This window comes from Notechis scutatus, chromosome 3 (assembly GCF_049901735.1).
Source record: "Notechis scutatus isolate UNSWTSFEM ecotype Mainland chromosome 3, rNotScu1.2, whole genome shotgun sequence".
NCBI lineage: Eukaryota > Metazoa > Chordata > Lepidosauria > Squamata > Elapidae > Notechis > Notechis scutatus.
The window spans coordinates 169,673,023-169,817,201 of NC_142011.1; the positions used below are offsets into that span (position 1 = coordinate 169,673,023).

Below are 144,179 nucleotides of genomic sequence, written 5' to 3' on the forward strand. Positions count from 1 at the left end.
TTTTCTTTTGATTTCAGTACTTTCTATTCAAGTAACAGGCAGCATTTAGTCAATACTACTTAGGCTAGGCAGAAATTAAATTCATGTGACATTTCCTTCTACGATCTGATTTATATTTAATGTGAGGTAAGGATAAAATGTTTACTAATCTAAATATTTCTTAAACTATCATGTTTTAAAGCTGTTGTCATATCTACCAACATTTTTGGATAAACAATTCATCTGCCACTGATCAGCAAATAAGGATTGATAACAAACCTAGACAAAACATTAAAATGTAAACTAATTAGATTTAAACATATAGGATATATTTAAATGCTTTCCCTGTGATTACATAATGTATATATGATATGAATAATAGGGTGTGCAATATTATACTTTTCATGCCAAAATGGTGTTACGGAGCACATAGCATTAGGAATACACATTCTCTTATCTGCTACTCAAGACCAACAACTGATTGTACAGAATGCTTGAATGCATAGTTATGGACTGCTGGCCTAATTTCCAGTCCTAGATTACAATACTGTAGCATAAAGTGTCATTGAAACTCTACCCCAATTTATTCCTAGGCTCTGACCTTTCAAAGGCTTTAGGCTGATTTCCTTTTAATAACAGCAAATATGTGTTCAATGCCCATAAGATTTCTCTCAAAGTTCATTCTACTGTGTGAGTACTGGGGAAAGGGCAGAATAACATCACTACCAATGTTTCCTTCATCCTTTCTTCATTTGGAGTCTTGTTGTTTCTAAGAATTTGCTTTGCCTCCCTTTTAATGTCGAAACCTGAGCATCAGTTAGCAACCTCCTGAATTCTACCTGACAAAAGTCACTGAAAATCTAAGGCCGTGTTTCCCATATGATCAATTCTGGAAGTGAAAACTGTGGACTTTTATGTTCTGTTCTTTAACAACGAAGCTCTCTCCATCACGATGACCACCACCACTATTTACCTCAAATTATAGGAAGGAAGACAAAGTAGAAAAAATTATACTTATATTTCAGAATACATGCCAGATTATGAAAGAGTTAAGATTTGTTTTTAAATAAACTGGATATTTAAATATGAAATATATTAATGCAATTAGTGCATTCTATAACTGGATAGCAAAGACTGACTTTTTTTTCCAAAGAGAACTCTAATGTTTGCCTTGCAGTATTTTTGGGTCTAGAAAACTATTCATGGATCTACTATGGAATGCATAGGCTGATAGCATCAGAAAGAACACGATGTCAATTTATATATGTTTTCCCCAGAGCTATATGGCAAACCCTTCTGTGTTCTCAGTTTTTTCTCTCCTTTGTTCCTTTTTTTCAGCCTGATACTAGGGGTGTTCAAGAAAGCACTTAGCTATTCCATTCATTTTTTAAAATTATGCTTTCGCTCTAATTCTAAGAATGAATGATTAATTGTTTTATATCTATTAACAATCAATTACTTCATCTTTCTAAATCCTTTTGTGGGAAAACAATATATTTCCCAGAAACTTCTTATTGTTCCCAGTAGAAATAGAAATAGCATTTAGATTTAGATATACTGTCCCATACTGCTTTATAGCACTCTCTGGGTGGTTTACAAGTCCTCAGATTGCCCCCAACAATCTGGGTCCTCATTTTGTTTTGTTTTAATCAACCACACATACGTGATTTTATCTCCAGGAGGCTGAAGTAGAATTAGGCTGGTTTGTATTTGAACACCATGGCTTTTGAAACTTCAATGCACCTAATGTCAGGGTACAGAATAAACTGTGAAAACTAGATTAATTGAAAAGAAGAGTAGATCTGCATTTTACTTCACTATTGGCAATAGAATTAATAGCAGTAATCTTCTAATCAAATCTTCCATCCAGAAAATACACAAAACATACAGAACACAAATTGACCTGCAGACTATTGTATAATGATCAATAAGAATAATGCCATTAGCACAGCAGTAGCATCTAACAACTTTTTGTTTACAAAAATAGGGGAACAACCAGCAGTGTGTACAGATTTTTAAAAAGACTTTAGTACTGAAGACTGACAAAGGAAAATGGTTTACAATAATAGCCTCCCACCCCAAAGGAAGCAACTGAATGCTATACTTATTTTTGCACTACTGTGTCATGGCCCAGAGAAACAATGCGGTAGACAAAGCTTTTCTATTTTTGAAAAAAAAAACTGTATTTACGTGGAAACAATAGATTTTTTTAAAAACAACAAAATAATGTGAAACTGTATCTGCCTATATTACTGCTGATTTAATCAGATTTAATTATTGATTTCAGTCATGTTTTAACAATGTACATCTTGCATAGTAATGTGTAATTTAAGTGCAATTTATCCTGATGAAAAATATATTGATCAATCTTTGAAATAACATGAAATTTTCTTTGCACATCTGTCCCCATTTCTGGCCTTCAAACTTAGCTTACTCTGCATAAAAATAAATGAGATTTAATGCCCAACTCTATGATCACTTACTTGGGTTTCTATGTAGTTTATATCCCCAAGAGTTAAATATCCAGATTGCTTACTTGAAGATATGAAAGTCCATCAGATGTAATCCTACTCCTCTGTTTTAGGAAGCAAATGGCACTAAAATTGGGAAGGTTAATTTCAAGTAAGTGTTCCTTAAGCGACTCAGAGCCAGCTTGGACCTTGTTTCAATAATGAAAAGGGTGAAAACATGTGAAGTATGAATTAAGCTCTCACCTTATTTAAGGTCTCACCTTATTTGCATTTAGGATAGGTGCAAAAGAGAAAAGAAACCCTTGCTTGTTGTAGTTGTATAGAAAAGTCATAGCTAGCATTACTATAATAGTAATCTGCCAACTAGTGACATAGAGTACAGAGCACCAGATGATATGGCCTCATGGCAACAATGAACCTTTCCTGAGTATCAGTGGCCTAACATATCAAGAATCGCATTAGATCACTCTATGATTGTCTTCTCACTCATTGGTGCCACTCTTACCTGCGGCAAAATCCCAGTCAAATGATAGAATCTATGGGGTTCCAGAGGGAGTTTGGGTTCTGGTGGGAGATTTGGCTGAGGCTTTGATCACCATGGGCTGGTGGGTAAAGCTTTGGGCTGCATTGTTCCTACGTGGCCTCTCTTCATATGCCAATCCTGGACTTAGTTGGTTTACTGAGGGACTTTGGGACATTTAAGTACCGGAAGAGATGCTTGGAAGATTTGCTTAATGTTTCATTTAATAATTGTGGCAAGAAAGGTTGCAAAACGAGGCAACATTTATTTACCTGTCTCACATAAATTTTGGGCTCAATTGTGGTCATAAGTCAAGGACTACCTGTATAAGATTTTCAAATTCAAATAGTATCCTGAGTATTTCCCATATGTTACTTATCTGAACATACTGAAACCAGTCAGGTAGACTGCATCATTGTAAACGAATTTTACTTTATTCTATTATTAATTTTTTAAACCTAAATGAATGGTTATTTCTGCATTTAGAAAAAAAAATAGTGCTTTTTTCTTCATAAAAATAAAATTCAAAAGTCAAATGAGAGGGGGGGAAAGGTGGGTTTACTATCTTGCTTACCTCAGTATGGTGTACTGTTGTGATAAAGACCCATTCCCCATTATCTTTGTTTTTGTTCTTTATAAATATTCTGCATTCATATGAGAAAAATAAGGCTACAATTCATGTTTTTCAGAGATGGTACATTCCAAAGCCATTCCAAGTATGCTGAAGGCTTTTCCTGCAATTTATAGTTCCTGAATGGTGTTGATTGCCCACTGTATTTAACTGGAACATTGTTCTTGCTGACCTAGTTAAAGCAATTACAGGGCATAAAGGGAAATTAGTCATCCAGACACCTATATAAGCAAGGGTGGGAAAGAGCAAAGAAAAGTTTCAGCAGGTGTCAGCCCTTCAGGGTAGACCAGATCATTGGAAGACAAAAATTATATTGATGTAGACTGCAATAACAGAATCTTGTAAGTCTGGGCGTGCTGTCTCTCTTGTAACATAATGAATTAGAGAGGTATCTGCTTCCAAGTAGCAACTTCTTTTGTAGAACTTATTTTTCTAGAACTTATGAGCCGTGATGGTGCAGTGGTTAGAATTCAATACTGCAGGCTAATTCTGCTGACTGTCGGCTGCCAGCAGTTCGATTCTCACCAGCTCAAGCTTGACTCAGCTTTCCATCCTTCTGATGTCAGTAAAATGAGGACCCAGATTGTTGGGGGCAATATGTTGACTCTGTAAACCATGTAGAGAGGGCTGTAAAGCACTGTGAAGCGGTATATAAGTCTTAAGTGCTAAGTGCTATTGCTAGTACTTAAGGAATAACTCAGCTCTCTGCAGCAAAGGAGGACCTCTTCCTCCTCCGATTGTCCCAAAGGTGCTTTTTCAGAAGAAATTGGACTTTCTTGTTTTTTTCTTTTGAAGACATTTCACTTCTCATCTAAGAAGCTTCTTCAGCTCTGAGAGGACAGTGGGGAATGAAAGGATTTAATTCCTTGCAGACAGCTGGTAATCTACATCCATTTTAAAGTCCAGTTCACTGGTGAGATTCAATTTTTTTTACTACCAGTTCTGTAGGCATGGCTTGGTGAGTGTGGCAGGGGAAGGATACTGTAAAATCTCCAGTCAGAGGTGGTATTTGCTGGTTCTCCAAAATAATTCTCTGAAATAATTCCCTCGACACTGTTCAACTATTTACAAAGTCTGCACTACTATTCCTGTTAATCTTCTCATCACTCCTTATCATCCATCCCCTCCCACTTGTGACTGTATGACTGTAACTTTGTTGGTTGTATCCTTACGATTTATATTGACTGTTTCCTAGTATGATTGATTGCTTATTGTACCCCATGACTATCATTAAGTGTTGTACCTTATGAATTCTTGATTCTTGACAAATGTATCTTTTCTTTTATGTATACTGAAAGCATTTGCACCAAGACAAATTCCTTGTGTGTCCAATCACACTTGGCCAATAAAAAATTCTAATCTAATCTAATTCTAATCTAATCTACTCAAAATTTCCACTACCTGGTCAGAACCTGCTAAATACCACCTCTGGTCCAGTTGCCTCCTGAAAAAGCACCTTTGGAACAACCATGATCTGGATAACTGAGAATCTCTTCCTTCTCATAGTTGAAATTCATGGAAATGGAGCTGCTCTTGTCATGTGCAATAACAGGGTAGGATTGCAGTTTCTTCCTTTAAATTTGCAAGAACACCTATACTGACAGTGCAGGATAAATGCCCTCCTGAAAGAAGAAACAAATATGCATGACACATAATCCAAGACCAAACAGATATTTACACTAGGACAATGAGACTATAATAATCAAAGATAAGTATTGTCATGGGATGATATTCAACTGAGGAAATATGAATCACACAGATGCTTATGATATGGCAGGACTAAAGTCAATCAAGTTAGATCAGTTGCTCAGATGATTAAAGATAAAAGGAAAGTTTAGGCTGCAAATAATGTATAAACCATTATTAAATGGAATGTCAGAATCATGAAACAATGCAATAATATCATTAGAGCAATAATGTCAACATTAAAATTGATGTTCTGGGAATCAGTGAGCAGAAAACTTTTATTGGTTACTTTACATTGCACAAGTTTTGTATCTTTTATTTCCAAGAACTTAGAACGAAGCAAATAAAATAACTCAAAACACACACACACAGAGAGAGAGAGAGAAATACTGGACTTCACATGATTAAGATTTTGAGGAAAATGGAGAAAAAAGACTTTTTGCTTTTTTGAATATGTAAAAGGCATACTTATATAGGCTACTACAAAATATGAATAATTCTTAAAAATATGTGTGTTCCTGATATCTTTCCTAGCAATAAAGGCTTCCCAGGAGAGCTGGGTCCAAAGTAAGATAATTTAAGCCTGGTCATTTGTGCCTTTGCATTTTGTTGGTTGGTTGGTTGAATGATCCATCAGTTTGTATTTTTCACTGTATGTGGTATTCTAAAGTCTTCTCCAACAACAAAATTCAAAAGCTTCAATACTCTTCCATACTATCTTCTTCAAAGTCCAATTTTTGTTTCCAAAGAGTGTCATGAAGAATAACATTGCTTCCACAGTTCTGATCTTTTTAGTCCTAAGCATGTTGTGACATTTAAATATCTTTTCCAGGGCCTTCATGAATGCTCTTATCAAGTGCTAATCTGAGGCATATTTCTTGACTGCTTGTTCCTTTACTGTTGATGATTGATCCTAAAAGCCAGAAGCTATCTACCACTTTGATATCTTCATTGTCATGTTTAATGCTCATTGTTCTACCTGTGGTCATTAGTCTTCTTTTTATTTTAGTCCATACTGCACTTTTATTTTTAAAGGGTACAGAACATTTGCATTCTACCAGAATACTGTCCTCAACATAGTAAAGGTTAATGATGTTTCTACCACCCATTTTAAAACCATGCTCATCCAATCCACATTCTCAAAGGGGAGAATGTATACCTTCGTTGCCCGCATTTGCCAACTTAGACACCATATTCTGTCCACACTGACGTGTGTGTGTGTGTGTGTATTTCTCACAAGGAAAATGAAATATTCTGAATTTGCCATTTTTCTGAGCACTTTTCACAGCTTGACTTCACTGAAGCACTTTCTGAGCATTTTCCACAATTTAACCTATCAAAGGCCTTGCTTTAATCAGTTAAGCACATCCTGACTTGTTTGCTATTCTTTAGTTTGCTCAATTATCCAGCATTCATCATCAATAAGTAGTTACTTGACAATCAGTGAAATGATGCCCAGTCAAGTGACAAAAAGTCAGAAGCAACTAGATGACTGAACAATAACAATAGTATTAAGTGCCACCAAGTTTTAAGAACAACATAGACGTGCCTATCTGTCCCTAATCTAGCCCTTCAAGTCTGCCCACAGGGTACCTTTTGCCACTATAATCAAGTTCACCTACCTTGCTGGTGGCCTTCAGATTACCTTGGAAATGTCTATCTACCCAGTATACATACACTTGTGTTGAAATTCTTCTTATACAGATAAACTAACAGAATATCTAATAACCACCCCAAAATGGTATGCCTCATTTTTATAACATTTTACTGTGGTTGAAAGACTCAATTAGAGGATATTTTTCCAATTTTCTGATACACTCCTGACATTAACATTTTATCTTGTAACAATTTTATGTTCTACATTATAGAAATGTCTTCGACACTTTAAATTTTTTACTTCAACTTCACTTTTTAAAATTACTTATCAATGTTTAATGTCAATTTTTAAAGGGTAGATACAGATACTATCCTGGTGTGTACCATCATCTGCAAAGAAATGCCATTTAATCTCTTCTAAGATTTGTCCATCACTGTTGAAAGTATATTATAATATATTATGAGTGTTGAAAGTATATTACAAGCTGAAAGTATATTATGAGAATCACATGAATCACTGAGTCATTGGAAAAATAAGCTGAATAGTGGTAATTGCAGAAAATTTAAACATTTTTGTTTACTATTACTTATTTTCTAACATATCACATGCCAGAGATATCACCCTAATGTACTTTTATCACCTACATGCCCTTTTCTTTATATTCTCTCCAGTTCCAAAGTGTCAAAACTGTGGCTATCTATGCTGATTTTTCTAGTCTAATATATGCTACCAAAAATAAATATTTAGATTAATTTACTTTGTTTCTCCAATTGAAGTGAGTTGATAGGCCATTATGCAGGAAACTATGAATATAGCTAATGTAAAAGAGACTCATTCTTTTAATCTGGATCAATTATATATTTATATTACAACTAAATAACATCCAGTAACAATATGATCGAAGCAGGTCACAACAGGTAAGTTATTCCTAAAATGCTAGTTAAAATTGGAGCTGATTAATACTTTGATGGTTTCCTCAGCAAATGCTAGACTAGATTGCAACTAGACTAGGAAGTTAAAAAAATAGGCAGTAACAGTAAACTCGTAGTTTTTTATATAGGTGTTACACATCTATAAATGTCTTGACAGAGGTTGCTTTTAAAAACTATGTGGAGAGATTTTGACTCCTTCTGATTCAGTGGATAGGCCCATGTAGTTTTCATGGCAGCAGTAGAATATCTGCCATGCTGTCATGAAAACTACATAGGCCTATCCACTGAACCACAAGGAGTCAAGTCTCTTCACGTATTTTTTTAAAAGCAATCTCTGTCTAGACATTTGTAAGATATGTAACACCTATATAAAAAAACTATAAACATACAAGTCTCATTAGTGAGTTATTTTTATTTTGTCCATTATCATGACCACTGCTACTCAATAGTAAACATGAAAAGAACTTTCCCTGTAGGCATGGAAGGAAGTTGGCAGCAGGGCCTTCTGCATATAACATTATCTCCTAACCAATCATCAACTTATTCATGAAAAGGAGCCAGCCAGAAAGGATGTGGGAATGGTAATTCCATTCATTGTGCTAAACAACAATTCTGCCAGGTTTTTCATCTCCTCTCCCTAAAATTGTATCTAAATCCATAATTTAAAAAATTGGTGCCAAAGATTTTTAAAATTCTTCTTTCTTCTATTTGTTTTTACATATTTTAAATTGTAAAATAAAAAGGAAATGTAGTGTTAAATGTTGCCTGAAGAACCAGATAAAAATACTTTCAATAAATAAATCAATAAGAAAAAACCCCAATCACTTTACAAAGTGAATGTGATTTGCAGCCAATAATGAACAATGAAAAGACAATTAAACAATATGGAATAATTATTCTTTATTTTTAAAGACAATAAATACATAAAATAAAGACATTACACATTAGCTATCTTGGATATTCTGTTGTATTCCTGCCAGCAAATGAAATGATTTACAACACAAGGCCCTTCAGGCAACAAGATTGGAAGATTTATTGGAAGGAAAGCTCACAGTAGCAGGCAGCTAAAGGGACTTCAACTACATTATTTTCTTCTGTGTACTTGAAGGTACTTGTAGCAATTATGGTTATCTCATCAAAGAAAGTTGAGGCTCAGCTTCGTGCTGCAGCTGTTTGAGGCTGTTCTGACTGTAGCTGTTTTCCAAGATATTCCCTACAAAAAAGCAATATGGAAAAGGGAAGAGAAAAAATTATGAAAAGACAATACCTAAATGGAGTTTCAGAAAGGAATAAAAAACAAGAGGTAATGAAAAACAAGCATGCAATTTACTGTCTGAAGACCAGTCAATCCTTTGGCAATTCAGAGATTCTACTTTTGAGAAGTTATTCAAATTTGAATTTTAAATCAGGAAGCCAAGTATCAAACAGAATTCATGCTAGTTTATATTAGAAGAGCATTGACCGTATGATAGCTTTAAATTTTATTTTACATCTTACAATAATTGTTGGAAAAGGTGGTAAAAATAAGGCCTTGTGTGGTCTTTCTTCAGAGATTACAACACATTCAGCTTTGCTAGGAAAACTGGCAATTTCTCTAGAATAAAACTAAGGCAATCTGATCTCCTCCTCATCTCTGCTATACTATTCCATGACATCTGTGTACCTAAAAATTTCTATGCAGACAGGGATATATACATGGGGATCTCACTTCATTCAATCCCCACAATTCCTTAATATAGGGATTGAATTGGATTGAAAAAGAGACACTGGATTAAAGTTATCCAGTGAGTTGCCATGCCTAAAGGTGGACTTCAGACTAGGTTTCACCAGTTCTTCTTCGATATTTTAACTGTTGCACCACATTGATTTTTATTAATCTCTTCAAATCTAGTAATCCCTATAGACTGGGTACTTAATGTTTCACAGTTTAAAATAAGTAGAATATTAACAAGTTGTAGAAGCTTAAGAGTCAGAATTTTATGAAATTGTGCTAACTTTCAAAAATCAATCAAACCAAACCCAGCATTGCTTTGTGCTGTCTTTGTGCTTCTGAATTTAAAAGGGGAGTCTGGAATGTGCCGTCCAGTTAAAGAGCTTGAATAAAGTCATTTGCAGCAAGACAGGCAGGGAAAGAATTGAATTTTTACTTAAAGCAACTTAATTGTGACTGACTCTTATTTAGATTCTGGAAGAAAATATTTTTTTCATCTGCACACATATGCCAGCTCATTTATATTGTATGATGCACAGAAAGGTTAAACAAAAAATAACAAGGACATTGAACATAATCTCTGTAGCAAAAGACCAGAGGACAACATTTATTACTGGAAAGGAAAAAACAACAACAGCTAAGCATTGTTAAATTAACTTGGAGAGCAAGTTAAAAGAACATTTTAGGTCTAATATTTTATGCAGCTTCACATTATTATAAAATGAATTTCAAACAACAAAACAAAAATTAGCTTTCAAATTAATAAAATATATAGTTCATAAACACTATACATTTAATTACATCAGTTTTATTTTACTTTTAAATAAAGGAATTTTATATATATATAAACCTTCTCATACGCCGGCAAATCTGATGAAGTTGTAACACTTGGGGTATTCTGGATATAATTCTTGATTGACACCCCCAACCCCTTTCCCCAAACTTACAAAGCCACCAAAATGCTTTAGAGAGGCAGCTTCGCCTTTCTCAGGCTGGCACTCAATTCCTCTCCCTTTCTTTGTGACAGCCCCGCGTGCGTGCCATCGGGACTCCAAGGGTGGGGGATGGACAGCTGCCAACTCACTCACTCTCTCTCTCTCTCTCTCTGTGTGTGTGTGTGTGTGTGGTGTGGAGGGTAATTCCGGCTATCTCTGGCCTCCGCTCGGTTTAAAGTCGCTTGGCCGGTTCCCAAGTCGCAGCGCGCGCTGGCCGGGAGACGCGGCGCCGGGTGGAAGCTCGGTGCAGGGGAGGCAGATCTTTCTCTCTTAAGCGAGGAGGGGAGGAGGGGACAAGAGGAGGGACGGGACAGGACAGGGGCGGGAGGAGGCGCTCGCCTTCTTCCACCGCCCACCGGACCCTTTTCTTCCCAAGGGGACCCTGGAAAGCAGCTCGGGAGCTGGGTGGCCCTGCCCAGCGGGGTCCCATCAGGAACTTCCTGAGGACATCCCCCCCGCCCCAAGCACAGCCCTCCCGGTCTTTCAAAGAGGGAGGGAGAAGCGGGAGGAGCAAATTGCCGCCCCCGCCCCGCTGCCCAGAAGGAGGGGCGCCACAGTCCACCCCACCACCTTCTCCCCCCACTCCCTGGGCCATTACGCGGCTCGGGGCTGGCTGGGCGAAGCGGCCCGCCAGAGACCCTCCGCTCCACCCCCACCCCACCTCCAGATTGGCCTCCGCAAGCGCCCGAGCCAGGCGGAGGGTGGGTGGGTGGGTGGGTGGGAGGAGGAAGAGACTCCGGCTGGGCTTGAAGAGGCTTCGCAAGTTGCGGAGCTCCGCCCCGTCGCTCTTGCACCGAGTGACAATGTATTTACCGGCGTATAAGACGACCCCCCACTTGGAGGCATGTTTTTAGGGCAAAAGTCATCTTATACGCCGGCAAATACGGTATATATATATAATGCTGCCACTTCTGCCCTTTAAGATCACCCAAGAATGTCAACTAATCCAGAATGCAACAGAACGTACAGTAATGGAGACCCCTAAGTATGCCCATGTAATATCTTTGCTGTGTGAGCTACACTGGCTTCCAGTTTCTTTCTTGGTGTATTCAACATGCTGGTCAAAGCCACGAATATGGCCAGGTTGTCTGCAGGACTGTCTTTTCTAAGAACATCTACCTGCCCTACCAGGTCACATAGAGTAGGCACATGGGAGCTAGGAAGCATGCCCTGCCCTATAGAACACTCTGCACACTGAAATTTGGCTTTGAAGACTTGGCTTTTCTCCCAAGTGTTGGTATCAGATTGGATAACTGCACACTAAGTGTTTGATTTAGCACCAGGTTTGTTTTTAATATTTTAATATGTTTAGTTGTATAGTTTTAATATGGTTTATATGTTCTCTTAACTTTTGATTGAGAGCCCCCCAGAGTTGGTTAGAAGATGAGTGGCTAGATAAATGTTTTAAATAAATAAATAACCAATCTATATGATGCTATAAGAACAATTATGAGAAAAGTCTCATAATCGAAGTTTCACAGAGGAAGAACTATTATTTGTAATAGTTAGAGATGGTAAAATTAATCTTAACTTATAAAGAACCTTGCCTCAGTAATGAGATTCAGCTAATAATGCCTCAATCTCAATTCCATTGTATTCCTAACTTTATGAACTTTTAAATTAATGCTTTAATATTTTTTCCTGACGTTGAGCTAAACGTTCTATCACCGACAGTGCTGCATGCATTCTAAGTAGTCACTGAAAAATTGCATAAAAAATAGAGCCCAAGTAAAATAGTATTGATTATGTTATGTCTGCTGCATAAGCAATAATGCTATTAAATTCTAGGAGCTGCCTGGCAGGGTGTAGATTTTTTTGTAATACAAATCCTTTAAAAAAATCCACTTAATATGAATAAAATATACATATAGACTCATATGAAAAACAAGTGGGCAAGTGAGTTATTTGTAATTTCTGTAATTAATACATTTTACTACTGGTAGAGGTATAAAGAGAATGTGCATTATATTCTATTTATATTTTATCAATCACATACAGATAGATTTCAGGGACAACATATTATGGAAGAATAAAATCTTGCAAGAAATTTCAATAAAATCTATGTAAAAAAAGTAAGCAAAAGCACAAATTATCAACAACAGATCGAGTTTTATGTCATTAAACATTCATTGATAACTCACAAATACTGAGGTGTACAAATAAGCCTTTATCAAGTACTGAAATATCATAAAAATATAGAAAAAAAGAAACAATAAAAAGTCATACCAATCCATTTCAGCAATATTACTTTTAATTATTGGTGTGAATAACAAAAATAATCAGAATATTATAATTAATCTGATACTTCATAATTAAGATTTAAGGAATGAGAAAATAAATTCTTTTTGTCAATACAAAAATAAAACTTAGCCATCACATACCAATTATGAACCATCAACTTTTGCACAGCAAGTAAGGCATTGTAGCGAACCTGCTGATCTTCATGATGCATATGATTCATCACAAGCTGTTTTCCACCAAGCTGTTCAATCACACTAAAGAAAAGAAAAGAAAAGAAAAGAAAAGAAAAGAAAAGAAAAGAAAAGAAAAGAAAAGAAAGGAAGGAAGGAAGGAAGGAAGGAAGGAAGGAAGGAAGGAAGGAAGGAAGGAAGGAAGGAAAGAAAGAAAGAAAGAAAGAAAGAAAGAAAGAAAGAAAGAAAGAAAGAAAGAAAGAAAGAAAGAAAGAAAGAAAGAAAGAAAGAAAAAGAAAGAAAGTAAGTAAGTGGTGGGGTGTGTAAAATAACACAGGCAAATGTATTATTGATACTACTTCCTCTTCTGATTTCTCACAATTAGAAATTTCAAATTATGAACTTGTACAGGAGTCACCTTGTTCAAGATTCTAAATAGAAGGTAAAATAGTTCACCTCTAAATAATCAAAATACACATCACTTTAGCATAAAAAATATAATTAGTTTTCCTTACATAAAAATATAAATGTAATAACAAGCATGAAATCATCCTAATTCAGAGACAATAGAAATGTATGTTCTTCAGATTGTTTATTGTCAAAATGGCATTTTCACTCTTCACCTTTCTGGCATTTATTAAATGCAACATGGAAACTAGGCATGCATTTTCTCTTGGAATGGCTGCTTGAGAGGACTGAATGCCAGCTAACTGCAACACTAAAGTCTATTTTGAATTCACTGTCAATACTTCCAGTGCAAGCAGAAGCCAGACAGGAAATATGAACAGAATAACTGTAGCAGCACTGGAGATTCGTCGGAAACACATGTCTAATCCACCACAGCTATTTTATATAACAAATATGGCAAACCATTTGCACTGCTTATTTGTTTGCATTTTAGTTATTAAATTGACTATAGGCCTCACAGTTTATGGATTGTTATTTTAGTATAGTGTAATTGAAAGACTGGATTTTGACATAGATTTTATCTGTTATTTATTATTTTATTCTGGAATTTTTAATTGGATATTCACCTAGTATTTTTATTTGTTCTGGTTTCTGGTCTGTGACTCTAATAAACTGAAACTGAACTGAACAGAATAACAAGAATTTTTAAAGATTAAAAAAAAGAAATTAGTTGCCTATTTTAATGGATTCTGATTTCCTTTGATGTTTTAAAAAACAGCATTAAGTTCATTTTCCAATGGGACATTTAGATTATTTTCTACATCCTCAAATAAGCCAAATAAATGCATCTATTTAAAAGCTGTTGCAGGCATTTTATAGTTGCATACAACCAAATAAAAACTTCTATGCAATATTGAAATAACTACTACAATAACTTAAAAGCAGATGTAAGACATAAATTTTGCCTACCGTTTTCCTCGAGGATAGTGTCGTACGTATTCTCCCACATCATGAGCAGCTACAGCCAAAACCTGAGGATCATCTGATACTTCCAAAAGTTTTGTCAAAATTCTACAATACAATTTTATGTATATAGTAAAATTTAAATTACAAAATATTAGAATGTTTAAAACGTTAGAATATGCATCCAAATATTTAGAAATGTGTATTTCTAAAAATCCATATCAACTTACAAGTTTACATATGAAAAGAATAAATTCTTATTAAAATATACCATGTTTTAATTATTTTATTCCTTTGATTACAAATAATGAAGCATACTCTTCAGAATTTCTGAACAAAGGCATATCAGTATTCTTGAAAGTTGTCAACTTGATGCATGTACAACTAAACCTATTGATTCGATATGCATCCAAATTAAGTTTCAAAGCCAGACATCCAAAATATAAATAAATAAATCACCAACAGCTATAGGAACATATCAGTTTGAATGGATAATATAAATATCTAAAACATTTTAGCTTCACTGTAGAAATGTGCTATATTTAGATGAAACATATATATACTTGATGCTGATTTTTAATTTAATGTTATTTATTTGCATAGAGACTCCATGAACCTTACACTAGCTCATTCCACAATCTTCAATAGTCTCCATATGTTTCCAGGAAATAAGAGTTGAATATGTTTACATTTATATATGTTTGCTTCTCTGGAGTTCAAAGTGGTGGTTCCACTTAGTAGAAATGAAGTACATTTGTTCCATCTCATAACACAGAATTTATAAGCTAACAACCTTGTTGCAGCCTGCATTTTAAAACAATAAAAATGTAATTTGCTCTTTCACAATCACAAATACATGGTTTTGAAACAGAAGGGTTCCAGTAGGAATGCCAAAAACACTTCTCAAAACAACAGGGAGAAGGGCTGCAATCTAAAGAATCACCCTCTATATTTTGTTTAAAGAGGAAGTGTTTCTCTGAAGTGAAATTTAAATTTTATCTTGCCTAGAGGTTTTAAATGCAATTTTCATTATTCTGAGCAACACATACATTACAATTGTTAAAGAAAAAATGGGAGAAAAGGAGAGAATATGGGAACGTACTTCAACAGTTCGTAATTCTTTTCATTTAATCTTACAGCATTCTCCCTCCAGAATTTCTCAGATTTGTGAACAGGACTCCATTCCAGTCTTCCCGACTTAAGCTCTGAGCTATATTCATCAAAAGAACTGTGGAAAAATTGAAGATGAATTTAGGAACAAAAGATCTTTGACAATATAAGATGCCCTCTTGCTTTTCCACTGGCTTTGAATAGCTGCATATTCCTAATCTTAACTACCAGACTAATTCAACAAAACATTTTGTTATGTTTACTGAGCACTCTAGAGAATGTTTTAAAGGTATTGACTGTCAACTCCATTAAGTGTAAAATGGACATAGGAATACTTACTCAAATGACTTGTCACTCACTATTGCCTAATTATGGAATCACCAAAAATGGGGGCTAGCAAAAACAAATAACTCTTCAATATTGTAAAGACAGCATGATCCCAGAGTTACAATCTTGGATCAGTGATATGTATTCCCTTTTGTTTATGAAGTGGTTTGAGATCAGTATCTCAAATCAGGAAGACTGCCAATGTTATTCCATGTGATTAAAATGTAATTGTGTATTCCAAAATGCTTTCCTTTTTATGTTTTTCCTCTGTTTTTCAGCTAACCTTTTTAATTGTTTTAAACCTCTATTTTATAGTGATAAAAATTATATTTTGCTGTTCCTAATACCAATTCCAAATAGGCCATGGCTTGGTAGTGGGCTGCAGCTCGGAGATTGGGGCCCCCTGTTCTAAGAGAGTGGTCTCTCTTGGAACATTTGCCTTATCCTTCAAAATATGGATTTATAAGCTCCATGAAATTTATTCATTATGCAGGTATTTTGAACCATAAAATCGTCATTTAAATTTAACAAGAGTTAACTATGTTAATGATGTTTATAGTCTTTATTAATTCTACATTATTTGGAGTTTTTGTTATAAGGAGGGATGTATTTGAAAGACTAATTGTGGTAGTTGTGACAAATGATAACCACCAGATAGTTTTTATAACTTTTTGAATTTTAAGTACAAACCATCTAAGGACACAATTTATTAGAAGAGGTTTTTTTAAGAGCTCTCAAAATGATTCCTGCAAAGTTTTTAGAAACAGCACTTTGAGATTAACTATTTACTTTATGTGTCAACTTTTATTTGATCACCAATGATTTTGTGAAGAAAAAAAGTTTTAACTGAAGTCTGGCCAACATTCTTATTATGCCATTTTTAAGATTCTAAATGCAAAATTTACCTGAGATCCTGGACACTCTCTCCAAGTTTATCTAACAGAAATTTAATATCCTCACTTATATCTTCATCGTCATATTTCTGTTGCTCCAAATTTTCTAATTGCTTCAGTACTTTGCACTGGATCATGGCAAGAGCATATTCTTGGCGGGTTTCTCTCTCAGTGGACTTTTCTAGAAAATTCTAGGGAAAATATATAAGGATTTTTTTAAAAATGTCATCATAAATGAAAAATATATTGCTTTGTGATTTGTGCTCATATATTTTAATATGTATAATACCACTAAGCTGTTTCCTCCAGTAAGCTTACAAGGAAAATTTTATACGTTTTTACTTAAAATGATACCATAACAGCCAAGGAAACAAATAAAAGGATAGAAATCAACACACTGGAGACACAAATGACCAAGCTCAAATTATCCTACTTCAGATACATTATATGAAGTATAATGTATACTCTTCTCTGAAAGACTCTAATGATGGGAAAGATGAAAAGAAAGAGAAGAGAATGATCAGTAGCAAAGTGGGTGGATTCAGTTACAATGGCAATGAGTGCATCATTAGAAAATTTGAAGGACCAAATTAGGAATAGATCATCATGGAGAAAATGTTTTTAAGGGGTTGCCATTAACATTTGCTCAGACCCCCCCGTTTCTCCAAAACAATTTAGAGAAAATGGTGTCCAATAGCGTTTCTCTATAAAACTCTATCAGAAGAATTGGAAAAAAGAGATTCCTTTTCCTTCTACAGCTACTGGAAAGCCCCCATTTCTACTCTGGAGTAATAAGCTTCCTTGCCTGTGAAAGTTGCATGAAGGGAAGGAGATTCTGAGTGTGGGAGTATTGTGGATTGCACTTAAGCACCAAATGATAGGTGCACAAGTCTTCCAGATAAAGGCATACTTGGCTTCACAGCTTTAAAATCTGAAAATATTAAGGCAGAATGGTTTGGAGGACATGACATTTACCATGCAGTTTAATGCTGCATTTCTCTTTTTTTCATAGCTAATGTAAGTCCAATTCAAGACTGTAGCACAGATAAACCCCCTCCGATAGTCCACCTAGTCAAAATTGGACACTCTGTCCCAAAATAAATATTGCCAACAAACAGACCCTTCTCGGCATACAGGGCCTTGATATGAATTGGAACTATAGTAAAGGACAAACAACTGAGGCCCTTCCAGTTCCAAAGCCAACTCTTGCTTGGAAAAAAAAACAGTCAAACAACACCAAGTTATTACACACACACACACACACACACACACACACACACACACACAACACAACACAGTCGGTTTCATCTAGTCAATGTGTTTCATCCACTCACCCGAAATGCTGCCAAAATGATCCTGGTTACTTTCTCTTTTACAGACTCTTGAAGGATGTCAGATAAAACAGGAACAATATTGTAACGCCGCAAGTGTTCACACATTTGAGGACTGAAGGCCAAAAGCCAGACAGAGAAAATCATCTGATACTGAAGCTGGAAACCACACTTGTTACTCAATACTCCCATTATACTGGAGGGGGAAAAAGACATATAGAACATACAGTTTCTATCTGTTCAGTCTCTATTTTGCCCTTATTCCCAAGATCTTGAAAAGCTGGTCTCTCTTTTTAAAAAAAGGGTAGGGGAAAATCATGTACAGGCTGATTTTTAGAATTCTTGTAAACCTCTTAAACCAGCAATGGCCATGGGAGGTATCTGTATTTTTTCTGGATAATGAAATTACATGTTCTCCTGAAAGCCACAACTATTATTAGTTTCATTGCTGAATTGCACTTATGGAGTGCCTTGATTGAACATGTTTTCGTCTAACTTAAATGTCCTGGAGCAACTCCTCAGCATTCAATGCAATTTAATCCAAATTTACTGTGAACAGAATAGCAATTTTAAATGAATTCAGATTTATGTTTATAATCCATCATGCCAGTGTTCCTGTCCATAATATAAGTAGTCCCCATTATTCTTTTAAGTACAATCTGCTGCTTACCCGCAGAGAATGTCTCTTTTAAAAGGCATTACAATGATATTCTTCTAAATTAGACATCTTAAATATGCCCCAAGAAGATAGTCCACTAAAACAACAGACACTGATTTTTTTTTCTTACAAATACTCACCAGTTTACTCCATCTGATTCTACCCATGCAAAACGGTATTCATTAACTCTGAGCATCAACTGCAAGCACCCAGCAACACATTGGACATATTGTGAACTCTACATGAAAGAAGGATACATTTCCCTAAAGATATGTACATAAAATGATTTCTTAAGTAGGAAGTCTCCAATTATTAATCGATCCTGAAAGCAGAAGCTGGCCCAACACTAGAAATGCCTGTTGCTATTTTCAGGCTGAAGAAAGTTTGATTTAAAAAACAAAACAAAATGTTCTAATTCACCAAATATATTAAGCTTTTTATTGGTTTATTCAGACTTAAAGGTTAAATGCACAGTTAATTCTGTGCTGATTAAAATATTCACGTTTGAAAGTAAGAAGTACCACAAGCCAGTAATTAATGTGGACTATTTCAATTTTTCATACATTTATATAAAGAGAATAATAAACAAAAATCTGGTGCCACAAAGCACTTAAACAAAAATAGATTATGATTTCAGAAGAACCTCATCAGAATTAAGTGCATTAGGTCCTTTCCAAGATTGAATCCAGTCAAATAAAAAAGTCCCAGCTCTGACTTTTGAACTTGCATGTTCTTGCATGCCTACTTCACAGAGGTGACTAGTTTACAAATGTTCAGTATGCAACAAAGCGATCTTATTACACTGTTTCCAAAGAATGTCTAATAAGCAGTCATATAGTATCTTTCATGTAGAACTAACCCACACAGTTGATGAATGTATCTTACTTTGCAACAGGAAACTAAACAAAAGTATTTCAACCTATATCCATAAAACACATTTTTTCTTAATTATGATTAATTATTTTCCTACAGTTAAGATTCCAAAATAGGAAAAGGAATTTATGTAGTCGTCAACATATTTTTTTTTCTGAATGGACACTTAAGTTAAACTATAGTGTCTAAAAACAGCCAATCAGGCTTACAGTATTACACCAACAAAAACTGTATTAAAAAATCTGGTAAGTTGATAAACTCTTATGCTTCTTCATCTATGCACACACAAAAACTACTCAGCAAGTCATTGAAGAATCCATCAAAATTCCAGCTTCTATTCCTTTTAACTATTTAGGGTCAAAAATCTCCACAAGGTAGCTAATTGTGTCAATCCCTTTATGGGGACTAACAAAAAGAACATGTGTATCCAATCTGTTGAATTTCCCCAGGTTGAGTGCTACAGTCTGTCTTCTAGACTGAGTATTTCAACTGAGTCCCAGTTCTCATTACAACATACCATCCTTCAATCATCCACACATCCTCCTCTTCAACAAAACTGACTCAGGAGCTAGGAATAATTTAGACACGATTTCTGAAATACCTCAGTGCTGCATGCAGTGCTGCTACATTGGATCTTAGATTCTCTAGGTCTTCAAACTTGGCAAATTTAAGACTTGTGGACTTCAACTCCCAGAATTCTTCCTCCAGTCATGTTAGCTCAGGAATTCTGGGAGTTGAAGTCCACAAGTCTTAAACTTTCCAAGTTTGAAGACCCTTGCTCTAGGCTAACAGCCTTGTTTTGCAAATTCTGACTGATAGGTTTCCATCAGGCACATTTTAATAAATACTTCACTGAGAAGAAGTCTCAGATTCTTGAATGAGTAAGATTTTAGAATAAAAAGAGAATTGAAAGAGAATTCAACTAAATATTACTTCAAGAGCTGCCTACTAAGAAATATTTTAGTATATATACAACTGAAACCAAACTAGCTTCTATTGCTACCAAAAAGAACAAAGGTTAGTCCAGATCCAGCCTATATTCTTGAAGAAATATATACTTACATCAGTTCCATGTTCATTAGCACTTCCAGTACCACGTAGTTTCTGGTATAAAATATATATACTATCAGAATTATTTTTATTTAAAGGAAATTTACATAGATTTTAAAAACTACAGAATCATAAAAGAAAAAGTAGGAAAAGGAAAAAAGGAAAAGGAAAAAAATAGAAAGGAAAGAAAAAGGAAAAGTATCTAAACAAGCAACTCCAATGTTTGCATCAATTACAAACACAATTCATGTTCTGAAGACTCATAAAGAATGATTGGGTACGACGTCCTTTTTATTTCATTCTCATTTATGGACTTTTTAACCTGAAAATATCCACAAAAATACCTATTCAGTCAAGTTCATGACATTTACATGCAAGAATATATTTAGATATTTCATACTGGAATCTTCTGCTTTGTTTCATTAATCAATAGAACAGAAGTCTGCAGGTGTCTATAGAATTTGTTGTCATAGTAAAATATAATCATGAGTTCTGTGCTGTAAAACACCCAGTAACTTTTCTTGGCATAAAAGCTGATGGGAAATTTCCTAATTGTATGATGCTACCTGGTGATACTCAAATACTGATTAGTTTCATGCACTTTTCAGGAAAAGACCAGCAACAAGGATATGTCCATGTCTTTCATGTTGACCAATTTTATTGAAGCCCAGTGAATGTTTGTATTCTCATCACTTTAAAAAGATGTTAGGTCACTGAAAGCAACACAATTCCACCTATATACTAGATGCAGCCCAGAAGAGTAATTTCTCTTAAGACTCTTTTAATTGAAGTAATTTAATTTACAGATATTTTAAGCATGACTACATATACCTGTGAACTAAGCTGAGTTTTAATCCAGTTGAAGTAATAATTTAGGTCACTGCCTTCCATCAGCTCCCGTCCCCAAGCTGCTAGTTTAGCAATGATTCTGGCAGCCTGAAAAACAATACAGAAAATAGAATTTCAGTTCTTTCTAGAAGAATATGCTACTTTGCAAATTTGGGGTTTTTGTTGATAGAACGTTTACCATATGCACAGTGAAAAGATCCTGACGATTCAACATTGGCAGGAAATAAGACCATGCAGTGTTCTTGTCCCTCTTTGCATAGTCAAAGAAAATGCTAACCCGCTGGTGATTCTCCTATTGAAAGGAAAGGAATAAATACAGTATTGATACCAGAGTGGAAGGATCATGACTGATACTTATATAAGATTTATTTCAAAATGGTTCCAGCAAAATAAGAAATGCATATAACACATACATAGAATTACATTTTGATGTTCATCCTGCATTAGTGCTATGATTAGGTGATAAGAGTAAATTAGATCAAAGCCGATGATAATGCACCATTATCAACATTTCTTGCAGTCCATTTGCCATTTGATTCCCTTGCTGTTGCAATGTATCCATTATCATAGCACTTAAAATGGTCTACATTGAGGCATACAAAAGTGCTAGAATGAAAAACAGCCCCTCCCTCCAAACAATTTAATGTTTTAATAAAATTGCACTCCATTAAAAATGCAAATGACTACAATATTTAGCAAAGTCAAACTACAAAAACCTTCTAAGTTAAACTGCAAGACCCAAACTTCATTGGAATAATGCCTAAGAATAAAAGGATCATTTATTAATTCAGATACTATAAAGACATTAAGTAAACATTATTTGTTTTGTAGGATTCAAGCATAGAGAAGTAACTGATAAAGAATTTAGTGTCTCTGAACACATGTATCAGAAATAAAGGTGCTTACGAGAGTAGATAATATTCCAAGATTACCATGACCTTATATTATGTCTAGAGAGCAGCTGGCAATAATTTATTTTAACATAAGTTTGGCACACCAGCTAGCAGTCTAGTTCTGCATTTTTCACTAATCAAAGCTTCCAGACCCAAATAATTCTGAAGCAGCTTTCACAGATACTAACTAAAACTGTCACCTGGATGGGATAGCAGACCACAGTCCATAATATCTGGAGGCTACTAGGTTGACTACCCTTTATTGTATAGGATGGTGAAAGTCCTGCTTATTGAGAAGCAGCTTAACCATTAGATTCAACTTTCTTTGGTACATTTGGCAAGTAGATCAATTGTTGCATTATTTGCTTTCAGGAATTTCAAGATATAAATGTAATCATGCCACACTAAAAAAAATTGGCTGAAGTATTTTCTAAGAGATCCTACTCACAGGAAGTGTAATCTGTCCAGCATTACTGGAAAAGTGGATATCAAGTAAAAAGCCAGCTATACTGCAAAAAGAAACCTGCATATCAATGAGTTAATCATGAAAATAGTTAATGAACGTACCTGCAGCATATCATCAACCATAGTTAAAATATACTGAACTGTCTGTTCCTTGGAGATATGAGTCATCAGACTTATGAATGTTTTAGCACACTAGGAAAAAAATAAATTTTTAGACATTGTTTTCATTCTCATTTTGCTCTGCATTTCTGCAAGCATAGGCTGAACAGTGAACATAAAAACAATCTTAAATTGATGGATCAGAATATTCTCATGTATTGATTTGCTAGAATGCTTTCATTAAGTATATTATTATTATTGAAAAATTCCATTAATTCAGTTATCACTAAGACAATTGGAGCAGCAATATTTCATTCTTCTCTTCTATTTAGAAAAATAAACGCTGCGTATATTTTGCTACTTCTAATTCAGATTCATAGAGACAAATATTTGCTGTAATTTATATGAGGAAAATAAACAAAACTATTTGTAACCAAATGGTATGGAAGCTCGCCTCTTTCTCCTTCGCTGTTCCAAAAGATCAGAACTATAACAGCTGAACATTAAGAGAAACAAGATTTCATATACACACACAATTATATTAACATGGGCATTTCTTCAAACAGTATCTTTAATAGATTTTACAGGCTGGTGGAGAATATAATACATTAACTTAAATAAATAGGACTATAAATATATAGACACCCATGCACAGAAATCTTTCTGACACTCTCTCAGCTATGCTGCCCTCCACAAGCTTTCTTAGAATATTCATAAATGTTTCACTAAAATGAGGGAGAAGGGAAAAGAAAATATCCCTCTAGATTCCTTTGCAAGAAATAAATGTTATAGCAAAAAAAAATGTGTACATAAGGGATGCACAAAATGTTACATTTCAGATTCTAAAAAGTTATTGTGATCTTATAAAAAAAGTATAGCCATAGTGAAAAGTTTCAAACTCAAATAGTGCTGCCCTGAGTTGGGGACATTTTGAGTTTTTAGTATTTTCTATAAGGTTAGAACAGCTGTTTATAACCTATAATATTTAATAAAATTATTTAATTAAGAGCCACAGTGGCACAGTGGTTAGAATGTATCAAACTGTGCCAGAAATTTCGCAGTTCAATTATCACCGGCTCAAGTTTGACTCAGCCTTCAATACTTCCGAGGTCGGTAAAATGAGGACCCAGATTTTGGGGGCAACATGCTGACACTGTAACCCACTAAGAGGGTTTTAAAAGCACTGTGAACTATATAAGTCTAAGTGCTATTGCTAAAATATTTCAAACTGAAGTATTCTGCACACAGCAATGGCATAGTTTTGCTGTTAATAACACAATATTGTTATAACCAATATCATACATATTGGACTATGGTGTTGTTGAACTAGGGGTTGGACTAAAAGACCTTTGATGATTCAGTGAAATAACAAATAAAGTAAGCATCTATTTATACTAGCATGGCTATTAAAGAGTACAAAAGCAGCATATAGCTCAGATTTACTATGCAGTCTATAATAGTGTGGCACAACTATCAGACTTTTGTTAACTGTCTTATTATGGAGCTTGCTGGCATAATTGTAGTGGAAAGTACTAAAAGGATACATTCATATATGCATGATTGCATGTCACAAATTAAGCATCGCCCACCCTAGGTGCAGGCTTCTATACAATTTTATTTTTAATGACCAATGTCATTAGCATGACCAATGTTATTGGACTGTAAAATATACTATTGTCTGAACAACAGAGAACAGCAGATTGTAAGAGAACAACAGATTGTTTTTCCATGATAATCAAATTCTCCATGAAAATTCAGTAATTCTAATGTAAATAGTTTGTTCATTGGCTATCGATTACTGAGTGTCAAAATATGAATCAGTGACATATACAGATATGTAATTTATCTTCTAGAAAGCCATATCAAATAACAAAATGTGAATACTGTTTCAGGATTGACTATTAATAATGGCAAATAATTTGTAAAAGAGTACTCATATTGTAATCATATTGTACCGCTGAATAACTTTATTGTGGTGAAACACAACAAAAGTCAATAGTATTTATTCCTAATTTGAGAAGTTGTAATATAATACAATGTAATATAATTGGGATTAGCTGCTATTCCCTGGAGAATATTTGTCAGGGGCACACACTATTTTTAAATTGTCAAAATAACTTTGCTTTGTCACTATTAATAATGTAAGTAGTTTGGAAAAACTGTGATTACAGCATACAAGAATCGATCACAAACCTTTCCAAACCAAAAAAAATCACAATAACAAAAAAACAAAAAATAAATAAAACCGAAACAATTCAGAACACTGAATAATTATTTGCCCCCCAGAAACTATATTACTTGATTGCCTTCTGTTTGTATTAATTCTTGCTTTTCTTCTGGAGTCCGTTTTTGTTCAAATCTTTGAATGAATTCACAGTCTTCTCCTGAAATCATTAGCCCTCTGTAAAAGAGAAAAAATAATCTTTTTTAGCATTTCTGATTTGTAGCCTTCATTTATTTCTACCCTAGAATTCCCACAATTGCTTCTAAAATCACTTATATTCCCAAACATAAATATCAAATGATGAATTGGATGGGCAATCTTTGCGACAAAACATCACCTCATAAAGGAAAGCTTTATATCTCATATTAAAAAGTACTTACCACTCATCTTAGAGACTTAGTTTCAAGAATTGTTTAAAAGCTCCTTGGACAAGTGTGAGTGCTTTTTTCCCTGTTTAAAAATATACATGCGTCCTTTATGAAAGCCATTTTCTGGCTGTCTTGTGAAGATACATTATGCCCCAGCTTCCCCAAATTTGTTACAATATGTATGTTTTAAGTCAAAGTTAAGTTAATGTTTCAGGTCAAATTGGCTTCTCTGTATTACTTGAAGATTTAAGTTTTATATTTCACATCTATTTTCCATAGCACAGTTTATCCCACCGTACAACCACAACGAACAGTTCCAAGTACTTGTTCTACATTTCCATTAACTTTTTATAACATTTTTCTTATGACATTTTCCATCAACAAACATATTGGCCAAAAAAATAATAGATTTATTATTTCTAACACATTTGGAAAATCCAGTTTAAGAAGAATGGAACTTATATTGTTAATAAAGATCAAGCTAGGGGCAGATTATCATGGAGAAAATCTATGTGATTGCTAAGCATCAACATCAACTTTGTGATACATAAACAATCAATTATTAAGGGCCAAATGCTGTATATTAAAAGACAAAATGAACTGATTAGACATTGATAACTAGGCTAAACCAATTGAAATGATTTGGGTTGACACTTTTATCAAAAAATTATATAACTACTTATTTAGGACTCACAAAAAAACCCAAGAAGGAATAGTATTAGTCATAGGCAGGAAGGATATAGTCAGGCCAATATTTTGGCACAATGAAATAAACAGATTAACACAATCAATGTCTTGGGCATGGGGGCAGGGGGCAAAATATGGAAGACTATGAAAAACCTTGTCCATCTATTTACCCCAATTAGCATTTCTTTAACTTTCAAATATCTTCAAGAAGAAAAATGAAGGGAACACCAGAACCTTGTTTTGCTACGAAGCAATAATCTATTAACATAAGAAAAGTAGTGAGATGAGAAGCTTTGAAAAAGGATATAGCTAGCTGTCGAAAAAATATTTGTGCCTAGACTATATGTCTTTCTCAATATATAATTGGTTAAAATAAAGTAGATGAAGAATCTGCTATTCTGAAAACCTGGTTTTAGCTACAACTGCCAATTTACTTAATATGTTACCAGAAGTGTGGTTCACAATAATATGTACACATTGAAATATCTTATTACTAATAACTGACAAATCATTTTTTCCAATTTCCACTGACTCAAGATTTTTCCAGATCTTAAACAGTGCTCTAGTTTGCAATATATCTACATATATTCTATGTAACTATTTTAGAAAAAGAATGCCACTTATAACCATTTATACCCAGTTCAAAACTTACTGTAGGTACAACTGCCAATTTACTTTATTAGCCCGAACTTCAGCTGCTTTAGCAGCAATGATATTGGTGGGGACAGCAGCATCAACAGCACCCCGAATATCCATAATTACTGTAATTTAAAACCTATTAAGGAAACAAAGATAAATATGAGTTTGCAATAAACTTAAACACTGCTTCAGTCAATACATGAACACTGAAATCAGTTTACTTTCACTGATCTGAAAAGCTAAACTTCAATACCTTTGTGGAGCTTCCAGTGTAAATGTCATCTCAGTTATCTATAGCTGGACTCAATTCATGTGGTTAAGAAAGAAACAAGTCTTGTGTGGAATACTCAGAATTTGGACAAGCATAGTTACTTTAAAATGTCTAAACTAGCTCCAATACTGTTTTTATTTTATTTTTAAATTATGTATATACATTTATACTATTTGTTATGTTCTATCTCTGTATTTTCTTTTTCTGCACTTTCTTCTGAAATATGTCTGGCATACTTCAAGTTGTTTTTATAAAAAAAAAACTGGCCAGATATATTTTGTCATATGCTTTTCTTTGTGGAATACCATTCCTCCCAAGCTTCAGAGGGCCCCTACCCCACTGGCCTTCCAGAAGGCCCTGAAAACCTTTTCATCAGGGATTGGGACAGAGAATGGGATGGTTCCATCCAGAATGGAAGTCTTTGAAAGGACTATGGAATCAGTCTCATATTAATTGTATATAATCTTTAGTTTCTTGTTTCAAGTTGATTTGTGAATTGGGCAGTACATAAAATATTATATAAATATTTTAAGTTACTTTTATAATGTTTAACTGATGTAAAACAATATGGGATATGTACTACAATTTGTATCACAAAGTTAACTGCCCATAATGTTACTGCAATTCAATTTGTAATTGTTAATGCATTATCAAATAATTTTTAAAAATCTGATGTCTCAATAAAGCAGAATATTTGTGGCTCAGGGTTAAAATGAGGGGTCCTTGGTGCTGTCTAAGCTTGCTTGTTTTCTTGCAGACGATTCATTACCCAAGCTAGGTAACATCATCACTGCTAGTAAGAAGTGCTGCTTGCTGTCAGTTTATATTATATTATGGGGCTGTTTACTGTTGTCTCTTTGGCAGTTTCTTGATTGGGGTATTGTTTAGTTGATTGTTGGTCTGAAGTTTATTAACTTCAAATCAACATTCAAAAAACAATTAAACAATATCCCAATCAAGAAACTGACAAAGAGACAATAGTAAACAGCCCCAATCAAGGAATCTCTAAATCCTCCCCCACAACACTGGCAGGCAAGCAGCACTCCTTAACAAGCACTGATGATGTTACCTAGCTTGGGGAATGAAATGTCTGTCAGAATTCCAATTGGAGTTAAACTATTTGTACAAAAATGCACTCCCTCTGAAATAATTTGATACATAATTAGTATGGCTTGTTTAAATTTTGTTTTAATAGCTGTAAATTGGGGTAGTATTGTTTCTATTATTTACAATGTACTTCGTGGTTACTTTTTCTTGGTTAGATTTCTGTAAATTGCATGTAACAATTTACTTCAGGAGACAGAATAATGTGCAGAATATCATCCCTTTATTTCAGATCATTACACATCTGTTACCAAAATAAAATTCCTGTTATTTATTAAACAGAGATGAAAGAAAAAAATCCCAACTCAAGTTTTCATATCCAATTCCATCTGGAAATCAGCTATTGGCTTTGATTCTTCCTATTGTTTCATATTTTAAAATTTGCATTTTAAACTAAAGCTTTCTACATATGCTTTTCCGAAATTAAGTGCAACTGATCACAGAACACAGCTATTTTTTGAAAAAACACAGACAAATTATATTTAATGTCCCAATGTAGTATCAACTGTTTATGCTAACATAGAAAAGCAGAAGCACAGCTAAATATCATCGCACCAATGACCTTCACCATTTCATTTTCTCCTCGAAGAGCTTCTGGCCTACTCTGAATTTCTGATGCCAAAACAACTATTCAGTTTTTATTGCATCAAGTCATGACTGGGGCATGGTGTTGATCAGTACTAGCCAACTCTACCTGACCAAACCAGCTGAAACTGTATTACTGTCATTTAACCATATGCAAAAACCAGATTAATCCTTCCTTCCCTTCCCCTGCAAATACGCATCTATTATTGGATGAAACAGCTATTACTGCCTTTTTTTTTTGGTTAAAGCAATGCTAGCAAAAGCAAGGTTTAATTCAGAGAAAGGCATCTGCATGAATGTTCTGGCCTTAAGATTTGTTCAAAAGAACCTAGCCAAGTTCAGCTATATCACCTTGCAAATAATCTGTGACTCTCTACAAACAGTATGGTAAGAAATACAAGAAATGCACATATATATATATAAAACGAACTGATGGAATGAGCAAATAGCAATTCAGCAAACTCAGGGACACAAAGGTTCAGAAAACTAAAGTCTTTGGAACAAGCAGTTTCCGACTCACAATCAGTAATATGCAAAGTTTGTTTTATTACATCTACCCAGTTTAATTGCTTAAAGCATCTGACCTATCTAACTGATTCTTTCTATAGGGAAGCCACTGTCTGAATATTAAGAGAGCCGAGAAATCACGAACATCATATTAATCAGAGTTATTGCTCCTAAAAACAGGGCAAGGAAAAAACACATCTGAGAGCAAAAAGATAGCAAAGAACCGCCGCCTTGTGTGACCTTCCCCTCCCTGGGAAGCCTAAAGGGTCGGCGCTGGAGGAAAGACACTGAATTGGGGAGTCTCTGCAGGGCCGTTCTTCCGACGGCTACAAAATGCTGCTGGCAACGGGAGCGGGGAGAAAGGCCGTTTAACCTCTCCTTCCTCTACCGCGTTTCACAGCGACAGCCAATGTCTTATGCGAGCGAGGTTGGGCAGAAGGACAGCAGAGGCGCCTTCTCACCTCGCCGCTGCCCGCTAACCTTCCCTCTTCATGCGCGAGGAAAGCAGCCCGCGACCTGCTCAGCCACGCTGGGCTGTCCCTTGAGGTAGGACGCCTCACCTCTCTTTGCAAGGCGGCAGCGAAAGCCCCGGGATCTGCAGACGCGACGACGGTCGGTTCGCAGTCAGCCACCGAGCGCAGAAAGGAGAACCGACACTCCCGGTCATATGACAAGAGTTCAGCTGACAGCCCCACTCAACGAGCTACGGATGCCGACAAGGTCCACAACAGCGGGCCGAGCTCCGCGAAAACACAACTCCCAGCGTCCATAATAAACGTGGTGTTTTCTCTCTCCCTCCCTCCCTTGCCTATTATTTCTCATCTACAAAATGCTTCTTGTGCTGAGATCCATGTTTAGGAGCAAAACCTGGATTTGTATCTATTCCATATTTTATGTTACCAAAACCCAGATGACTTTTAGATTGAAGCAAAACAATACAGAAATTTCTTTGATGCTATTTAGAGATTGTCCATATTTTTTTTTTTTTTTTTTTTTTTTTTTTTTTTTTTTTTTTTTTTTTTTTTTTTGGGGGGGGGGGGGGGGGGGGTTGTGGTGGGGGGGGTGGGGGGGGGGGAGAGAAAAAAAAAAAAGGGTGGGGGGGGGGGGGGGTTTTGTGTGCCCCAATTTTTTGAGGGGGGGGGGGATATAGACAGTCTAAGTAATTTTTTTTGGGGGACTCGGTTCAGTTACCACCTATGTGTGGTTGTTTTTTTTTTTTTTTTTTGGGGGGTTTGTTTTTAGTTTTTTTTTTGTTTTGTGTTTTTTTTTTTTTTTTTTTGTTTTTTTTTTTTTTTTTTTTTTTTTTTTTCTCTGATACACCTAGCAAGGAACACAACTACTGCATGGATGAACTGGGTCAATGTATGTTGACTTCTGTACACTGATTCCTGCTGGCAATATGTTTGGAGAATGATCCTCAGGTTCTTTCAGGTCACTGGAAGAAACAGAAAGTAAAAGCTTTCCTTGGGGTGTTATAAATGCAATTTAGGATCCAGATAGGAAAAGCTCTGCTATAAACTAGAAAATAACTTAGAACTTCTGACTCCTGAGAATTCAGTTTCCAGGAGAGGTTTCCCCTACCACACGTACACACACTCACATATATTTCAATATCTGTTATTTGAACTGAAATGAATACTTTCATCTGTTTAAAAGAGATCTATCTTTTCAGTACAAATGGCAGCAGCAAAGGTGAGCTTTCTTTATTTTATTTATTTATTCACTTACTTATTGAATGTGTACATCACCCATCTTATCTAAATAAGTCTGTATGATTTACAGCAACATAAATTATACAATGCTTACATATTGGCAAAAAAAATCAGAAAATAAAATACAAGCTGAATAGTCAAGACCTTGTTGATGATCCAAGCTCTGTAAAGGACCTTGGAATATTCATCTCTAATGATCTAAGTACTAAAGCCCACTGTAACTACATAGCCAAAAAGACTTTAAGAGTTGTTAACCTAATCCTACGTAGCCTTTTCTCTGGTAATATCACACTACTAACTAGAGCATACAAAGCATTTGCTAGACCAATACTCGAATACATCTCATCAGTCTGGAACCCACATTACGTATCTGATATTAGCACAGTTGAGAAAGTCCAGAAATATTTCACGAGAAGAGTTCTCCACTCCTCTACTCATTGTAGAATACCTTATGCCACCAGACTTGAAATTCTAGACCTAGAAAACCTTGAATTACGCCGTCTTCAGTCTGATCTAAGTATGGTATATAAAATCATACATTGCAATGACTTACCTGTCAATGAATACTTCAGCTTCAACCATAACAACACAAGAGCACACAATAGATACAAACTCAAGGTTAACCGCACCAAACTTGATTGCAGGAAATACGACTTCAGCAACAGAGTGGTCAATGTCTGGAATACTCTACCTGACTCTGTGGTTTCTACCCCAAACCCCAAAAACTTTAACCTTAGACTGTCTACTATTGACCTCACCCCTTTCCTAAGAGGTCTGTAGGGCACATGCATAAGCGCACCAACATACCTACCGTCCCTGTCCTATTGTTTCTTTTATTTTTCTTATATGTACCCATTTCATGTGTTCATAACTATGTATATACTTATACCTATTATCTTGTAAGCAATTGACAAATCAAATAAATAAAAAATAAAATAAAAAACTTACAAATACATGAATAAAAGCACAGCTTTAAAAACAGTTTAAAACTCGTGAAAACTTAAAGTAAAAAAAATCTGATTAAATTTCAAAGGCTAGGAAGTTAACAAAACAGCAAGAGTGCCCTCAGGCCACCAGACACTCCCAGGCCTTTATATACTTTATATACTTTTAAACCCCCATGCTAATTAAAGCCAGGCTTTAATGCTTTTCTAGGAACCAGAAGAATGGAGAGTCACCTCATCTCTGCAAGTGAGATGTCCCATAACGTGAGGGCAGCAGCTGAGAAGGCCTTCTTCCTAGATCCTGCCAATTGAAACTCCCTGGTGGATATGCAGCATGATTGCCCTACTTGGCTAGGTGTGATGGTTGATATAATTTGGATAAGATGGTTCCTCAGATATCCTGGTCCTATGCTGTGTGGATTATAAAGGTGATAACCAAAATCCTGAACTGGACCTGGAAGCAAACTGCACCCAGTACAACTTGGGAAGCTGCATTATAAGGGAGCAAAGGATTGAAACCCCCACACTATTTGCCCATTACCTGTCAATTAAGTTTGTGAATAGTGTTATCATTAATTTAAATCAATGAAGAGGTTCAGTTTTCTCATTCAAACATGTCCAGCTTTGTCTTTTTCAGAAGTGTTGGAACAAGAAGTCCCATCATGGTTGACTGGCATCGTTGGCAATTCTGGAAATTAATGTTCCAATCCATCTGTAGAAGGAAAGTTGGGGAAAACTATCCAAATAAGCTCTCTTACAATATGCTTAAATGCATTCATTCAGTTTCAAAAGCTGAGCTAACAAGGATTATACATGTGCAACATCAAATCTGAAAGTCTCTCAGCAATAATTGGATTATGCTGCTGAATGAAACTAAAGGTCATTAATTTGTCATAAACACTATTATGAAAGAATTGCCAATAGATTGAAATGCCCATATCATAAGCAAAATGCAATTAACTACCATTTAAGGTCATATTTACCCTATTTCTGTTTTCATCTTTATGCTGGAAAAATTATGTATCCCTATAGTCTAAATAGGATGGTTGTATTTTTTTTTTGTAAAAAGTTTTTAATTTTTTTAATTTTTACACATCTCTTCACGTGAGCGACATGTTTCCAGATTATAACACTTGTACATAATCATACTTTCATTTCCATTAATCTTATATAATATCATCTCATAATATTATCCATTTCACTCATCTTTAAATAAATTTGCATTTCATATTTCAATTCATTAATTCAATATCAATATCATTTCATCCACATATAGGTTTTCAGTTCTTTATCCTCTATTATTTCCATTTTCAGCTTACCACCTATTTTATTTTACATTACACATCATTATTATCCTTAATTTTCTCTAAGCCGATATATAATAAACAACCTAAAAAGAGTAAAAATAGAATAAAGCCAATATATTTAGGATCCACATGGTATTTTCCATTCCCTTATTTTAATCCTAATAAAATATTCTCATTATTCTACACTTCTAATATCCATTAAATAATCAATTGTATATTTTAAAATGTATATATTTTAAAGTACCCCTCCAATCAATCGCTAAAATAACTTCTTAATATGTCTCATTTTATCTTCACTTTACTTTTAATCATTAATAATCATATATTTTTAATTTATTTCCATTCCCCTGTTTCAGTCCTCCAAAAAAGTTCATAACAGCATAATTCAGATACAGTTTATATGTGTGTGTGTGTGTGTGTGTGTGTGTGTGTGTGTGTGTGTTTTCTTAAGTTTTCGCGGGTACTTACATGTATGGTATTCAGCTTTGTTCGGGTATTTTCCCAAGTCATTGTAGTTGTGCTTTTAAAGTTGTAGCAACGTTTCGGCAGAATCTCATCTGCCATCATCAGGCTTCTGTATAGTGTTCATCTGTGAGTCAGACTTTTATAGTGGTTTCAGATTTAAATTTGGGGCAGCCCAGAATGGCACAGCAATAGGAAAAGAAAACCTAAACAATTTCCTAACACACCTAAACAGCACACACCCCAAAATCAAGTTCACCATGGAAACGAAAACAAACAAACAACTACCATTCCTAGATGTACTAATCTACAAAAAAAACAGATGGCACACTAGGACACACCATATACCAGAAGAAAACACACACCAACCGCTACCTCAACGCCCAATCCCACCACCACCCAGCACAGATAAACTCCGTGGCCAAAACACTAATCGCCAGAACCAAACGCCTGGCAGACAAGACACACATTAAGACTGAACTATGCACCCTGACTAAAGTACTGACAGCCAACGGCTTCCACAAAAGCAAAATCACCAGCTTGATCCACAAAAACACACTGAAACATAATAGAGACCCAGAAGATGAACAGACCTATGGAACAGCTGTCCTGCCCTATATAAGAGGTACTACAGACAAAATTAGTAAGGTACTACACAGACATCACATCAAGACTGCCTTCAAAACAGACAGAAAAATAGCAGCCATCCTTAGCAACCCCAAAGATAAAATTGACCTGGAAAACCAAGGCATATACGAAGTCCCCTGTGCATCATGCCCAGCCACATACATTGGACAGACCAATAGAAGAATAAGTACCCGCCTGGATGAACACAAAAATGCAGTCAAAAAGCTGGAACACACTTCCTCACTAGTCCAACACATGGAAGCCACAGGTCATAGCATCAACTTCAATGGCACCAAAACCCTAGCCACTATAGAAAACCTTAGCCACAGAATCATCAGAGAAGCCATAGAGATTGAGAAAAGACCAGAAAGCATGAATAGAAGAGATGATTCCACCAGGCTGTCAATCATTTGGAAGCCTGCACTCACAAACAAAAAAATCTCCACACCACAAGCCAGGCAAACACCTGGGCACAAACAGATCCCCCCTGATACCTCCAGCTCAAACACACCCCAACCAGGCACCCAGATGAAACCCAGCTTCCTAACTAATGATAGCCGTCCATTTACCCGAAGCCAAGCTGCACTAAAGGCCTCCAATAAAGTAACACAATGCTGCCAGCCAACCAAGATACAAAAAGAGCCAAAAAACAGACAGAAGATATTAGAGACACCAATCAAGCAGAACACAGCAAACTCCGAGACCAATAAACACAGACCAAGATTCCCAACCAATCAGGATGAAGAAAAAACCATTCTGGCACAGCAATAGGCTGCCCCAAATTTAAATCTGAAACCACTGTAAAAGTCTGACTCACAGACGGACACAATACAGAAGCCTGATGATGGCAGATGAGATTCTGCTGAAACGTTGCTACAACTTTAAAAGAACAACTACAATGACGTGGGAAAATACCCAACAAAGCCGAGGCCACACACACACACACACACACACACACACACACACACACACATATATATATATATATATATATATATATATATATATATATATATATATACACACACACACACACATACACACACACACCGTGTTTCTCACATAATAAGGCCGGGCCTTTTTTTTTTTGAGCCCAAAAAACGGCTAGGCCGTCTTTTCGGGAAGGTAACTTAATTTCCCCCTTTCATCCTCATCTAGGCGCCCCTGGTCAGCCTCGCCACCAGCCGCTCCTAACGGGCGATCATGGCGAAGCGCAGAGCTCCCTACTCCCACCAAACACCTTTGCTGCAGACCCAAGACCTTTGGCACCTGCCTCTGTTGCTTTCCCTTCTGCCCATTCCGCTGCCGTTTGGAGTGCCGTTGGAGCTGCTGCCGCCGCTTGGAGCTGCCTCTGCCGTTTGGAGCTGCCTCTGCCGTTTGGAGCTGCCGCCGCCGTTTGAAGCTGCCGCTTCGCGTTTGAGCACTACCGCTGTTTGAAGCACCACCGCCACTCCAAACACGGCGGCAGCTCCAAGCGCGAAGCGGCAGCTCAAACGTGGACGGCGCACTCCAAACGCACGGCGGCGGCTCCAAACGGCAGAAGCAGCTCCAAACACGGAGCGGAGCCACCGCCGCCGTTTGGAGCTGCCGCCGCTGTTTGGAGTGCCGTTGGAGCTGCCTCTGCCGTTGGAGCCGCCGCCGCCGTTTGAAGCTGCCGCTTCAGCGTTTGAGCACTACCGCTGTTTGAAGCACCACCGCCACTCCAAACACGGGCGGCACTCCAAACGACGGCGGCAGCTCCAACGGCGGCGGTGGCTCCGCTTCCGTGTTTGGAGCTGCCTCTGCCGTTTGGAGCCGCTGCCGCCGTTTGGAGTGCCGCCATCACGTTTGGACCTGCCGCTTCCGTGTTTGGAGCTGCCGCCGTGTTTGGAGTGGTGGTGGTGCTCCAAACAGCGGTAGTGCTCCAAACGCGAAGCGGCAGCTTCAAACGGCAGCGGCGGCTCCAAACGGCGGCAGCAGCTCCAAACGGCAGAGGCAGCTCCAAACAGCGGCGGCGGCTCCAAACGGCAGAGGCAGCTCCAAACAGCGGCGGCGGCTCCAAGCGGCAGAGGCAGCTCCAAACGGCAGCAGCAGCTCCAACGGCACTCCAAGCGGCGGTGGTAGCTCCAACGGCACTCCAAATGGCAAGTCCCCCCACCCTTCCCCTATTTTGCATGTTTTAAACTAGGCCTAAATTTGGGGGATGGGCTTAATTTGATTTTATGCCTAGAAAACATGCTGGGTCTTCCTATTGGTGGAGGCCGTATTGTTGGAGAAACACGGTGTATATATATATATATATATATATATATATATATATATATATATATATATATATATATATATATATACACACACACACACACACACACACATTCCTAAAATATTTCCCAGCAAGTTTTAAACTAAATACCAATATACTTTCCATGTGGTATTCCCATTGTAGAATCCCTAACCCTTATCTCTAAATTTTTCGGCTTCATTATTTCTTTTAATTTTAGCCAGCTTTCCCTTTTCTGAATTCCCCCGGTCTTTCTTCTTTTTTCCTTCTAGTATTTTATCCATCTTCTCCCCCAACCTTTCCTGATCTCTTTTTTGAAGTTTCTTCTTGTAGAATTTCTTCTTCTTTTGTTTAATCCTGGGAACGTTTTCTCTTTTATTTATTAACTCTGTCATCAATGTCATAATTTTAGTTTCTTTAATGTCTTTTGGCGTTATATCTTGTTCTCCATATTCATCTGAATCACTTTTCTCTTCCTTTAACTCCACTTCTTCTTCTACAAACTGCATCACCATTATTTTCTTTGCCAGTGTGTCTAATAATTCCTTTCTTTCTTTCAGCATTCCTCTTACAATTTACAATTCCAACTTAAAGTCTTTACTTATTTCTTCCATTTTTTAAAATTTGTTATTAAAATTCAAAATCTTTTGTTGTAATCCTTGCCAAAAGTCTCCTTTTATCTTTGTTTCCCTTATTAATCCTTCTGTCTCTTTGTCACAATCAACACCCAACAGTCCCAGAAAATTGCATTCGTATATCCTTTTAATACAATTTCTCCCCTCTTTTTTTAAGTTTCCAAGGGTTCTTGTTATTTTATTAGTCTTTTATCTCATAACAATTATAAGACCAGTAATTTTCCATGAAATTCTGTAGGAAAAATTCTTTAACCATTAGATAGCGCTCTGTATCACTTTCCACTTTTCAAAGTTCTTTTCTTTTCTCTCTTCAATTATAATAATGTTATTTTCCAACCATTTCCACTATTAGCTTTCTTAAAAATAATCAATTCCAGGCAAGTCCAGCATTTTATCCAATGCCTAATTAATGCCAGATTATATATATTATTCCAGATTTAGTCTCTAATCCACTGTAGCTTTTTATACTCCAATTTTGTTTACCTTATTTTTTCCTCTCATTTTCTGTTCACCGCTGTGATACTCTTAAGCGAGAGCTCTTTCTTTCTGCTTCTCGGGGTTGTTAAGAAGGAATCAAGTTCTTTTATCTGGTTAATCTGGTGATTCGATCCAAATGAAGTTCTCATTATATGAGATCACTTTCCCATTAACATAAGGCCATCTGCTTAGTTGATAAGCTATCTATAATTAATAAATATTATTAATCTTAGCAGGACTATGGGCTTTTCTGCCTGCAGCCTTAAACTACTTGAATGCTATGCATAAACTGGTTGGAAATTAAGTTGGCTTTTTAAAAAAATCATCTTCATAATTTCAATTATTTCCACCACTTTGCTACCAGTGATAAGGAATGGTGTTTTATTCAGACCACACTTACCACAGCCCCTGATTTATACATTTTCCTGGTTCACCATTCCTCTCATCTTGCTGGGAAAGCTTTCCTTTCTATGGCCAGGTCTATGAGAACAACGTGGTTTTCTTTTTTTTAAAAAAAAAAGTTTTATTTAAGTTTTCACAAAACATATAAATACAAATAAAATATCTTTTTTTGAGAACAGCGTGACCCCGAGTTATCACTTCTCCATACAGACATAAACTCAATACGTATTTATCTCATACATTCTAGTCCATATCTTTTAACTATTTTCGCATTTTTTTCAATAGCTTTTCCCTTTCTTTACTTCCTATAGCCTTATTTTAAATTATCTCATTCCTTTCTTAATTCAATTACATATCTTTTTCTCATTTTTAAAATCTTTCTAATCAATGCTTTTATACTTTCGTCTGTCCTGTTTACAATTTCATATTATCTTTTCGTATAAAACAAATTTTCCCCTGTAATTACTAGGCTGGAGTGTAACACCTTTGTATCTTTTTTCAAATCTTGTTTAAAAATTTAAGTTACACTTTACAGTTATAACATTCATTTTTAACCTCTATTTTATAACACATACCTATTTTCAATTGAATTCTGCTTAGTACATTCCCTCAAAATACACACTAAATTCTTAAAAGAAAAAAATTATATATGTATATATATATATCTGTGTATATATGTATAACAATAGTAAATGGAATAATTATTCTATTCAAGTACAGCTTTGCCATTAATATTAATAACAATTTTTTACATTTCTATTTCTTTTAACAAACATTACCTAGTAATATCAGTTGTCTTTCACTTTAATCATCTATATTTCATATTTTACTTATTACTGCCTTTAAATAAAAAAACAAAACAATAGTTATTAACAGTAGTCAATAAAATTATTATTATTATTCAACTTCATCTTGTCAACTGATAAAAAAATCTTCCATGTTTCTTTTCAGTTTTTTTAACTTTCTTTTTAAATCATTGAGAGCCTTATTCTCTTTACAAACAAATATTCCAATACACATCAATACAAATTTTTTCTATCACTTTAATCATCTATTTTCTAACCCTTTTCTATTTCTAATATAACAATGCTATCCCATGCACCCCTGCAGAATCCTCTCAAGTTAAATTTTAACCATTGTCTCTGTGTCTTTTAAATAGGTTTATACCTTTAATTCTTGTATGCTTTTTCTGTACCTTTATATCTTGTTTCTGTCCTTTGTAGCCTCTTTTCCTTTCCCTCTTCCCTCTCTTCTTCTCCCTCCCCTTTTTATTCCCTTTTCTATCTAATTGTCCCTTCTGTGATCCTCCCTTCTGCTTCTTCCTGATATTATGATTGCTTTTCAAATTACTCTTTTTTTTTTGGTTGTTGCTTCAATGCTTAAGTTTTTAACTCCCTTTCCCCTCCTTTCCCTTTTTTATCCCACTTAAAGTTGCTTGGTCATTAAAGATGGCTTCTTCTTTATCCCGCCCTTCTTGCTCTGCCAGCGTTTCTTGTTGTTTTTCATAGTTCAAAATCTCCATTTCTAAAAATTGAAATATGAAGCCAAAAGATCCTCTTCCCTCTTGTGTTTCTTCTTTTTGTTCTTTAAATCTCATTTTTAACTCTTCAAGGAGTGATGCCATTTTAAAAAAATTTAAACAACCCCCAAATTATTTTATTTTGTTTCATTAGGATCCACCATCCAAAATTCCAGGAATCATCCAATAATCCAAAACTGTTTCTTGCTTCTTTTCTCACTTTCTCTTTCCAGGGGCTTTGTTATCTTGTAACAAAGTTTCAGCTACAATGTATCTTTTGCAAGCCTTGTTAAAATTCCACTATTGATTTTTTTAAGTTCCAGGTGGTCTCCTCCATTTTCCAGATTCCACTCTCTTGTTTACTTTTTCCCTCCTCTGCTTTCTTTCTTTTTTTTTTAAGAAAATGTTTAAATTATCCAAGAATCTTTATCTCTTTGACACTTTATTTTTAGCTAGAAATAGCCTATTAATGTCAAAGTGGGTTAGTATCAATTTCTTATTCGAATCTCTTCTTCTTAACGTTCCAAGTCAATTAAAACTGTCAATATGAGAGGGAAAAAAGCCAATTCCGTTTCCTTTCCCTTTCTCTTTCACCACTTAAGATCTTTTTTAGGAATAGTATTAGTCTTTAAAATTCAGGTTCCAGGTACCTTAAATAAATGTTCTCCATTCAACCTGGTCAGTCAAACTTTCTCCTTTAAACTTCCTCCTGCACAATCTTGTCCGGTTCTTTGAGGTGGCCATTTCTGACCACTGCTGCAACCACCGTTGGGAAAGGGAGTAATGGCCAGCCGAAGAGGAGAGATGCGGCTCTCCTCAACCCCTCTGATGGCTCCCCCTTCTTCACCACCTCTCCAGGGTGGCTTCAGCCCTGAATCTGGGTGGCTCGGGGCACTCCGGCAGTGAGCACGGATCAAAACCGTGCATGATCGTGGATTTCGGTCCATTGCCGAAGAAGCAAGGGAGGGAGGGAGGGAGGGAGGGAGGGAGGGAGGGAGGGAGGGAGGAAGGAAGGAAGGAAGGAAGGAAGGAAGGAAGGAAGGAAGGAAGGAAGGAAGGAGTCACTGTTGCCTTCTTGTTGGACTGTGCAGCAGATCGAAAGCAATGTTGTGTATTTCTGCACTCAGGAAACAGTAGCCCACACTGATATTTACTACAACATGATCAATGCTGTATTATCTTATATTTAATTTTCTTAAGTGAACAACATTTAAATTTCATTACAACCACAATTAGGACAGAATTTCCATTACTAAACAAGGCAGTTTTTAAGTGAATCATGCCTGATTTACAATTTTTTTGCCATAGTTTTTAAGTGAATCATGTAGTCATTAAGTAAATCTAGCTTCTCCCATTGACTTTGCTTGTCAGAAGCCAGCTGGGATGGTCACACATGGCAAATTCATAGATATGCCTTTCTATGACTTATCAACATGGATGAGTCATAGAACACAGAACATATTTCCTTTAGAACACACCACAAAACTACAGAAGATAACCATGGTGAGAATACTAAAGCTTGGCTATTTCTCAAGGAAAGAAAAAATGAAAGAAACAGAATTAATTAAAATAATGCTATTGTGACCCTATAAAATTTCTAATAGTTTACTCATAAAATGGAGGTAATGGGGATAATCAATTCATGTAATAAAACAAAAGATAACTGCAAAACTGTATTATAAATTATGCAATCAGTTGAACAGAAAGATTCTCAAAATCATAATTGCTTGATGCAGAGGCAAGTAAAATGTTCTATTGTAACTCTAGTCCATTATAGCAGTGCATCTTTTTAGGATTTCAATTAGCTAGGAAACCGATTTTATTGGATTTTGTGGTCCTGCTTTAGATCACCTTTTTACCAATATAAATGAACTGGGTTTATTGTTAGAAGTAGTAACCTGAATGTATGAAAGATAGATGCCTACATGTGTATTCCATTTTCCAACTTTTCTCCAGAGCATTCATTCTTCAGTTTCTTTCCCATAACAGCTACTCTGTGAAATGGATTGAATTTTTAAAATGTTTTCTAGAGAAAAATGTAAATAATTTTCAATGAGTTGGGAGTCTAAGTATAAGGCCGTTTGTTAGCTCAAATGTTCAAATGCTCATATGTAATGTATTACATATCAATTGTTTTTAGGATTTCATTCTAGGTTATAATTATTTGATAATAATAATATATAAATGATAAGAAAGTTGAAGTGTCTTGTGCAAAAAAACAGAGTTGGACAGCACTTCCTTTTAAAACAAATGTAGCTTTTAGCAACAGTAAGAATCTTTTTTAACATTGAGCTTATAGTGACATCTGCTGGAAGATTTTAATTTAGTAATAAAATGACAAAATTGCTGTACATGATGAATCATTGCATTTAGACAACCAATATTTATTAATATAATTATATTTTATTTCATAATATATCTGAATTCATATACCATACTAAAGCTAAAGAAGACAATCCAGATTACAGCTCAATAGCTCACTTTCCTATTCACACTGAATCACAAGCCAGCCAAACACATTTCACTACAGCATATTGTGTGAACTCAAGCTAACTGTGTGCTAGTATGTTGTTCAGTGTGTCATACCAGCTCAGAAAATTCATTGAATTAGGAAAACCATGGGTAAATATGTCTGGAAAATCAGGAACTATATTTTTAGGATGCTAAGATGTGATTGGCAAACTTTAACAGCTTTTCAGTACTTACTGCTGATGTTCTATGGCAATATTTTTCCCAATTTCATCCCGTGATTTGACCCTACAATGTAATGCTATTTTGAAAAAGCCCTGATTGAACTGTTTAAATCAATATGGTATTTCTCCTCTTACATTAAAATTTCCAGGCTGGTCCTTCCAAATTATAATAAATTATGCTTATTAGCTCTCTAGTCTTTAGCATATTACTTGTTGTTTGGTGTAAGTTTGTAAGCTATTGTTATAAGGGAACAGCATTTGAAAAATAGTCCTGCTTGAACTAGAAAACTCTATTTCTGAACTTAGGAACCTCCAACTTTCAGCAATTTAGCAGAATTTGTGGTAGGGGAGAGAACTGGGAATGGCTGGTGGCTCTTTCCAAATTCTGTAATTAAGACAGCAGTCTGACTCACATCTGCTGAATGTGAAGGCTCTCTGTTTTCCAGTTAAGGGCATCCTGGATTGAGCTCCTGAGAAGCAGAAGGAAGTGAGGCCAAGGTTATTTCTGTATCTGATCAATTTCAGTGTCTGGGAGAGGAAATTGCTCCACTGCCTTCTCCAGAAGGGGCATAGAGTGGCGGTGTGAAACAGAAAAGAAGGGGGCAGAAGTCACCAAGAAGCTTCCCCGCTGGTTAATCTAAGGAAAGAATTTCTTTTAGGCACTTCTGCCCTCGATTGATCCCTCTTGATGGATCCGGTGGAAAAGCCAATTTTCTCTTTCTAACAAACCCTTTAAAGTCTGAGGCGCTGCCATTCTTTCTTTCAGCGCTGAGGTTCAAGAAGGAAAGACGTTCTCGGAATGACACAAATCGCTTCTTTAACCAGCTTCCCCGATGCAACCGAAATTGTTAGAGGACAGCGGACCTCTGTCAGACTTATCCAGCGCTGCCCGGAAGTTTTGGACTACCGATACCATTGGCCAGGCCTTGTCTGAAAGCAAAGGGGTGGTAGCTCAGCACACTGGGAGGGCATCGGGTTAGTGAAGGCCGCTTTGTCGTTTTCTTTTTTTCTTCCGACAAACACTCTTGTTTATTCCTCTATTAATTTTCCCAGAGGGAGACTTAAGCAGGAAACTGCGTCGTTCCCTCTCCCGCCCATCTTCAGGATTGTTTTCCTCCTCTGTGTTGTAGCAGATGTTTATTGCTTCACATGTCAACTAACCCAGCTGGCATTTATACACTTACATGCCTGCGGGGTGTTTCCACCAGCCGAAGTGATTCACGGGACCAGGGATGGAGGGTGGAGGGGGGGGGGGGAAGAGAGCAAGCCAACCGCCGGTTCAATTGAGTGACTTTTCGGGAACTGTCCGAGGTTCTGAACCTCGGAAAGGCAGCAAGTGACGATTCCTCCGTAAAGGGCGATCTATCAAAGCCTTCAGTTCGCCACGTTTTTAGCCAGCCTTTTAGCTTTCGGGCAGCAAAAATACGGAATACAGGAAAGGACTCGAGAAGTTTGGTAATTGGAAAAAAACGGGGGAGGGGTTTTGAGCGGGAAGAACTGGGGGAATAAATCAATCGTGAGTGTGCAAGTGATAGTGCCAACCGAGGTGAGCAAGGCAAAGATTTCCACGTGGCTCCGGAGATCGAAGGGATAGCTGTAAGTACTTCAAGCAGCATCATAGAACGGGTTGCTGAAACCTGTCGGAATGGCATTCACCCCTCTGCTCTTGACGTGCCCTTGTACGCTGGGGCAACACGCTTAAGGATGAATCTGAATTTTCCAGTTAGGAATGCAAAGGCTGGTCAGTCCTAGGTTCAGATGTCACAGGTCTTGGTGAGACTCAGAAAGAGACCCATTGGACGCGAGGAGCCACGCGGGAAGAAAGAACAGCATGTTCAGTCAGAAGGTCTCTCTTCTTTAGAGAGCTGAGGAAAGTAGGGACGGTAGTTTTGTCATGTTGACGTTTGCGATTGCTCTGGTTTTCTTAGCAAACTTGAAGGGGATAAGGTGGGAGAGGGGAGTTTAGTAGGCGGCATTGCCAACTTCAAGAGGACGTTAATCTGGGGAGGGGGGAAATGCCAGACAAGGTCCGCATCAAAAAGTTTCAAGTGATTCAGTCGGAACGGAGAAGAAGCGAACATTAGGGGTGGGGAGTGGGGGTGACACCTGTATTTGCACGTAAGAAATATCCGAAGAAGGTTGCTGGGTGGATGAGAACGTGTTGCGCTTGTTCTTGTCTTCCAAACAAAACAAAACAAAACCCTGCTGCAATAGATTCGGTCTAGCCAACATCCAATCAGGGAAGAGTCCGCGTGCTTTAGCCCTGTAAGAAATCTTGCTTTCAAAACTAAGAGCAGTCTTGATGTCTGCTCGTCTGTGAGCTCTGTTTCCGATGAATCTCAATATCATTCATTTTCCATTGATGGAAATTACAGCAATCTTTTTTTTTAAATAGGGAACATATCCTATTTTTAAAGAGGCAAAAAAAAAGTAAACGACACGCCTTCAGTCAGTCGAATCTTTCACAGCGTAACGCCAGAGGGCGCAATTGCGAACTAGCAAGAAGAGCAGGAAGGACGCTACAAGTACCAGTAATTCAGTGTTTTTCTATTGCCGACCAAAAAGCCTAAAATAATTTTTAAACTAACTTCAACGAAGTATAATAAAATAGAACAATAAATTATTTTTTTCATGTAGATAGGATGAGCCCATCAACATATGTATAACTTCGTCAAAATGAAAAGAAGTATAAATGAACATGACAACTAGAGGGACCCTCATAAAAATAATAAATCCCCAAATTTAGGACCTACCCTCCACTTGAAGAGATGGAGCCTTTCTTTAACAAAATCACCAGACTTCCTCTCCATTTCTCAGTTTTGCAAACATTATGGCTGTTGTGGGCAAAGACATTAGGAAAGAGAGGTTCTGTGTTATGGATAAGTGATAGTAATGTCTGGATGAAATTACAGTTCAGAAAGATTCTTTTTAAATATCTCATAAAGACTTAGAAGGTTTTAGACTGTTTATAGTAACTGAATTGTGCTGTTGCTATTTTAATGTTCTACATAGCTATCTAGGGGAGAAGGATTATTTGGGTTTGGGAAAATTAGTGTTTGGGGGAAATTATTTTCTAAGCTCCTTTGAAGATGATCCTTTAGATCTCAACAGGCAGAAAAAAAGTGATTTTTTTAAAATAAAAACTCTCAGAAATACTTAAACTTAGACCAGTGTGTACTTTAAAAAGTCAACATATAGTTGCATATAATACATAAACACATTTGTGGCTAGATTAGCTATTGTTTTTTATCTCATGTTTTTTTATTGTTCTATCCATGTATTAAATACAAAGAAAAATAAAAATAAGAATTGTGTACATAATAATGTGAAATTACAGCTTCCAATTCTTTACCAGGTGTTGGCCTTTGTACATAACAAGTTCTTCCTGAGAACCTACAGTGTTATAACACATCAGTCTAATATGTGCAGATCCAAGCAGGATGGCATTTTGTAACTGACAGATGGAAATTTTGTTAATGCTCAGATTTCTAAGGAAGGGCTGTCCATTGGGATCATAATGGCCAGTTTGTGACATTGTTTTATTATTATTGTAGTTGGTTGTCCAGTCAGCTACATTTTAGACTGATGGTGTTTAAGTGGCTCAGATTTTGCCCAACCTATTGGAGTCCTAATTGTACAAAGGAATCTCCTGGGATAACCAGACTATTGTTTTTATTAGATAATCTTAAAGGGGAGCTGTTGCAAGAATGTAAACTGTTCCAAGTAACATGATTTTGTCAATGCTGATGGTGTTTAAGTTGTGTCTCAGAGATTTTGGAATTGTGCCCAAGGAGTCTATTACTATTGGCATTGTCTTTGCTTACTTTGCAACAGTTGTTCTACTTCTTTTTGCAAGTCTTTATATATATAAAGACTTTTCTCCAGTTCTTTCTGTTCTCTTCTGCTGTCTCCAGGTATTGTAAAGTTTACTATTCAGACTTTCTTTGTCTTTCTTACCAATAGCACACAAGGCACAATGAAATAAAAATACTTCCCATTCTCTACTCACATCATCTGTCACATAATTGAGTTAGGCTATATTGACAAAAAGTCATGAATCTGAAAATACCTTTTCTGACTAACAAATTTTATTAAAAGGCATAAACTATGCTTTTAAATAAAATGTGTTAGTTGGAAAAACTGCCACCGGACTCCTCCTGATACCCTGTCACCAGAAACTTGAAAAAAGGTTAAAGCTGCATATTGATTTCCTCCTGCCTTTTAATATCAAGATCTCCTTCTTTGTTATATATTAAATTCAAAGCAAAGAATCTTGAGACTCAATCATTTGATCAGTCAATATTGGGGAACCTAAGCAACAAAAAAGATAAAAATAAAACATGGTATGTTGATTTTGTTTTGGACATTATCTTGTAATTTATTATGCACATCATAAATTGTCAAATGGACATTGCAGACAGCTATATTTTGTTCCACAGTGAAAATATTGCAACTTACTAGGAATGAATGTATAAATGAACATGACAATTAGATGGTAAGAATTCTAAAGTTAATATACATTATTTCAGCCAAAGTGGATATCCCATTTTTGAGTTTCTGATGCATGTTATTATATTTCTTATTGCTGTTTGGCCAAGTAAAAGACATCGCCTTTGCTGTTAGGTGCTACCAGATATATATGGCTCCTGGTGCTGTAGAATAGAAGGATGCTGTGTAGCTATTTCTGTTTTCCTCTCCTTAATGTTTTTCTCTTAGTCAGAAAACACAAAGTTACAAGTGACAGAAATTGTTATCTGTTTACTTCTACAAAAAAGCCAGGGCATTAACATGATACCTCCTTTTTCAATACATTTCAAGGATGTGAAAAGACATGGCAGGAGGAAGGAAGCATTCTAAAACAGAAAAACCAGTAACGTGGATCCTTAAAGCATTCAATAGGTTTTGTATTTCTGGAATGAAGTATAGTATTTTGAACCTGTCTTTCCTAAATAGGAATGCAAGATCAGTTTTGGTATAATTTAGGAACAAAAGTAAGCTGGAATAAAGCAGTATGTAACAATATACCATCTGCTTTATTATAGCTTTCATTAGTTATGCCATCCAAAGAACTTTTGAAAATAATGACTAGGTTAATCTTCTTGTCAATCCTGAAAATATGCTTTTCAGATTCAACAAGGCCTGTTTCTGCCTCATTCACAGGATTTTTTTTTTTGCTGAACAACAAAGCAGCTGTCAGGGACACGAGGAAGCCTATAGTGTTCCATTTGTTAAGACATAGATCTGTTTGCATTTCAAACAGCAATTAGAAAAACCATTGGTTGCCATTGCTGCATGGCAGCTATCAGCAACCCAGCATATAGCTTTTTCTTGCATGTTTAATCTATTTCCTAATATTCTATTCTGCAGCTCATGGGATCAGAGCAGGTGGAAATGCGCAAAAGGCAGACCTCTGCATCTCAGGACATACCAAGCTCTCTACTTGCCCAGTCTGGGGTAGAGACTCAAGGCTCCAATCCCTGCTGCTTTTGCTGGTGCTGCTGGTGCAGTTGCTCCTGGTATGTCTTTAAAATATATTCAATCCAGCCAGAGGAAAGATGACAGCTAGTTTCCATAGGAACATAGACCTATGTCCCTTGGGTAATCAGATAAGCAGGAAAGGAAGATACCTAGAGTAAGCTAGGCAACAGCTGTGTGGCGATGAAAACAAAATCATGCTGTTTGCGGAGTTGCACAAAAATGCAAGATTGATGCTATTCATACATTATATGTTTCCTATTTAATTTCCCAAACAGGATAATTTCATTGACAAATACATTCTAATTCTATAAAGTTGGAAGTGGTTTAAATGGCCAAATGGACCAATAATCTGATGCAGGGTTAAATCAGATTATTCATAAAATGTGGATTGCACTGCTTAGTCTATGCTATTTTGAGTTCTTGAATGGAAAGAGGAATATAAATCTGGCAAATAATAGTATTTCAAAAACCCAATACAAATAATTGCACTCAAAACAAAAGCGAATAAGGAAGAGCAGAGGTGATATTCAGCAGGTTCTGGCCAGTTCTAGAGAACCGGTAGTGGAAATTTTGAGTAGTTTGGAGAACCAGCAAATACCACTTCTGACTGGAGATTTTACAGTATCCTTCCCATGCCATGCTCACCAAGCCATGCCCATAGAACCGGTAGTAAAAAAAAATTAATCCCACCCACTGAGGAAGAGGTAATATCTAATGATGTTTATGTTAACAGATAACAGATAATCAGAGTTGGAAGGGACCTTATAGGTCATCTAGTCCAACCCCCCCACCCAAGCAGGAGACCCTACACCATTTCTGACAAACAGCAGTCCAATCTATGTTGTCATTTACCATTCCAAAATGCATTCACTGGTTAGTTAGAGAACATATGTCGATCCCCACAAAAGAGGTTAACTCCCACCTCAAATCTTGGGGGAAGTCTTCCATTAAATTGTTTACTATTTATTAAATTTATATGAGCCCATCTCACAGTTGAAGTGACCCAAAATATATATTCTACAATTAATCTAGCCTGCTTTCTAGACATACCTATTGAGACAACCTGTCTCATTACTGCCTCTCCAGATCCATCTCTTAAGACTGTCTTGGTTTTTTTAAAACTTGGCCAACCACTCCAATAATTGCTCCCAAGCCTATTATCTGCCCTGCTCTTGGTGCTTTCTTATTTTCTCTTTTTTTCTCCATAACAGTCCCTCCTTGACTGGTGGAATAGCTTTTCAATTTAGGTATTTATTGATTTATTGATTTTTGTGGCGCTTTAAATTCTTGAGGAAATGTTTCTACATTTTTTTAAATTCCATTAGCCTGTATTTGTGGATGGAATCCAGATATCTCAGAATGATATATCCACCAGGTTACAACATTTGAAGTAAGCTTCATAATAAGTAAGGTTATATTATAGGAAAACAACCTTTATCCAACCATTAAGTGTATAAATACCATTAGATTGTCAGTTGCAACAGGACTGAATTTCCTAATTAAATTATATTTTTAAAGAAAAAAAGAGAAAGTAATCTCTGAATGGATTGATAGTGAAAGTCATGTCCAGCATCATATGCTGTTTTCTTGACTTAAATGACATTACAACTTTGAAAAACTAAAACATATTAAAGGTAAAGGTTTCCCTTTCCAGTCATGTCCGGCTCTGGAACATGGTGCTCATCTCTGAGCCAGCGTTCTCTAAAGATTTTCCATGGCCATGTGGCCAGCATGGCTATGTACCATAGATGCATGGAATACCTTCCCACTGAAGTGGTACCTATTAATCTACTCACATTTGCATGCTTTTGAACTGCTGGATGGGCAGGAGCTGAGACAGGAACAGCAGCTCACCATGTTGTGCGGTACTCAGATCTTGAACCCAAGCTGTTGTTGTGGCCCATCAGCTACCAGCAGAGCTAGCTGCAGAGTCAGACAAGGAGGAGGTTGAGGGAGAGCCTGGACCAGCTTTGGAGCCTTTGAAAGGTTCTGATAAGGAAACAGCATCAGAGACAGAGGCAGAGGTCAGGGCCTTCCATCCTTCTCCAGGTGGAGAGGTAGCTGTCTTTGGGGGCAAGGAACAGGTGGGGAACAGGTGGGCCCCATCCCAGATGTGCGTATGCACAGAGAAGAAAGGAGAGCAAAGGAAAACAATAAGCCGGCTCTCAAGGAAAAGCAAACGGGGACACTAGCCAGCCCCTCCTATCTAGGAAATAAACAGTAGGGGTTTGGGAGTGGCTGGTTGTCACCGACAACTGTTCACTTTTAAGATACAGCAAGCAATTTGGATTTCTTGGCTTTCTTCTTTCTCTGTTGGGACTAATTAGGCTTGGTTTTTGTTTATCCATGTGAATAAAAGATTGTTCCTACCCTGTTTGAAAAGGTTTGTTCTTACTCATCAATAAGCAGCTCATCATTACTTGCTAAGGCTGGGTCAGCTTTCCAGCTGACAGCTGTCAGTTTTCCAGACGACAAGCTCAGCATCTTTAACTGCTGAGCCATCACACCCCTAAAGATTATTACCCCCATCAAAATCAGATTTCCGCCCATTTTTAAAAAGTAAAATAGTCCAATGGGAGATTTTTGACATTACAACTCCTTTTATCCTAAACCTAGAGAATAAGGAGTCAGAGACTGCAAAACAAAAAAAAATATTGTAGAGAAAAGGAAATTAAGGCTATAAAGATACTGTGTATTTACATGACCTGGTATTGCAAAATAGACAGCCAAGACTGTAATTGGGTAACACCACAGAGTATATCCCACTGAAAATTTATCCAATTCTAAATCAAATTTCTTTCAATGCAAGGTAGAGCAAAAGCTTTTCTGTAGATTTACATGAGTTCAAACTAGGAAGCATATGAAGCAGTCTGATAGAATTATAAAAAGGGACCTTCTTGACATAAGAACAAATAAAATAAGGGAATGCATATAAATGACATTGAGTGGTTGGACATCTGAACCTTAATGTGCTAATTTGTTTTCAGATAAATCTCTCAGTGTAATATGTTGCCATTCTTGCCCTCTTTCATACTGCAGATTTTCTAGAAGAAATCACATTTGCTAAAAATATTATTTTCTCTCCTGTCCCATATTTTTCAACTAAAGCACAGATAGCCAATATATTATATGAACCAATATTTTTCTAAGAGATTACAAATTATCATTTGTAATGCCTTATCATTCAACACATGAAGTTTAGAAGGAATTGCACAGTATCTTAGTGGAATTCTTATAGTGGGAGAATTAGATTGCAACCTGCATTTACTGATAAATTTAGAATCTCAACAAATTGTTTATTTCAGTTTCACCAACCTCTTGTTTTATTACAGTGTTACTGTTAGGAATCAAGATGAAAGTTCAACGGCAGCAGCACATGAAATTGGATCAGAAATGATTCCATACTGTCAACAAGGGTAAGGATTAATTGGTAAAGTCATTTTATTGCCTTTAAAGCACTGGTATTTCTTAGATAGCATGATCATATATACTGGGAGTGATGGAAGCTGTAGTTCTATGTATTTAGACGATATCACACTGGATAAAGTTATTACCATTCTCATACCAGTTTAGTATATCTTGGTTACCATGAGATCACTGTCATGTAATACATTGACCTACAAACAATCTAGTTAAAATGTGCTATGAAAATATATGAAAAATTAATGCAATAATTTGTTTTTCCATTTTAACACTTTACTTTATGAAAACATGAAAAAACACCAGACTCTGTAGCTTTTGTTCCTTAATACTGCAGCTACGGGATAACATATAAGAAAGAACATGAAAGTACTGGTTATACTGAGTAAATATATTGTACATAATTGTCCTGGTCAATTCAGTAATATATTACAATAAGATAACAGATAGAAAAAATACTGTCAGAGTATTTTATTGACAGAGTATTAATAACATAATAAGGTACCATTCACCATCTTTGTGCATTTTTTAACTAAATTGCTTCAAATTTCAGATCTATCAGTGCATTAAAACCTCCTAATTTCTGCATTTTCCTCCCACACCGTGGTAACAGTATTTATTATTTTTCATTCATTTATTTCATTTATAGCTCAACACCTTCTTTGGACGAAGCAAGTGCTTGGAGGCATTCCTTTGACAAACTGATGGCAACACCTTCAGGTCGAAATGCTTTCAGAGACTTCCTTCGGTCAGAATACAGTGAAGAAAACATGCTTTTCTGGCTGGCCTGTGAGGACTTAAAACAGGAATCCAACAAGAATGTAATTGAAGAAAAAGTCAGACGAATATATGAAGATTATGTTTCTATTCTTTCTCCAAGAGAGGTTTGTTAGATTTTGTAATACCCTTGATTTTACATTAGTCAACCAAAGATATACAATGAACCGTTCCAAGCTGTTCTTATTCAAATGGTGTATTTTAAAACTTAAGACTGTTACAAGATTAAGATTTTTAAAGGTTGATCATTTTAAAGTGATTTATTTTATAACATTTAAACATTTATTTTCGTGAGGTGTTTTGAAGGAGTGATCTATTTGGGCTAAAAACTGCAATACTAAAATGTTAAAAAACGTAGAATATATTTGTTCTAATAATCTAATTGAAAAGATTAGTTATCTTTAAGCATACCACTGAGGATGATAGGGATAAGTACATAAGTAGGGGGACAGTTATAAAATTTAGGGAAGTTATAAAACATAAACTTATCTTTCTAGAAGACTGACATGGCTCAATCTCATAGGATAAGGTTTCAAAAGATTTAATTTTGCATTCTTTCCCCATTGTTAATGAAGTCCAGCTATATAGCAAACTGATATATACATAGATATATTAAATATTTGTTGTGTAATATTTCATTAATCAATTACTTTTTAAATTCATACAATAGATTTTTAACATACAATTCTTTTCCTTCATTTTTAAAAAGTTTTTAAAAACAAGTGAAAGCTCTTTGAGTGTAATATTTGATTTGTGATGGAAAATTGTTTTAATTCCTGATGGAGTTCCACACTGAGTGCTGAAACAGGAGCAAGAAACATGCGCCCCTGTCACCTGGTCTTCCGGCTTCTAACGTGCATGTGCTTGCAAAGACCAGCTGGCCAGCGGGTTTCTAACACTCATGCATGTGCCGGTCAGCTGTCTTTGCATGTGCATGGCGCTGACCAGCTGGTCTGCACATGCACATGCTTGTTAAGAAACCAGAAGAACAGGTGGCCAATCCGTTTCTAACATGCGTGTGCATGCCGGCCAGCTGGTCTTCGCATGCGCACACATTAAGAAACCAGAAGATCAGGTGGCTGGCACATAGGCGCGTGCCAGGAGCTGCTCTTTCAGTTTCCAGCACTCTAGCATGCGCAAAGATCAGCTGGCTGGCATGCATGTGCGCCAGAACCCAGAAGAGCAACGGGTGATGGCTGGCGTGCCTGGAGAAATGGCTCTGCGTGCCACTTCTGGCATGCGTGCCATAGGTTCGCCATCATGGCCTTAGTAGAATGGATTCCAAAACATCCAGATCTGTTTTAAATTCATACTGGATATCTTTCAAATGCTAAGCATTTGAAGAAAACCTTTTGTTTGTCTTTCTTCAAGGAAAAACAAAAGCTGTGGATTTTAAATTAAAGACTGAAAAGAAAGTAGAGCATTGTCAAATGTTTTAGTGGTATTAGAATGTCCTCCAGTTATTAAAAATTGTTCAGACCCATTGTGAAACTATCAATTTGTTCCCATTGTTAGCAACAGAATTGAGGAAGGATATTACTGAACTTTTTAATAAATTCATTTATTAACAGGTCAGTCTGGACTCCAGAGCAAGAGGAATTATTAACCGGAACATAATGGAACCATCGATACATACTTTTGATGAAGCACAATTCCAAGTTTATATGTTGATGCTCAGAGATTCCTACCCTCGGTTTGTGAACTCTGCTATTTACAAAGACTTAGTTATATCACATTTTCAAAAATCTGCTGAATCGTAGAATTTAAACAAATTTATTTTGTATCTAACTACCTACCTACACAAATAAAACGTTGGCCTACAATCCATTAATATGGAATTTAGAATCAACAAGCTGATTGCATAACAGTAATTCAGTAAGAAATGTATCTTAATACAATGTTCCAAAGTTTACAAATTCTAAAATTTCACATTATTTCCTGAATTTTAAGTAGATCTACCTAAATTATATGTTCTGATGGAAGATATATAGAAAAAAATGTTAATAGCAGGAACATGCACTGTAGTAAAATTCTGAAATGCATACACAGCTTTAATAACAGTTCTACGATCTATCTGGAGTGCTTCACTATCCAGGCATCCTATCAGTGAGAGACTAGAAACGTGGGGTCAGCACTCTTTCCAGTATTTTTCTTATTTTAAAAATGAATTATTATATTTTTTCCCCTGCATCAGGGATATGGCAAAGGATAAGGGAACTACTTGATCAAATAGATGTCAGTTCTTTCCATTCTTCTCATTGTATAACCCATACTATGCCACTGATATTTTGAATATTAAAACAATTCATATCAGAGCTGTTGCAAAGTTGTAACGAAAAATCTCATACTGAACTTTATCCTCCAGAGCCTTAGAAATGAAAGAAAGTGGAGTTAAATTCTGTGGCAACAAAAGGATTATGTAAATTTCACTGAGTAAAGCAATATTCACTATATTTTGATTAAATCTACAAAAGAAATTTTTTAAAATGTTTAAAAAACAATCACCTGTAAAGCAAAATATATGTTATGATAGAAAAATATGTGCAGGTTCCCGGAATCGCCCCCATTCCATTTATATTAATATAAAAATATATGCAAAACTTCCTCAATAACTGTTGCTTATTGGGTATGGAATATCCTCTAGCACGGGGGACCGGCCTGGGGTTGGAAACGCCTGGTCGTCCAACGCTGAAAAAAGCTGGGGTGGGGCCCGGGTGGCCCCAAAGAAAGTGGAGCTCTAGCAAATAGCAATAAATAAAAGATTAATGCCTTCTCTTTTCAGAAATAGATTTAATTATGGATTCTCTGTGGATGTTTTTTATGGCCACAAGAAGCAAAAAAACCTCCTGAATTGGGAGCTTTATCATAAGGCAGCAGGTTTGACTTGGATTAAAGAATGGGTTAACTTAAACAATAAAAGGATATTAGGCCTGGAGGGCCATGACTTACAAAGAGGATGGCATGCCTTCTTATGGGAAAAGGAAATTAAGAAACAAACCTATTTCCATAGACACTTCATAGGAGATTCCCTGATACAAATCTGGAATAAAATTAGGAAGAGACATTACATGAAAATTCCGATATGGTTATCTACAATGGAAGCCATGATACATCCCAATAATTTGGATATAGGTAAAATGGCAAAATATAAAGAAGTTTTAGACAATCAGGGGAAGTTAAAATCAAATCAGGAATTCAAAGAACAAGGAATATTCATAGACTGGTGGCCGTACCTCCAACTGCAAAATAGATATAAAAAAGATGTAGAAGACTATGGAATTTATACAGAATTGCAACAATTAGACAAAATTCTAACAGGCCCTGAGGAGAAATGTATAACCAAACTGTATAAATACTTATCAGAAGTTGATTTGGAAGGAAAAATAGTGAAAGGTTGTATGATAGCATGGGCCAAAAATATAGGACATAATATAGATCTAGCAGATTGGGAAAAAATTTGGAACTGGAATTATAAATTAACAAGATCATAGGCCTATAAAGAAAATATCTATAAGATATTCTACCGATGGCACATACTCCCAATGAGATTAGGAAAAATGTATCCCAACATGAACCTGGCATGCTGAAAGTGTAAAAAAGCACAAGGCACTTTCTACCACATGTGGTGGTCCTGCCCCAAAGCTCAAAGATTAGGCACTGGTTACAAGAAATAGTAAAAGAACAAATAGAATTTGAACCTGAGCTATTCATGTTAGGAATATTTAAAAAGAAACACAAGAAAAAGATTAAATATATTTTAATCTGTGGCAAGAATAACATATGTACAATGTTGGAAACACAACAACATCCCTTCTGAGGAATTGGTAATTCAAAAAAATCTTGGACTGTGCCGAAATGGATAGACTCACTCTAAAATTAAAAGATAAAGAAGAGTCGGAATATCATGAAATTTGGGGTATGTGGTATAATTGGCTGGAAAATAGGAAACAAAGTTAAGATAAGAAAACTATAGATAAATGTATATAATCGTATAATATCGTATATTAATGTAAATATCTACAAAAGATGGATATGTATAATAATGCTACAGTGCTGTAATGTCATGATCAATTTTGTTTTTTAAAATGTAAAAGAACAATAAAATTTAATAAAAGCAAAAAAAACCTGATTGTATTAAATAAACAAATCCATTAAGATAAAATAGAGTAGATTGACATGTTACTTTTCTTCTTTTCCAGCCTATAATCAGTATTCCCATTTGGGGACTGCAAAACAAAAACACTGTTAGGCTTCTCTCCATTGGGACAAAATATCTCATATATATACTAATTTACTTTTCTGTTCAATGCACCAAGCTGAAGATGTGTTTTATTTTTCCATGTTAACCCCCCCTTTTTTTTAAAAAAAAAGAAAATTTATTAAAAGAAAACCACAAAGTGCCAAGGGAGAAGATACAGAACAAAGCTGATATTTCAACTGTGATCATAAGTTCCATTACCTTAGTATGTAAATAAAACCAACTGTAACTGTATGACTCAAGAAAACATGTTCCATAGTATTGCTGAGTTGCATAGAAGAAAGTATCTCTGTATATAATTTTAGCTGTCATTCTCCCTCCCTATTACCATTTGGATGACTGACAAAATGCTATCAAATCCATATTAATTTCTAGTGACATGAATAGATTATTTCCAGGCACTATTACATACGCATCACAGGAGATAAAAATAAGTGTATAGTTTTCTTCAAAATATATTGCAATTGAGAAAGATAATATTTCATAAATATTAAAGGCATAAGAGAGGAAATTGATTTAAAAGCTCAGAAAAAGGTGTAATTTTTAATATATAAAATTATAATATTGTGTTATGATATATACTCAGAGGTATGACTCAGTATAGTGGATCTTGTTCACAGATAATCACACAGAAAACTGCAATTAATTGAAAGAATATATTGCCTGTACAACATTTGTTTGTAACTAAATAAAACATATAAAGACAGTACTCTATGCTGTCATTGCACAATCTTTTTTCCCTAGGGAAGATTAAAATAGAGTCAGTGTCACAGTTTTAGTGAGAATATTATTATTTCATCAGAAATCATCACAATATGGACTAGCAACACACATGGATATGGAATTAAAGTTATATTACTGAACTGTTGAATGTAAAAGATAACTGCAGCAGTTACCTTAAAGGGCGAAAAAAGTAAATGAAATGGAAGGGCTAGGTCAGAAGGACCTTATAATCAAATAAGTTTGAAACTCTTCTAACTAAATTAAAAGTATAACAAAAAGAAAAATCTCTAATTTACATATCGCAAAGATAATAGTTCCAGAATTAAATACAGGATCTGAAACTGTACTCACTATTTGGCAGCTTTACCCATTTTGTTCAAAAAGTGAATGTTGTAATGAAAAGCAGAACAATTGTAATGCTGAGCATTTAAGCATATTCCTATCATTTCCACTCAATATTGTTTCAAAATAAAAATGAACCTCTAACGAACATTAACCAGATTTCAACCACCAATATGATCCAGTGTTAGAGAAGCATTTTCAACATCAAGTTCCTAGTTGTAAGGAATAACATCTCTAACTGCTGTTGTGAACTTAATATATATGGAATAATTATGTAAAAGTAAATTCATTCATTTAGCGTTAAAGTATTGACACATAGGCCAAATCCCTGTATAGGGATTTTCAGTTTGTCCTGAAATGAACTCAGGCTAAGTGTGTCATTTCTGAGCATGTCAACAAATTTAAGTGTCCTTGACACATAGCATTTGTAAGATCCAGATTTACCATCACAAAAAATAAAATTTATTGTCACCAAATGAATATACCACAGGGCTTGAGAGGTGAAAACTATCATTATTTCAAGTTGGTTTTTTTAAAGTGATCCTTACTTTGCAAAAAAACATACTACTTGGAACTGCCTATATATTCAGATGGTACCTTAACAGTCCTTGGTTAGGACTTGAACTGTTACAAGTTTTTACCAATCCCAGACTGTGAATCGAATTGAAGATTGACAACAATAATAATAATCGAAAATAAGATGAAGATCTTATGGGACTTTCAAATATAGACGGATCTTCATTTGGAACACAACACATCAGATATCAGAGTTGTCGAAAATCACAAAATACAATTTATTGATATCACTGTACCAGGAGATGCTGGAGTCGAACAAAAAGTACTGGGAAAAATCAAGAAATATCGTGACCTGGCCATTGAAACTACACAATTATGGATGAAACATGTAACAGTGATACCCATCATCGGGGCACTTGGTACCATGTCCAAGAATTTTGCAAAATATACTGCTCAAAAAAATAAAGGGAACACTTAAACAATACAATGTAACTCCAAGTCAATCACACTTCTGTGAAATCAAACTGTCCACTTTGGTAACAACACTGATTGAAAATCAATTTCACATGCTGTTGTGCAAATGGAATAGACAACAGGTGGAAAGCATAGGCAGTTAGCAAGACATCCCCAATAAAGGAGTGGTTCTGCAGGTGGTGACCACAGACCACTTCTCAGTTCCTATGCTTTCTGGCTGATGGTTTGGTCACCTAATGCAAGACAATGCTAGATCTCATGTGGCTGGAGTGTATCAGCAGTTCTTGCAAGACGAAGGCATTGATGCTATGGACTGGCCTGCCTGTTCCCCAGACCTGAATTCAATTGAGCACATCTGGGACATCATGTCTCACTCCATCCACCAATGCCACGTTGCACCAGATGTCCAGGAGTTGGGGGATGCTTTAGTCCAGGTGTGGGAGGAGATCCCTCAGGAGACCATCCGCCACCTCATCCAGGAGCATGCCCAGGCGTTGGAGGGAGGTCATACAGGCATATGAAGGCCACACATACTACTGAGCCTCATTTTGACTTGTTTTAAGGACATTACATCAAAGTTGGATCAGCCTATAGTGTTTTTCTCCACTTTAATTTTGAGTGTAATTCCAAATCCAGACCTCCATGGGTTGCTACATTTGATTTCCATTGATAATTTTTGTATGATTTTGTTGTCAGCACATTCAACTATGTAATGAACAAAGTATTTAATAAGAATATTTCATTCATTCAGATCTGGGATGTCTTATTTTTGTGTTCCCTTTATTTTTTTGAGCAGTGTACATTAAGAAGTTGCAACTTCCTGCTTTAGCACCAGTGGAGCTGCAAAAGACTGCGCTACTCAGAATAATATACATTTTAAGATACTTGGTTGATATCTAGGATGCTGGCAGCATCCCATATCCAGTCAATATTTGTGATACATTTTTAAATTCAGTTGATTTGAGTTTTATGTTTAATGAATATAATTTTATAATAATAATAGAAAAAAGAAAGACAAGATATTACAATTACTGGTGAATTGTCAGTAGGCAGTCAAAGTCTGGCTAATTTTGCAGACAGTATAACAAAATTTAGCTACAAAGAAACTATATTGTACTGATCTGATAACAATTGTATGTAAAAAAAGGGAGGGGGTGTTTCCTGGGTATTTTATCATCAGGGGCACAGTCTGAGCTTATACTGAATTATTTTGTTAGGTCTCCAAAACTGCTATGGCAGGAGTCTGCAACCTGTGGCTCTGGAGCCACCTGTGGCTCTTTCGGCCCTCTGCTGCGGCACCCTGTCAGCTGATCCCACCACTGGCTGGCCCTTCCCTGCTTGGCCTGAGAAGTAAGGGGGCTGGCGGGGGACAGAGACTCGCTCCGTATTCCAGAGCAGGAGGTGACTGGGTGGGACCAAGTGACATTGAGTTGGCTATACCCACCCAGTCACACTGGTTGTTAAATTATTGGCTCCTGGTGTTTTCTTTTCTGTGGGAAATGGGTCCAAATGGCTCTTTGAGTGTTTAAGGTTGCACACTCCTGAGCTATGGGAAGTGCATTGCAGCATGCTAAAATTAGTGCCCTTCAGAATCTGGAGACAATTATATGATGTAAGTATCTTGCTGGTTTAAAAAGAGAAGTTTGATTGCTCAAAAAATACATTATTAGGAAAAGCAGTCTGATTTTGTTGGGCTTCCAAGTCTTTGATATGTTGTTTAAATCAGCTATCCCCAACCTTTTGAGCACCAGGAACCAGTTTCATGCAAACAGGTTTTCCATAGACTGGAGGGGGTGTGGTTTCGCGTGCTGCCTGCATCCTGCAGATGGAGTTTTGCTTGTTTGTGCAGTCCAGTTTCTGAAATGCTGCGGATAAGCTTGGTCCATGGACCAAGGGTTGGGGATCCCTGGGTTAAATGCAGTAAGTGCACACTTGCACCCATTAAGAGCACTTCCATCTTAATTCAGATTATATTGTGTAATTTTTTCAACAATATTTTTATTTTTCAAAATCACTTTTATCAAATATTTTAAAGACAAAGTTTGAAAAACAACACACAACCAAAACTTGTAGAGAAAATTTACAGTTTTATTTCTGACCTCTGAGATCTAGAATTCATTCAAGACTATTTTTCAGTAAAATGTATTTGTTGCCAAATGTCTGTGTGATTGGCAAATTACATAATGTTTTTGGTCATGTTTGGAAAACAAGAGACCAAACAAAACAGATCAAATCAATACATTAAAAGGCAGACTAGAATTCATTAATATAAAAATACTGCACATATTTTATGCTGTATAATAGTAGGGGTATATCAGTACAAATTTCAAAACTATTTGAAGTTTGACAATACAAAAAAGCTTTTTGTATGTTATGGAACAGGAAATACCATGATGAATTGCAAAAATGATTTATAGAGCGCACCTATCCACACTAGATATGGATTATTTTGTTAGTATTATGAAAAACTTTAATGCTTTAACACATTGAAGTGATTCAAATGGAGTATGACATTGTGAATTTTACAAAAAAAAATTCAACCATGTATGTCAAAAGCAAATAAGTACAATAAATTGTTTATAAAATTAAGAAAAAAACAGTTACCCAAATTTCATTGATAAAAGTTTAATATAGAGTTGCTTATAAAAATGGAAAAAATATTACACCATACAACTAAGCATCCTGGCTCTGACTATTAACTACAGGGATGGTCATGTCAAAAACAAAATCTAATTTCAGAGTTATTTGCTTAAAAGGAAGCAAACAAACAAAAACATCTCTGCAAGTAATCGGATGCTTTACCTAGTTCTTAAAGCTAATTATAATATTATTTTTAACTGGTCCAACAATTTCTTCTTCTAGCAGAACTGTAAAAAGAAAATAAATATTTATGAGATAGGCACATATACGGAGGTTCACTTCATTTATTTTCTATGACTGCAAATGTGTATATTTTACTTTTGGACACATCCAGAGTATTCTGATTTAACATCAGGATTTATATCAATATTCACTTCAATTTTGAGCACTTAATTCAAAAACATAGAGGATCCGTTAAATCTGCTTTTCTTGGATTACATATATCAGTTTTACATTCAATTTCATATGCAGAATCCTCTTTAAAAAACAGATATATCCCAGAATGGTAACTATGAAAAAAAATCAACTTTGTGTATTTACTATAGTTTATTTTATTGCTGTTATATATTTATTAAAATAAATATTATATTACTGTCTAAATTCTGATTTATTTATTTTTAAAAAAGGGTTCCTCGTAGAGCAAATGTAAACCAGTAATCAAGTTGTTTATTTTTTCCAATAGAAAAAGTTAAAATCTTCTGACAATACAATCTGTATATAATAAGTTTTAGAAATCTTGCTACTTTAGTTTTCCTCTATTATTATTTATGCAATATTTGGCAAAATTTGACCACAAAATTATGATATTTGATTCCCATCTTTTTCTCTTTTAATTTTAGGGTGCTTTGTTTTCATTATTCTGGTTAAATATATATAGAACAATGAAACAAATGCTTAATAAAACAAAAACTTTAGCATTAAAAAAGAAACAATGCTGCACAAAATAAACAAAGCAAGTTATTTTTACCTTCCATCTGTTTCCACATTCATTGCATACAACAAATGTTGTCATAGGTTCATCGGCACTTCTGGTCTGAACCTACCAAAAAAAAACAACCCCCGAAACAAACAGAAAATAGCAATGTGACTTGGCTATAGTTATATAATTTTCTTATTTTGTGGTACTACAACAGTACAATCTGATCTACTGATTAAAGTAATTAACCCATCCAAAAGCCAAAACTCTCTAGTCACAATATAACACATTAGTTTGAATAAAAACATGTATGATAAAATTGAGTTAAACGCAAAATGAAAACACCATAGAAACCAGTCAGCTGCAAGGTGAACATTGAAAATGTAAAACAATATGAATTAAAATACAATTAAAAGTCATTTTTAAAGCCTAGGAAAATGCAAAGCTCTTCACCTGGTGCCAAAATGATACCAATGTGGATATCAGGCAAACCTCACTGGGAGGGAATTCCATAACTGGATGCCATATCAGAAAAAAAAACCTCTATAACTTGTAGAAACCCACCTTGCCTTCTTTGGTGGGGCAACTGGAGAAGGGTCTTACTGGAAAATTTTAAGGTTTGAGTAGGTACATAGAGGAGGTGCTGCTTCAGGTAACCTAATCCTAAATACGTTAAGGATTGTTATGATCAAAACCAGCATTGTGAATTATTTATTCAGATATAAAAGCCCAGTTCGTTTAATCATAGTTAATCTTTTGGTTGCTTAGTAATGTATGCTAAAACTAACTTTTAATTCAATATTACAACTTTAGTCCAAATTATTAATTTATAATTTTCATATGAAATATTAAGTGAACCCACAATCCTTCTCTTTAACAGCTAAGATTCTCTCTAGTATGCCTCTGTGACAGATGAATTTTTAACTTCTCTAGTCAGGATAGCCAGTGATAAGAGAACTTAAAATCTAAGAAGACTATATTTTGCCAGTTATTACTCTCAAAAACAGTTTTCCGTATCTTATTTGGTTATGAGTGTCTGGCAAAAACATTCAATTGGGCCTTTGCCTTCTGATACTGGAAATACAGGTTAAATAGGGAGTTAAGATTTAATGTTAAATTTGATGTGAAGAGAGAAAACTAAACATCAAAGAACACGCACCATTTTGAGCAGAGATCAATTATAGATTATTGTAATGCTTTAACTACTTGAAAAATATACTGTATCCCAAGACAGCCAAAAAAATTGTCAAAATTATATTTAAAAAAAAGATAGGTGGGTGAATGGAGATAGATAGATGGATAGATAGATCGATAGATAAAAATTACTAACTCCAAAAGCTAATACTGTAGCGGGCATATAGAAATGTCTAAATCACAAACCAGAGTATGTATAAAACAAGGTATTTTTGAACTGTTAAGGGAATTGGATCTTTTTCCTGCCTTGTTGGTTCCTTATAATATGCTGTGAGCATATTATTTAATGTATTTCACACAATCACAAATGTTGAATGCAGCTTAGATACAAGTGATATACCTGGGTATAAGTACAGTTCTTCTTTTTACATTTACCACAGGTAAATAAATCAGTCTGTGTTCCTCCTGTTTTAGCCATCTGGTGCTCTCTTATAGCTTCTTTGGTAAGGTTCTTCCTCATTTCTTTCAACTCATCACTTGCCATCTCCTACAGTGAGCACACACAAAAAATCATGTTAATTTTACACTTTTTGAATACACACACACATACACTTTATTTACTAGGCATAATAGGTTTACCCTTTAATTTGTGAAAGCAAAAGTATTACTAATATTTATTATATATGCATTAACCTTATTAGATAATATTAGATTATTCTCTGTATTGGATTATCAGGTTCCTTTTGGAGGCTTACAAAATGACAACTTATTTTACTGAAAATCCAGTTTAAGGTATAGAAATCATTATTGTACCTCATCCTCTAAGTGCTATCAAAAGATACTGATTGGCTGCTGTCTTAAAATATAACAGAGGCCATGTATCTTAAGTATTGTACAATAGTTTTGTTATTATATAGAACTTTTAATGATTTATTCTCCATAGCGGCCTTCAGGAAAAAGTATATTCTTCAAATAGTTGAAGTGAACAGCTTCAACATAATCTAATTATATATACAGGTAGTATTACAATGGCAATTGGGACAGGAATTTCCATTACTAAGCAATGAAGTCATAAAATCCTATTTTAATATACAATATAGGCAACCAAGTTAGGAAGCATCATAGATTTAAGATTTCTGATCCCTCTGCTGCCATCTTCTGACTGTTTTTTACCATAGATATGGTAGCCTAACTTGGGCTCTTAAGGACCAGCTGGGTTTTAAGCTATTCCGAAAAGTCAAAAAAATGGAAGAAAAGGCAATGGCAAAGGGCTCTGTATTATTGCCAAGAAAAATTGTACTATCACTTCCAGGAAGTTGAGCTCAAACTTAACTATTAACTTGACACTATACCCAGTTAGAGGAGTGATCTTTCCAGCATAATAATATCTACATCAACTGAAAGTAGGTCTTCAAGATTTCAAGTAGAAGCTTCTCCAAGCCATATTAGGAGATGCCAGGAACTGAACCAATGACTGCATGCAAAACATATGTTGTTTCATCCATTTGTGCTATTCTATGGAGATTTGACAGCAGTAAATTATAGCCTTCTATGTTGCTAAAACATGCAACAGATAAATTTAAATACTTTTAAATTATATAGTATAATTTAACAATACATTCTGAATTTTTTTCTAAAGTACAAATAATACTGTATTTTTATTTTGAAACACAAAAAGTCATAGATTTTTGCTTAAACAAATCAAGTAGGCAGGAAGACTCTGACACTATTTTCAACTGAGATATGTAAATGTTTTATAGTGTGTCAACTAAATATGGATTCATACTTGTATCTTAGATTAAAAAAATAAAAATTGTAATATGCTGAATTTTTATTACCTCTGCTGACATTTTAGCAAATCTATCAGGAGATATATTTCCACATAAAACATTTTTTCTTAAATTAGGATTTTTTGTATCTTTAAGATTTGCTATCCTGCTGCGCACTCTATTTTTATATTTCATGTCAGTATTTTTTAGCTCCTGAAATATAGGTATTCATGAATTAAGGAAATAATGTGTAAAACACAGAATTCATTTATTTTACATATATTTGACCACATTTTATAATTGGCTGTTTTTAATTAATAAGAGCAATACATATCTAGAAACTTAACTAAATTTATATTAGCCACAAACTATCAAGTTTGTCTTGCTTACGTGAATTAAATATATACAAAAGCAATGTTTATTTAATGGCATATTTCAATATTAAAATATTTTAATAATCTCAGCTATCTCCAAGGTATTGTCCTGTTATTAACAAAATCTATACAAAATTCTAAACATATTTTTAAATATATCCTCTTTCTACCATACAATTTGTTTAAAAATTATCTGTTCTAATTTACTTTATTAAAGTTTATACAAATGTAAATATATTAGAACACAATACAGACTGATGTAAACAACCATAGGAGCCCACAAAAAATTAAAGAACAAAATATTTTAAAAGAGGTTAAGAATTAAACTACAGAATAAGGTAGAACTTTCATTATATTAGAAAGGATATCTTCTTCAATCTGAGAACCTAGTTCTTCCTCATCAGCACCAATAGCAATATAATCATCTGAAAAATAAATTAATTGGGAATCAGTTTTTTGTAACCTGATTATATACATATATTTAGATGCAAATAAAATTGCACTTAGTAAAATGTGCTCCAAATTATACAGCACTATAACTGCAGTAGATTCTATCCACAACTAGAGAGTATCATAAAAACAAGATAGAAAAAAAAATACAAAAATAACTGTAAAACAATCACAAGCTGGCAATCCAAACAACAATCCAAACATAAAACATCACAAATTCCATCCACCCTACTCCAAGGCTTGGGTAAATAGATTTTCAAAGCCTTCTGGAACATTAGGGTGGGAAGCATATGGATCCCACTTCATTCCAGAAGGCAGGTGAATTTCTTAGGTATTAAAAAAGAGAATATCATTTAATTGGGATGACCCAAAGCATACCACTCTGCAACATTGTATCAGATGAGCAGAAAGTGAAGAAGATAGGTAGCATAGGCCCTATACCCGTGATGGTGAACCTATGGCACGCATGCCACAGGTGGCACACAGAGCCATTTGTGCGGGAAAGCGAGCCCCAGCCAAACTTACCTCACTGGGTATGCGTGCGCCTCCCAGCTGGTTTTCAGCCCGTTTGAGGCCTTTTTCGGCCTCCCAGAGGCTCGAGGGAAGCCCCTGCAGCCTTTGGAGCTCAAGAAACAGGCCTGTTTTGTCACTTCCTGTATTTCCAAGCCTCTGGGAGGCCAAAAAAGGCCTCAAGCGGGCCAAAAATCAGCTGGGAGGTGCACACATGCCCAGTGCAGGTAAGGGGGTGGCGGGGTAGATCGCGTGTGCATGCGCAGGGGGCATTGGGGGGCCACGCGTATTGCCTTCTGGGTGCTGGCATGCGAACGCGCATGTGCAAGCACGCATGCAATTTTAGGCACAAGAACCCAAAATGGTTAGCCACCACTGCCCTATACCATACATAAGGTTTTAAAGATAATAACCATCATCTTGAATATTTCATTTGGACCCTTAATTTGTTAAACTGTAAGCTATTTATTTCTAGAATTGAAAGAAAGTCAGTTCTTTTGGTTCTCTTTTACACTTCCCTCTTTGAATTTGAAATTAACTTTCTAAGACTTCCATTAACTGGTCGAAGACACTTCACTAGGTTATTTTTCCACTAGGTCATTTTTCACTTCACTTCTCCACTATTTTTTTTGGTGTAACTTTTAACTTTAGATCAGCAAAAGACTTTCTACAGTACTGACACAAGACATCTCTTTATGTAATATCAGATGTGTACCCAATCCACTTAACTGTAAATTCAAATTGCAACAATTATCAGTTCAGGGCTAAGAATAATAACTTAAGGCCATTCTCAAAAAGAAATATGACAAATTCACAGTGACTAAAAAATAATAAGCACACATACTGCAACATATAGAGGATCCTCTAAAAATGTTTTTCATCATGCACTTAATATAATCTCACAGCCGGTTTCTTAATAGCCTTGCATTTTGTATTGAATAAAACCAGAAAGAAAATATGGAGTCAAATGAAAAGTAAGTATAGCACAATAATATAATTCTTACCCCCCGTTTTAAGAGCTGCTGCCAACATTTCTCTGCATTTCATCCGTACAGAATCAGATGTACTTGGAGCCCGGGGAAAAGAAGAGATATATGTGTCTGTTGAAATGTTAGAATCCTCTTTCCTGTTGTTTGAATTGCTACTGGAACTGCTAAATAGACAACAGATGAACACTTTTTTTTGTTCTGTTTCACTATGAATCAGCAGGACCCACATGGTATGATTTGGACCCTCTTTATCATCCACCCAGACACTAATTTTACTGACCAAATGACCCTTTTAAATATGTAAATCAATGAACAAAAAACTCCAGTATTATATTTTCCTTTGTATAATGAAATTCATAAATGCAGTAATAAATATTTCATCAATCCCAAGTATTAAAAGTAATGCAAGAATGAAGTCTCATCTCTGTACATAATGATTATTTCTGACTTAAATATTCCAATCTAAACTGACAGGATTTCACCTAACCAAGTGTTAAATGTACTGTACATGGTATAAGACTATTCTGTAATCTTTTTTCCATACATTCTTTCATCATATCCTTTAATATTACCTTTGAGTTTGTACTCTTTTAAGTTTGTAAACATTAGGATGAGTTAATGTTAGTTGTCTTCTACCATTTAAGCAAAAAGGTTATAAGATATACCTTTCTTCCCTTGCTTCAGGACTGTTTTGTGAAGATGATGCTGATTCTTTTTTCTTGTCTTCAGATTCTTTGTCATTTGATGGTCCATCTAAAATGCATATATAATACATAAAAGCAATAATAATTCAGTTGATGAAATAAGGGGATGTCAATCCAAGATAAATAAAAGATTAGGGAATGCCTGTGCAGCAATGAATGAATGAATTTAAGTAATTAATTATATCTGATTAATTAACCAATTAGCTTTATAAGAACAGGTCAGATAAACCTTTGCTTCCTGTTCTTCTTTCTCTTTTGCCCTTTATGTAGCCATTTCATTCTACTTAACTACTGTTTAGCTTTGTCTAATCTCAAGATGACACATAACACTATGCATAACTGAGACCTGCCAACAAGCATCAGAGAGGCACAATCAGCTTTTCTAATTCTTAATTTTAAAAAAATGAAAATAATTTTATCATCTAAAGAACATTTAAAGGCAAGGAGAGCTCCTGCTGCTATTTTTTGAATCTACATCTATTCTAAACTGCTCTTTTCCACAGGTAGAAAATTAGTATTTTTTCTCACAAATTGTAGCTAAAGGGGGATATGTAAGAAATAAATCTGTGGGTAAAAGTGTTACATTTCTCTCTTCCAGTGTAGCAACTCTGAAACAGCTTACTGAACCCCTCTCTCCATGGTAGATGGATGAAATTTTGTATGTCATAGTAGCTTAAAGTATAGGGCAAATACAGGGAATAAAACTAAGAAAAGACTAATCACAGGAAAACTCTTGAAGACAGAAAAATGTATTATCATTATTAAGGAATCAAGAATCCAAGTAAAAAGGAAAAGTTGGATTACAAAGGAAATAATTATCTCATGAACATTATCCTAATCTCCATGTTACAGAATACAATTTATATCATTCTGGTTATAGGCTAGCTAAGATCCTTGTCATTCACATCAACCTTGACAAACTCTAGATTTTTCAGATAATTTTGCAAGATAGATTCATCAGTACTGTTAATCCAAGGGTCTTTTTAAAGTTTAGTGAAATGTTACTGTAATAAGAATAGTTTAAAATAGGTTTCTATAACTTACTGATCCATCTTCAAAATGCTAGATTATTAATAACTATTAGATTGTTATCTTTCTTATGCAGTTTCCTAAATATATTATATTTTAGTACTTTGTTGTAAAAAATCTTTGTTTATATTTTAAGTTTTCACTATAGCCTCACTGCATTATGTTTGAAGGTAATTTTTTAAAAGAATGTACATTTCAAATGCTCTTTTCCCCATGCTTCAACCATTCTAAATTGTCTAATGCACATAATAAATACTTGAGAATTTTCCAGGATATCCATCCTCCCCCAACTGCAAACATATTCCACAGATCAACTAAGTACAGTAGCATATAGAATGATCAAGAAGGAATATCTCTTAAGGTATGCTATAGTTTCATTCACCACAGCCAAAAATCATAAGAAAAAAATGGATATACAAGATCCAGAAAAGGAGCTAATGTTTAGATTAATTTAAAAATCATCTAACAATGAGAAAATGCAAAAGCTTAGTGCATCTGTACCTAACAATTTCTTCCATGATTTAATGAGCGATTTTGCTAGAGATGTAACTTCTTCGTCTGTACTTTGTTTCCGAATTGCATTCACAGACATGCCAATTCTTGTGGACTGAAAATTAAAATAGTTAAGATCAATGACAGGTATTTGCAAAATGAAGTACTGCATATATGCCATTAAATCCCCCCACTCCCAAAAATATGTTGGAGAAAAGAGATGTCTTAAGTGAATTCTATACTTTCACTCCCTTTGAAAAATTCTCTAATCACCTCATCTGCAATTTCAGTCACCAAAGTGACAGATCTCTTCATAGTGATCTGTTGAGGCAACTACTGTAGCTTTCCTTTAAATGTTTTATGAGATAAACTCATATTCTGATTTTATGAAAAAATTTATATGCATATTTTATCAGCTTTCTACATTTTGTGGAATATTTTTTATATACACACACACATATATGTATATACATACTTTACATAATACACACACACACACTATTTTAACTGCCCAGTCACTGAAAGTTAAGTGGCATATAAATGTATAAATAAATAAATAAATACACAACTCCAAGATATGAGACAATCACTGAAGTTCAACCATCATAGGATACAGGATATACAGGTAGTACTCAACTTACAATTCATTTAGCGACTGTTTGAAATTATGTCACTGGAAAAAAATGACTTGTGATTTTTCACACTTACAACCATTGCAGCATGCTCATGCTCATGTTATCAAAATTCAGACAGGAAACCATCTTTAATAAATCTCAGAACTCGACCAAGAGGGAAGGAAGAGGGAAGAGAAGAGAAATAAAGGACTTAAGATTTAAAAAAACATTTAAGAAAGGGAAAACAAGGTGCAAAATCAATATAAGGATGGTAAACAAAAGGGAAGAGGAATACGACAGAGAAGGGAAGCCAGTAAGGCAGAGGCTAGAAGAAGGGGGTAGAAAGGTTTGTTGGGAGAAGAAAGAAAGGGAAAAGGTGGAGAAAAGCTACAAAGTTTTGAAATTAAATGGGAAAAAAGGAATTTTTTTTAGGGATAAAGGATAAGTATAATTTCTTCAAAGAGATTTTGCAAGATACATAAGAAGATATGGTAGTATTGTATTAGAAATAGAAAACTTAAATGGCTTAAGAGTTGATAAGAGATTAAAATGTTGAAATGTTAATAATGATTGGTTTTAAAATATAATATGAGGGAGATTTAGAATATTGAGCTTTAATTAAAGAGTTTAATAAGATTATGGGATTGATGTTATTATAAAATTTTCATTATAGTATTTGTTTTTAATATTTAGATCTATTGTTTAACTATGTATTTAATTATTTTGGATGTATTATTCAGTTAGAATGTACCAAGCAAAATCGGATTGGGTATTCTAAAGATTAATTTGATTAATTTAGTCGGGAGATAGAAAGGCATCATACTCTGATTAGTGATTTCAGGAGAAATTTCTTTTTTTTTATAAGGAATGAGACAAAGGTACAATAAAGAATGGACAAAAGATACAAATATAATGACTCAAATTAAGATGATTAATTAAGATAGAATTAAAAAGAGTGAAATATGGGGAGAAGTTAATATAGAAGATTTAGAATGGTAAATAAAATAAGTAATGATATGTAAGATGAGTATGAATACAGTTGAAGTCCATGAAGAAAGAAATACCTGGGTCCAAGTTACTTTCCAAAAAGATCTTTTTTATGTTTTGTGTGTTGTGTATATAAGTTTTTTTGGGGAGGAGAATTAATGAAACCTTGCAGAAATATAGAATGAGAATAATGGTAACTAAGTCAGAAAGAAATAGATGAAATAATAATAATAAAATGGAATAAGAGTAAAGAGAAAGAAAGAGAAAATGGATAAGAGGTTTTTGTATGTTTATATGGAAATGGTTTAAAACAGAATTATAGTTTATCTGACTTGTTAAATTTATAATGGAAAAAGGTTTAAATATGTAATGGATAATGACGACTTGTGTGTTTTGAAAAAAATTAATAAAACTTGTTTAAAAAAAAAAAATTCAGACACTTGACAACTGACTCATATTTATGACAGTTGCTGTGTTCCCGAGTTATGTGATCACCTTGTGCGACCTTCTAACAAGCAAATGGGGAAGCAGATTCACTTAACAATTGTATTACTAAATTACTATCTGCAGTGTATTCACTTAACAACTGCAGTGATTCACTTAACAACCTTTGCAAGAAATGTCATAAAATGAGGCAAAACTCACTTAACATGTATCATTGCAACACAAATTCCGGCCTTAATTGTGGTCGTAAGTCGAGGACTACTTGTATAAGCATCATAAATCTACTAGCAAGATTCAATAATCATAACTAAATATATTTTTCCTTATCAATACATTTATAGCATTTATGTTTGAAATTAACATCTGACAAATCATTTTCTCTTTGTAAGGAATCCGAAATATCATACTAATGAAGTTAGTTTCTGCATCTCTGTGTTTATAGCATTATCAATTTCAGTATTTTTGCAGGGAAAAAAGCGCATACCTGTAACAGTTCCAGCGTCATGGGCATATTCTTAAGTTCCTTGAGTAAATCAAGAGCCCCGCCCTGTAAAACACATTGAAAATTAAATATACCGATTGCCATAAAGACACCTATTATTTTATCATCTTCAAATCTATGATATAAATGCTAGTAAAAATGATATTGATAAACATTTGAAAAATATTTTTTCATGCTTGTTCCAAGAACAACTGACTACATTTCTCGTCCTTAAAAGTGAATTAGGTCTATCCTAAAGTAAAGCTATCTATGTGAAGCTAGTGACATTTAATTAACATTTTCTAAAGACTGCTAATTTTTCCAATATCTTGCACAATATTGAAATCCAGCCTAATTTTTTTTATAGAATTAGCACAAAACCAAATATTATTCAAGATGTTCCATTCAAGATGCTACATTGTCGATAATTTTACACAGTCTGATTTCTATTTAATCCTGAGCTCCTAATGTATTTTTAAACATAGTAAAAAAGGGGAAAGGGGGAAAATATACTTTACCACAATATTCAACTTCTATAGGTACAATCTATCAGTTTTAGGTTATACTCTTATATTGATCTGATTGAAAGGTTTGATTTGTAAGAATCATAAAAAATTACTTCTCTGGCAACATGTAAGTCATGAGTATCAAAAGAAATATTCTGGTAGATATTATGAAATAGAATTGAATTCTAAGAGTAATTTAATGGAATATAACCACAATATATTAAAGGGACATATTTGTATTAACTTTATTCTTACTACACAGAATTTTCCTTCTGTTGAAATAATAAATTTCTTTTTGTTGAAAGAATTTTAAACATTTATCAGTTAATGTCAACTTTATACTCTTATCACAACTACTGAGCACTGAATCACAAGACCCCACAACTATAACGAATTCCATCCAAGAAAGGGAGACAATTCAAATTAGACAGTTCCCCTCAGACTTTGGCTCCATGTCACATACATTTTATTGCTGAAAATAAGGAATTCTACTGTAGTAATAGGAAACTATGAATAAAATGTCCTTTTCATAAAGCAAGCACTCCTCGGGTTTAACAAGATAGTAAGATTTTAACAAGATAGTAAGAATTTAACAAGATAGTAAGATTTGTCTACTTGAGACCCTAACAGATACATACATACAAGCCTAGAAAAACATGTAATGAAATTATTCAGGAGGTAAAGAAGTTGCCTTTCCAAAGACAAGATCAAAAGAAATACTTATAGTCCATTAAAAATTACTAAAATTTTCACAAAGATCACTAAGACACTATATAAATATATACCAGTTACCAAGCGTTCAAATTTTAATCATATGACCACAAGGATGCTACAACAATTGTAAAGGGGGAAAAAGTTTGTTACCTTTTTCAGTGCTGTTGTAACTTTGAATGGTCACTACATAAATAGCTGTAAGTCAAAGACTATCTGTATATTACTAAATTGATTTTTTAGAAATACTGCATAGTATTTCTGACAGCAAATCTCTATTAATTTCAAGTTAAAATTTCTAAGAAACTGAAGCCATCTACATGAAATATGACTGTAAAATGGGCATTTCAACACCATTTAAATACTTTCTAAACACTTTCTGAACAAAAATACTTTTTGCACAATACAAATACACATACAGTGATTGCTTTTTGTGACACAAAATATGTCTAAAAGGACAAAAATATTAATTTCAATTATTACTGCAGTCTTCTTCCCTTATTAAATAATACAAAAGCTGCCCAAGAGGCTTTGGATAGTGAGATGGGCAGATAGATAGATGGATGGATGGATGGATGGATGGATGGATAGATGGATAGATAGATAGATTCAGTATTGCACTTGAAAGTATTTTTTAGTGGCTTCCACCAGACATATTCAATCATACCTTATTCATCTAATATCTAAAGATATCCTTATTTACGTATGTTATAGTACTGTTTAGTTACTTTAGTTACTACAATATTTACAAAACAGATGTCACTACTGATATTATGGCTTTTGCTAAGACATTCTTCTTTATCCTGGTGCTCTCATATGTGTTGGGACTACCAGAATTCCCAGCCTGTGGCAACTCTCTACAGGTGCATATAATAAAAAATAGAACAGTTCTAAAACTGCAGTAGTGATGCATGATCTGTAGATTATTAAATTCATGGGGCCTGCAAATCATTTTTATGAAAGTGGAGTCCCTAAAATATTACAATCCCCCACGAAACCTAACCAGGCATTTATATGACGTTATTGTTTTTGAGTCTTCAAATTTTGATCCTTGTAAGTTTTTAAAAAAAGATGATAAAGTAGTCCTCAACTTACAACTACAATTGGGTGCAAATTTCCATTGCTAAGCAAGATAATTGTTAAGTTTTGCTCCATTTTTCAGTTTTAAGTACATACCAGTTGCCAAGCGCCCAAATTTCATGCAACCATGGTGATGATACAATGGTCCTAAATGTGAAAACCTGCCATAAATCCATTTTTCAGTGCCATTATAACTTTGAATGATTACTAAATGAATGGTTGTAAACTGAAGACTATCTGTACTAGAGGATTTCCAATCTCAGCAACTGTCACACAAGCATTAACAACACAAATTCATTATATGGTCTAGCATAGGAGTGTCAAACTGGATTTCTTTGAGGGCTGAATCAGCATTGTAGTTCTCCTCCGCAGGCTGATGCCTCTTGCAGCACCCTGCCAGCCAAAATGGGGCACGAGAGGCCACGTGTGGTCCCCATATGGCCCATTTTTTGTCTGGATGGCCTCCTGAAGCATTTTTCCAGCCCAAATAGGGTGGGTGGGGCCATGGACCAGTCTTTTGCTACTTCCAAGCGGGCCAGATTTAAGCACCCTTAAATCTGGCCCACAGGGCCTGCTTGGAATTGGCCCACAGGCCTCGAGTTTGATACCCCGATCTAGCAGCTCAAATGCTTTATTTATACTGAGAATTTAAAATAAAGTGTATTCCTAAATGCCAGTACAGAACTTGGTAATCTTTTATGGAAAAATTCTAACAGCTCTGCTCAGAATGAACATATAAAATGACCTAAGTATACATGGGATTGTAGTTTACATTGTTAACTCTTCCCAGATAGACAGATCACTTGTCCTATTTTTAAAATTTCTACTACACATATGAAGCACAGTAAATTTATCAACATTGAAAGCTACCTTACATGAATCAGTCCTTTAGGTCATATCCATTCTTCTACAGATAACACAATATAATCTATACTGGCAAGCAGTGGTCTCCAGGATCATATGGAATTTTTTTCCAGTTACATAAAGAGCTGCCACAGATCAAACCAGGATTAATATATCAGGAATTTAGAACTGAAACTGTAAGCGTTCATTGTCTGAGGAAAGGAAGATTCTACTGAAAAATTTCTAAAAGCTGTGCCTGAATCCAATAGGAATTCTCTCTCCTCCTCTTTCTCTCATATTGTACTTTATGCTATCATCATAAAGTATGCTATTTGGTGGATCTTATCTTTCTTTACAACTCACATGATTAAAACTCAGCTTAATATTAAAATATTTTAAAAGTATAAATACCACTAAAATAGGATTCTATATTCCAAGTCTTAAGTGTCTATACACAGTGGTGCTGCTGTCTATAAGAGAAAATACTTTTGTGCCTACTCAAAAGTAACTTCTACTAAATTAAATAGTTTATCTCAGGTATGTGATTATAGAATGGTAGCATGAGATGCACATGGAAAAATATTTAGTACACTCTGATTCTATATCTAATAATAGGAAAAGCTACTGCTTATCTTTTCTTGTCTAATCTTACTCAACTGCTCTTGATTTTTGAATATCTATATGTGTAACTTTACCTCTGTCAACTTGAACCTATTCATTACACAATAAGGTAATTCATTATACTAAATATACTATAAAAAGCATTAATAGTTACTAATATCACTATAATAAAAGCAATTATAATCCTTAACAATGCCACCATATCATGGTTCAAGGGGCCTAAGAGAACCAAATGTAAATGGAAAAATGTCTGTGCACAAGTCTGCATATTAAATCCATACTAAAGTAAGAATATGGGATAACTTCAGTCATAAGTTCATTTAATTAATAACAAAAACTTATTACCCTTAGTGGCAAGCCTGGCTTTACTCTAAAATTCATTGTATGTGTGTATGTATTAATTAAAACATTTTAGCAGACAGTACTACTTTGTGCAATATCTCTGAGTTTGTCTTTTCTGCAAGTAATTATATTGAAAATAAACTGCAACATATATAAGCTAGAATTGCAATTATCCCAAGCTATTGTTTTTACACAAAGTTTTGATTTTCCTGCAGCTTTGCATCCGAGTATTTTTATGGTTGCTTGGTAATGGTACCAAGAAGTTCTTTCTTGGTAGTCACAGAACCCTTTTGCTATACAATGCAAATCACATATTTCTTAACACCAAAAACTGAATTCTTCCAATATACTTCATTTCACAGTTGGCACTTGAAATTGCTCAGAGATGCAGGGAGTTGTAGTTTAGCAACATCTAAAATCCAGAGACTCCCTCTCTCTGGAACAGGTGATGCAGTTTTAGATCAGTGTTTTAAACTTACAATTATTTAAGCTTATATCTTATAATAATACATTGAGAGGACAGCATTTTGAATCAAACCTTTTGTTTGTTGATTGTAAATAAACATTACAATAAAAACACTTTGGGATTTCAATATCCATACACAGTTGCAATGCAGTGCATCATTTAAATTTTGATAAGAGGTTTGGAAACAATCTCAATGGAAGCTAAAATTTACAAGGGCCAAAACGCAATGTAGTGAATTATAACAGCAAAATGGAAGTTTGACATATACCTATAGGGTAAGCATCTTTAAGACATTTTATAGATTCTATAACTCCATATAACCAGAAAAGCCACAAAGTCTTGGGGGGGGGGGGGGAGGAGAAAAAGGACTGGCATCGCATTATAAAGAAGAAGAGAAAGGTATCATAGATCTTAAGGATAGAACAGCTTTTTAACAAAAAGAAACCCCCGCAACATTAATCTGATTTTAAAAGTCGGCGAGGCTCCAGCGGGCTCAAATTTTCGATTTTCCGAAAGTGAAGAATTGGGCCTTTCTACAGAGCAATAAATGCCGCCACAGGACGCTTTCTCTGGATTTGAACGCGACGTACGACTACGGCTCTTTACAAACCAGGAGAGCTACCATAACTGGCCCAGACACTGAGGTCAGGGTCCCGTCACGGATGACAGTTGGAACATCACAAAAGAGGAACTGGGGGCGAACGAAGCTTGCCCTCCATTAGCCTCTCATTTATCAGCCTCCCCTCCCCCGGGAAAAGGCGGGCCCCCCGTTGAGGTACAGCGCCGCTGATTGGTCAGACAGAAGTTGAAGTCGGGCGCGCGAGGGGGCTAACGGACATTTCGCCCTCCCTCCCGGTGGACCTCACCGCGTTCTTCTTCTGCACCATCTTGTCCATCTTTTTAGCGATGCGGATGATTTCATCTTCGGTGCTCATGGCGGCTGCCGGGTCCACGGCGGCGCCTCTTTCTCTCTCTCTGTCTCTCTCTAATGGGCGACTGAGGAGCAGTGAGCTTCAACCTTCGATGCTGCTTCTACGCCACGAACGCCGACGCTTTCAGGGCAAAAGCAAAGATGGAGCCGCCAAATCACTGTCGGGGTCGCTGTGAACATCAACCGGCCAGCAACGACAGCTCGACAGCCGTGGCGCCAGGCCTTGCTGATCAAACATCGGTAGAGAGAGCCAGGCAATGCTCCGGAAAACCGAAAACATCGATTAAGGGTTAAAAAAAGGGGGGGGGTGGAGCTTCGTCTCCCTTCAGAGTTCCGACCGCTTAGCGGAAGTTATCGAGCTCTCTGCGGAGAGAAGGAAGGAAGAAGAGGTTGTCGGCGACCGAAATGACACAAAGGTGTAGAATCTTTGTAACTTTGTAACCTCAGGACTTTTGGCTGTGAGTTGTTCTGTCTTGACAAATGGGGAAAAAAAGCAGCAGTGGTTTGCGATCTCGAGAGATAACATAACTCTATTTAGGCGTGATCCGGGTGTGTTATACTACAAAAGTCACGTCCAAATCAGTGGTGGGATTCAATTTTTTACTACCTGGTGGGCGTGGCAGGGGAAGGATACTGTAAAATCTCCAGTCAGAAGTGGTATTTGCTGTTTCTCCGAACTACTCAAAATTTCGGTTCTCCAGAACTGGTCAGCACCTGCTGAATACCAGCTCTGGCCCATATTATGGCTACAGTTCAATTTATTTGGAAGGCTATGGCTTCAAGGATCCAGTTTCCTGAAATTAACTCTATTGTAGTTTGCAAATTTGCTCATCTGTATACTGCCTTTTTGTCCTTTTTATTGAATATATAAAAATTAATAGAACGATTCTAAAACAATTTTAGAACAGCCATGGGTGCAATATTCTCTGTAGGATTTAAACCTGTGATAAAGTATTTGAATAAATGTATATTTGATCTAGAACACAAGAGAAAATATAAAGTTCAGCAAGAGTCCTTGGCAGGTGTATTTAGTACTGATTTACTAATTTAGTCAATAGTTTTGCAATTATATGTGCATTGGGATTTGATGAAGAGATGGATTTATATGATGCAGTAATTCTACTTTCCATTGTAAACTGTAATAAAGTACATTTATGGCATAGCTTCTGCCTGAGCTCATTTTATTATTCTTGTGAACCATGTAAGATACCAAAAAAGCTATTATAGAACGTTAAGGTTCACAAAGCATCTAGTTTTATTCTTGGAATAATGTGACAATATATATATATTACTTACCATGGAAATAACTGGGTTTTTTTTGTATCTATATCAGCTTGTGCATGCTTATAACTGCAGTTTGGATTACATGTTCAAATTTAAACATGATCATTAACAATGGTTGCTTTGTTGATACACTGTCATACAAAGTTTGTAACCAAATTTTATAGCTCATCTTTTATTTATTTATGGATTGGTGAGTTACATAATATGCAAATGTGCTGACCAAGTAATAATTTACCTGACCATGGATAAATGTATAGTGCAAATGTGGCTAATTTTAATATAATGGTCTCCTCAAGCCTTGACATTCTGCACCAGCTGTATGGAATACTGATTTAATATTTATTAACCTGTTTAAAAAGTGATCCACAGCTGTGAACAAATCTTTATTTTCCCTGCAACAATCCTATGAGGTAGACTGGGATAAGAAATAGAATGACTGGTCCAAAGTCACCAGCTGGCTTTCAAGTTAAGGTGAGACTTGAACTCATGGTCTCCTGCTTTCTAGTGCCTTAACCAGTAGATTACACTGGCTCTCTTTGGTTTATGATATCTAATAATATGCTACATATTTTGCTTAATATCTTCTAGGTATGTGAAGACATGCCTGTTATATATGAAACTCAAAAAACAATTGGATAAATTTTATTGTGGTGAGCCTGATCATTAAAGTATCTTAATGAAAATTATGAATCCAAATATTGTTTCTCACATGCTGCACTTAGTTTTTTAAAAATTTATATATAACTCACTATATCTCTTCAATGAACAATTTATAATTTTTCTTGTTTAATAATTGTAGAGATGCATATAAGGGATACAGCATTTGTCATACAACAAGAATTGTTTCATTCATTGATTGTTCAGAATTTATTCACAGTAACAGATTACAATTTCCATCTAAGATGTTTCAGTAGATTTCTTGCCATAAACATAGTATAAAATCAAAGTGTTATCTTAGCTACGAATCTCCTAAAATATAAGAAAAGCCAAATTGTTTATAAAATACTCCAGCCTGAACATATGGCTTCATTTACATCCTATACATTCTCTTCTGGAAACAATATCTGACAGTCAATAGCACCTATTTATTAAAAAAAAAGCATTTAGAATTTACTGAAGTGCAATACACTTCCTAAGGCAAACATTCAATTAACAGACCAGAAATTCATGTGAGTATGCCTTCAGCAATTCATTCATTCTATATTTCAAAATAAACTAAAACTAACCCATCAGGATAAAAATTGTGATGAATTTATTTGCCTCAATTGTGACAGCATTTAAGGTCTGATATAATACAATACAGACTGGCCATTTTATTTAACCATTCCAATTAAGAACAATTTAATACTCAATATTCTACAGTTTGATTGTTTAGCAAAGTATTGTATGTCAGATTCCAAATTAAACTGAACATTATTTGGGTGCTACTATATGTTGATTCAGTAGCTCCGCATAAAAGTTTTTTAAGTTTATAAATGAGATTAATCAAAGTTTTGGTTTGATTTGCATTTCTGATGTTTAAGAGAAGAAAGCAGTTACCATTACATAATATTTTAACAGACTACTTTCTGTTAAGCCAATGTTTGAAAATCTTGCATGTTTATCGCTTATAAAAAAATCTCTGAATACTGTCAAAATGCTTTCTTCTTGGAGCATGTAAGCAACTAGTCTCTAATAAAAACAAAATAAACTGATAAAATCACCGTTCCCATATTAAAGTCTGATGTACACAAACTCTCGCAGAGATTCCTATAATTAAAATAGTTCAGAGATGCTTTCAGTATAGAAACATTTACTTCTTTCAAGAGCCAAATTCAGTTTATTAGAATCCAGAATCTGCATTTTAAAATATTGTTTCAGGCTGCAATAAGGAACAAACTTAGGTTTCCTTGCTTTCCAAGTTCCATTATATAACTAAAGAGTAAGTCCAATTAAACCTCCATGATAGTAATACACATCAGGAAAAAAAAATTACAATTTGAAGTTATGTATTCCAATCACAGCTTTCTTGCCCAGTTATTTCTGCTGGTATATAGATTGCTCTCCGTTTAATTATCTAAAGGCCCAGCTAGTATCAAGAAACATGATGCCAGAACATAGACAAAAGTGTCAAAGGGCATGATTATCTGCTCCACCAACAAGTAACTGCAATTACTTTTTAATTCTGTATTTAAGTGCTTACAAGCTGCAGATGTAATGAGTGATTCCATTATGTTCCACGTTTCCTTAAATAAAATCACATTAATGTATAGAAGAAATTTCAGAAGGTGCCATTTCACCATCAATAGATACACAGCAGCAATGTGATGCTAAAAAAAATCAGCAAAATATTGGGATATGGTGAATGGCCTGAAGACAAAGAATATATCCAGTTTTTTTCCCACACATACAACACTGAGCACAAAACTTGTACACTATTTCTTAAAGGATTCTTACAATTACGCTATAGAATTAAGGATTTTTAAATTTCTATAGCTACATAAAGTACATATAGAAGTAATATGTATAGATTTAGCGGTGTGTATGTACAAAACTTGGAACTTTTGCAGGAAGGTGTATTTATTGGAAATAAAATTTCAAGTCTTATTAAGAACTTAGATGGAAAATTTGTCATGACAAGGGTGAAGTAGTACCTTATTTCTGAATGACCTGGTCCAGGGACATTGAAAATGTTGCTTGCACAAACTGTGAACAGAACAGCTAGTTTGTGGTGCTCTGCACCAAACTGAACCATGCTTTGTTATTCAGTGGTGGAGGAAACAACAGAAAAAATCCAAGGCTGAAGGGTTGCCTTGGTGATGGCATATTGGATATCAGTCGCAACTGGGGAAGAGAAAGCAAATGCTGGAAAAATCATCTGTAAGGTGGGTGGAACAGGCAGGCAGTATGATATGCCATGCTGAATATCAGCAGTAATTGTTAAAGGCAAGCCATGGGAAGAGCAAGGAGATGGCAGCAATGCATAGGCCTCGGTGAGGAGGAAATACTGTGCATCAGTCTTATCCTAACTTTCTCCAAAAAACATTGGTATCCCTCCAGATTTTGTTTTGAACAACCCAACGTTACATTTCTGATGAGCTGTGTTTGATTTAGAACAGTTCAACCAAATTTTCACACAATTATCTTTTTCAAGTTTAAAATAAAATATACTTTGTATACACCCCTTCTCTCATCTCTTATGTCAGTTGATTGTGCAATGCTTTAAACAACAACCTTGATTTTTTTGAAGCAGAAAAAGTTAAGACTAATACATACATTTTCTGACTTTGATTTTTAAGAACTACTTAAAAAATTTAAAGCTCAAATTTTGCAATATATTAAACTTTCTAATAATTTTTGTTATATTCTATATATAATTGAGTGACCTCTATGTCTACATTTATCTCAGTAAGGACAGCTGAACGAGAAACATTTGTTATAGAGATAAATACTTTTTCAAAGATTCTAAGTAGCAGGGCACACATTTAATATAAATACTGTATTCCTCCAAGGTATAGGGATAATTTAAAGACTTGAGTCTTACCTTGAACATGCAATAATATTGGTTAAATGTTAAGAATACTCGTTCTACCGCTGCATGCTTAGTTTTTATATACTGCATATACAAATGTCAATTTAGCAAGTAGTCATATAACAGGATTTGGAAAAAAAATCTTGCTCTGAATTATAAAAGGGCTCCATAACTTTAAATCTGGAATGATCTAGCAAGGAAAAGAATACCTAATTATATTCCAACATGCCTTTCCATTGCCATATATCTATGCTATGGCCAATTGGATTTAAAAGGAGTATTGTTTCTCATGAAGTTATAGTTTCTAAACTTGGCAATACAGTTAATACTGTAGGCACAGAGATGCTTTAGAAATAGCTACATGAAAAAACAATCTAGTACAGATGATGCTGGTGCATTTAACCAAAGGCTTCTCACATATTTCAGTCAATTGGAGGTAGGTGCTCGTCAATAAATTTCTTCACATCCATCATTTCCTATTTAGGAATGAAAAACATTTAGTTTAGATGGTTTGATACAAATATTCTCTTTACTATAGAAAGAACTGGGATCCTCACCATGCAAGGAACTTTTCATTCTAGTCTTCAATCAATACTACTACTTCGCTAAAATCAAGTTTTTTTATTCAGTGTCCTGATTTACATCTTCAACTTGTCTGGATTAAAGTATAATAACCAATTATATTGAAGCAAGTGCCACTGAACTAATTGCTACTGAACTAATATGATCACAATGGCCAATGTCACCTTCCCACAAGCAAAGTCAACAAGGAAGCCGGCAGGAAGTCAAAAGTTGCCCTGGTGATAGTCTCACTTAATGACCCACAATTATAATAAGTAGGACTGTTGGAATTGTCACCACTCAGCTCCATAGTTACATGATGTCATAAAAGAGTTCCTGCTCCCAACTGCTGTTGTAATGCAAGGACTACCTGTACCACTTAAATTATTTTTATTTTTTCCTGATTAAAATAACTCATTCTTAAAACAATCATTACCTCAATACACGAGCTATGCATCATGCCTGAGTAAATTTTGAAAGATATGTTGCCAGGGTTTAACATTTTCTTTAGTGTTTCAGAAGTCACACTTCCAAACATTAAAGGAACCAAAGGATCACTGTCACCATGGCACTGGAGAACAGAAATGTCTTTATTGATGCAATTGATGGAACTCTAGAAAAAAATGTTACAAGAAATCACATTATTATGAGAGTAAAGCATATTACACAGGCTGTTTATTTGTTATATGTTCATGTTTTTATTTCAGCCTACCTCTAAGCAGCTATAGCTACCATCCTTTTTATCCACATAATCATATACTATGGAATGCTACACAGAGAGTATGTGGTTGGTATGATTTGCTAACTTTTGTGACCAAAAAATAAATAAAAAAAATTCAAATTTCAGGCTCTTTAACCCAGGACTCTACATTGCTGTTTTTGAAATTTATTGGAATACAGGATTGGAATCTACATATCTTTGGTTTTCTGACACATAGTGGAATTTGTCAATCCCTTTAAAATTACTGCAGCATTATTTGTAAAACAAAATAAACAATAAGAATTTGTAAACTCTCCAAAATTACATTTGTAAACTGTCCAAAATTGCTGGCAGTCAGAGAGCATATAGATTTAGTAAATTATGGTTCATCGCAGTTAGCCAGATGTTTAGGCTGGGTTTGGCATTTTTATCAGCCTACCAAGTTCTCCGGAGATAGGCAGATGTTGATATTTGTTGCAGGATGTAATCTATTCCAAATAAAGCTACCTTTTACAACTAATCAATGGTGATTTTGTTAATGCCAAGGGTATTCAAGTGGTGCTCTAGTTGTTTTTGTACCCAAGGTGCCTATTACTATTGGTACTACCTTTGCTTTCTTTTTCTACAGTCATTCTATTTCTATTTTCAGGTCTTTCTATTTTATTTTTGTCCGGTTCTTTCTAATCTGCTGCCTTCGGGTCATCTTCCTATCCAGACTTCCTATATGAATACTCAGAATTCTAACATTTCATTTACAGTCATTCAATACATTGTATTAATGAAATGTTGGTTGTATTTTTTCCATATTTAGCCAACAAAGAAGAGGATCTTTAAAATGCTGTAAAATGCTATTAGGATCTTATATTTGACAATATAAATAAAAATTAACTCTCATTTTTATGAAATCAATGACTACCTGAGGAAATGAAGTCCGTAGTGGAAGCCAACAGCTGAGTGCTATAACACCCCCTAACTTCTGTTGCGTTGTGAGGGCAGTGTATAAAGATAAAGCTCCTCCCTAATAAAAATCAAGGTAAAGTCCATTAATAAAGACTTAATCAAATATTGAACAACAAACACAGTTTACTTTTAAAAACTGGAATTTCAATTATATTTATTTTATAATATTCAAGAAACTAGTCTAAACATGTAGAAACATTTGCAGAAGTACATTTCTGTCTCTCATAATACTTTTGTCAGTGTATCACTTCCAAATTTATTTTGTTAACTATGAAGCATTTGTTACGCTACCAATATATTTTATAAGAATTTTAAAATACATTAAGAATCCATGGCTGTAATCAAGTCAATATTTGTCTAACTTCTGAGTACAGACTGTAAAACTGAGCCTTTGTATAAAGGAGAACTGTCTTTGTTTAATCCAATTCATAAGGTATTTTAATGTAAATCATTTTATATACCCTATATATGTATTATATTATCCCATGTACATTTTCATGTTCATTTATTTAAGAAGCTAGCGCTTGATGTGAACATGGGATTAAGTTATCAACCGAAAATCTAACAACACTATTTGTGTGCCAAAAATGTCACAGACACATAGAATTATTTTAATTCTGCTATACAAGAAAAGCTTATCAAGTCAAAAGTATTTGCTATAAACTATGCAAAATATATTTTGGATAATACAAAATTACCAGTATGATGAAAACAATAATAATTTTATGTCACCTCTCTCCTGGTGACTCTACATATATGTGGAAACTTCAGTTTTAGTATTTGTATTGGTCTGAACATCATTATTCATTCTGTACTCTGAAGGGAAAAAGAAATTTAAACAAGCACATCAAATCTACCAGTAAAACTGGATTGTCTTCGTGCTGCTCCAAGCTAAATACCTACAATAGGCATGGACCTAAATAACGGTATTTAGAAATGTGTAGGAAAAGGTATTTGGGAACTTTTTGTAGAATCAATATTTTGATTAATAAGCCAAAATGTTTAAAAGATCGACTTGAAATCCAAGTAATCAGTTAGTTCCAACAGATCTGCCATACTGTTAGGGTTTCCATAGAATCAGAATTGTTATATCAGTATTACCTGAGAAAATCCTCCCAACATTATTCTGTTTGAGGGTATTCCATTCCTTACTTCTTGTTCTATAAGTGTGTTCACTGAAAGAAATAACTGAATGTTACTTATGTTTATAAAAGAAATATCAGACCACAACAGAAAGATACTATGGATACAATACTTATTTAATGGTTATATGATTCCCCTCACTTTGGAGTTTTCACTTTAGGATGGGTAGGGATTGACATATTGTTATTTTTTTACTATTCTAAAATACTATTACTATTCACACCAGGAGTCTCTCCCTATATCCACACTCGTAAAGGAAGTCCTGGAAGGTGCGCTCACTCTTAGCCAGCAGCAGAAACACACACATACACACACACGCTCAGAAGGTGTGCCCGACTCTCAGCACCACAGATTCCAAGAAAGAATTCAGCTAATGTTCCTGACAGGATTCAGAAGTTCAGAATATCAATGGCTGACCAACAGGAGACAAATAGTTATCTGCCATACCTATTCGTCTCCATGCCCTGCCTTTTATCCCCAGAGCTAGAGTAGGGCTTAGCTAGTAGCAATGGCCCTTCCATCCCTAGGACTGGCCTATAGCATCCTGCTGTTCTCCTCTCCTCTGCCTTCTGCGCATCTGTGCATCAGACATTGGACTGATCTGTTCTTCCTCTTCCTCATCAGTCACCTCCAGACCTGGGGGCTGTTGCCTCTCCATCTGGAAATGATGGACGGCGTAGGCTCCGCCTCTATATCTCTGACAGCTCCATTCCCTCTTCCCCCTCAGATTGTGTTGATGCTGCCCCGACTCCCACTTTACCTCAACTTTTTTGGCACCTGGAGAGGCTGGCGGCTGATAGGCCACAACAAATATAATCTTCCTGATACAGGGAGCATTTGGCTAGATCAAAGCAGTCAAACTCACGTCCCGCGGGCCGGATAAGTCACGCGCTGGCCATGCCCACTCCCAGTTTAGCAAAGGGGGGAAAAGTCACAGTACATCACGTAATACCGCAAGTTTGACACCTCTGGACTAGATGATTGTGTTTCCTCCCAACTGCACAATTCTATGCGTCTGTATCATTTTGCTGCATTCTACTATTCATCTGGATTTCTTCAAGATAGATGTGGTATTCTCAGAAACTATTCTTGCTATTCAATGCTATTTTTTAAAAATCATAAAATATCAGACATTATTTTCATATGTAGTTTGTTGGCTGAAGTACTTATTTGTTTATTCATTTACATGGCTGCTCACTCAACATACAAATTCCACAGTACTATTTAGATATGAAGATTACTTGCACTTTTCTGTAATATCAATGGAACATAGCTTACATTACAAAATATAGGTTTATAAGTAGGATGGAAATTGGTAAATTCCTAAGCAATTATAATTATGTACTTCATTAAATACAGCATGAACATACCATTCTCTGATGCTTGTTTAATCCCAGCTTCATCTTCCTGTGAATCTGGAGCGAGTCCAAAAATATCGAACCTTTAATCAAACAATTACATTGTATTATATTATGCAAGAAACTTCACAATGATTAGAATAAGCATAAAGTTATACAAGTTCAATCTTGTATCTAGCAGGCTTAATGAAGCTCAGTCTTCCATTAAAATATATACTGTAACAGAAAACCAAGCCTTGAAAAATGAATTCTCAGGATTTCTGATGATACTTTTCATAGAATAAGGAACTCCTTTTTCTTCCAAACATCCCTATCAGCTAAAGCTGTTCTGGTGAAACATACCAAAACACATTTGCTCAAGTTCATATAAAAACATTTAGTTGAAGAGTCTGTAGGACTCATGAGAATTGACAAGATAAAAATTAGTCAACCGCAGGATAAAGTTTTTCAGCTTTATATCAATCTCTAAGACTGTGAAATTGGAAAAGGTATTCAGTCAGGCACTACACAAAGAGGTTGTGCTAAATTCTTGGCTTCAAATTTGAGAGCAGTGAATGAGAATACAGTATAGTGGAAACATCTTGTCAAGATATATAAGGATGTCAGATGACCTGTGCATTTTCAGCAGTACAGTCACCATGGATTATTCTTACTACTAGTAGAATTAAGCCATACTTGCTCAAGCTTGCAGCCATCTATGCTGCAGGATAGTTCATGGACCTTTGGGCAAGTGCTATATCAATATTTGAGTTCTAATCAGTCTTCCTTGAAACACCAGTCTTCAATACTATTTTAAGACCAATAATATTCTTAAAAGTATTGCCTACATATAGAATAAAAAAGTGTCTTCAAACAAATTTTGGGGAAGGAAAATGTATGTTATGGAGATGGCCCAACAAAGAATTAATACAGCAGTTGTACAGGTGTTGGGTCAACATGCAGTCTTGCTTAATGCCTTTCTCAGTTTTAATAGCACTGGTGAGGTCATGGGGTTAAATCTTAGTCTGAATGAAATGTCTTCGTGTACCATACATATGAAATGAAATAAATGCTGGTCAATTAAGAAAGCCTCCAACTTCTTCCACAATTTAGTTCAGTATTTGGAATAAAACATTGCTTAAAATCAACAAAAGCAATATAGAGGAAGATGCAAGAAATATTTTTAAATGAAGTGCTGGAGTACAAGGTACTGATTAATGTCAGTTGACTTCTTTCAAAATCTATTTCAAAGCAAACTTTCTTGTTTCAACCAATTCCAGATTTTCCACTATAGATATCTTGCATAAAACTTGCAAGTGGTTTTGAGGAGGTCAATAGCTCTATAATTAGAAAGATATCTCTCTTTTTTATACTTAGGAACAAATACCCATGCAGACTCAGCCAAGAGATCAATACAGGTAGAGTGAAGCCAGATTAGAGGCCCAGAAAACCAGATTGCTTTTAATGGCCTGTATAGGGATTTGGTCATGAGTGTCCATGTTGGCAACAGTTTTATAGCTTGCATAGGATTCCTAATTTTACAGAAATGCCCTCATAGATTTATCATAGATAAAATATGTTTCCCAACTCCTGAGGGAGTGGTACATAATGATGCACTGTTATGAGAGCTTGATGTGATATACCCAAATGAAGCTGAGCCATTAAATGTTTCTGCCTGAATGAGTTGCATCTAATTTTTTTTCAGGATTTCCCTTTTCTTGCACACCAACTGTTGTTTATTGTATCCCTTCTGCTGGAATAAATCCAATGCAGCTGGACAATAGTAGGTACATAAGCCTGGGAAGTGGCAACAAGAGCTATAATTAACAGAGTCCTTTAAGTAGTAATGGTGTTGCTAATGATTGCGGGTTAGGCAGTATTGGTTCTCCTTGGAAAAAGTCTTGTTGTTCTTCATGAGTGCATTAGGGGACATCTAGCTGATGGACAAGGCAAATTGAAGGCTTTGAAGGAGATCTGACTCCAAAAAATTATTTATCATTTGATTTATTTGATGAAGGGTCCATTTGGCTCAACAAGAACTTTTAAGATTCTTAATTACATGGCCATTTATCATTCTAATAAGGAAATACTCATAAAGATTCATTGAATGTGATGAATCCATAATCTACTGATTTGTTTGCATGTAAGGGAGAGTTGGCTGATTGAAAGTTAGAAGTATGTGCTGGATAAGTAGTGAAAAAAAGTCAAATCTGGAGGTTAAGAATTGAAGCAAGAAGGTCATTATTGTCTTGCAGATACACATCTATGGGCATTGGCATGGATTTCTAGAAAGAGCTGCTTTTTCTGTAGGGCACATTACTAGTAGAACTGCATTTTAAAAAAAAAATTTAAATATGGCTTTACATTCTGTAAGCCGCCTTGAGTCGCCATGGGCGAATAGGCAGCAATATACATTCAATAAATAAATAAATAAACAAAATACTTCAAGTTGACTGATGGAACAGACTGCTAGTGTTAATATGGCCAGGTTCTGTTAAAGTTTTAATCCTCTAAGTGCCTTGACACTGTGTAGATCAAAGGCTTATTGGGAGCATGACTGCAATGTTATTTAGTCATTGTAATATAAGGATCTTTCTGCTCATACTAGGTAAACATCAAGGAAAGCCTGATGATGTAGATAGATGGGGAAAAAAGTTGGTACTTGTTTCAGAGGTTACCTCCATTATCACTCTGCTCCAGAGAGTGGCTTGGATTGAATCTTTTGAGGGTCAGGAAGGCAGCCTGGCTTCTCTGTTATGATTTCCAGAGGGGGAGAGAAGAGGGGATCCTAAAGCTATAAATTCATGCTGATTCTGTAGTAGGGATATAGGAGTTGATCTCTGTCTGTTGGGTTATGAAACCCGGCACCATTACTGGAACTGGTCTGAATGCTTTTCTTTCCTCTATATGACATTTAAGCTATAGGGATTGAACCAGACGACAAGGCCAGTTACAAGCTGAGTGCTTGTTTGAAAAGCTGTTATTAGTAACCATCTTGGCTCCTTGCCCTTTATAAACTACACTCTATAGACAGGACGTACTTGTGGCCCAATCCAATATATCTTATCAAATGTGCCATATGAAATTAGAATCAGTGGCTAATTAAGTCCCTTTCCATTTATTCTTCATTATTATTTTTTAGCATAAACAGTATAAATCACAGGAATAAATAAATTCCTGTTCCAAAATTAAATGTTTCAAAATTAAAAACAAAGAATGGTGAAAAAAATTAATCCCTCACTTACCAAGAAGGCATGGCCATATTCATGTTGAGAGAAACTGGCATGACGGGCCTTGAAATTGTGTAAAGAAAGGTTCAAGTTAAAAATCAGAAAGAATGTTTTAAATATTCCCTTCTGCATTTTAACAAATGTTAGACTGTTTGTTTTTACTTTTTGTAAATCATAGAATTGCATTATGCTGTTCCCTAATACATCTCTTTTCCTCATTTCTTATCACATTGTGATAATCTATATTAATACCGTATCTATTCAAAATTTAAAGTAGTTGGTTATTCAATAGAATTAGATAAAGGGCAGAATTGTGGGATAAAAATTGTAAACTAACAATGTCAATGGCCTATAAGGAAAATTAATACAAAATGTTTTATAGGTGGCATTTACCACCAGAGAGGGTTACAAAGATATTTGAAAATCTATCAGCTAAATGTTGGAAGTGTAATCAGATACCAGGTTCATATTATCATAGGTCTAAATCTATCAGAAGTCCAATTGTTTTTCCTTTCTTTCCTTTTAATTTCAAGACCTGGTACTCTACTCAATTTTCTGTTTAAAAAGAAACCAATACAAACACTAAAAGGATGGGACGATAAAACTTCCATGAATATACAATCAATCCAAAATAAAGGGAAGTTGAATTTATGGCAAAATAAAATCTGCATTCCTGCATTGCTTTTACTTTCTTGTAAACTTTTATGTTTGTCTGTGATACCGTTATATTTTTTATAATCCAGTCAATAATTCTTGATGTTACTCAGCCATACATGCATTGCTAATTGTGTGACATATTCCTTAGATGTACACTGTCCAGGCCAAACAGGTTTTTGTAATAATTTGTTTTGTTGAAAAATTAAGCATTTTAGATGGTGGTTCTAGGAATTTGCTTTTCTGCCCTATCTCAGCTCATGGTAAAATTAAGGAATAGTTCATAATAACTCATAAGTTAAAACAACTTATGGGTACCTGCTGCCTGACGTGCTCTCATATTATTTCCATTAAATTGCTCCTCACCATCATCAAGCAAATGGTCAGCTCTGAAGAAACTGCTGGTCATAATTCTCATGTCTCTCATTAAGTTTAAAGCCCTATAGAAGAAATTAATTTAGGCTTTGAATCAGAGAGTAATGTGCCTCCCTGGCAGCCCAGGGGAGGGGGGTCGCTTGAGGAAGGAAGGAAGGAAAGGGAGGGAGGGAGAGAGGGAGGGAGGGAGGAAGGAAAAGGTCAGAAAGTGAATGGATGGGAGGGAAGAAAGAAAGAAAAGAAGGAAGGAAGGAAGGAAGGAAGGAAGGAAGGAGGGAGGGAGGGAGGGAGAGAGAGAGGAGAGAAAGAAAGAAAGAAAGAAAGAAAGAAAGAAAGAAAGAAAGAAAGAAAGAAAGAAAGAAAGAAAGAAAGAAAGAAAGAAAGAAAGAAAGAAAGAAAGAAAGAAAGAAAGAAAGGCTTTGTGCTTCATATAATGTGGAATGGAACTCACTGCGGGGCAACTTATCACAGGACAGCTAAACGTGAGATAACTATAATGTTAAGACAGGAACAAGTCTAGAGTAATTATCTCACATTAAGTGGCCCTGCGGCGAGTTGTCCCACAGCAAGTTGGTCATGGCGAGCTGTCCTGCAATGAGCTGGCAGTGGCAAGATGGCTGCAGAGAGTTGGCCACAGTGAGTTGTCCTAGACCTCACATAATGTGTGATTACCTGGTACACAGGAATTTACAGGAAATACCTATCTATCTCTCTATTCTCGTCAGTGTAAACAGGATTAGTTTTTTTGTTTGTCCCAACTCATTGGCTAAGAATTAGCAATAGTACTTAGACTTATATACAGATAGTTCTTGACTTACAATTGTTTATTTAGTGACTGTTCAAAGTTACAATGACACAGAAAAATGATTTATGACTATTTTTCACTTATGACCGTTGCAACATCCCCATGGTGATGAGATAAAAATTCAGACATTTGGCAACTGGCTCATATTTATGACAGCTGCAGTGTCTCAGGGTCATGTGATAACCTTTTGCAACCTTCTTACAAGCAAAGTCACTGGGGAAGCCAGATTTACTTAACAACCACATTGCTAACTTAACAACTGCAGTGATTCACTTAACAACTGTGGCAAGATAGGTCATAAAATGGGGCAAAATTCACTTAATAAATGTTTCATTTAGCAATAGAAATTTTGGGCTCAATTGTGGTCATAACTCGAGGACTACTTGTACTCCTCAATAGTGCTTTACAGCACTCTCTGAGTGGTCTACAATGTCACCATATTGCCTTCAACAATCTGGGTCTTCATTTTACCGACCTCGGAAAGATGAAAGGGTAAGTCAACCTTGGGCCAATCAGGATCAAATTCCTGGTGTGGGGGCAGAGTTAGCTGCAATGCTGATTCTAACCACTGTGCCACCCACAGCTCTTAATTAGGTAGGCTGGAGCTTCTTCAAAATTAAACATAAGGAATAAGGAAGCAGATCCAGGGAAAAAGAAATGGGTATCACCATGGACTTTTGAAGCCAGTGTTTTAAGAGTGGAAGGGCTGCTTTTGGAAGGGACTCGTTCTGAAAGAGATGGGGAACATTTCTTCCATCTTTAAAGACACAAAAAAGTTAGCACTCAGATGGGACCAAAATGGCAAGCTGGACTGATGAAAGAAATTTTGGGGTCCAAACTTAGTTTTTCTAGCCCAGGCAGGAATTTCCTTCTGTACACAGAGGGGAGCTGCCTGCCCTCTTTTGGCAGGGAACTCTTTCCCTCTGTCCTTTCAATGATTTGCACAGTTGCTCAGTGACTGCACCTGGAAGAATTAGGGTAGCAGTCGTTGACAGAGGCAATCACATGGGTGCCTCACTTAACAGCTGTCCTGACTTGCAACCATAATGGGCAAACTCCATTATGATAAATCAAGGAGTAGCTGTAATTTCTTTCTCATAAATGGGTCACATAATTCTATCAGATTTATTATTGAGAACTGTAAGGAAACAGTAACCAGAAAATTAGGAAACAGTAACCAACTAATATACTTACGCATGCGGACAAATATACTTTACGTGTGGACTCTTAATACCAGCAAATGATTCTGCCCAGCCATGTCTATAAGAATATGGATAACAAATTCAAAATCTTCTCAGCTACTGGTACTTAACATATTTCTAATTTCCATTACTCTCTTCTCAAATATGGAAATAAGAACTATTAATAATCTTAACATTCACAATTGTAAAGTAGCCTGTCTTGAATGGAGTCTGACTCTTGCTCATTGTATCATCATGAACCCTTCATAGCAACAGAAATTCCATGGTATCTGGGTGCTACCAATTTTTAAAAATATTTTTCTTTTTCAAACTGTAAGCTGCCCAGAATCATTCTGGATCTGCCTAGCTCCTAAATTTAAGAAATAAAAATTTCAAGATGTAAGATGAAGTATTATATTAGGTACATGAATGGAGGTATGAGATATTAAACATACTAAAATTATCCAGGTGTTCTTTTCTACCAAGAGAAGAGGAAATCTCAGAATACTGGGATTTTATCTGCAATACTCAATTTGTAATATTAAAAAAATCTAGAAATAAATTCATAGATTATAAATAAATAATTCCATGGATGACACTCTGCATTCAAAATGACTATTTCAGAAGTTATGAAATTATAACAAGACATTTAATCTTTCATAATTTCTAACTTTGGGACTATTTTTTTATTCAGTATTGTTTGGTATAGTCTGATATCTTGCATCTGGGTTGGCCTTTTTCCCAGGCATCAAGAGCTCAGGTAACAAAACTGATGATGCAGATTTTATCCCTGCTATTACTGGAACTAACTGATAATAAAAACAGGATGGAGAGTTGAGCACACATTTAATAAGTGAACCTTACTGACATGCAAAAAACATTACTTTCTACATCATAGAGAAGCTTAATCCATATACATACATACCTATATTCATATTTTTCAGTATTACATACGTAAGATTTTACAGTGTATATTTCCCCAGTTTATGCTGTACTTTTTTAGACATATATAATATGCAGTATGTATACACATATATATTCCAGAGTGTACTGGTGTAATATCAAGCAAATTATTAAATTCGAACACTATCTTATGCTATTTAAATACGATGTGTAAGCATTTGATGATTGGGCCCACAACATATGTCTCACAGCAAAGCAAAAAGGGTAAGCCACGTTAACTACTGGCAAACAGTATTTAATCATATAAATATCTATCTCTGGAGGCTGTCTGTAATCAGTTTCCCATATCATTATAAACTAGATAGTATCACACATATACTTTACATTGCAGAATCATATTTCAACAATAAACATCCTTAAAATTCTAAAAAGTACTGTTGAGTAAATTTTATATACATTTATCATTACTTTAAAATTTGTTTTTAATCCATAAAATGATAACATTTAATAGTATAGCATTCCCTAAGTTCCCTTCAAATGATAGTATTCCTTTAATAAAATGGAAACAATTTTATTTCCAATGAAAAAGGCATTAAAATTGAGGTACTTTTCCTTTCAGCATTTACATCTCAGACTCCCAGGAACTTTTCACTTAATTAAGAGTACAATACATTACATCTGCACCTCATATAAAAAAAAATATGTCTAAAGAAGATTCTACAAGGAAGTTTTGTATGAAAAATCCTATTCTTGTTTTGACTTAATCGTGGCAATTTTCAGTCAAATAATAATCTGCACATACTGAATTTTATCAAAATAACTAAAAAGGACTATTCATATAATTCAAGTTCTTTCATTAACTGAATCTTTAAGAATTAAATCCAGAAGCGACTTCCGGTTTGAAGGGCTTCAGCGAAAGACAGAAATCCACGATCATGCGCGGTTTCTGTCTGGGCTCGCCGCTGAAGCGCCCCGAGCCGGCTGGTTTCGGGGCTAAGCCACCCCGTAGAGGTGGTGAAGAAAGGGGAGACCGCCAGCAGGGTTGAGGAGCGCCACATCTCTCCTCCTCAGCTGGCCATTACTCCCTTTCCCGAAGGCGGTTGCAGCGGTGGTCAGAAATGGCCACCACAAAGGAGAACTTGACCGGAAAAGAATGTGCAGGAGGAAGATAAGAAGTGAAAGTTTTGGCTGACTGGGTTAAATTGTAAAAGCAACAACTAAGGTACCCTGGAATTTAAACTTACAAAAAATAACATCGCTCCCAAAGAAGAGTCAGAAGCAGCGAAGGAAAGTGAAAAGGGAAAGGTTTGGCTTTTTTTTCTTCTCTCTCCTTCCCTATACTGACAACTAAGAGACTTAAATAAGAAATCGGAAAAATCCGCTTTGACATCAATAGGCAATTAAGCTGAAAATAAAACAAAATGCCAAAGGGATAATAAAAATTTCTGGACATTAAAAATTTTCTTTTTCATAAGCAGGAAGGGAGAGAAAAAGAATAAGGGCAGGATCTGGAAGAGGGAGGAGACTGCCAGGAATTAAAAAGAATCTACAGTAAAACTTCAACAAGACTTCTAAAAGATACATTTTAACTGAAACTTTGCAACTAAATAGTAACCCCAGGAAGAGAAAGTGGAAAAAAAAGAGCAAAAAGAAACAGCTTGCGTGTATTTGGATTATTTGGTGATCTTTCGATTCTTGGTTATTATATTTGAATGACTAAAATCAATCAGGTGGTTGTTTAAAAATTTATACAATGGCACCACTTCTGGATGAATTAAAAATGGAACTTAAAAAGTACAAAGAAGATGCACAAGAAGGGAAGGATTCTTTTGGCTTTGTTTTTCAATTCTTAGAAATGGAGATTTGGAACTATGAGAAACAACAAGAAACAACTGCAAAACAAGAAGACTGGGACAAAGAAGAAGCCATCTTTAATGAACAAGCAATTTTATGTGGGGAAGAAAAAGGAAAGGGGGGGGGGAAAGAGAATGGAGAATTTAAGACTTAAAAAAACAACCAAAGAAAAGAAAAATAATTCGAAAAATAAGTATAATACTGGAAAGCAACAGAAAAGGGAGAGACAAATAGAGGTAGAGAGACAAGGGGGTAAAAAGGGGAGAGAGAAGAAGAGAGGGAAGAAGGAAAGTAAAAGAAGTTACAAAGGACCAGAGCAAGATATAGAGAAACAGGACCTATTTAGAGATAATAGGTGAAAATCTAACTGAAAAAGGGATTCTGTAAAGGTACATTAGTAATAGAAATAACTTTAGAAAATTTGAAACAGCGTATGATTAAAATGAGGGATAAAACAGTTAGTGTAATTTAGTGAAATGTTTGTGAATAAAATAAGTGAAATAAAATAAATGAGAAAATTGAATTAGGAAGGAACGGGAACATTTTAATTAGTTAATGTTTTATAAAATATAAGTGAAGAGGGGGGGGAGGGAATTAACTATGGAAAGCTTATAATTGTTCCCATAGAAGTATGATATTTAATTGAAAAGTAATGTTAAAGATGTTAAGACTTTAATGAATATTAATATTAATGATAGAATTGAATTGGAATGGAATGTTATTTTAATTATATGCATTTATAATTTTTTCTTTAAGAATACAGTGTGTATTTGAAGAATGTACCAAGCAGAATCCGAATGGAAGTTATATATTATATTGAATGTTACAACTTTAGGGAAAAGATATAAAGGCGTCATACTCCAATCAGTAACTACAGGAGAAATTTTGTTTAATGAGAAAAGATAATAGATAATTGAAACAGGACAGACAAAAATATAAATACAATGATTTGAATTGAGATGAGATAATTAAAATAAAATTGAGAAAATTAAAAGAGGGGAGAAGCTATGCAGAAAATGTAAAATAATAATAAGATATGGAATAGAATATAAAAATGAGCATGAACCTGAATTTGTGTCTGTACGAAGAAAAGTAACCCGGGATTACGCTACTTTCAAAAAAGATGTTTTATTTGTATTTTTTTTTTCTCTTTGTGAAAACTCAAATAAAATTTACAAAAAAAAAAAAAAATTAAATCCAGAAGCATGCATTAATATCTTCCAATATCCAGTTCTCCAATTAATACTGGTAGCATTAAGTCAGTTTCAACTCTTACGGACCACATAGATATCTATCAAATAAAATGTAAACACTAACTTCAGCATAACGTAACAATTAATAAACACTACATTTTTCTTTGCAAGTTGCAAGTAATAAAAGGTGTTTCAAAGGTACAGATTGTTTATTTAAAAAACCATTTTACTTACCCAGTATCTCCTAATCCATGGAGAAATATGACCTAGAATTGAATAGTATATGAATAGTGTTACTACATGCTGGAAAGATAGCTCTTCAACTTTGTTCTGTTCTTATTTCCCATAAATCTAACTGCAATAGACACTGCTAAAGACAAAGTGTGCCAGTTTAAATATGACAAATCTATTAAAAGGGCATAATGTTGGTAGTATCACCAAGCGCACTCTTTTGACATACTATTTACAGCTGCTACATGGTCTGTGTGGTCAGAAAAAAAGAGTGAATGTATAAGATTTTCAGTGATTGAAAATTTGAATAATTTGTATTAGCATATCTTTGGCATTTAATTAACAGCAATTTAATCCATTCTTTACTGACAAATGTGCTTAGCATGATTAATCTATTAATATTCTTAATCTAGGTTTTGAACTTTTTTCTTTTTAATCCACTATAATCTATAATGATAGATCTTGTTCTGTCTTAAGTAGAAAATAAGTTATTATTTATTTTTTCTTATATGGATGAATATAAAATCTTCAAGGGTTGCTGGCAAGATTAAACTATCTTTTTTGGACTGAGCAAGTCTGAAGTTACAGCAATGCTGAATGAAGGGAATTACAATTGGTTATGTTATAGACTGTTACAGTGTCCCCATGGCCACATCATCAAAATTTGAACCTTGGCAGCCAGTATTTACTTACAACTGCAGATGGACTTCAACTGCCCCCCAACTTATCTCCCCCACCATGCTCTTCTGGCCCCTACACTCTGCAGCCCATCATTCTAATTGACTTTCATTATCTTGTTTTTATTGATGACTAAAGCATGTCCCGTATGGTCTTTCAAAAGTCAGTTCCTGGATATGCAAAGCTTTATTCCCTAAGTTGTCCATGGCTGTTTACTCACAAGACCTGGGGAAGATGGCCTAGCGTGGCCAGCAGCTGCTTCATGAAGGACCAGACCAGGCACACCTCATTAGCAGGAACAAAAGGATCAGCTGGGACAGTGGAGTACAGGGTGGTGATGGTGACAATGGCTGGGCTAGGGTGGCTTTGGGTCACACCGCTCAGCTGGGCTCAGCTTTATGTTGCAAAGGGTTTCACACTGCAAAGGATTTCATGCTGTGCTGCAGCTTAGGGGCTACTTGCTCTGCATCAAGAAGGCAGCCTGGAAAGCAGCACCAGAGCTATGTGCTTCTACAGCTGCTTGCTATCTTGCAAGGCAGGGCAATAAATAGATAGGGGAATTGAAAAGGAGTGTCCCCTTAATTACTAAGGTTTAGGATTGGGAGGGACCAAGCCTGAAACAACTTGACTTGGATGGGTACTTGCTTAACAACCTGCAATTCTCAGTTAACAATGGCAACAGGGAGATGGAATTGCTGTTGTTCCATGTGACATGCTTTACATCACTTAGCAATGGAAATTCTGAGTTCTGAATAGAGATGTGCAGAAAATATATTTTTATGATATAGTAATATAACATTTTATAATATAAATATAAGCAAGTTTCAGAAGTTTCTGTAGAACCTTTCTAAATCAGTTAGAACTCAAAGAAATAATTCATCCTGATTCCCACCTTCACCTCTGTCACCAATATCTCAACAGATCATATTTCATCAACCTGTCCACCCACAATATTTCAAACATTTTCTCTTCTTTCTTTTAGCTGACATCCTTTGGCTACCAATGCTTAATTCCCACTGCCTAGCATACGAGCGTACTTACCCCATAATCTTCCCAGAACCTTCTCTTCTCTCTCCTGCCTCTCTCAGCTGCTACCAATATCCTTGACTTTTCCCACTCTTCCATAAAACACCTACTCAGAACACCTACATTTCAGTCCACCTGGACAAGAAAACCCCAGTTTGTTCCATACTAGAACCAAATATATTTTGATTTAACCCAGTGGTTGCTAACCAGTGGGCCAGGGACCACTGGTGGTCTGCAAGAAAATTTTGGTGGTCCACAGAGAAATGTCAACCCCAAAGCAATTAAACCAGGTTGTATGGAAACACAAGGCTGTGCCATCCACATTGCCCACAGGAACACAAGGCTTGCCTCACTTGCATTGCGAACAACACGAAGTAGTGAGGGGAAGGGGGAAAGGGCAGAGGGAAAGAACTTGCCTCACTCGCCCCATACGCCTGACCACCGGGCTGCTTCTTTCCACTTCTGCTTTTGGCTGCATGCAAGGAAAGCAGCAAAAGTCTTTTTCTCTCCCCCAAACTCTGCCAGAAATGAGTCTTTGGGATCCTGCAAGGCATCCTGCTCCAAGAGCAGGATGCTGGTGTGACAAATCTCACAAAGACTCATTTCCAGTGGAGTTTGGGGGAGAGAAAAAAAAAGACTTCTGCTGCTTATGTTGCTTTCCTTGCATGAAGCGAAAAGTCTCTCTCCCCCCACCCCCTTGGAACGGAGCTGGAGACGGTATCCTGCAATCCCAAATAAAGAATGATCGATCAGTAGGAAAACAGGGTGGGGAATTTTCCTGCAGACTTTTTTGAGGATTTTCCCAAGGTCACTGCTGCTTTCTGCAGAGACCCTGGGAAAACGTCAGCAAGCCACCGTCAGTCAAATTCATATTTGCGGTCTGTGGGATTTAAAGCTATGAGTTTGGTGGTCCATGAGGTCCAAAAGGTTGGCAACACCTGATTTAACCACAGATTGCAATGAGTAATCTGAATCATATAACTGTTCAGGGTGTTTTGCTTATTATTAGTCATGAAAGAAGGTAGACTGAATATAAAATAGTGATCAGTTCAAGAGAAATTAACTGGGGTGACTTAGTCACATAGAAAGATTTAGAACTGAATTACAAAAAAATTATATGAAAAGTGATAGGGTTGAAAGGAACTGGAAGACTAAGAAAACTGCAGTTATATGGAATTGATGAAGTCTTCAAAACACAGAATCGATCCATAGTTGTGATATCAAAGATAAGTATGAAAAAGTTACAGTGAATATTACCGATGTACACTACATTTGATTATTATTTTCTTTGCTTACCTGATCCCCTTATTTCTTTGCTATGCTATTTTTTACTTATTTGCTACATTTTGCACATCACTGCTTTACCCATAAGAAAACACTCCAGGTAAGTATGCAGGTATGATTTTTATCCTTTTTTCTTAAAATATTGTGAGTGGGTTGACATCTTCATGTCAATGACAACTCAAAGATCATTTTTCAGATCACTGCAGATCAGATTTCATTTACACAGAGATGAAGTTCAGATTTTTTTCTGTCAATGTATATCATTTGTATCTTTTTACAATGAACTTAATAGCTCTACTGAAACTGGATCTCTTCACAATTCCTTTTTTATTTTATGACTTGAACAGTTTGGTATCATCAATAAATGATCCAACAGTATATAGAAAATAACTGAGAAATATTCTGTGCAATAGAATCCATTAAGATTTTTTTACCCACAAATTTCACAATTTAGCACTTCAAACCATTTTCATTATGTGCACTATGCTTTTAAGGCTACTTTTTAGGATACTCTTGAATAGTAGCTGACATTAACACAATTCTCTCTAATTTACACTTCAGTTATTTTTATGCAAGAATTCACACCAAGCCGTTTTGGAAAGGCACAATTAAAATGGTGAAAACGTGGTTATTTTTCAGCTTAAAATATAAATGTGTTGTCTTCCCTATATAGCATCTTTTCAACAATTTTATGTGATAGGACTGACATTTCTAATTTTGCTTTAAAAAAAATACTATCTACACCCCTTAAGAACTTACAGCAGAATATTGTAAAACTTTTTTTTTCAGAGTTTGAAGCTTCCTCACAAAGTATTGAAAGTTGGAAGAAGGAAGTAACCAAAGCAGCTGTCCTAATTAAATTTCTAAGCATGTTTAACGACCTAGGAAATGAGAGCACGGTGGACATTGTCCAATTTTGAAAAGTTCGCTTGAAATTGTACATATCAGATTATTAATCTTGCATTCCTGCTATTGGATCAAAAACCATCCAGATCGCAACTATGGTATTTCCAGGAAATAAGACGGCGCCGAGCCGGAGGCCTCCAGAGCTAAAGTCAATGGTAGAGGCGACCAAGTCGCCTGTCCGGTCAGAAAACGTCTGCATGGGTGAGTCTATGTGCGTTGCTCAAAAGCAAGGCCCGCTTGCAGGAAGCCTTGCTCAACCTGAACCGACCCGTCCTCCTCTTCTCCCTTTGTCCGGCCAGCTCCTTATCCTATCGCGCCCTCTTGCCTCCGGACATAACAATCCACCAGGAGTTCCGTTACTCACTCACCGCGGCGGTGGCCTTCTTGGCGGCCGGGACAATGGCTGGGAGCGGAGCAGACATGGTGTTGCCGCACATACACTTGGGCTCTCCTCTCGCGTCGGCCAGTCAGACACTGACGGGGCGGGCGGGCTGGAGGGAGGTGGGGAAACGGGAGGGACAGGAACCCGATTGGAACCAGAAAGACGGAGGATAGTCAGCAGGCCCGCCTCCCTTCCCTGGGAAGGGTTGGGAGGGGGGGTGCGCGGGCTCCCGCTCCCTCCTGCTCAGTTGAGCGAGCGGAGGCGGCCGTTGAAACGGGGGCGTGAAGGAAAAGGAACGCTCGAGCGCCGGCCCTGCTCTCCTTATGCCCGCGCATGCGCTCTGTTGCTATTCAGCGTAGGCGACGGCTCTTGCTGCTGATTTCAGACTTTCAAACCGCTGCCGACCCCGTAAAAGGCCGGCCAATGGCAAGGGATTCTGGGAGCTCCCAGTTCGGGTCACGTGGCTTCGTTGGCCCACCTGATAGCTGAAGCCGCGAAGTGTTTTAGCAAAAAAGTATTTTAATTTTAGAGGGAAAATTAACCGGATTTCTTTTATTTTTCTTTTGATACCGTGCTTTATTTTAGCTGATTCAAAGATTGGCAACATACGATCTTTCAAATACTGCCATCATTCCTCACCATAGAATTACTATTCCTTTTGACAGTTGGACTTCATCAAAAAGGGCTGTCATGTTTTCCATCTTTTAAGAGCATGGCTTTTAAAAATAAATGAAACAAGGAGACAATCAAAAATTCTCTTCTTTCTGTTTGCCTCTCCAAGAAGATAATCGAACAGTCCTCCTTCCTCCTATTTTTTCCACCATCCTTTGAGGTGAATTGGGCTGAAAATTAGAAATTGCTTTCTTCTTGAGGTGTTGCTCTGCCCATTAAATATCTTTCGCGGAGGAAAAAAAAAACTTGGAGCAATCAACTCTGTAAGGAAATGCGGCAGCTGTTCAAAAGAAAAATAAGAATGCCAATGTTATTGCAGCTGTGTGGCATTAGGACACAAACAGCCTGTCCCGTCGAGTAGAACAAGATCAGTATTTCAGCCCCAAGAGATTTTGCGAGTGCTGTAAAAACGCTGCGCATTCATTTTCAATATTTGTATTTGGAAATTTAGGTTTGTTTTAAACTCACCTATCGCTTTATGGAAAGATGGGGTAGAAGGTGTAGTTAGCGTGCACCAATTCTGAATGCAATCATCATTCTAATACTTAAGCTGGTTAAACCACGAGCGACTATTGAAAAACAATGTTTTTGAGAACTCAGTATCGTATTTTCATTGACAACCAAGACAGCTCTCCAGATAGCGCAATAAAAAAAATGCATATTATCAAAAACAAGCCATGGAATCAATATGTATTCAGATGCACGAGTGTTTTAAGAGCATGAATTTCCTTTGCGTCTTCGCTAGCCCTGTCAGTATATTATAGTCAGTACATTTATCCCACAGGGGGAAAAAAACTTGAAAATTTCTGTTTCCTACGCTACAAAATTACCCTGCCCGTAACGCTGCGCTTTCCTGACAACTGTTGTTTCTGCTTGTAGCTTTCACGCGCATGGACTTTGGCAACGTCCGCAACCGAGGTGAAAAGCAGACCCTTAAGCCCACCGGGAGGAGAACTCCATTTTTTTCGTTCCTCTCCGTCTTCCTGCGCCTGCGCAGGAGTCCGCGAGCGAGCCTGCGCCTTTCCTGAAGGGCGACCGTTCTCGTGGCTGCCGCCCTTGAGATTAATTGCGCTAAGGCGATGGCGGCTTCGCGGGCACCAGGCGGGGGAAACAGGATGAAAGCCTTAGAGCTGTTGCGGAGCTTGCCTAGGGTCAGCCTCGGCAACCTACGGCCTAACCCTGGGGCCCGGCGAAAGGTGAGTTGAACGTTTGCTAGGCTTCTCGTTCTCCGCTGGGCTGCTGCTGCAATGTAGGCCGCTTTTGCTGTGTTTTCCTGGAAGCTGAGGAAAGCTAAGGGTGATAAGGATTATTATGATGATGATGTGTTGTACCTGGTGGTTTTTAACTCTTGACGAAAGTATCTTTTCAGAGAGCATTTCCACCAATACAAATTTGTGTGTGCCCAATCACACTTGGCCAATAAAGAATTCAATTCTATTTTATTCTGTTCTAAGGAAAGCTAGGCGTCCTTTTCCACGTGAAGCCTTCCCAGGGGATTCCCTTCCCCCCTCCCCTCCGTTTTGCTTTTTCTATAGTTTTTGCTAGTAGTTTTTACATTTGTCTCCCATTCACTTATCCTATATTAGTGTCCTACGATTTTCTTTCATTTGAATGTTTTCTCTAATCCTTTTAAAAATATATGCTGATTTGTTCGATTGCCGAATAAGAATAGAATTTGGAAGGGATCTTGGAGGTCTTCTAATCCAACCCCCTGCTTAGGCAGGAAATCCTACACCATTTCAGACAAATGGTTGTCCAATCTTGTCTTAAAAACTTCTAATGTTGGAGCACTCATAACTTCTGAAGGCAAGTTGTTCCACTGATTAATTGTTCTGTCAGGAAATTTCTCCTTAGTGCTTAGGTTGCTTCTCTCCTTGATTAATTTCCATCCATTGCTTTGGAGAAAATAGTGCAGAATATAAAGTTGCTTCAACTTTAGATGGGGGAATGAGATATTTTAAATGGTTTTTGTGCATTCATACTGGAATAGAGGTGTAAGGAATGGGATAGCCTATGAGGACAAAGGAGTAAAAGAGGTCTGAATTGAATTACATTTGAATGTGAAACTCATGTTACCATATTGCTCTTTTTAAGGAACAACAACGTGGTCGTGGAAGATATAATCCTCCAAAGAGAACTGGCGGGCAAGCAAAATCTGGGTCACTCCCTCGATTAGGCTTTGAAGGTGGCCAAACACCATTTTATCTGGTTATTCCAAAATACGGCTACAATGAAGGACATCAGTAAGTTTATTCTATTATTATATGTACAAAAATGTGAAATAACATCTGTTGGTTCTTCAGCTGGTGTTTGCCTTTATGTATATTGAATTGTCCTATAGGAATAGTACTTGCATGAATCCAAGATGACCTTATGTTGACAGGTGGAAGTGTCAATATACATATTTTCTAAATGGTATCCAATAATGATAATTTATTATCATCTCAGGCATAAAAGCTGGCTAGGTGACTTTGGGCCAGTCATTGTCTCTCAACTCAACCCCACTAACAGTTGTTATGGGAAAATAAGGGGTAGAAGTATTATGCATGTTTGTTTGCATTGTATGTATTAAACTATTAATCTATATAACAGGTACTATAAAGATTTTATCATGACTTTATTCTTTATTTTTGTAAGAATATGAAATTAGTCTATTTTATTTTTTCCCATTAAAATGGGAATCCTTCCTCAGATCTCATTACAAATGATTTCTGAAACAACTGATAGTTGATTTTCACAATCAAAAACATAAATGAACCTTCTGAATATTTTGATGTACATTCATCTGAATTGTAGTGATTAGGTTAACATCTTAAATAGTGTCCCTATAACCACAAGTGATAGAATTGTTCTTTAAAGTCTGTAATTCTCATAATTTCATAGCTAATACAAGGGACAGAGTTGAAGGAGTATATGTGTGTCTTTAAGAGTGTCTTACCTATCAGTACTCACTAGTATTCAGATCTTTAATCCAATGAATAATCAGGGCCATAAATTTCATTCCAACATTATAAGAAGGACATCTACAATTTTTCCCTTTGTCTAGCTGTAAATTTCCATGTAAGAAGTACACTGCTCAAACAAATAAAGGGAACACAAAAATAAGACATCCTACATCTGAACGAATGAAATATTCTTATTAAATACTTTGTTCATGACATAGTTGAATGTGCTGACAACAAAATCACACAAAAATTATCAATGGAAATCAAATTTAGCAACCCATGGAAGTCTGGATTTGGAGTTACACTCAAAATTAAAGTGGAAAAAAACACTACAGGCTGATCCAACTTTGATGTAATGTCCTTAAAACAAGTCAAAATGAGGCTCAGTAGTGTATGTGGCCTCAACGTGCCTGTATGACCTCCCTCCAACCCCTGGGCATGCTCCTGATGAGGTGGCGCATGGTCTCCTAAGGGATCTCCTCCCACACCTGGACTAAAGCTTCCCCCAACTCCTGGACCGTCTGTGGTGCAACGTGGCATTGGTGGATGGAGCGAGAAATGATGTCCCAGATGTGCTCAATTGGATTCAGGTCTGGGGAACGGGCGGGCCAGTCAGCATCAATGCCTTCGTCTTGCAGGAACTGCTGATACACTCCAGCCACATGAGGTCTAGCATTGTCTTGCATTAGGAGGAACCCAGGGCTAACCGCACCAGCATATAGTCTCACGAGGGGTCTGAGGATCTCATTTTGGTACCTAATGGCAGTCAGGCTCCCTCTGGCGAGCACATGGAGGGCTGTGCGGCCTCCTAAAGAAATGCCACCCCACACCATTACTGACCCACTGCCAAACCGGTCATGCTGGAGGTTGTTGCAGGCAGCAGAACGTTCTCCACGGCATCTCCAGACCCTGTCACATCTGTCACATGTGCTCAGTGTGAACCTGCTTTCATCTGTGAAGAGCACAGGGCGCCAGTGGCGAATTTGCCAATCTTGGTGTTCTCTGGCAAATGCCAAACATCCTGCATGGTGTTGGGCTGTAAGCACAACCCCCACCTGTGGATGTCGGGCCCTCATACCACCCTCATGGAGTCTGTTTCTGATCGTTTGAGCAGCCACATGCACATTTGTGGCTCACTAGAGGTCATTTTGCAGGGCTCTGGCAGTGCTCCTCCTGTCCCTCCTTGCACAAAAGTGGAGGTAGCGGTCCTGATGCTGGGTTGTTGCCCTCCTACAGCCTCCTCCACGCCTCCTGTACTGCCCTGTCTCCTGGTAGCGCCTCCATGCTCTGGACACTACGCTGACAGACACAGCAAACCTTCTTGCCACATCTCGCATTAATGTGCCATCCTGGATGAGCTGCACTACCTGAGCCACTTGTGTGGGTTGTAGACTCCATCTCATGCTACCACTAGAGTGAAAACACCGCCAACATTCAAAAGTGACCAAACCATCAGCCAGAAAGCATAGGAACTGAGAAGTGGTCTGTGGTCACCACCTGCAGAACCACTCCTTTATTGGGGATGTCTTGCTAACTGCCTATGCTTTCCACCTGTTGTCTATTCCATTTGCACAACAGCATGTGAAATTGATTGTCAATCAGTGTTGCTACCTAAGTGGACAGTTTGATTTCACAGAAGTATGATTGACTTGGAGTTACATTGTGTTGTTTAAGTGTTCCCTTTATTTTTTTGAGCAGTGTATATTGTTCAAAAAATACAGACATCTAAATATATTGAGTATTTAGTATATTCAATATTGTATTCAGTATTCAGAGTATTCAACTTGAAATTAAGTAGCTAGTTTTACCAGAATATGATGATTTCAGTTCATCAGAAAACACTTGTTTTAATTGCATTAGTCAAATGTTATAACTAATATACTTCCTTTCTTTTATCTTTGTATTTGCAATTTATAGCTAGACTGTTAAAGATAATTGTTTAAAAGAAGACTTTGTTAGAGGAATATGTACCTTTTTATTTCTGAATTGTTAAGTAGCATGGGTTCTGTCAGTGTACAGTATTAAGTTGGTCTTCGTTTTGCAAAACTCATTTGCCACATAAAGATATATAGGCTTGAGTGAATCTGTAGGGTTGCAGAAGAATATTCCATAGATAAAACAATTTCATCTTTCATTGAGGATGGTTGTCCAAAAACAATGTGTTGATGTATTATACTATCAATATTCTTATATTACTTTGAATTGGATTTACTTTCTGAATGTTTATTTTCTTTCCATTTCACAGTCTCAGACGTCAGTATCCACCTATCAGTCTCAAGAAGCTGCAATACCTTATTGACTTAGGCAGAATTGATCCCATGCAGCCAATAGATCTTACCCAACTGATAAATGCCAGAGGTGTAACTTTGCAGCCATTCAAAAGACATTATGGTATCCATCTTGTGGAAGAGGCAAGTCTATAACTTGTTTTTTTAAGCTTAGTTTTGAAAGTATTCTCTCTCTCTCTCTCTCTCTCTCTTTCCCTCCCTCCCTCTCTCTGAAATATTGAAGTGTGGTACAAAAAATGTGGCATTACTTGGTAATGTAGTTATTGAACAGTTTCAATAATATTCTGAAACCATTGTATTTCTGTTTTGTGTTAGTAATGAGGTTTTTTGTCTAGGAGCTTTATGCATCTGAATATTTTCAAAACAATTATTTAATAGCATTTTAGTAACATATACCCCCACATATAATGGCATATAATGAATCAGAAATATAACTTTTTTTAAAAAAAATGACTATATTCTTAAACTAATGGGACTTCAATTTCAGGCTACTCCACTAATCTTGAAATAGCAGCTGATAACTTGCATTTTAGAATCAGCAGATAAATGAATGATGTTTTATAGTGATGTTAACTTCAGCTTATATAAATTTACAGGGTGCTGATACTTTTGCAGCAAAAATAAACATTGAAGTACAGTGGATATCTGAACTAGCCATAGCTGCTGTTGAAAAAAATGGTGGTGTAATTACTACAGCTTTCTACGATCCAAGAAGTTTGGGTAAGAATTTTCAATATGTCTTGATGTCTTTGATCTTGCCAAATGTTTAAATACATCAATCTCTCATTATTTAAAAATAAAAGCTTTCCAACAATAAAAAAAGGATCTGTGATACTTTTCACCAGATTTAATCTGAATGTTACTCTTTCTAGTCTTTGCCCTATAGGTATTATTAAAGCAGAAAAAGATGGTCAGGTTTATTTTAATAGTACAATATAAAAAATGTAAGGAAATGCATTTTGTGTTAATACAATTATTCCAGAAGTTAGATTGTTAATATTAAAGCAATATTTTATCTCTTTATTCCATGTTTTATACATAGAGATTCTTTGCAAGCCAGTACCATTTTTTCAGAGAGGCCAACCTATTCCAAAGCGAATGCTTCCTCCTGAAGATCTTGTCCGTTACTATACAGATCCTGCAAACAGGGGCTACTTGGCTGATCCTTCAAAGGTTGCTGAAGCAAGGATGGAACTTTCCAAAAAATATGGTTATGTCTTGCCAGATATTACCAAAGATGAACTCTTCCAAATGCTGAGTACTCAGAAGGACCCTAGGCAGATTTTCTTTGGACTTGCTCCAGGTTGGATAGTAAATATGTCAGAAAAGAAGATTTTGAAACCAACAGATGAGAGGTTGCTAAAATATTACAGCTCATGAATACCGAAATTGGATATACCATTTAATGTTTACATGTAATGTAAATAATATTAGCTTTTCTAAAAATGAATCCATTGTAATAATACTATAATAAAATATGAACATTTTTCTGCATTAGTTTATTTTCCTTGTCAGATGCAATTTTTAATATGATTAATCCTTATTTTGTCTCATGCTTTAAAACACTTATTGCAGATTTCTGGGTCTTTTTCCTACATTGCGTTCTTCTACGAGTTCAGTAAATAAGCCTTTCATACCCTTTTAGCTTGGAAATCCAGATGGGTAGCAAAGTTTATGTAATGGTTATGCTGATTTCTTGTTATTGGTTTATATATTTTTATACCTCAGCTACTGAATGTATATGTTCTTTTTTATAGTTATGTCTTTTGATGATTTTTGTTACTGTTGTTAGCCTTCCAGAGTCAATTTGAGATAGGTGGATGTATAAATTGAATAATTGACTGAATAAATATAGGATCAGATAATGGCATCTTAAATGTTTGAATAATAATTTAAAGTATTGCAATTATTTTAAGATATATGTAGTATAATTTTAAAAAATAAGCCAGTGTTTAAATTGTATAAAGATGCTCCCTTTACAAGTGTGGCTTTCAACATTTTGTTTTAAAGCAACAAAGTTTATTCTCTTCAGAAAGAAAACATGTTTGTGCTTTTCCATTTCCCTGTATTGGTTCACTTTTATATTTTGATCTCTATATCAGATTTAATAACTCCTTTATGGACAGCAAATCTATTTATGCCAAGGAATTGAAAGAAAAATGTTGGTATAAACAGTATATGTATTTATCAATATATATTTACTAGTATACTCAGAATAAGTGTATATCATTTTCAGAGTTGATTCTCAAAGTTGGAAAAGGAATTCTAAGAGCTTTCTTCTAACTAGAAGTTCCATTAGCGCTATAGGTATATTTACTTACAGAACTATCCCTTTAAAAAAAAAGTTATTTGGTCACAGATTATCTACTTGTCATATTTGCTGAGGAGAGGGAGTGTGTGTGCATGCATGCATGTAATTCTTTTAATACCTTCGCAAGTGACTATACAAATATATGACTATTAGAGATTAAAGTACGGTGGAGTATGAGGTACTGGAATTCAGCTGAGTTCTGCATCCCTACTTTTTGTTTATTTCATATGTTTAGATGAATAATGTCGAATGGCAATATTGGCTAGTGAAGAGTCTGATGTATACATTTTGCCACTTCCATGCTATATTGGACAAGTTTCCTTAAGGTGGTTACTTTAGTTAAAAATAAAAGCCAGTAACTAGAGCATAGTTAATATAATTCTTTTTATATTGTCCTGTCCTGTATTTGGATATTAGATGAGCAGGTTATACCTGTTTTTGCAGATGTTAATTTGAGAGAGAACAAGGACAGGAAAATATGAGTAGATTTCCCTCATTGGATAGCACAACACTTCTTTTTCATGAGTTAATTGCATTCCAGAATTTGAAACATTGGACCGGGAAGCTAATTGACTGGCTGTAAGATCGGAAGTTACTCCTCCAATGAAGTTTAGGCAAAAGTCTCTGTGTAAAATACGTTTACATATAATGTATTATAAAGAGTCGAAGACTTATTTCCCCTCAGTTGTTCTATGTTTGATGAGCAAATTGCTGTATGTTTAAGGATACTGTTTACCACATTCTTAATATAAAACATATTGTGGTGGTGTATTCTAAATAAACTTCAGGTGAAAGGGAAACTGATAAAATTATAATGGGGAAAGAATGAAAACAGGAAACAGATGGCTAGTGACATGCACTGATTGGATAGTACATATTTGCAAGCACCCTTGTAGTCATAAAGGCAGCTGTATCCTGATACCAATTTTGTATTGCTATCAATATGTTAAAGAACCAAAACTGCCACGTTCCACAAAATCTGGCCATTTTATTTTAGAAAGATAATTATGATCAACTAAAAACTAGAAAGGAGCAAAGGTGGCAATGCTATATTTAAGAAAAGAAAAACCACTAATTGTTTTTAAAATCGTATCTTCAAATACTTTCTAGAATTTTATTATAGCATTATTTTATATATTAGTTTAAAATCACATTGCTGTGAAGAATTTCCTACTTATTAGCCTATCAAAAGCTTATCTGTTAACATATCTATCACTGCCCCTTCCGCCATGTAATTTTTCATATATTGACTTAATACGAGCCAACCAACTCCTCAAATCAAAGAACTTGTCTAAAAGCCAAATCTGTCTTTCACAGAATCAAGATGAATTGTTTCAACTTTCCTGTTTTGTTGTATATGTAGAAATTTAACAGTAACATAACAGGACAAGCACTAGCTAAACTTGCTTCAGGATAAAGGACTTAGTTTTAACCAATATATATTGAAGAAATGGTTACAATGTTGTGAAACATTGTTTCCTGAGGATGAGAATTGGCCCTGGGCCAAAAAACTAACTCAAAAGTGAAGATTGCTGAAGAAATATAGAAATTTTTGTTTCCATTGAGGTGAGTTTTGTACATTATATATGCACACCTAAATGGATCATTAAGCATAGTCAAAATGTTTAGGAAGGTTGATAAGTCTAAGGTACTGCTTATCAGCTGTCTTGTACTTATTCCAAAATTGAAAGAAGTGAATGTAAAAAGGTAGTTTTTGAAGTTTGTCCTTCAGAATAAAATAATGAAAATATAATTGCTATGATAATATAAACAAATTTTATTTTTGTTTCATCAGATCTCAGCTTTGCAGTTCTGCTAATGGCTATTGGCATTTGTTTTGGAGGTACTTTGTAATATCAGTTTATAATCCCTGAATGTAAGCAAGTATTAAAAATGGCCAATACCCAGAACAAAAAAATGGGATGGCTTCAATTTTCAATGAATGGTAGAGAATGGAAGGATTTATATTCCTTGCAGTCATCTGTTTGTTAGTACACTTTCTGAGAGTAGTTGAGACCACTTGGAGGTTTATGCAACTGAACAGTGCAAATGATATGAGAAGTGAAACATCTTCAAGCAAAAACAAAGTTTAGTTGCCTTTTGAAAAAGCAACTTTGACACAACCATGATCTGGATGACTGAATCTCCACAGACATATTGGATGATAAGTTTTATCTATCATATTCTCATCTAGTCAGACGGGAGAATCTGGGACAGTAAATGCCATCTTAGAACCATACCTTTGTTACTATGTGAATAAAGAGCACCTGGCCATAGGTTCCACCTGTGGCTGGGTTTGCCTAAATAATTTAGTTTATACCTCCTCTAATTTGTTGCCATTTTAGACCATCTGTAACTATCATTCTTACCATCTGCTGAATGGCTCCCAAGCAGTTCAGAGTCCTTTTACAAGTATTCTCTTAATTTAATTACTAGCAATGTGGTACGGTAATGTTTGTCTTTCTCCTAAGTTTCTCCCATTGCACAATCTCTAACATGTTAGGTTTCATTCGTCGAAAGAATACAAATCAATCCTGTTATTCTTCAGTTTCAGTTTCCAGTACTCTGAAGTTACATGGGCTCTTCTCACCTGGTTCAGGAACAACTTCACTGGCCTTTTTGCACTTTATATCATCTGGTGAATGGGAGGAATTCAAACAGACCTGAATTCTCAGCACAGGTGGGTTTGACTCACTGAAAGTGATATTAGTCACTGGCTGTTCCTGGGAAGGTGGCAGAGGATATGTGTGCTTCCTTTGCTATTTTTATTTGCTTCACCCTTACAAACTCAAACTTTCTGGCTGGTTGCATAAAAAGTGCCTAGAGCTGCCAGATATTCTGAAAAGAAATTTAAAATAAAATACTGAAGTAACTTTGTCTCCTTAACACCCCACTCCCTCAATCTGATCCAAAAGAGACATCTTTGTCTGATGGACATTATGTTATTTGTATTTTACCTCTCTTTAGAAACTTAAAAGTTGATTAAAAAAAACACAAATGTTTGACATCCTGCCTCCTCCAGCTGAGGCAGAAAGGGAGACCAAGCAAAGTGGGAAAACATTCCTTTCCCTTGCTGAAGTTTGCTATTTTACTTTCTAGAAGAGAAATCTCTTCTCAAGTCAAAACACATGGTGGCAGCAGCACTGTGCCGAGGGAGGAAAAGGCTTCTATTCCAGCCAGGTGATTCTGAGATTAAGCAAAGACAGTGTTTGGCCCAAAGTTGTCATAGCTAAATGAGGGCTTTATCTTAGATCAATCCTTATCCTTTTTCATTTTCAGATATTCTGAAGCTGTATAGGATAGCTATAGATTGAAGTCATAACCCTATACATCTTTTGGAATAAGCCTCATGAGATAACAAAAACAACAAGAAAATCAGCATTCAGCAAACTGTTCCCTTAATTTCTAAATTGATAGGTATGGTAGACAAGTGCATGGCTTTTGGAAGTATTGGGTCATCATTCCTGTAAATCATCAGAATAACCATAAAGCCTACTAATAAACAGTGCATGTACAGTTGATTGATATTTGTAAATTTTTATTAGCTAAAATTTATTTGCAACCTCCAAATTAATATTCACAGTACTTTCATGGTCATTTGTGAACATGCAAAGCAGCAAAAATCTTTAGTTGCCCAATACTGATGTTTCCAGTTGAGCTGCTAATTCACTGTTCACAGTGACATTATAGAACGTACTTACTTTAAATAGCAAGAATTGTTTACATTATTTTGAACGTCCTATGTAAGTTTTTAAAATAAACCATGTGCATATTTTGGAAATTTGAAAAAGGAAGGCATGCCAATGGTTTCAAACTGCTGGCAAAGAAGAATACTGTCAGATTATCTGATGGTCAGAACCACTAGTAATTTACCTGTAGAAGGCAGAGTGCTTTGATAAAAAAGAGGAAAAAATATCCACAATGAACACCAGGGGAAGGTATTACATTTCATTTAACTTGAGTAATATTTTCCTACTCCTTTGTACAGTTTATACAGTTTCTAATATATTATAAAAGGATGTTAAACCACCCAATTATTACATGTTAAACAAAGTGATCTTTTCTAACTTTGCTTATAAAACATGCCAAGGTCTGATTTGCATTCTGGAAAGCAGCCTTTCTGATCTTGTGGCCCTTAAATGTGTTGATACCACAAGTCTAAGAATTGTTGGACAGTTACAATGCCAGCTGGGGATTCCAAGAACTGGGGAAACTGGGAAGACTGCCTGCCTCAAATCCATGTGCCTCGGGCAGTATAGCTTCAGCATAATTGAGATGTCCCCCAGATTCACATTTGACCAAGCAAGTCTTCTGCTCAGGAAAGAATGTTCAAGGTATGTTTTATTTCGATAGCTTTAGGTATTGTGACAAGGAGGGCAGGACATTTATTATTCCAAAAGAAGCATGGATAGGAAAAGCAGCCTTGTTCAATCAGTAGTTAGGAGAATGGCGGTATCAGCCAGACCTTGAGATAAATAGTACAGTAGCCTCCAGCAAATGTACAGGAGCTGATTAGCCTAAAGGTTGAATGACCATGTTCAATAGTATCCTCAGAATGTGGTCAAAAAAGTTGACAATGGCTATAACAATGTAGTCAAAGTTATGCCCATTTTTGTGTGTGTTGCACATTGATGCACTTTTTTAAAAAAAAAACCAAAGCATTAACCACACTGTTACAGCCCCAATACAATTTTGTTTTCCATACCTTTGGACAACTCTGATCGTAACCATTGCACTCATGAGTGACAAATTGGCTTCCTGACATAAGACAATCTGTACAAGGTGATCTGTACTCTAAGAGATGGATATGTTCAGTAAGAAGAATCATGTGATTGCCACTACTATTCCAGCAGCCAACCTTTTTCAGGGCAGGACCTCATGTTCTGCAACATCATGGTCATTGCTAGTAGCAGGCAAACTAAATTATCTGATAAAGTTTTCTTCTTATATCTTTAAAATATTAGATCTGGGACAGAGATTCCCAAACTTTTCAGTTCAGAGTGCCCTTAGTGCACAAAGATACAACATCTCAAATGGGTAGTGCAAACATTTGAAATATCTATGGCATCCTTGCAAGTTTGCTGTGCCCTGATGCACAGTTGGGAACCACAGATTTAGGGTATTTCTCCATCCCTTGCATTTTTGGAGGCAGATTGAAGGAGCTCAGCAGTTTTCCAGTCTTGGGCAGAATTGTATTTTAACTCATAACTTATTGTGTGCCAAAGCAGCACAGAGAACCATCAAAATGCAGGGAAAGGAATAAATCAAAACAACAACCAAAAGATGAGATATAAAAGTTAGTGTAATAAAATCTGATAATCAGACTATCAGGCAAAGTCCACCTCAGAAATGCATCAGAGATTTGTTACAAGGGGAAAAACACTTCCTGTATGGCACAACTATGTTATGCTCTTTCCAGGGAAATAATTTGACATTTCCATCTGTTTGTTGTTAAGCATGCTCAACTCTTTGTAACCCTGTGGACTATAGCACGTCAGGCTCTCCTGTCCTCCATTCTCTAACCATCTGATCTTCCTCTATCCCTTCTGCTTTTGCCTTCAGTCAGGGTCTTTTCCAAAGAGTCCTTTCTTCTCCTTTTCCAAAAGAGTACAGTTCTAGGTACCACTAAGATACTGTGTGAAATCCTCAAAGTCCCAGGCCTTTGAGGAAGACATACTATCCATAGGGGTGAGAAGGGAATGTTTTATATATAAAATTCAAATAGCCTCGACCTCATGCATTATGATTCCTCTTTAACAAGTACCCAGATTAATGTAAAGTTTTTGTTGTTTTATTAACAGCTTAGCGTTGCCAACTGCACTTAAAGTGATCTATAATTTGTTATTGTTTCTCGTTGTCTTCTTACTATGATCCTAGGTGTGATTCCCAAATGCCTGAGATGATTAAGGATTGTTCTTTGAACTACTTGAATGCTGAGTTTCCTTTGTAGTACAGGGTGGCACTTTTCTGTGTAGTAGAATTGTGGGAAAATCAAAGATTGTGTCATAGGGTAAGTACAGGGATTTTGGCTTGCTCAAGTTCTTGGCTTCTCAGAATAGAGGATGGAGTGGAAGATGGGGTTATAGTTTTTTCTGACTTTTCCATTGAAAAGATTATTGCTGGAGAAACATCCCATCTCTTCCTTTTGTGGGTCTTTGCTTGCTGGGAACTGTATTCTGTTTCCCTGGGGTGGAGATCAGCCCTGCCCCATTTCCTATTGTAGAATTGTTTTACAAATGAACTACGAGGCAGTATTTGGATATAGTTTCCTATGAATTTTCTGGCATAGATTCTAGCCTTCCCAGCACAAGCTCCAAGTGACTTTGTCCAACGCAATTATTCACTTTACATGTTCACCAGGTACTTGCGTTTATTTCTAATGCAGATGTCCATATTGATACTTGAGACCTGACCCCTCCTTCCATGTTGCATCTGGATCCCTGCACAAATGGATAGCCGTGTTCCTGTCAAACAGGCAACAAATAGTCAAAATAGAGAGGGCTCTATCGAATAGAATAGAATAGAATAGAATAGAATAGAATAGAATAGAATAGAATACCTTTATTGTCATTGCCTTCTACAAATACAATGAAATTTGAAAGCTACTCCAGCACAGTGTCCCAAGTACCACATCACAATCACACTACAGAGTATTTAAAAATTAAAATAATTAAAATAAAAATTAAAAACCTAGTCTAAAACCTATCTAAAACATATAATAAGTTAGATAGTTTAAAAATGCCACTATATACATAGGGCTAAATCACATATGCATTGTTTGATTCAAGACAATTATTGCCTTGGAAAAGAAACTGTTTCTCAGTCTATTAGTCCTCATTTTAAGACATCTATAACACCTCCCTGATGGTAACAGTTCAAAATATGAATGTCCAGGATGAGAATGGTCTGTGGAGATTTTTAGTGCTCTAGAGAGGAGTCTGGTCTTCGCAATCTCTTCCAAAGAAGAAAGAGAGCAACTGATGATTTTTTTGTGCTGTGTTTATAACTCTCTGGAGCATCTTCTTATCCACTGCAGAGCATCCAGCATACCACACCGTTACACAGTATGCCAAAATGCTCTCTATGGTAGAACCGGTAAAAAGTAACCAGCAACTTCTCACCCAGACCACTCTTTTTCAGCAGCCTCAGAAAGTGCAGGCACTGTTGGGCCTTCTTTGCAGTGGCCATAGTGTGTACTGACCAAGTAAGGTTGTCAGAAATATGAGCTCCTAGAAATTTAAAACTGAACTCTTTCCACACAGTCTCCATTGATATATAGTGGGAGAGGCTCTGCTTTGTATCTTCTGAAGTCTATAATCAATTATTTGGTCTTTTTGATGTTCAGGGAGATGAAATGCGGGACCAGTTAACAGCGGTGTCCCCCAAGGCAGCGTTTTAGGACCCACACTCTTTCTGCTTTACATCAATGACCTATGCGATCATATTAAAAGCAGCTGCGTCCTCTTCACTGATGATGTAAAATTACTTAACACCACTGACAATGATGCTGCCCTACAAAGCGACCTTGACTATATGTTAGTATGGTCACATAATTGGCAACTCCAAATTTCAACTAATATATGCTCTGTCCTACATATTGGCAATAAAAATCAGAACACCAAATACAAGTTGGATGGAAATGATCTCGTAGATAACCCTCACTCTGTCAAGGACCTAGGAATACTCATCTCAAATGATCTAAGCCCCAGAGCTCACTGTGACAGCATTGCCAAAAAGGCATTAAGAGTTGTTAACCTTATTTTGCGAAGCTTCTTCTCCGATAACATTGAATTGCTAACTAGGGCATACAAAACCTTTGCCAGACCTGTTCTCGAATACAGCTCGTCCACTTGGAACCCACACTGTATATCGGACATTAACATGATTGAGTGGGTTCAAAGATATTTCTTGAGAAGAGTACTCCATTCCTGTACTCACAATAGTATTCCCTATGCCTCCAGGCTTGAAATTTTGGCTTGGACAATCTGGAACTGCACTGCCTGTGGTCTGATCTAAGCATAGTTCACAAAATTGTCTGCTATAACATCTTGCCCGTCAACAACTTCTTCAGCTTCAATCACAATAATACACGGGCAAAACTGATACAATGTAAACCACTCCAAACTCGATTGCAGAAAATACAACTTCAGCAACAGAGTGGTCGATGCCTGGAACACCTTACCTGACTCTGTTGTTACAGCCTCAACCCCTCATAGCTTCAACCTCAAACTGTCTACAATGGACCTCACCTCATTCTTAAGAGGTCCTTAAAGGGGGTGTGCATAAGCGCACCAGCATGCCCACCATCCCTGTCTTACTGTCCCAATGTATCTGTATTTACTTCCTTTGTTTATGTTTATGTTCATACCTATTCTTGTTATCTTGTACATGTTTGACAAACAAACAAACAAACAAATAAATGTGCATGGACCATAGAACTACATTTGCTCTGTATCTCATAATGATGTTGATGAGGAGGTGGATCTAGCTAAAATACAAGGTGATTGTACACAAGTAATATAGAACTAGTTGCTAATTGAGATATTCTGTGTTGATTTAAAAAATGAGAGGAATTTTTTGCTGGATATAAAATAGGGTTTCTTGCTTATGTATCAAGAAGGGTTGATGTATGTGCAGTGGGATGGCAGAGGTCACAGAAGGAATGTAACAGACCGGCCACCTGCTGCAAAGCACTAAAAGAAGTAAGGGAATCAATGAATAAGTCAGCACAGAGCCCATTCAATGCTTCTTTATCTTGAACTAAAGCCCAAATAATATTCCTACCTTACATAACAGCCTGCATTGCTTTTTTGTATTACTGTTGTTGAAAACTGCTGTGAATCATAAGGTAGCCTTCTAATTTAAAAGAAAATCAAACTGATGCTGGAGATATTTCTGTTTCTTATACATAATATAGCAGAATTTTAGTATATTCATACTTTATGTGCATTATTTTTTAACTAAGCAAAATTGTCTCTAAAGCACAAGTTGCTTGGTGTTTTCATTCTTTTTTTAAAAAAATTCTGTCAAGTTTGGTAGGAAATCCACACAGCAACAGTGAGAATGTTTATTGTAGCTGGGGAACTTTTGCCCTGTGAAGTCACCTCCTTCTAGTCATCAGTAGCTTTCTGATATTCTATCACAGGAAATTCCTGGTAGCCCACAAAAGCAGTCCCCGGAGTGCAGCTGGTAATAAGAAAAGTATTACACTCCAATCACAACTGCAGAGACTGTGTCATGTCCATAGCGGAATGGTGCACCTGTGCCCTGCAAAATCTAAAACCATATCTTTTCTAAGACAATGTTAAAATGCACTATAGAAGGGACAAAGGTCAAGTGAGTCCTTATTGTGCTGGACTTCATTGAAAACAAAACAAAACAAACAAAAGTAGTAGAGGATGTGCTTTGTCTCCTACAAGGTATTAGGGGAATGTATTTAGGTTTCATGCCTTTGAAGAACATGGTAACTGAACCATATAACTGCTCTTTTTGGAAGTAGCAAGGAAGTTATAATCTAATAGTAGTAGGATGGGCAAAAATGGGTGAAGAACACATTGGTTTTATTTCATAAAAACCATATAGCTTGAAGGGGCCACTCAAATTATTGAGCCAAACTCAATGTTTACAAGAATCCAAAATAAAGCTCCACAACAGATGGCTACCAGTCTCAGCTTGAATATATCCATTGAAGGAGAGATTACCACATATCATGATATCTCAGTTTTATGTAGTGGTTAAAGTGTTGGTATAGAAACTGGAAGACCATGAGTTCTTCTCCTTCCTTGGTCATGAAAGCTGGATGGGTGGGTTTAAGCCAACCTTTACCTGATTGGTATTGTTGTAAGGAAAACTAAAGGTAGGAACATTATTGTATGAACAGAGTACTTTCTTAAATTGTATAAAATATAAAGATGGAATATAAATCTAATAATAAAAACAGATAATTTATTCCACTATTGAATTGCTTATAATGTTAGGAAGTTTTTCCTAACATTCAAGTAGAATTTACCGTATTTGCCGGCGTATAAGACGACTTTTTTGCCCTGAAAACATGCCTCCAAGTGGGGGTCGTCTTATACGCCGGGAGGACCCGACTCCCACTTCGAGCTTGAGTTGCAGCCGGGAGGGAGGCTGGGGGAGCGGGGTTTGTGTGTGTGTGTGTGTGTGTGTGTGTGTGTGTGTGTGTGTGCGGGTGTCACTCGCCACGCGCTGCGCAACCTTTCCCCCTCTTCCTTCCTTAGCGGTGGGGGAGGAGAGGATTCAAGATCCTCACGTGCGGCGTTTCTTTTCTTTTTCTTTTTTTCTTTTTGCACGCAGGTTTTGCATGCGGGCGGCTGTAGGTTAAGGATGGGGAGCCCGGTGGGTTATCAGGTTTTACGGTGCTTCCAACATGTGCGAACGGTGGGAGAGCGGAGAAGAGAGCGAGCGAGCGAGCGCCCGCTGTGAAATCCCTGCCGTCAAAGCAACACTGGGGGAGGCAGGGTATAAATTTACCAGGTTAATGTAGCAATGGTGATTAATGCCCAGAACATTGTTTGCGGGTATTGGGGTGTGTGTGTGTGTGTGGTGGTGGTGAGGAGAGGTTGTCCTTTGAATGCGGAAAAGTAGGTGTGACCTTGTGTAGGAAAATAAAGAGATCCTTTTTAGCGTGTTTGGCTTCTTTGCCTCCCCTCGTTCGCTTTGACGTGGAGATAATGGCCTTCGGGCGGGAGGGGAAGAAAACGGTAGCTGGATCATTTCAAATTTCACTTACTCTCCTGCCTCACTTCAATATGTCTGAGTGACTCCAGATACTGGAAGACTTTTTGAATGAAAGTGTTACCTCCATTTTTTTTTTTAAAGAGGGCCACTTGGGGAAAAAAAAAGATTCTAAGGAATTCCTTGTTTCTTGATTAAAGAGAAGGCATTGAATATACTGTTCCTTGGCAGCCTTTTCAGTGTCCGGGTTTTTGTGTGTGTGTGTGTGAGAGAGAGAGAGAGAGATCGAGAGAGAGAGAGATCAGCTGTATTGAGAAGAGAACGTTTCCTGTGTTCTCATTTTATTTACAACATATTTTACGCTTAATGGTAAGCAATGAAAAATATTTTTAAAACTCATTTCTAAACTCCATAGCTATTTGCATATTCTTGGTTCAAAATTGGATTAGCTCATTTCAAAATTGTCCAAAGCAGAAAAGTGCGTCAAAAAAAAAAAAGTGCAAAAGTGGAAGGTGTGTGGAAGAGGGGGTAGTCTTATACGGCGAGTATATAACAAACTCTATATTTTGAGTGGAAATGTTGGGGGTCGTCTTATACGCCCAGTCGTCTTATACGCCGGCAAATACGGTACATCTCTGGGACTAGAATCCATTCTTGCTACCAGTATGTCCATGAACAAATCTTGCCCTTCTCTGGGATATAATACTTGAAGAATATTATCAGATCCTTCCTCATTATTTTCTCATAGTTAAAAATATTCACATATTTCAGTGTCCTGATTGCTTGGATATTACATTCTGGGCATTTATATCCCACTTTTCAGTATCAAACTCTGAAACTCATCTCAGAACTTTTTATATTTAGAAAATTATTGCAAAAAGATGAGGAAAAGCTAACTCATAAAAAATATGAAACTGAACATCCAATTATGTTTCTCTCTTTCTCATGTTCATTTTACTGCGGAGACAACACCTAATCTCGCAAAATCACCGTGCCCTGTGAAACATTATGATGCTCTAGGATACAGTATAGTTTTTGCTGCTGTAGTTTAATACAATTTTATTCATCTTAAGCAGTTTAGACAGTGAAGATTGGTTTTTTTTCCAGATCAACCAAACAATACTATACAATACTTTACAGGATGCAAATATCCCCAGGCACCTTGTACAATGACTTTTAAAAACAAAACAAAAAGTTTCCCATCCCCTCTAAAATAATACACATTGTAAAAAATGTAAAGTAAACAAAGATGAAAACATTTAATAAGCTACAGTGATATTACAGAATTCTGATCGTTTTTGAAGATAGCCTTCTGTAGAAAAGAAGTGGAGATTTCAGGTATTTCAATGGCAGACCTAATTTTGCAATCTAATGTTTAGCAATCTAATATCATGGTGCAGCAGAAATTTACAATCTAGAGGCTTCCAAAATTACTTACAGAAGGGAGGTAGATGTTAGGATGACAAAAAGGCAGTACTAAGAGCATAAGTACCACTGGCATTGATGCTTGCTACATAGCACCCTTATTATACTTGAAATTAAAAATGAACATTTACATATACCTGGGAAATCTTTTTAAAGAGGTAAAACCTCTTTAAAAAGATTTCCAGGTATATGTAAATGTCTATTTTTAATTTCATGTATAATCCTTTTCTACAACAGAATAATACTTAGCATTACTAAACTAAATACATTGAGTATCCATTTGGTCACAGCAAGGATTATGTTATCCCTACAAGGTATTTTATTTCAGAAGAGTTTATAAATGATACTGCATAATCAAAGAAATTCCTTTTTCTTATTCATAATTTATTTTAATTGTACCAGGAATGTAGCTGCAACTATGAAGCATGTAAAGTAACAAGCAGAAGAAAAACATTAATTGCTTTTCTTCTAAGAACCACCTAATCATCACCTCCCATACCCACAAATAAGCTTATTTGGAGCAGATTCTGAAATTACTTACCTGAACCATTGAAACAATTATAAATTCTATGCTGTAAGTTTCAATCTTGGTACCAGCAAAAACGAAAAGCCATAATCTGAATGTTTTATTTCAGTGGCCCCCAACCTTTCGGGGACCAGGGACCAGTTCTGTGGAGTGAGGTTTTTCTGTGGACTGGAAGGGGTGAGGTTTTGCATGCTGCCTTTATCCTGTGGATGGGGTTTCGCTTCTTTGTGTGGCCCAGTTTCTGGCATGCTGCGGATTAGTGCTGGTCCACAGACTGGGGTTGGGGATCTCTGTTTTATTGTATGGCTGTATATAGAGTTCATTTCTTTTCTTTTTTCTTTTGTGCGAAAAATCTGCAAGCTACACTGTATAATGTATATCAGGTTTTATGTGATTCTTATGTTTACATACTTTTATTTATTAAATTAAATTTATATACTATCCCTCTCACAGTCTCATGTCTCTGGGTGGTTAACAACATAATAAACAGTATTAAAAAAATTAAACAGTAAGCATAACATTAAATTAAGAATTAGCTAAGTTAGTAGTAGCATACAATGAGGTGGGATCTTCTATTCAATAACCACTTTGTGGTGGGTATTAGATTCAGATGGAATTGTCACAACAGTCTGGCTGTTCAGTTGTTTTCCTGAATGGTGAGCACGAAGCGAAATGAAAATGGGCAGATCATGCTTACTTTGCCCATAACATCCAGTTCATCTTATTTGTGGCTTTCCTTGAGCTGCTATACCAACTCTGCACTTACCACTTTGTACATCTTGTATGAAGTCAGTAATCCTATTTGATTAGATTGTGAATTGTCCTATAAGCTGCCTTGAGTAACGATGTGGGAGTAGGCAGCAATATATGTTTTCTAAATAAAATAAATAAATTTCCAACTAAGTTATATTTATGTTTTGTACAGCTCTTTTTAAGATATCTGGTTGAGAAGAGAGGAGGTTACAGCATGTGGCATTATTGTCCTGTGCCTTTTACTCAGTTTTAAGCCCTCACCTGGACAAACAAAGACATAAACAGAGCTAATATTTAGGGGAAAAAGATATTTGTTTTGATGTATAAGCATGGAATGGCAGATAGAATTAACAGAACATTTCTTCTTGATTATGTAGGAATGCAGGAGTCACTGGGCTAATCTTTGGTCTTAATCCTGACAACTCACACTTCTATTTATTTATTCAATTTAGGTACTCCCTGACTTCAACTGACTTACAGTATATGTGCATAAAATTGTGGGTAGATGGAGAAACATATCTGCTCAGAATTTCTCAAATTCTAAAAACTTCATTGTTTTGGACAAGAAAAGCTGTGAACATTTGTGTCAAAACACAGTTATTGGGATATAGCTCATATATCATCAGAAATAAACAAGTATGCTTTTCAGCCTATTGATCATCATGTGTTCATTAAGACAATTATGTGAAAAGAAATCAGGAATGTTCCACAGTCATGTTTGCAACTGTTCAGATATGTATATAAAAATATTTTATTTTAGCACTGCATTGTGCTGAATCAAAATGGACAGCATTTTTGTCCTTTTCAAAAGCTACTTTAGAATCAATTGTTTAAATCTGATCCATATCTAGCCAGACTGAAAGTCTCACAAACTACTACTTCTGGTCAGTGAAAAGCTGAAGTTTTATGATAGTGAATGCAAGTTGCATGATAGATGGGAGTAGGGGGATAGATCAAAACTGGATCTGTTATTAAAATCTATTTAAGAAGCTCTTCTTGGTCCAATTCAGAAGCTAAATTGGTCTTCAATGAGCCTTAATCTTGTGTGGTTCTGTTTACAGCATAGCTGCAACAAAAGAAAAAACAAATGTTGCATTAAATTTACTTTAGGGACCTCTGTCTTTTGCTCTCCCTTTCAGTCTCTGGCAGCATGTCAATTTCTATCTGTTTACGACAAAGCTCCTTCAATTGAAAACAATTTGTGGAAATTAATAAACATCTTTATTGAGAAAGGTCACTGGCAAATCAGAACAATTAATCTCCCAGTTTTCAAGGACATATTAAATATCAGCTCATGGAATTCACAAACCTGCCCATCAACAGTGATTTTGCTGATTTTCCCTGAAATAGAGATTCTCAGTCATCCAGGTCATGGATGTCCCAAAGGTTCTTTTTCAGGAGGCAACTGGACTTTCTTGTTTTTTCTTTGAAGATGCTTCACTTCTCATCCAAAAAGCTACAGTACTTGTGCTCTGACTGGATGGTGAGGAATGGAGGGGTTTATATTCTTTCAGACAGCTGGTCATTTGCATTCTTTTAGAGGATTGTTGAAGCACTTGGAGGTTCATGTGTGTCCTCAGAGTCACCTGAGTAGTGCTAATGGTTCCTATAGTCTGCAATTTTTTCTCTGGAAATCCATTCATACTCTCACACCAACACTAAACAGTTAAATAGTCAAGACCTTGTTGAGGATCCAAACTTTGTCAAGGACCTTGGAGTACTCATCTCAAATGATCTAAGTGCTAGATCATTTTAGCATTGTAACTACATAGCCAAAAAGGCATTAAGAGTTGTTAATCTAATCCTACGTAGCTTCTTCTCTGGTAATATCACACTACTAACTAGAGCATACAAAACATTTGCTAGACCTATACTTGAATACAGCTCATCAGTCTGGAACCCATATAATGTATCTGATATTAACACAATTGAAAAAGTCCAGAAATATTTCACAAGAAGAGTTCTCCGCTCCTCTGCTCATTGCAGAATACCTTATGCCACCAGACTTGAAACTCTAGACCTAGAATACCTAGAACTACGCTGCCTCTGATCCGATCTAAATATAGTATATAAAATCATACATTGCAATGTCCTACCTGCAAATGAATACTTCAGCTTTAATCATAACAATACAAGAGCACACAATAGATACAAACTCAAGGTTAACCGAACCAAACTTGACTGCAGAAAATACGACTCCAGCAACAGAGTGGTCAATGTTTGGAATACTCCACCTAACTCTGTGGTTTCTTCCCCAAACCCCAAAAACTTTAACCTTAGACTTTCTACTATTGACCTCACCCTTTCCTAAGAGGTCTGTAGGGGGCATGCATAAGCGCACCAATCGTGCCTACCGTCCCTGTCCTATTGTTTTTTATTTTTCTTATAAGTATCTATCTCATGTATTCAAGACTATATTTATTCTTATACCTGTATCTTATAAGTGATTGCCAAATCAAATAAATATTAAATACTAAACACCATTCAAAGGGTATTCATTCCAAATTGCATAGCTAAAAGTCTATAGAGATTCATAGTCATCCAGGTCATGGTTTTCCCAAGGGTGCTTTTTCTGTTTCTGAAGTCCTTTGCTATTTTCATCTGCAGCAGAACACATGGAATGTGCATGCAATTTTATCAGTAAGTTAATAGTCAGTTTCTATTTGCTGAATGAACAGCTCTTTCAATTGAAAGCCCAGAATTCCTAGTCAGCATGGGTAACTCATTCCAATGGTTGCAAAGATTGAGAGCAACCTAAACCAAGGACAACATTGGAGCAGTGGACATTTAAAGTGTTCATATAAAGACTTATTATATTTTGATTGGGGCATACAAATAAATATTATATGGAAAGGTAGAAAGTGATGAGAATAATGCAGAAGGCAACGAGGCACTGGAACAAATAACTTTCTCATTACTCAATGGGACAGCAGATGTTTTGGTTTCATTCCAAGGAAAGAAAGTTACAAATGGACGATGCTTGGCCTGAATTAGAAAGACGTCTGGTATATAGTTTTTCTTATCATATGTTATAACATAATTAGAATTTTGAAGCACTATATGGAAAATAATCTGTGAGAAGTTGTAGGTGTAAGATATATCAGAGACATGATAAGACTGGAGAATATATATTTACAGAACAATATGGGAAGCAAAGGCATGACAGCAGTTTTAACTCATATGCATGTATGCATGTGATAAGAAGGTATTCAAGACTCAAACATGGATATTGTGATCTATTACCAGAGTTGTGTCTCATAATAGCTGCTTCACTTTTTGCAAACTCATCTCAGCCTTATTACAATCACAATGCTCCCATTAGGATACATCATTTCTTATCCTGATAAGTATTAGTATGCTTCTTTCCCCATGATTTGCCCCCTGTTGTAAAGAGTCTGGTAAGAATGCACTTCAATGAGCATAACATACAGTAGATACTTCTTAGCCAACAGGTATGGTATACCTACTGTTAAGACAAGAGCATAAAATAGAATTACTTGTAAATTAAATTACTTGTAAATTAAAAAGCAGACATATAGTATATTTGGATGGCAAAGGATTAAGCTTAATCAAGGAGAAAGAATTTTCTCTTCAGAGAAAGAATAATGTGTATTGACTCCAAAGGAGATTACTGTCTGGCACCTATGCCTATTTCAGCTTACATGATAGAACTGTGAACAAAAAAAAGTTCTGCCTACCTTAAAGACAATTCATTGAATTGAACAAGAGTAGGGAATGCACACAAACAATTCTGAAACTTTTTATGGGGGGGGGGGAATAACAAAAAATGTACAACAGTGTAGTTGCATAAATAGGCACACCCTTAAACAAACACTTATTAAAACACCTTTTGATTTAATGATAGCATTCAGGTTTTTTGTTCAGGAGCCTGTCAGCATGGCACATCTTGCCTTGGGAAACTTTGCCCACTCTTTCTTGCAAAAACACTCCAAATCAGTCAGATTGTGAACGCATCTCCTGTGCACAGCCCTCTTTCAGTCAACCCACAAATTTTCAGTTGGATTCATGTCTGGACTGTGGCTGGGCCATTCCAAAACTTTGATCTTTTTCTGAAGCCTTTCTTTTGTAAGTCTCTTATACTTCACCTTATACTTCACCTGCATTATTTCACTTATTCTGGCTCCCAGTTTGAAAAATACAGTTTACTTGTGCTCTTCCATGGTTGAATGAATAAACAGATGTTAGATCTAAAGTTAAGATCAGAAATAGTGTAGTTGTAATATTAACTGTTTCTTCTCAATATTCTAAACAGCAGCAGCCAGACACAACCTTTAAAGGATACTCTGCTCTATCTTCCATTTTCTCCTCCTCCGTTTTGTCAGCTGACAATATTTTTTGACAAAGAGCTTGCTCAGTCTTAAATCAACTGTGGTTTGTTTGGTTTGGATTGGATTGAGTTGGTTCTGACTAGAGAAAATGCTTCTTCATTCCCATTATTGTAGTTATTTTGAAAAGAATGGTATTCTCAAAGAAGTTATATATCATTAGCTCTATTTTTATTATACAGTCAGCTCCTGATCTGTATTTAGTTGTGCAAAATTTCTAAACTTTATTATTGCTCCATGCTTCTGGAATAAATGCATCATTAATAATATCTAGAAATACAATGTATAATTTTAAACACATATTCTGATCTCTGAGATAATAGAGGAAATATAAAATAGTACACTAAAGTAATTTACATCAAAGTAATTGTTTGATGTAGGATGATCTGATTAGAGTTATCTATATTCTGATTTTAAGGATAAAAGTCCCAAATATTTATGCAATCATAAATAAAAATGTAATTATTATTTAATCATTCCTACCCCCACACGCAGATGAACATACTTTCACATTGGACAATTGGCCTGAGATGGAGATGGAAGAATTCAGGTGAACAGGACTATCTGATGGCTATTGCCTACCTTCCCTCTCTTGAAGGAACCAATTAGTAATGACAGTAAATGCTGGAATCTTTATTGAAGTTATAATTATTGCAAAAAGAAAGAGTAAAGGTCAGAATTATTAGAAGTGTTCCCATAGTGTTACATTATTTAAGATGAATGTGATTTCTCTAGAGGTTTACATACTGATGATTAACCAGAGGTATGTGGAGAATGGAAATACCATTAATTAGAATCTGTAACAGGTATCTGATTAAATCAGGCTAGAACATTAATATCCAATGGTTATGTCTTCCTTAAACAACATTGCCTTTGTCTTAATTTATCAGATATAAAATAAACTCATTTAAAATAATTTTCAATGATTAATTCCTTTACAGTGAAGATTGTGGAGCGATATACAGTTAGGGATGAATGTGAACAATTAAAATATTAAGCTACTATACCATTAGGTTGATATGTTTTTATGGACTTTTGTAGGATTTGTATCCTGGAAATATTAATCCAATTTATGTTTATAGTAACTGTGTAAATCCTATTGTTCATTTAGAACCAGAATATTATGATGGCAATGGATTTATTACATTGTGTCATAATAGTACTAGTATACTATGCTGGCATCAATCCCAAGGGATATATTGTGTTAACCAAGTACCAGATTATTTGTTCATTAGTTGTACAAGGCTATTTATATCTCAATTTTCCATTATTAAAACAATACACAGGATAGCTTCCAGCATATAAAAATAATGAAGAAAAGGCCAGCATTTTAAAAAAGTGGTATAAAAGTTGCCTGGAATAGAATATTGGTATCCAGAAATACAGCCTGACAGGCAATCTCTTCTAAACATTTAACAGCTGTCTGATGTGTTTGACTTAGAGTGCCCAGATTTCCTTCGACAATTAGAGAATTAGAAGTTCAATTTACCTGCAGGGCATAATATTTGGAATTATCCTCTATATATACTTACCTAGGACTGTAGTTCTGTTGAATTCAGGTAAACCTTCCTATGTGTGAGTGTGTATTTGTGTGTGTTGTAATTTTTTGTCTTCTGCCCAGGGATCTTTCTGAAAGAGCAAAATGGAGGATCTCAAAGTGATGGATGAATAAGAATGCTCAGAATTTAACTGTAGCATACAGACTGGGAAAGTAAAAACTCACGATGATTATCATGGGATTTTTTTTATTTCTTTTAAAAAAGAATAATATAGTGCCCAGTCACAAAGGTTATAGGTGGTTTACAATCATGACATCTATAACATCAGCAAAACATTCCTCAGTCCCCCTAGTAATATCACACCACCTATTTAGCTGGAAAACATAAAACCAGAATCACCATTTTCTATTAAATTTATTTCACAATCCTTATAGAGCTCAGGTAATAAAAAGAAACTCCCATTTGGCTAGTAAGAAAAGCAAAGGACTTTTGCTAAGCTTGGAGGAAGAGAGACAGAATGTCTCAAAAAGGAATGTTCCAGCATTTTTAATCTTTTTAAATTAATCTTCCCATGACAGGCTTTTTAAAGTATATTCTGCAGCTAAGACATGGCATTGTTAAAAGAATTAACCCATTCAGAATCCAGGAGGCATTCTAGCAGCCACCCAGAGTTATGATGGAATTGGACAGTCTATAAAATTAATTAATAAAAATGTATTCACTGTTGATGAGCTTTTGGGCCTTCCATAATGGCCATCTTAAAAATCATAAGAGGACTTTGGCAGGGTTTTGTCCTCCAAGCTTGCTGTTTAGCTCCCAGATGTTTTGTTACCAAACTATGTAGGTAACATCTTCAGTGGTGTTTTGGGGACATGTCTTGTTCCATTTGTCTTCTGTTTACATAGGTCTTGTGTGGTGTTGTGGTCAGTTGGCTGTGTGACTGGTTGTTCACGTAGTGGTGGTGGTGTGGTGATCAGATCCTTCGTTGATTGATCATTTGGGTGGTCCAGTTTCTTATAGGTTCATATTCTTGTTCTAAGTCAATGTATTTATTGATGGATCCATTTGTAGAGCACTAAGCTTCAATAAATTCATGCACATGGTAAGTTTTTGACATGTCCAATGACTTTGGTTTCATTCCAGTTGAATTGGTTTTGTTTGTTGTTGACATGGTTCGATATCAGGGACTTATAAGGGGGCTTTTAATTTTAGCAGTTTTAAAAGTTATTGATAGCTGAGGACCTTTTTTCCCCAAAAAACCTTTTTGCAATAGAATAAGTTTCTAGAAGAATATTTGTTTGTAATCACAATAATAGCAGCAGCAATAAGGAAACGATCAATACAATTTGCACATGGAAATATGATTGCTACAAATTTGGACATAGACACTACAAGATAAATAGAAACATAGGATGGCATCTCATGTACGAAGATTATGACCAGCTTTATTTCTGCCTATCGGTATTTGATTTGTAATTAGATTCTAACTATTGTTGCTTTATTACCTTTAACCAGGAGTTGCTAAAAACTTTTAGCTAGCAAATAGTTCCCAATAGAGAACTATAAAGTAGGATCATTGGCCATTGCAGTAGAGAGTGAATCATCCTAAATGTTAATATCTGTGTGTCCAATGTTCTAGATGACATCAATATACCTCTTGCATTTCTCCTATGTAGCTGGTAATATCATTTAAGATGCAACAGAACATTTGGGACATTATAACCTTAACCCTAACTCTTCAGCAGTAGCTTTTAAGATTCATGATTACTTGTCTCTTTTCAGTTCAAGTTCACAGTAATAAATCTTTTTTTTTTTTTTACAAAGATAGGTGTGGTGTGGTGCTGATAGCATTCATGATTAAGTATTTTCCTGTGTCAAATATAGCCTGTCATATGCCACAAAGAGACCCTTGATTTTATACAAACTGATCTGGCTGCTAGCAGCTTCTATGATATTTTATAGTAATACTTAAAATAAATCTTGACACAGGAAAGAAAGTACAGAATTATTGTTTTAAGTGAACTGTGAGTGCTTATCTTCAAAGTGGCAGGGTTTCCATTGTATTTTGTAAAACTGTTCATTGCACTGGTTACAGAGGTTAGGTGGTATGCAAGAGGCTGGAAATTCCCAACATATATTCCACGTAGTGCAGCTGACTGTAAAATAAAAACTGGTGTATATACAGATTTTAAGAAATATTTTCTTTACTTTTATTAATTTTTAGGGAAATCTTACATGTACCAAAATTAAAATTCTTATAATTCATATTTGTTTTTTAAACTGCAACCAAAATGTGTGGCTAAAACCAGTTTGAGCTGTGTTAGTGCAAACTAAGGCTGTATGCAATGGGATTAATTTCTGAATAAACATGCAAAGGATTGTGCTGCGAATGCTACAAAAAAGCAAGATTTTGTGTTGTTAAAAAAAATTAAATACCCATAGTTGGATGATATTTTTATGATCAATATTATAAAATAGTAAACAATCATATTAACAGATTCCTTATTCAGCAAGATGATTAAAATGGGGTGGAGTGATTGAGAAAATATTGTTTTGAAGATCACATCACAAAGTCTGGACTAAGTAGTCTCAACTTAAAATTTAAAATTAAAATTGTTATAGTGCTTACTACAGTAGATTTAACTTTAAAAAGTGATCTATCGGCCGGAAGGTCATTTTGAATATCTTTTCTTTCCATGAAACTTTATCTCAGCAATAGTTGCATCATTCACAATTACAATGTCTGAATTCCACATGTTAATATCTGAAAAGTGAGGATTCAGTATGGAAATACTATCAATTTGTTTAAGAGGGAAACATATTTTGGATGAGTTATCAGTTTCAGTTTTGTTTTAGATTTTTCTTTTCTCTTTTTAAAAATTGCAAAAACACCTAAGACTATATCATTATTGCCAAAAATATACCTTAAAGAGATTAAAGTGAGATGTGATAGACTGAGCATATCCATTAGGTTTGTCAGTGTCAACTTTGTTTCTTTGAAGCTGGAAGAAGGCTGAGATTGTTCAACCCTTTTTTGAAGAGTTAGACAAACATCTTTGGTTCCTGTGTACTCCTTATTCATAGGGAGCCTGCCTAAATTGTTGTTTTGAGTTAAGACAAAAAAATAGTATAGAATCTCCTGCTTGAACAGGGGCTGGACTAGAACACCTCCAAGGTCCCTTCCAACTCTGTTATTCTGTAATTATATCATTGTTAATTACAGCAGTCCTGAGTGAGAGATAATGGTTAAAAGAAATAAGACAAAAAACGAAGATAGGAATCCAAAAGCAACTGTTATTTTGTATGAACTAAGAGACAAGACTATGGAAACAGCAGAGCCTATCTCAGCCAATAGAATGAGATTACTAGCCCAATCTTGGGCCCAATCTTTGGTCTGTGGATTTGGATTGAAAGCCACTTCAGTATGCTGAGTGTCAGTTAAGGACAGATTTGAAATATTCTTTCGGGGCTTTCAACTATTTAGCCAATCCTAAATCATCAAGAATGCATTTGTCTTCACCAGTTATGTCAAGAGCTGGAGTTTAGAAGTTTTTCCAAATCCAGCCCTGCTGTCCTCATGGGGTAAGCTTGGCTACAACCTGGCTGGAAACTTCATGGAAAGCTCCAATCAGTAATGTGCAAATTATTTTCAGCTTCTGTTAATTACCTGCTTGCTTTGTAAACTCCAAGGGAAATCAGGAGAAGTAGGTGTTCCAGAGCCTTGCAGGGTCCTTACAAAGCTTCATCAGCCTTAGGATTCCCCCTTAATACTACTCACCCTTAAAGAACCTGGTAGCAAATCCTCTCCCCTGATTCACTCATTACTTGAAACAATGTCTCAGCACAACTCCAGATTAGAAAATGGTAATTATACTGATAAATCCTTCACTAAGAAATGGTTTTGAAGTTTTTTTATTTAATTTCAAAGGCATTGTTTGCAATCAGACTAGTATCATTTCCATTGTGTGCTTGTGTACCATGGCTGATAATGATGTGAACACTAGGAAAATTACCCTCTTCTCAAAGCTTCTACGTTTTGAAATGTTTATCCTGTAGCCCCTAGAGTCACATGCAACTTGGCAGGCTGCAATAAAACTCAAATCCTTTTGAAGCCCTGATTAGACTGGGACTTAAATTTTGCTTTTATAGGGGATTTAAGCAAATGTTGCCACTGCTTCTGACTTCAACAAGGCTATGTATGCCTCATTACTTGTTTTCCAACACTAGATCTCAGAATGAATGTTAAAAGAAATGAAACACTCCCCAAAACAATATGAAAATCCAGTGATAGATCATGCCACAGATTATATAATGTATATTTGAAATAGTGGTATTTTTGTAGATTTATATCTACAAAGTATAAATTCATTTGTATAAATATGAAGTCCAAAATATGAAGGCTATGACTAAATTTATCGCACTGGGCTACCACCCCTTTTTATTCCAGAAGAAATTTTTATTTATTCCATAACATTCAAATACATGTTAATAAGGGCAATTTTTTTCCCCTTCATCAATATTGGTCTGTATCCAATTTCATATGTTCAGGAGGGTCTTCTAAAACTCCGGAGGACTACAGAATAAGATATTGTTTTCATGAACTTTCACGTGTTATCTTGGAATTCAAGCCAGACTTTTTTTTTTTTTAACCAAGATTACAGTCTTTTACAGCATTGTTTGGTCTGGAGGCATGGGACAACCCAGTCATTTTTATTCCAAAGGAAATTAACTGGCTATATGAGTTTTACCTTAGGAAAGTTTATAAGGCTGCATGCTTAATCAAGGCTAGGTCATAGGAAGGTAGATTCTATAAAAGTGTTAGGAAAAAATATATGGTAAGAACAATTTGAGAATCAATAAGGTTAAATTTTTCTTCAATAGCTTTCTTCTAAAAATGGAAACCCTTTATTAAGGATGCTTCATTCCAGATTTTGCACTAAGTTGAACTCAGTGTTCCTAATAGTACTTTCCAAGTGTATCTAAGACAAAAAGTACTAAGGATTGGTAAGATAACTAATTCTTATACTGTATACTGCTACACCATCCTCAGGATAGACCATAAACAATTTAATAAATCATCCTAAAACATTTGTGTTCAATGTGAGTTATATTTTAAACACTGACAACTCCCCATATTAATAAACTTTCTTGACTATTATAATAACATGTCTTAATTCAGAGTAGCACCTAAACTGGGACTCCAGATGGAAAATAAAAATTTAATATATACTTTTATCAATAGTTATATACAGAACCTAAGATGGAACAAATATAAATTGCCCATTTTGGAATTAGAGACTTGTTTTTCATTAGAACCAACGTGTTAGTAAACAATCATGTTTTTTCAATCGTTTGAAATTAGCAATCTACAAATTAGTTCATAATTCTCATAGCATAGAGATAATCAAATCTAGGAATAATCATATCACAACACAGTTATTTTTCGTGTGGGTACAGTGTTCAGCTTAACCAGGAGAAAACAATGTCAGCAATGCTTGTCAGACTGCATCTAAATTCAAATCACTCTAATTCTGCTTTCCATTTTTGAGCTATATTTCCTTCTTTTTTGATAATATAAACCCATCCCACTCAACTATGGGGCATTTGTAACTTACTATTTGGGAGCCATTCAGAACTATGAAGCTGATTGGAGTTTTAATGAAAAGGCACAGTGCAGCGTGGAATATATTAATAATGATAGACGTTTCATCATAAAACTCTGTGGAATGGAGTTTAAACAAAAAGAATTAGGCTGCTTATCCCCACACTTTTCACAGCAAACACTGCAGCCTTACTTCTTATTTATTCAGACCACAGTTAATTTGAAGCACAGAGCCATCTCAGAACTAATTCTCTTTGAAGTGGTAAATCCCTGAGCCTTATGACTTTGGGGCCTCACAGGATTGAATGGTCCTCTATCCATATAAAACAAGTAAAAATCTCCACACAGAAGAAATAATTTTGAAGGTTCTCTGTTTAACTAAAATATTAGCTCTCTCTTTAAACTTTTTCCATGGAAAACATTTTTTTTGGCACATGGCAATGATAATGCTAGACACAGAAAGATCTACTGTGTTAGAAGATGCCTTTATTTTTACACTGAGGTTTATCAGTTGTGATTTACATCTTAGCTCAGCACTTTAGCTGAATTGAAATATATTAAGTCTCCAAGATTGCTCTTCGGCTAGCACATTTTGGGGTTGTCCAGATGTTTGCTGCAAAAATATGGACAACTGCCAAATGTCAGCAAAATATACAGAAAACATTAGTTTTTGTTCTCACCTTGGGATTGTCCTGTGTTTACAACACATAAATGGTAGCTCTAGTAGACCAATTAGACTGCTCAATGGCAGTCTTTAATTGTTTCATTATCATTAAATAATCATAATTTATCTCAAATAATAAAGAGCAAGTTGTGGGACTTTTAATACAATTCCCAAGACAAATCTGTTGACTATTCCAGAACCTGTCCACTTTTCCTCAGATTTTAAATGCTGACTTTATTTTGGAAGTCGGATCAAAATAATTTAAAAGATGTTTGTTTTGTTCTCTTTCCAAGTTATTGTTGGCAAAATGAACAAGACTAAAGGAGGAAAAAAAACCCACAATTCTCTCTTTTATGACTAAGTCAAAATTATTCTGATATGTAAACTAGTGTATGAAACCCGAATTTGTAAACAGACCCTTTTCAGACTGGACTGATGGTGATAAATTGCTTGAATTATTGTATAATGATGGAAAGTCATTTCAATTTGTAATGCAATATTTTAGTCATCATTAACATAATGATAAGCTTAGCATGTTTCCACTGTTCTCTTTTTCCAAACTTTTACAGTGTTCAAACAATTATAAACACCCACAAAAGCAATCACTTCTTCTAAATGGAATTAATATATAAAAATGCAAAAGAAAGCTACTTTAGGTCAGGATCATATTATTTGCATGCTGCGGTACTTTGAGCATCAAATATTCAATTAACTAATTAGATCTATATCTATCTAATTTATATATTATATATATGAAATAAAATATATAAAAGATACTAATATTTTGGTGATTGAATAATTTTAAATCTACAGAAATATGACAAATAGAGTTGTCACATTTATAGTTATAATTATTATTATTAGTCTTCACTGAGGTTTATGTATCTGCATTCTAATTACATGTTTATGTATCTGCATTCTTATCACATAATCCCCTAGTCTGTTAAAATAGTTTAATATTTCTCTTTATAAATAGGTATTACAGATATATTATTTGGCAAAGAAGCTATTAATTCTTATAGAAGGTTTCCGATACACGTAACATTTCCAGCCTGCCTGTTCAGAGTTAAGAATCTACACTTATTACATAGTCAGCATGGGTGTACAGTTTTTTTTTTAAGCCCACTTGTCTCTAGAAAACCTTGCCAAGGATAACATTAATCACCATTTAACTGTCCTAGGCCTAATTTTTATCCATGTCACAAAATCTATACATTACAATCCCATTTCATGGTAAGGAACTCACCTTTATACTTGCAGATGAAAAGCTGATCTCTTCAGTGAGATATTGGCTATATCAAATAAAACACATAACTGGTGTTGTGCTTCCTTATCCTTCCAAGAAATATTTCTATGTGAATTGAAAAAAAAATCTGCTGATAGATTTTTTTTTAATTTCAGAGTACCCAGAAACAGGTTTCATCAAGCAGCCAATTAAATAGAATAGCTGAAGTCCCAAAACATACAAAATTGAAATTTATCTAAATCTAAAAGCAGTCTTCCAAATTTGTAAAAACTGTTTAGAAGTCTGTCTCAGAAATTCATTTAGATTCATTATTCTGGGATTAAATAGAAGAGAAATCTTGGAAATCTAGAAAGGCGGAGATGAGAGTGGTTGGTTTCAATCCAGATGAACTGTCCGATCTCATTATTTCAGCCAGAGAACTCATTACCAACCAAAACAAAGGACAGAGAGAATATCCAAGTCTGTACAGCAGACAAGGACACCAAAATGTGAAGGGGGTCTGAAACCCGGGTATTTAATGCACCATTCCCTGTTGCCATCACAATGAGGCATTGTTGGGTATAGAATCTACGAAACAATGAGTCCTTGATAGGACATAATACCTATTCAGCTTCACACAACTTGCCCTTAAAAACATCCTCAGCTCAAATTTACCTTTGCTGCACATAATCCAACAAAGTGAATGACTGCTTATGTACACATTCATCTATTTTACGTAGTTCACTGATGGGTTTACCTTTCCTTTTCTGGAAAAAAATAGGCTAAGCACAGACCCTAAAAAAAACAATGACTGTATTAATTAATGTCTATATCATTAATTAGCATATAACAGAAATGCTCCCTTAGGATACTATGGAGGAGTCAGTTATAAAGTCTTTTTTAGAAAATGTGACTAGAGCAATCCTTAAGGTCAGTAGATTGAAGTGTGTGCTTTATGTAAGTTTCCTCCAATCTAATATGTCCTCCAGATTTATTGTGATTGAAACTCAATTACCACCATCATGGTCAAAGAAACTCCACGTCCAAAATATTTTAACTGCTTCTTGGTAATTAAATTGGAAGAATCCACATTGCTGTCCCCTATATTCAAGAAAAAGCCCTATTAAAATCAAAGAGATTTATGTCTAAGAAGATTAGAAGATTGTCAAAATAATATGCATGCTAGTAGAATTATTTTTGATATATCTATCAAATCTCAAAAGGACAGCCATGTACTATAGCAACAGATTTAGTTGCATGAGCATGCATATGCAGATTTGATCGAAAAAGCAAAAATAAATATTTATTTCAGCAATGTTCCACCCCCTGCATACAAATAGCTATTAATGCAACCTTCTGGATTAGTAAGGTCCCTTATATGTCAAATAAGATAGGATTTGCATCATTTGCTAAAACAAATATATATTTTGCTTATTTTTTATTTAGTGCACACACTAATGCAGTATGTAAATAATGATTTAAGAGCTGATGTATTATGTAAATTCAGCCTATTATTTTTTCAATTAACCACAGTTAAGCAGACAAGGCTTACCACAAACAGAAGGTTGTGTCAAAGGTTGCGCTTGTACAGCATGCTAAAGCCAAATTAATGAACCAGCATGCTGTCTGAAGCTGGACCTTGGATCAAATGTGGTTAAAACAGAGTAGCATTACCACATTTTACAGCCAAGGTTTGTTGGGAAACCTGTCTAAATTCCTATTTCGTATATCCAAAGGATTTGCAAAAACTCAAGATAGAGAGATCAGGAGGAGAGTTACAGCTGCTGCTGAAATGGGCCTTGTTTGAGCTGACTTTGTATTTGATTTTCATTTTCCTGCAGTAGATTTTCATAGATTTCAGAAGTATTTTTAAACGGTTTTTCAAAAGGAAAATAACAGTCACCCAATCACTATAGAGTTGTCTGGTTACCATTGAAGATGCTGTTTCCATGCACCTTAGAGCTGGTTTCAAATTTTTAGAGGTTTGATATGGTTCTATCGGTAAGTGCCTAGCCATAAAAATGCCAGGTTGGGATAAGTACATTGGGAACCAAATATACTGCAGATAATACTGCTGAGCATCCATTATAGCTTCTGCTGTGGCTTGGGAATTATTTTTCCAAAGCCTGGAAATCTGGAATCTATTGAAGCTTTTTTATTTTTCCAACTACAAATCTGTTACTGTAGACTTTACTTTTTGGTAGGCGCCTCTAGATTCCCCAGAAGATTGTGTTATTTTCCTAATCAATAGGCACAAAAAAAAATTCACACACCACTCTGGACATTAATATGAGATTAATATTGAGATTAATATTAATTTGGTAGTGGCACAGTGGTTAGAATGTAGTATTGCAGGCTAATTCTGCTGACTGCCAGGAGTTCGATCATGACTGGCTGAAGGTTGACTCAGCCTTCCATCTTTCCAAGGTCAGTAAAATGAAGACCCAGATTGTTGGGGGCAATATTCTGATTTTGTAACTGCTTGCAGAGTGCTGTAAATCACTATGAAGTGGTACTATGAAGTCTAAGTGCTATTGTTGTTGCTATTAATGGAATAATAATATGGTAGATCCTGAGCTCTATTGGGGGGCCATACAGACTAGCCTTGCCTATGTTGCACCTGTCATTTTCTACATTCTGCAGTTTGTTGAGAGTCTGTATGCAAGATATTCCTCTCCATTAATATAAGGTCTGTTGAGTAAAAAAGTCTCATTCTTAGAATTCTCAGAGCTTTATGAAAAATCATGGTCAATCTCTTTCACTTGCCTGTTGTGCATAAGGGAGGTTGGCCTACATGGCCAGACATCAAAAAGGCATGTAGTTCAGTTGCCTCGCCTTCATTACGGCCATACAAACTTTATAAACCCTGTCTTCGATAATGGTATAACAATAATTTCTTAGTCAGAAGATAGGCTACATTATGCTGCCATAATCATAATAATTGCCTGCCTTAATTCAGTACCGTGTACTGTGTACCTTAATTCAGTACCATTTTAGTACCGTGCAAGAACTTGAGGCTGATATGAAAAGGAACATATGTTTTTGTGGTTGCCTGGTTGCTTTGCCTGTTAACACAAAACACCTTAAAACTGGCTTTTGGACGATCTGCTTTTAGTTGGAAAATACACTGAATTGTTCAAGGTTAAAAGGTAACACTTATTTTTATGCTTCCTAGCCTCTGGATTGCCATTTGTTACCTATCAGTTGAAGCCTCTCTTGTGCGAAACATCCCTTACCTGATGTCTCCCCTGGGAATGCTGTGTTCCAAATGATCATTCCTACCAGAAGGATGATTTTGAACGTAAAGGAAACATCTTGCTAAGTAACTGAAATATATTGTGTTAGAGAAAGTGTGCCCTGAATCATTTTAAAATTAGTTCTTAATCACAGCTGAAAGTTGAGGAGCCAAATTCCCAAAGTTCACTGTTGCAAAGGAGCCAGTATGTATAATGTCTGATTAGCAAACTAGGCTGCCGTGTAAATATTGAGTATATTTACACAGTGGCATTTTAAGATGACGTCAATTCTTTTCCTTTCCAACCTAGTAAATTGCTGTGACTCAGTGCTGGTGCTAAACATTTGAAAGATTAAATCGAGGACACCAGAGTAATTGCTTTAACAGTTACTTTAAGGATTTCCCAAGCAGAAGCATCATCTCCTGGGATTTCATGAAGTTAAATAGGATATAAATAGAAACACAATTCACCCTCACTTTTAAAAAATAGTTTAAAAACAAATGGGTTGGAAATTAGGGAGTTGTTCTGTTTAGGTGTTTTTTTTAACAGAACAAAATAAGGACATAATAATGTGTAGATTTTCAGACACTCGACTGGTCCATTCCTGGAATCTGATGGATCTATTTGGGTTTCAAAGAGAGCTGAAGAAACTACCTGCTGATCTACTGCACAGTAAGACTGAGGCCCTGGCAACTGCCTGAAATAGAGAGTCTTCCAGAGCTCTAGGCATAATTGCACCTATTCAGCCTGTCCAGGGAGATCACTCTTGTTTCTCCATGGTTCTCAGAAGAATTGAAACAGTTGAAAAGGGTCAAGAGATACCTGGAGTGCCCCTGGAGGAAAACAAAGAATGAATTTGACCGAACACAGGCTAAAGTCATTATTAAGGTTTACCTCATGGTGATGACTAGTGAAATGTCGATACCTCTCAAGTCTTATTGATCCACAGAATGCTGTCCACCACCCCTGCTTAGTGGCACCTGGACCCTCCTTGGGAAGGATGACCAGAAGCTCCATCTCCAGGGTCGCATGGAGGAATTTTCAAGGCATTTAGAACATAGAATCAGTCAGATTCATTCATAGTTGGATTTCAAGCATGGTGCAAGTCCTACGAAATGGACTTATCCAGTTATCTGGGACCGTTTTGATTCTGCTGGATTGAGGAAGTGGACAGGGTCATGTGGAATGTAAATGCCACTACTTGGGTATTAGATTCATGCCTCTGCTGGCTGGTTAAGGCTGCCTGGGAGGATTCCAGTGGGTAGATCCATGCATTGGTGAATTCATTCTTGTCAAACAGGTATTTCTGACTCCTTTTAAGGAGACACTGGTTTACCCTCTACTCAAGAAACTATTGCTGGGTCGCTTCATGTTGGATATTTTTTCATCTAGTCTAGAGGCATTGCAACTCTGAGGAACCTGGAGGAAATGGATTGTCTGGATCATTTTCAGTCAAGTTTTAGGCTTGGGTACATGATTCTAGCTGGATTGGTTGCACTCATGGATGATCCCTGCTAGGAGATGGATGGAGATGGTGCTTCCATCCTTGGTCTCTTTGACCACTCAGTTTGTATTAAGAACAAAATTTCAGTACATTTTTTTAAAATTGACATTCCCCTTTCCCAAAAAGGTAATACTAATTTTTATTAATTCAATTGACATAATTCTACTCACTTAATGTTTCCTTTTTGTTTATAGCAGATCATTGAGGATCACAATCTTACTTCTTGATTGAGTTAAAGTGAGGAATCTTTTTCTGTGCCTTCAAATGTAATCATAGCAAACCAGATTGTTTTTCTTTCTGACTGGCTTCACAAATTGCACTATATCATATTTATTTAAAACCATTGTTTATGAATACACTAAAATGCAACAAATTGGCTGGATTCACACAACATAGGAAGCCACAAGGCACACTATGATTTAGGGCAGTGTATAAATCCAACTATTTTGTAATATTCACCTCAATTTCTACTGTTTCTCCTTTGGCAAGTCAAGTACTCCACTGTCGAAAAATAATCATGTAATATGTAACATTTTCATAGCTAAAAAGTTCATACATGCAGACTAGGCATGTTCTTAACCAACCTGGCCATGTTTTCAGGGAATGTCCTTTAGCAAAAGGACTAGACTTTGGGCAGAATCCTAAGCCCTGGAAGAGAGTAAAAAGTGGGTTTGTTTCCCTGTCTTCCCATTCAGTTTAGCCAACATGATGGTGAACACAGTAAAATGTTGCAAGGAAGGGGCAATTTAAATTAGTGTCCCAAGTCAGATGCTGTCCAGAGGTCTTTATTTATGCTGTTTCTCTTTCTAAACTTTATTCTTTGATTTAGAACAGTGTTTTTCAAAATTTTCAATTTTAAGATTTGAGGACTTCAACTCCCAGAGTTCCCCAGCCACCAGGGAAATTCCTCAGCCACTAGGGGAATTCTGCAGGCTGGGGAACTTTAGGAATTGAAATATATACATCTTAAATTTGTCACATTTAAAAACACTGATTGAGAGGGTTATAAAATATAAACAGACTACAGAATCCACAGCAATAACAACAGTAAAACTAAACAAATGAAAAAAAGAAAAAAATAGATTATGGTCACACATAATCTGTTTACCCGTGAATTACTGAATAAACCACAATTTCATGTATTTACAAATCAGGCTAAGTTGTAAAAGTAATAGTTACTTATTACAATTTGTACAGTTGTAATTTGTACAACAAGGAAAGACTGTGCAGACCACATTCTTCTTTAGCATGGTGTGCAAGCCCAATCTCAGTTGTTGAACATTGGTTATGCTGAAATCTGAATATGTATGCTCCCAGACTGTTTCAACCAGACACTTTAACAGGGAATGCATTAGCAGAAGATAGGATGGGTGTCGGACGTTGTTCACTTTTGCCATTTGAACTGACAAAATGCATTGTTCTCACTACACTGGATCCTGGACTTCTAGCCCAGCTCACCTTATGGCCCATCTCACAGCTGATAATAACAAGTCATCAGCTTGCAGGAAGCAAGAGATATAATACCACAAAATAGTTTATGTACAAGTAGTCTTCAACTTATAACAGTTCATTTAGTGACTATAACTTTGAACAGTCACAGTATGACACTGAAAAAGTGACTTATGACCATTTTTCACACTTATGACTATTGCAGTCATCCCCATGGTCATATGATCAGAATTTGAACTCAAGGGAATGGACTCATATTTTGATGGTTGCAGCATGCTGGGATCATGCGATCTCCTTCTGTGACCTTCTGACAAGCAAAGTTAATGGGGAAATCAAATTCACTCAATAGCTGTGTTACTAACTTAACAACTGCAATGATTCACTTAACAACTGGCAAGAAAGGTTGTAAAATGGAGCAAAATCACTTAATAACTGTCTCACAACAGAATGTCAGGGCTCTGGTAGTTTCCCCTCTTTAAACCATGAGTCTCTAGCCGGATTTTGAAAGTTTAAAGAAGATTTATTAGGAGAAGACATGCAGTGCTACCTGGGTGTAGCCGACTCTGAGACACATCATGCTTTGTCACCCTTGACCCTGGTTTTCCCCTACCACTTGGTTGTATCATAATTCATATTCTCCAATGGGACACATCCATAGCCAAGAATCATCAAGCATACTCTCCAGTTAGAATTTTGCAAAAAAACATTTATGGAATGCAGTTTTGGTTTTGCAAGCTGCTATACTACTCCCCCCTCCCTTTCTGTTGGCAACTCTAAAAGACCAGAGAAATATTTTATGAGTTGACATAGAAATGTTGGTGTCAATTGTGGTCATAAGTCAAGGACTACCTGTAATTTGATGGGGTTTTTTTCAGTAATCTCCTTTCATATACTTTATACTACTGAGGCTGTATGTAGAGCACGGGTGTCAAACTTGCTGTGTCACGTTGCCATCATGATGTTTTGTGACGTTTTTCCCATTCGTGGAGCTGGGGTAGGCATGACCTGCATGTGACACATCCGGCCCACGGGCTGCCAGTTTGACCCCCTGGTGTAGAATGATTTCTCCAGAAATGGTGATATTCTTCAATGAGCATGCCAGTTTCCTATCTTCACTTTGCTGCTCCTAGATTCAGTTTAATAGAAAGCAGTATGGTAAGATTCAAGACATTTGAAAAATCCACTGAAACAGATTCTTGTTCTTCTTTCACTGAAGTAATGTGCAATGCTTGCCATCAAAGTTCACTGAAGTTAGCTGAGGGAGCTTTGTTTACATCAAAAGGCCTTGGATCAGGGCCTCAGAGTACACTTTAAGAAAGCCCATAGAATTCCAGCCTGCTTAACCTGTTTATCTTTGATAAGATTTGTAAGAAATGCAAATAGAATAAATTTACTCAGAGTGATCAGCAAAGCTTGATAGTGTAAAGCAAGTTCCAGTATACAGCATGTCCTAGAGACTCTGTTATATCTTAACAAGATACAAAACACCTCTTGAAGAATGCTTATTTAGGTTATCAGCTGTTTCTCTTTCAATTCAGTGGC

General features: G+C 35.8%; 5 protein-coding genes and 2 long non-coding RNA genes across 14 annotated transcripts; 3 read left to right on the plus strand and 4 right to left on the minus strand.

Annotated features, from left to right (window-relative positions):
- Window positions 1-8,701: 8,701 nt before the first annotated feature.
- ATP6V1H (ATPase H+ transporting V1 subunit H) lies at window positions 8,702-47,740 on the minus strand. 4 transcript variants are annotated; one of them, XM_087961712.1, is made up of 14 exons: window positions 47,720-47,740; window positions 26,784-26,906; window positions 25,151-25,253; window positions 22,856-22,945; window positions 21,574-21,687; window positions 21,378-21,482; window positions 20,559-20,600; window positions 18,764-18,861; window positions 17,969-18,161; window positions 16,647-16,825; window positions 15,407-15,532; window positions 14,311-14,412; window positions 12,904-13,017; window positions 8,702-9,029 (listed from the first exon to the last, which is right to left on the minus strand). In XM_087961712.1, exons 2-14 carry the CDS (start codon window positions 26,885-26,887, stop codon window positions 8,969-8,971), a joined length of 1,431 nt encoding a protein of 476 aa, XP_087817838.1. In that variant the 5' UTR covers window positions 26,888-26,906; window positions 47,720-47,740; the 3' UTR covers window positions 8,702-8,968. The 4 variants fall into 4 exon arrangements, with proteins under 4 accessions (XP_087817838.1, XP_087817839.1, XP_026526211.1 ...); XM_087961713.1 differs by lacking the exon at window positions 47,720-47,740 and adding an exon at window positions 43,005-43,091; XM_026670426.2 differs by lacking the exon at window positions 47,720-47,740 and adding an exon at window positions 29,798-29,940.
- RGS20 (regulator of G protein signaling 20) lies at window positions 43,297-53,733 on the plus strand. Of its 2 annotated transcripts, none has more exons than XM_087961714.1 (5): window positions 43,297-43,871; window positions 47,643-47,791; window positions 51,086-51,169; window positions 51,823-52,057; window positions 53,522-53,733. In XM_087961714.1, exons 2-5 carry the CDS (start codon window positions 47,646-47,648, stop codon window positions 53,708-53,710), a joined length of 654 nt encoding a protein of 217 aa, XP_087817840.1. In that variant the 5' UTR covers window positions 43,297-43,871; window positions 47,643-47,645; the 3' UTR covers window positions 53,711-53,733. The 2 variants fall into 2 exon arrangements, with proteins under 2 accessions (XP_087817840.1, XP_087817841.1); XM_087961715.1 differs by having other exon boundaries at window positions 43,578-43,730.
- A 6,597-nt stretch (window positions 53,734-60,330) lies between these two features.
- On the minus strand, window positions 60,331-78,449 carry TCEA1 (transcription elongation factor A1). Of its 4 annotated transcripts, none has more exons than XM_087961731.1 (10): window positions 77,232-78,449; window positions 71,800-71,862; window positions 69,280-69,385; window positions 67,711-67,798; window positions 67,061-67,206; window positions 65,465-65,521; window positions 64,792-64,946; window positions 63,354-63,500; window positions 61,871-61,942; window positions 60,331-61,130 (listed from the first exon to the last, which is right to left on the minus strand). In XM_087961731.1, exons 1-10 carry the CDS (start codon window positions 77,298-77,300, stop codon window positions 61,122-61,124), a joined length of 912 nt encoding a protein of 303 aa, XP_087817857.1. In that variant the 5' UTR covers window positions 77,301-78,449; the 3' UTR covers window positions 60,331-61,121. The 4 variants fall into 4 exon arrangements, with proteins under 4 accessions (XP_087817857.1, XP_026526213.1, XP_087817859.1 ...); XM_026670428.2 differs by having other exon boundaries at window positions 67,061-67,209; XM_087961733.1 differs by lacking the exon at window positions 77,232-78,449 and adding an exon at window positions 76,956-77,110 and having other exon boundaries at window positions 67,061-67,209.
- On the plus strand, window positions 77,561-83,870 carry LOC148131468 (uncharacterized). The gene is made up of 2 exons (XR_015748897.1): window positions 77,561-77,712; window positions 82,630-83,870. It is a non-coding gene; the product is annotated as an uncharacterized LOC148131468 (long non-coding RNA).
- On the minus strand, window positions 79,403-101,831 carry LYPLA1 (lysophospholipase 1). Its single transcript, XM_026670435.2, has 9 exons — window positions 101,481-101,831; window positions 97,222-97,253; window positions 93,051-93,116; window positions 90,038-90,085; window positions 86,826-86,896; window positions 85,414-85,487; window positions 84,269-84,370; window positions 83,089-83,265; window positions 79,403-82,567 (listed from the first exon to the last, which is right to left on the minus strand). The coding sequence occupies exons 1-9, from the start codon at window positions 101,547-101,549 to the stop codon at window positions 82,514-82,516; spliced, it is 693 nt and encodes a 230-aa protein (XP_026526220.1). The 5' UTR covers window positions 101,550-101,831; the 3' UTR covers window positions 79,403-82,513.
- Window positions 101,832-101,846: 15 nt separating this feature from the next.
- Window positions 101,847-108,901, plus strand: MRPL15 (mitochondrial ribosomal protein L15). Its single transcript, XM_026670436.2, has 5 exons — window positions 101,847-103,362; window positions 104,261-104,409; window positions 107,357-107,522; window positions 107,996-108,119; window positions 108,442-108,901. The coding sequence occupies exons 1-5, from the start codon at window positions 103,246-103,248 to the stop codon at window positions 108,777-108,779; spliced, it is 894 nt and encodes a 297-aa protein (XP_026526221.1). The 5' UTR covers window positions 101,847-103,245; the 3' UTR covers window positions 108,780-108,901.
- Window positions 108,902-126,890: 17,989 nt separating this feature from the next.
- On the minus strand, window positions 126,891-136,959 carry LOC148131469 (uncharacterized). The gene is made up of 3 exons (XR_015748898.1): window positions 136,470-136,959; window positions 128,991-129,087; window positions 126,891-127,320 (listed from the first exon to the last, which is right to left on the minus strand). It is a non-coding gene; the product is annotated as an uncharacterized LOC148131469 (long non-coding RNA).
- Between the last annotated feature and the right edge of the window lie 7,220 nt (window positions 136,960-144,179).

What these genes read in the sequence shown, in the direction of transcription:
- LYPLA1 (XM_026670435.2), bottom strand. Translation starts at nt 101,549, where the DNA reads ATGTGCGGCAACACCATGTCTGCTCCGCTCCCAGCCATTGTCCCGGCC. An exon ending in CATGGATTAGGAGATACTGG is followed by an intron (nt 93,117 to 97,221) that starts GTAAGTAAAATG and finishes ATATTCTTATAG; the next exon opens with ACATGGCTGGGCAGAATCAT. An exon ending in TAAACAAGCATCAGAGAATG is followed by an intron (nt 85,488 to 86,825) that starts GTATGTTCATGC and finishes TATTTCTTTCAG; the next exon opens with TGAACACACTTATAGAACAA.
- RGS20 (XM_087961714.1), top strand. Translation starts at nt 47,646, where the DNA reads ATGGGATCAGAGCAGGTGGAAATGCGCAAAAGGCAGACCTCTGCATCT. An exon ending in TGCTGGTGCAGTTGCTCCTG is followed by an intron (nt 47,792 to 51,085) that starts GTATGTCTTTAA and finishes GTTTTATTACAG; the next exon opens with TGTTACTGTTAGGAATCAAG. An exon ending in CTATTCTTTCTCCAAGAGAG is followed by an intron (nt 52,058 to 53,521) that starts GTTTGTTAGATT and finishes ATTTATTAACAG; the next exon opens with GTCAGTCTGGACTCCAGAGC.
- MRPL15 (XM_026670436.2), top strand. Translation starts at nt 103,246, where the DNA reads ATGGCGGCTTCGCGGGCACCAGGCGGGGGAAACAGGATGAAAGCCTTA. An exon ending in GGCTACAATGAAGGACATCA is followed by an intron (nt 104,410 to 107,356) that starts GTAAGTTTATTC and finishes TCCATTTCACAG; the next exon opens with TCTCAGACGTCAGTATCCAC. An exon ending in CTACGATCCAAGAAGTTTGG is followed by an intron (nt 108,120 to 108,441) that starts GTAAGAATTTTC and finishes TTTTATACATAG; the next exon opens with AGATTCTTTGCAAGCCAGTA.
- TCEA1 (XM_026670428.2), bottom strand. Translation starts at nt 77,300, where the DNA reads ATGAGCACCGAAGATGAAATCATCCGCATCGCTAAAAAGATGGACAAG. An exon ending in TGGTGCAGAAGAAGAACGCG is followed by an intron (nt 71,863 to 77,231) that starts GTGAGGTCCACC and finishes TGTGTTTTACAG; the next exon opens with GGCGGGGCTCTTGATTTACT. An exon ending in CCTGAAGCAAGGGAAGAAAG is followed by an intron (nt 67,210 to 67,710) that starts GTATATCTTATA and finishes TTGTCTATTTAG; the next exon opens with CAGTTCCAGTAGCAATTCAA.
- ATP6V1H (XM_087961712.1), bottom strand. Translation starts at nt 26,887, where the DNA reads ATGGATATTCGGGGTGCTGTTGATGCTGCTGTCCCCACCAATATCATT. An exon ending in GAATCAGATGGAGTAAACTG is followed by an intron (nt 18,162 to 18,763) that starts GTGAGTATTTGT and finishes TTCCCCCTCCAG; the next exon opens with TATAATGGGAGTATTGAGTA. An exon ending in TCATTTTGGCAGCATTTCGG is followed by an intron (nt 16,826 to 17,968) that starts GTGAGTGGATGA and finishes TATTTTCCCTAG; the next exon opens with AATTTTCTAGAAAAGTCCAC.